The sequence below is a fragment of the Heptranchias perlo genome, chromosome 20 (assembly GCF_035084215.1).
Source record: "Heptranchias perlo isolate sHepPer1 chromosome 20, sHepPer1.hap1, whole genome shotgun sequence".
NCBI classification, from domain to species: domain Eukaryota; kingdom Metazoa; phylum Chordata; class Chondrichthyes; order Hexanchiformes; family Hexanchidae; genus Heptranchias; species Heptranchias perlo.
Genome location: NC_090344.1, coordinates 38,911,610 through 39,033,505, shown reverse-complemented (window position 1 = coordinate 39,033,505; position 121,896 = coordinate 38,911,610). Strand labels below are relative to the sequence as shown.

The 121,896-nt window shown below is 49.5% G+C and overlaps 2 protein-coding genes across 2 annotated transcripts; both read left to right on the top strand.

Annotated features, from left to right (window-relative positions):
* Window positions 1-394: 394 nt before the first annotated feature.
* Window positions 395-6,431, top strand: pcna (proliferating cell nuclear antigen). Its single transcript, XM_068001041.1, has 6 exons — window positions 395-743; window positions 2,079-2,176; window positions 3,369-3,436; window positions 3,569-3,763; window positions 4,539-4,662; window positions 6,095-6,431. Exons 1-6 carry the CDS (start codon window positions 523-525, stop codon window positions 6,172-6,174), a joined length of 786 nt encoding a protein of 261 aa, XP_067857142.1. The 5' UTR covers window positions 395-522; the 3' UTR covers window positions 6,175-6,431.
* A 17,489-nt stretch (window positions 6,432-23,920) lies between these two features.
* slc23a2 (solute carrier family 23 member 2) lies at window positions 23,921-100,764 on the top strand. Its single transcript, XM_068001040.1, has 16 exons — window positions 23,921-24,086; window positions 25,637-25,922; window positions 45,837-45,935; window positions 48,206-48,322; window positions 59,243-59,400; window positions 63,107-63,195; window positions 68,579-68,646; window positions 70,574-70,755; window positions 72,198-72,318; window positions 73,322-73,478; window positions 77,904-78,051; window positions 82,712-82,817; window positions 84,382-84,511; window positions 89,226-89,363; window positions 91,601-91,696; window positions 93,986-100,764. The coding sequence occupies exons 2-16, from the start codon at window positions 25,815-25,817 to the stop codon at window positions 94,213-94,215; spliced, it is 1,947 nt and encodes a 648-aa protein (XP_067857141.1). The 5' UTR covers window positions 23,921-24,086; window positions 25,637-25,814; the 3' UTR covers window positions 94,216-100,764.
* The last annotated feature ends 21,132 nt before the right edge of the window (window positions 100,765-121,896 follow it).

The window sequence follows — 121,896 nt, the reverse complement described above, 5'->3', positions numbered from 1 at the left end:
GAACACAATCGATTTTTTTTTTAGAAAAAAATCTTTGGTAATAATGGAAAACTTTGTAAATTGCGATTTGTTCAATGGCTTTTTGTGGAATAAGAGAGGTTAAATCAAGCAGAAAGGAATGTAATAAATTGGAAAATAATATCGAAAATCTTAAAAACTATTCACCGCGCCGTATGACAGATTAATTTGCATATGTCAATTTCAAAGACTATCAATATCAGAATATATTGCTATCGGTGGTCAAGAACAGCTTGCAATTCAAACACGGGCGTTTAACAAAGGATGCAAAGGCTAATTTTTTATGAATTTTATTTAAAAATTAAGAAACACAATTTCGCGCCGTTACCATATATGGCAAGGCTCGTTTGCATAATGTTATATCAGGAAGTGAGCGCGGTCCAGGCCTGTTCATTTGGTGGTGAGACTGATTGCGAGTGGCGGGCTGCAGCAATTCGGTGCAACGAAGCGGTTTGTTATTTTTTCTTGTGTGTGGTGTAGAATTGCCCGATATTCTTCGCAAAGATGTTTGAGGCTCGCCTGGTGCAGGGCAGCATCCTGAAGAAGGTGCTGGAAGCGCTGAAGGATCTGATCACCGAGGCCTGTTGGGACATCAGCTCGACCGGCATCAGCCTGCAGTCCATGGACAGCTCGCATGTCTCCCTGGTGCAGCTCACCCTCCGGAGTGACGGCTTCGACACCTACCGCTGCGACAGAAACCTAGCGATGGGGGTAAACCTCAGCAGGTTCGTGCATTTTGTTTAAAAAAAACTCGCATCGAACAGTGTAAAATATTGATTTAATGCTCGGAAAAGGCGGATCTAAACTTTGAAAGCAAAATCATGGCAAAACTTTTATTATTTTTCAATATGTGCATTGAGCTCGAAATTATGCAGGTCCTTAATTTCGTCCGAGGGTTTTTTAAACTTGCAATACTCTGCATAAGTGCAACCTAAAGGTTTAAATACATGCCTTACTGATGTACAACTCATGGTTGCGCATGTAAAATAGATGCGGGGATTTAACATTGAAACCCAAGGTGACGCACGCATTGGTGTGTGCTTGCATTGACCAGCTTGACCTCTTTTCTTTAATATTTGAACCGGGGAAGGGTTACTGGGGTTCCTCCCGCGGTTCACCGAACCCTTTTCCCTCCGTTTTGTTGCAAAAAGGCGCCACCGGCCCTGCTGTGACGTCATTTGCGCGCGAAAGGACAAAGGCCGGGTTGGCGGGAAATGTGCCCAGACTCATTGCACTGATGGATTGAATGATGGGTCAGGCGACAGATCCAGGGAGAGTGGGATTCTCATCCACTTAATTCTGTAGTACTTGAGTTTAACTTAAATTTGCGATATGGAAAAGTGAAACTGCCCCGTTTGATTTATCGCTCTGCTTTTCACATTTTATATAACGCCTCCGCTCCTGAAGCTGTGGGTGTTGATGGACAGACCCTAAGCCAGTACTGCACCCATCTACGAGCATCTATTTTGCATGGTCAATAAAAGTTACGAGTTATATATGAGTAAGGCATGCGTTTGAACCCTTACGTTCGATTTATGCAGTGTATTGCAAGTTTAACACCACCTGGGACGAAATGAAGTGTCTCATAATGGCAGAGTGTCAGCAGTCCGGTGGATTATGCTGTGTGTACTGCTGATGTACGAATGGTAGCCCCCGGTTGATTTGTTTCTTCCCCCATCCCAATATAACATTGATGTGGAGATGCCGGTGATGGACTGGGGTTGACAATTGTAAACAATTTTACAACACCAAGTTATAGTCCAACAATTTTATTTTAAAATCCACAAGCTTTCGGAGGCTTCCTCCTTCCTCAGGTGAATGTGGAAATGAAATCCAATATAACATTGGCTTGCAATGGTAACCCCAATACAGAATGAAAATCAAATCTCTAGCTGCAACATATTAATTGGGAAATTTAGTTTTCTAACTGATAATCAGAAATTGTCCAAAACACAGGACTTAGTAGGTTCGCTGTTAACTTTAAAGGATATTGGGTTAGGCACATTAGGTGTGATTTTTATTATTTTAGATAGACCTCATATTCTGGTTCCCATTTCTAGCATGTCCAAAATTCTCAAATGTGCTGGCAATGAGGACATCATCACACTGAGAGCAGAGGACAACGCAGACACATTGGCGCTGGTGTTTGAGTCGCAGAGTAAGTATCAGCCACTTGCAATAATGTGGCATTGTACAGCAACTTGCATTTATATAGCGCCTTCACCGTAGTAAAATGTCCAAAGGCGATTCACAGAAATGTTACCAAACAAAATTTGACAACAAGCTGCATGAGCTATTAGGACAGGTGACCAAAAGCTTAGTCAAAGGAGGAGAGCAAGGTGAAGTTTAGGGTGGGAATTCCAGAACTTAGGGCTGAGGCAGCTGAAGGCACGAGTGTCAATGGTTGCAAGAGGCAGGAATTGAAGGAGTGCAGAGATCTTGGAGGTTCCTTTCCTTGAGATGAGTCTGCACATTAAAGCAGAACTGTGCCAGTCATAGCTGTACTGCAGCAGGTATGAAAGCCAAGTGTATTAAGTTTAGCTGTTAGGGTTAAGTGCTGGAGCTACACCACATTGCACACTGTGATGGGCCAAAACTGGTTTGCATTGATGCAAAATTTGTGGTATTGGCTACCGAATAGATTTAAACGAGTCCTTTGCTTGATCATGTGCATGGTCATAGAATAGCAGAGGGAGGCCATTTGGCCCCTCATGCCTGTGCTGGCTCTTTGAAAGAGCTATCCAATTAGTCTCACTCCCCCACTCTTTCCCTGTAGCCCTGCAGATTTTTCCTTTTCAACTATTTATCCAATTCCCTTTTGAAAGTTACCATTGACTCTGATTCCACCACCCTTTCAGGCAGTGCATTCCAGATCATAACAACACACTCCCTTTTTTAAAAAAAAATAGTCTCATCGCCCTCAGCCCCCATTCTTTTGCCAATTATCTAAAATCTGTGTCTTTTGGTTATCGACCTTCCTGCCAGTGGAAACAGTTTCTCCCTCTGTACTTGTATTGAAACCCTTTGTAATTTTGAACACCTCTATCAAATCTCCCCTTAACCTTCTCTGTTGTGAGGAGAACAGTCCCAGCTTCTCCAGTCTCTTCACATAGCTGAAGTCCCTCATCCCTGGTACCATTCTAGTAAATCTCCTCTGCACCATCCAAGGCCTTGATATCCTTCCTGAAAGGTGGTGCCCAGAACTGGACACAATACTCCAGCTGAGGCCTAACCAGTGATTTATGAAGGTTTAGCATAACTACCTTGCTTTTGTAAATGGAATAACTCTGAAATTAAGAAGTTTTGGGCAGTAAACTTCGGTGTGTTCAACTGACTGTATCTTAATGCAGATCAGGAGAAAGTCTCCGACTATGAGATGAAGCTAATGGACTTGGACGTTGAACAGCTTGGAATTCCAGTAAGTGGCTTTTAACATGTCCAGCGATGGTTTTGGTGAGCGGTAAGGTTGATAATATATTAAATACGGTGTGGCTGGGTTTATTCTTGTTTAACGCAGTCTGATTGACCACTCTGTCCTGGACCCATTCAGGAGCAAGAGTACAGTTGTGTGGTAAAGATGCCATCTGGAGAATTTGCCCGGATCTGCAGAGACTTGAGCCAGATTGGCGACGCTGTTGTGATCTCCTGTGCCAAGGATGGGGTGAAGTTCTCTGCTAGTGGGGAATTGGGAACTGGCAACGTTAAGCTGTCCCAGACCAGCAACGTAGACAAAGAGGAAGAAGCCGTGAGTACCTTCGATTTCTTGCTGTGTCGTAGGGAGCAAAACGGGTATCGCATTGTATCTCCAGTCTGAACGGGCCGCCAAGTTGGTTCACCTGATAAATAATTCCGATGCCAGCATATAGATTTAAAATATCACCCCCCCCCGATTCAAACTTATTCCTCCCTGAATCAGACTTACTCCTATTTATTTTAGAAATGGGGCAACGTTTTTTTTCCGGAAAGGCTGGTTCTGTGAATGCAATGAGCTTAATCTTCGACATGTTAAGAACCGGGTACTGTTTGATTCAGTACTCACCGTGGTGGAAGTAATCCCAGGTCACATTGATAGAACTGAGCTCGTTCTAAAGTGCATTAATGGCCCACGCAGAGTGTGCCCACCACCACCACCAGTCAGTTGCTGCACTATAAATCCTCGTGTCTTGAGAGAGTCTAATTTAGGGCAGGCTCGGGGCCTTGAGTGTAGGCGGCCAATTGTATTTAACTTCGGTGGGGGGGGGGTCGATCCCATTTGTGTCTGCAACAAAACAAGCCGAGGGCCTATTCCTGGCCTCTGTTACTGCCTTTGCTTCCACGGTTCGGGATAGATTTCAGCAACTTTGGCGTTATTCCTCGTGCTTGCTGGAGTGCCCTGCCTGCAGCCAAAGTTAAATTGCCCTCTGTGTGGGTATGTTGCTGCTATTAGCCAGGTCTGACTGCTGCATGTGACAGGTTTTGAGGGGTTTTTTTTTGTATAGCAAAGCAGGGGGTGGAAAAATAAAACTTTCTTCTCTTCACAGGTGAGCATTGAGATGAACGAGCCCGTGCAGCTGACTTTTGCCCTGAGGTACCTGAACTTCTTCACGAAGGCAACCCCCCTCTCCCCAACAGTCACACTCAGCATGTCTGCAGACATTCCTCTAGGTATGTGTTCCAGTGGCTCAAACTCTGACCCTTCTCTGCACTCAGTATTTTGATCTTGAAGCAAAGTACTGGTCTGATTTGGCCTTTTTAATCTGAAATCTGACTCCCTTTTGGCCACAGCAATGCAGTGGCTTCTCGAGAGTTTATTTTCCGTTCGCCTCAGCGAGGAGCTTTATCCTGGTTGAAGTGGCGAGCTGGTTGCTGATGGGTGTGCTTGCCCCAAATATGGTGGTACACAGGAACCCGTCCAGTGATGATGTGTTCTTGATCTCTCTTCCTGACTTAGCCCTCTCCGGGTCTAAACTCAGCAGATGAGATGTGCCCTTTCACACAAACAGTTGGAGCAAAGCAAGTTCCCTGACCCCTCTGCTAAGTACACTGAGTGGTGCTGACCATACAGTTACTGAGGGGCTAAATCAAGGGTGGTGGAAAGAAGGAAGAGCTTGCGTTTATATAGCCTTTCACGGTCTCAGGGCGTTCCAAAGTGCTTCACAGCCAATTTGCGCACATGCAAGGCCCCACAAACAACAATGTGATAATAACCAAATAATCTGTTTTCAGTGATGTTGGTCAAGGGATAAATGTTGGCCAGGACATCAGAGAACTCGCCTGCTCTTCAGAATAGTGCTGTGGGATCTTTCATGTCCACCTGACGGCAGATGGGGTCTCTGTTTAACGTCTCATCCGAAAGACGGCACCTCTGACAGTGCAGCACTCCCTCAGTGCTGCACTGGAGTGCCTTAAGAACATAAGAAATAGGAGCAGGAGTTGGCCATACAGCCCCTCGAGCCTGCTCTGCCATTCAATAAGATCATGGCTGATCTAGAACCACAACTCCACTTTCCTGTTTGAACCCCATATCCCTTGATTCCCCTGGAGCCCAAAAATCTATCTATCTCAGCCTTGAACATATTCAATGACTCAGCATCCACAGCCCTCTGGGGTAGAGAATTCCAAAGATTGACAACCCTCTGAGTAAAGAAATTTCTCCTCATCTCAATCTTAAATGGCGGACCCCTTATCTTGTGACTGTGCCCCCCAGTTCTAGACTCTCCAGCCAGGGGAAACAACCTCTCAGAATCTTTTGTTTCAATGCCTGAAATTTTGTGCTCCAGTCTCTGGAGTGGGACTTGAACCCACGACCTTCTGACTTGGAGGTGAGTGCTACCACTGAGCCACGGTTGACTCATGGCCCAGTGATCCTTACAGGAAGTTGGGCGTTGGTTCCCGACAGAATTGGGCTTGACCAATGCATTCTCCTGCAGTGGAAGAAAGTGTTGGCATATTGTGTAGCCTCGCACATGGAAAATTACTGCTTGGGCGAGCCACCAGAGAGCTGCCAGCATCTGTTGTTGGCGGGGAGGCTTGAGTAACTGTATTGGTCTGTGGTCCTGAGATACCTGCACTTAATGATTGATTTTTCACTTCATAGTGGTGGAGTACAAGATTGCTGACATGGGACATATCAAGTATTACTTAGCTCCCAAGATTGAAGATGAAGAGACTTCTTAAGATTGGAGCTTGGCTGATGAAGACTACGACCATCGGATAGACGTGGTTGAGGTGCGATCAGTGGAGTTACTCCCGAACATTGTCTGAAAGGTGTTCCCTGGCTTTGCCTTGGTTACAATGTTCCTCTTTTACGGATGCTTGTGTTCCAGTCCTCCTGAAGTTTTTGTAGATATTTTATGTAAATATGTTATCCAACATTTTTTTTTGTTATACAGACAGTTCACTGGAAAAGTGGAAAATAAAATGTTTCAGTGTTACTGGTGGCCTGTTAGCTTCTCACATTGAACGGAATGGGGCAAATGGAAAGTCTGGGGCCTGTGAAGGGGTGTTATGGGATCTTGAGGGGTTGGTGTTGGGTTCTGGTCTCGATGGGCTGAGGTCAAGTGAGTATCCGTTACGCTGAAAAGCCATTGCCCTGCCCGATGATGGGATGTGCGTGATTTGCCTCGAGCCGTGCCCCAATGTTTGTCCCAGAAACTGGACAAGCCCAACTATGGGTTCGTGGAGTTGGATCTAAACTTGTACGTTATATATGAATATATTGGCAGTGCCACACCTATTAAGCACTGAATAAGAACCACGGGCTTGGATGCAGAACAGGCCCACAGTCTTCAGCCCGACTCCTTCCACACTCAGTCTGCGACTACCTCAATCATGGCTGACCTTGTTCACTTCTATGTGAATCTAACACGTCTGTTAATATCTCCAACCCTGAAACCACTTTCTCTTGATGCCCTCTTCAATTGACATTGCGATTTGATCTACTTAAAAGTACCAAATGGCACAGCCATTGCACACAGACAAACTTGATGTGAAAGGGCACAATATGTAGCATTTCTAAAATTTGAAACCAGATATGAGAGCCATTGCATTGTGTTTTGTAATGCAATGGTCCTGTCCTCTTAAAGCTGGATTGCATGTCTTGCATTTTCAATCCCTCAGCACATTGAAAAGATAAAACCACAATGTAATATGCATTTTGTCTTTCATTTGATTTGCTTAAATTTCATGCTAGCGAAAGAGCACAAAATCATTCGTGTTGACTGCAGGATGATTACCATTTTATTAACAACACCAGTCAAATCTTAACCAGGAAGTGGAAAAACCCATCAACTTTTCAAAAACTAGCCATTTTCTCATCAGAGGCATAAAATAAGGTTTCTAACAAAAGAAAAACACGTTTCACAACCCCCTGATCAAGTTTACCTATAAAACTGAACCTCTTTGTTCATGTTTCCATGATGTGGAGATGCCGGTGATGGACTGGGGTTGACAATTGTACACAATTTTACAACACCAAGTTATAGTCCAGCAATTTTATTTTAAATTCACAAGCTTTCGGAGACTTCCTCCTTCCTCAAGTAAATGTTCAGGAGCATGTTTTCAGATGGTGGTCCTGGGCCTCTCAGGTCTGGGGTTTTAAGTGATAATATTGTCAGAAAGACGCATGATTTGCGTCTGCTATTTTTAAAATGTGGGATATGTCTTCCACCGTGCAGCTGTGGGATTCAGTTTTTAATTGATGGTGGTTCAGTATTCCAAAATGACCTGATAGTGTCAAAGGCTCTTGTATGAATAATGGGAGCAGAGGGAGATTGGAGCCTCCACCTGGTCTCCAGAGATGGAATCAGTGCCTTCAGAAAAAACAAAATTGGAAGATGACCAGACAGGAGCAAGCTCACTTCATTGGTGACCTGTGAACTCTGTACATTAGGGGGCCCTTTCATCCTGTACAGGAGTGAAAGGCCAGCGTTTACTCTGCATCATACAGTTTTGTTGCTGCCCAGGTTAATATTGGCACTGGTTAGTGTGCTTTTTAATGTAAAAGTTTGTAAAATGTTTACAAACATTCAGGTGGGAGGCCATAATTCCAGATCCCATTGGCAGGCTAACACAAGCTTTTCAAACCTGGTTTATTTAAGGACCTGCAAATAAACAGATTTGGCTTTAGTTTACATCAATAAGGAAGATGGTTGCAAGATTGGATGTCAAACATCTCAGGCCCAGAACATCGTTGCATGAATTCCTTAGGGCAGTGTCTTAGGCCCGACTATCTTCAGCAGCTTCATCAATGACCTTCCCTCCATCATAAGTTTGAAAGTGGGGATGTTTGCTGATGATTGAAGTGTTCAGTTCTATTCGCAACCCCTCAGATAATGAAGCAGCCCCTGCCCAGGTGCAACAAGACCTGGACAACGTTCGGGCTTGAGCCTGTAAGTGCTGTAATATTCGTGCCAGGCAATGGCCAGCTCCCAGAAGACAGTGCCTAACCATCTCCCCTTGACATTACCATCGCCAAGTGACCCACCATCAACATCCTAGGTGTTACCGTTGACCAGAAACTTCACTGGACCAGCCGCATAAATGCTGTGGCTACGAGAGCAGGTCAAAGGCTGGGTATTCTGTGACGAGTGGCTCACCTGACTCCCCAAAGCCTTTCCATCACCTGCAAGGCACAAGTCAGGAGTGTGATGGAATACTCTCTACTTGCCTGGATGAGTGCAGCTCCAACAACACTGAACAAACTCAATACTATCCCACACAAAGCAGTCCACTCACTGCTCCATTCACTGGCTTAACCGTCCACCACCAGTGCACCGTGGCTGCAGTGCTCGATCTACAGGATGCACTGCAGCAACTCACCAAGGCTCACTCAGTAACACCTACCAAACTCGCAGTCTCCACTACCTGGAAGGACAAGGGCAGCAAGCACATGGGAACACCACCACCTCCAAGTTCTCCAGGTCACACACCATCCCGACTTGGACATATATCGGCCGTTTTTTCATTATCGCTGGGTCGAAATCCTAGAGTTCCCTAATAATGGCACTGTGGGAGTACCTACACCACACAGACTGCAGCGGTTCAAGAAGGCGGCTCACCACCACCTTCTCGGGCAATTAGGGATGGGCAATAAATCCACATCCCGAGAATGAGTTTTAAAAAGACCTTGTATTTATATCGTACTTTTAATATGTAAAATGTCCCAAGGCGCTTCACGGACGTGTAATCAGACAAAATGAAGGCCGAGCTAAAGAAGGAGCTATTGGGAAGAATGACCGAAAGCTTGGTCAAGGAGATGGGTTATAAGGAGGTTCTTCAAGGGCAGGTGTAGAGAGGGAATTCCAGAGAATAGAGCCTAGGTGGCTGAAGGCAAGGCTGCCAATGGTGGGCAAAAGGAGCGAGGGATGCACAAGACAGCAGAAGAACGGAGTTCCAGGGGCAAGGGTTGCGAGGTCGGGGTGAGGGTGAGACAATGAAGGCACTTGCACCCATGGATGAGAACATTAAATTGGAGCTGTTGGGGGACTGGGAGGCAATGTAGGTCAACAGGGACATGGGTGGACGGGACTTGATGCGGGACAGAATGCGAGCAGCTGAAGTCTGCGGTGTGTGGAGGATTCGGAGGCCGGCCAGGAGCGCGTTGGGAGGGAGAGGATGAGGATAGGAAGCTCAGCTTGGTTTGCATAGAATGTCAAGGCTGCGAGCAGTCTGGTTCAACCTGAGGCAGTGGCTGGAGACGGGGGGAGGGTGGAATCAATGGTGAGGGTATGGAGTTTGTGGTGGGGACCGAAGTGTATGGTTGTGATCTTCCCGATTAACTGGAGGAAATTGCAGCACTTGATTATATTTCAATGTAAAGAGCTCACTGGCAAAGGTTGGTATCATTGGAGACAAGTTTCAATTGGAAAGCCTGGATTTTCTCCAATTCAGATTAAAATAATGTAAAAACATCTTCCACCCCTGCCACTCAATTGAATTTTATAGCAATACATTTTCTGTCCACATGATGGCAGCAGATGATAACTCCAGTACCTCCTTATCCTGGAATGTGTAACTGTGTGGAGAATGTATCAGTACAGTACAGTGTCAAGAACTTGCTTCAGGGATGGGCTTTTGACACTGGGTTGTGTTGGTTTGTTCTCTGCGCTTGTTTTAATCTGCTTTTCATGTCTGCTTTGTCATCAAAAGGGGAAACGAGTCTTGTACAAAATCCGTCCACAACTGCAGCAAGTCGCCCAGTTGAAAGTGTTTACACAACATCGAGTCATAGTCTTTTCAGATTTTCTCTCCTCTCCGGAAGGAGCTGAATTCACGGCCGGGGTCCAGCGCCACAGCTGCTTGACGGTCCTTCTGCGTCTTACCCATACGTGAGTCCTGACAGTGAGTGTGGGCTGGCTATTCAACTGTGGGTGGCTACGCCTGAGCCTGCCTTCACCCAATGTCTGTCTGGGTACATTTCTCACTCAGGGGGCACGGGGCGGTGATGAGGAATGCAAACCTTTCCCTCCCTGGCTAGGAGTACTGACGCCAACTGCAGCACCCCACTGCTGCCCCAGTGGCCCAGACCACCCAAAAGGCACAGCCCACTGATTGAAACTGGTGTGTGTGTGTGTCGGGGGTGTAGGAACGCAATCGGGCTGTGCATTCACACACTGAGCTACCAGAAGGGGTCAGATCTGCTTCATACCCCTGCTCATTAGGGGAGGTGAATAAAGTTCCATCTGGATACCGTCCAATCTCAATCAAGGAATATTGGAAGTTCCAGAGTTCAGGAAACATTGCTCAATTTCCCAAGTTGGGTGACCTCCCTCCCGCTGTGACCTCCGCCACTGGGGGAAAGGGCAAGAGCAGCAATGTGGTGGGGAACACCATCATCTCCAAAGTTCCCCTTGGACATATATCGCCCGTTCCTTCATCATCGCCGGGTCAAAAATCCTGGGACCCCCTACTTAAAGGCACCTTCACCACGTGAATCGCAGCGGTTCAAGGAGGCGGCTCGCCACCACCAAACGGCAAGTTGCCGGAAGGTATGAAAAGAATACAAAGGTTTCTGTTTTTGAAAGTCGAACTCTGCCAACCTTCTGCCTGTACTGGGAAGGCTCCCAGCTCCAGCACAGCCTCTAACTAAATATTAGAGGATTGTTTAAAACCCCTTCTTATGTACTGTCAAACTTATCAGAGCTGAGCTGTGCTGCTTTCCATTAAATAGAAAGACTGGATGAAAAGACAGACTTGTCTTTGTTACAACACTGACTTCAAACTGGCTGCAAAGCGCTTTGGGACGTCCTGAGGTTGTGAAAGGCACTGCAGAAATTCCAGTGTTTTTTTTAATGTCGTGCCTTATCAAAATTCAAATTACTCAAAGCACTTCACTCAATTACTCTGAAGTGCACCCACTGTTATTTGGTCAATGCTGCAGCCATCACTGCTCACAGGCCCACATGGTGTGTGTCAATAGTTTGTGGCCAGTGAGTCCCAGGGCTCTGTGTGTGTCATGCTACAGTGGCCTGACCTCCTCTCTGAAGCCAGCATAAGCTGCAGTCACCGATACTCTTTTATCTCGTGGGCCTGCTAGTGGGAAGGAGGAAGATTGAAAGCCCCAGAAGGGAATGTTCCGCTGCAGATAATGGCCCCGATCGCCAGCGTAGGAACCACAATAAAAAAACGATACAAATGTGTCTGCTCAAATTCCACTCTGGTCGGCTGACTGCTCGCCGTTCAGTGGCCGTCCCAGCCCCCAGTATCCCTTGGCCACGGAGCTTTGTTTGTGTATGTTCATTTCCAGCTCTGCTTCCTGCCCTGGTTGAGGACATTTCCCTTTTGAACTGCAGAATCGAACTCTTGAGTCAATGCTCCCTTTATATGAAAATAACACTAAACAGACCCTCTCTGGGAGAGCCCATTGCCTCCACCCTCCGCGGGCAGGACAGGTTCGGCCTGGGCTTTAGTGAAATCAGCAGTCGATGCTCACTCGCGGGCCCTTCAAGAGGAGAGCAGGACCACGACAGGTGACGATCCTGCCATCCGCCCGTCACAAAGGGGACAGTGGGGGTGAAATATCGTGGGCTGTGTGCTCAGGATAACTTCAGGACGTCCCAAAGTGCTTTACAGCTGATTAAGTACCTTTGAAGTGTCACAGTTGTAATGTAGGAAACATGGCAGCTCCCCATTTGTGCACAGCAAGATCCCACAAAGAGCAGCCTGATAACGACCAGATAATCTGTTTTTTTTTAAAGTGATGTTGGTTGAGGGATAAATGTTGGCCAGGACACCAGAGAGAACTCCCCTGCTCTTCTTCGAATAATGCCTCCACCTGAGAGGAGGAAAGGAGCCTCGGCTTAACGCCTCATCCGAAAGACGGCACCTCCTACAGTGCAGCTCTCCCTCAGGTACTGCACTGGGTTTTGTGCTCAAGTCACTGGAGTGGGGCTTGAACCCACGACTTTCTGACTCAGCTACCCACTGAGCCACAGCTGGCACTTTATCATTCATGGATCTTCCAACAGGACACAGCGAACAGCAGCAGGAATCCTTTCCCCAGCAGCACTGAGACTAACTGTAGCATCAGCAATAGATCAGCTGACTCATCACAGAGTGGGCTTCAGACCTGGCGGAGGGTCTATTGACACTACTGTGTCGGCCAATGAGTTACAGCAAACTATTTACAGTGTCTACTTAACAAGAGTCTGCAGCAAACAGAACTCATGACCGAAGCTGCAGCAACTTCTCCCGATAAAAGCAGGGTGATTTCTCCAGTGGAGGATAGTTACATAATACAAATTGATTATTTCTCCAGCAAAATACAGTGAGTGGAGGATAGTTACACAATACGATTTTGATGAGGTAATGGAGAGGGTTGATGAGGGCAATGCGGTTGATGTGGTGTATATGAACTTTCAAAAGGTATTTGATAAAGTGCCACGTAATAGGCTTGTCAGCAAAGTTGAAGCCCATGGAAGAAAAGGGGCTGTGGCAGCATGGATACGAAATTGGCTAAGTGACAGGAAACAGAGAGGAGTGGTGAACGGTTGTTTTTCGGACTGGAGGAAAGTATACAGTGGTGTTCCCCAGGGGTCAGTACCAGGACCACTGCTTTTCTTGATATATATTAATGACTTGGACTTGGGTGTACAGGGCACAATTTCAAAATTTGCAGATGACACAAAACTTGGAAGTGCAGTGAACAGTGAGAAGGATAGTGATAGACTTCAAGAGGACATAGACAGGCTGGTGGGATGGGTGGACACGTGGCAGATGAAATTTAACACAGAGAAGTGTGAAGTGATACATTTTGGTCGGAAGAACGAGGAGAGGCAATATAAACTAAAGGGTACAATTCTAAAGTGGGTGCAGGAACAGAGAGATCTGGGGGTATATGTGCACAAATCTTTGAAGGTGGCAGGGCAGGTTGAGAAAGCGGTTAAAAAAGCATACGGGATCCTGGGCTTTATTAATAGAGGCACAGAGTACAAAAGCAAGGAAGCTATGATGAACCTTTATAAAACACTGGTTCGACCACAACTGGAGTATTGTGTCCAATTCTGGGCACTGCACTTGAGGAAGCCTTAGAGAGGGTGCAGATAAGATTTACTAGAATGATTCCGGGGATGAGGGACTTCAGTTACGTGGATAGACTGGAGAAGCTGGGGTTGTTCTCCTTAGAACAGAGAAGGTTGAGAGGAGATTTGATAGAGGTGTTCAAAATCATAAAGAGAAACTGTTCCTGTTGACAGAAGGGTCAAGAACCAGAGGACACAGATTTAAGGTGATTGGCAAAAGAACCAAAGGTGACATGAGGAAAAACTTTTTCACATAAGGAGTTGTCATGATCTGGAATGCACTGCCTGAGGGGGTGGTGGAGGCAGATTCAATCATGGCTTTCAAAAGGGAATTGGATATGTACTTGAAGGGAAAAAATTTGCAGGGCTACGGGGAAAGGGCGAGGGAGTGGGACTAACTGGATTGCTCTTGCAGAGAGCTGGCACAAGCTCGATGGGCTGAATGGCCTCCTTCTCTGCTGTAACCATTCTATGATTTCATAATACAAATTATGTGCGTAAAATCAACCTCAGCCACTTGCAGCAGTGCACTCTCCGTGCGTGATTGGGTAATTCCCCCATCCATCATCTCCACTCTGGCCGGGAATACTGATGACACCATGTGCAGCACAGACTTGGGGCCTCCCTGATCTGTGTAACTCAGCACTAAATGCAGTGCAATTCTCCAGCAAGCCAACAGACGGAGCCGCAGCAGCTGCATTGCAGCCTGAAGTGTTGCAGGTGCAATTGTCACATGTCTGAATGTGAAACTTTCCTCCCCTCTTCCTCCTTGTCACAGAGTGACTTAAAACGTCTTTTAAACTCCGCATCTCCAAGGTTAGATTGCAGCAGTGCTGCCGTGCATGGATCTAACTGCCAATCATAGAATCTTACAGCACCGAAGGAGGCCATTCGGCCCATCGTGCCTGTGCCGGCTCTTTGAAAGAGCTATCCAATTAGTCCCACTCCCCTTGCTCTTTTCCCCCCAGCCCTGCAACCACCTCGCAGACCTGTCCACCCACAGACTTTCCATCACAGAGTGGATCACCCATCTCACCGCCTCACTTCAGTGCACCCTAAACTGAGGGAAAGTGAACTCATTGGATTTAAATGTCTTTTGAAAGGTTTTAATGCCTTCACAGTTCGGATAATCCGAGGTTGGGTGCGAGAGGCGCGGCCCTGGGGGAGCTCGTTGGGCTGTCTCGTGTGGACCGTGGTACTTGGAGCCGGGCGGCTGGACGGCGGCACTCGGGGCCGGGCGGCTGGACGGCGGCACTCGGGGCCGGGCGGCTGGACAGCGTCACTCGGGGCCGGGCGGCTGGACAGCGTCACTCGGGGTCGGGCGGCTGGACGGCGGTACTCGGAGCCGGGCGGTTGGACGGCGTCACTCGGGGTCGGGCGGCTGGACCGCGGTACTCGGAACCGGGCGGCTGGACGGCGGCACTCGGAGCCAGACGGCTGGACAGCGGTACTCAGAGCCGGGGGTCCGGGCTCGTCCACTTAACAAACTTCAAAATCGAGAGGTCCGTCTGCAAATAGATTGGAACGACGTTTAGAAGGTGCCCGCAGGTGGGTGCAACAGGAGGGGGTGTGTGGTTATAGTCAGGAGCCGACTTCTTGTCATGTTGTACAATGGAACATAGCTCCACTCACACTGGTCACACACTGAATATGGACGTTGAATGCATTCTGTTATTTGACTATTGTTCAATTGGGGTCAGGGATTAATATCCTGCCCCCACTCAGCCCCTTCTCACTGGTTCAGTCAATGCTGTGAGAAGGTATACCAATAATCATTAAGATACCATCGGGAAAGCTTCCTGCCCCCTGTATTAGGAGTGTAATTTTACAGACAGGTTTGGGAGGCAACTGAAATGAGGTCAGGTTGTCAACCTACCTTTCTGTGTTGAAAGCCGTGAGGTAGCCTCTCCGAAACTTGCCGGGGGTCAAGGGGCGTGCCTGATGGTCAATGGGGCCGCCCGGGGGGTTCAGGTGGGCTGCCCGGGGGGGGTCAGGGGGCCACCCGAGGGTCAGGAGCAGAGTCCTGGTGGGGTGCAATGGTGAAGCTCTCGGCCTCTCTTGGATTTTTGGAAGTAAAAGAACGCCTTTCCTTGCAAGAATGTTGGAGCCAAAGCTTTCAATCACCTTCACTTTCCTCTCATCTCTAGTGTCAACACCAGCCCCGAAAGATGTGGGAACACAAACAGCAATATTAACCGTCCTCCTCCATTAGAATTCAAGTCGCCAATTACCAACATACGAAATTAACGGGCAGGAAAAGACCAACTGGCCCTACCACCCTCCGAGAACTCTGGATTCCTCCCAACTCTGGCCTCTTTTGTGCAACCCCCCGCTCCCTCCATGGTGGCTTTCAGCTGCCTTGGCCCTCAGCTCTGGTAGTCCCCCTCTAAACCCCTCCGCCTCTCTCTCCTCCTTTAAGGCCCTCCTTAAAGTCCATCTTTCGGCCCGCCAGCTTTTACTCACCCCTCCTGATATCTCCTTTTGTGGCTCAGCATTGAATTTTGTCTGATGAAGCAGCTTGGGACATTTTCCCACGCTAAAGGCATTGTGTAAATCCAAGTTGTAGTTGTTGTATGCAAGGTACCTGTTGCATTTGGCTGGATAACAGTTGTTTATCTATGTGAAGTGAGATGTTACTGAGAGAGGGTGCTTTGTAAATGCTAAGCTCAATGAAACTGGTCTACAATAATAAAGCTACCCTGACATCTGTATACCGTTATTACTGCAGCATGAGGCGATTCTTCAGTTTCACAATGGGTGAGCTGAAATCCCAGCTGGTATTACGAAATTGACGGGCAGGAAAAGGCCAGCTGATCAATCAAGCCTGTCCCACACCACAATGGCTGGACCATCCGAGCTAAACACTTCTTCCCGCCAACACCACCCACTACCCCCAACCCACCCCCGCAGCCATACAATCTCCTGGGAGAGGCAAAAAGTACTCTGTGAAATTCCTCAATGCTTGGTCACTGCTCCCAGTATTACATACAGTAGAAAGCATGGTTCATGCAAAATTAGTAAGTTGCACCTTAAAGCAGTTTTTCTGATCCATAATCACATGTTCCTAACATTCCGATCTTCTTACCATCAACAGCTGTCCCACCAACAGTAGCACTCATATTAATATGAAGTACTCAATCTCTCGGAGCACAGTGGTATTGCAGATCCAGATTTTCAAGGAACAATAGGGATGACTTGCTTCCGAAGGTGCTTTGCGGAGATGGTGGAGCAGTCAGCTGTTCACCTACCTAAGGTTGACTGGGCTGATGATTGAAAATTTTTGGCAGCTCACCTGGGCTCCAGGTGAATTTGCAATATCTGTGCCTTGCTGAATTGTGTGTGTGGTTCTGAGCCCAGGTGGAGTCATGTCACAGGCAGGTTTGGCTGGTTTTTCAAACCTGGCTGAGAATCATACATTTCAATGCCCAAATCGCCTGCAGTCATCTAACAGCTAAACTTACTAAACACATCATCAGCTTCTCTCTCAATTGGCTGGTTTTACTCTTCCGCTAAAACATTTCCAGCACAGCTTTTATTCAGCTAGGGCTCTAAAACCATTGCCAGTGGATGTTACACTCCACCGCACAAAGCAGGATCTTCCTGGGCCAAGCCCAGGTGAAATCTTCATCTCAGCAGGTAAATGTGATGCTGGTCTAAGAGAGCCATTTCCTATTTAAGGCCCATCCGTGTCCTCTCACGGGACCAACTTGGACACAGACAATGGGTCCATCGAAATGGCAAAAGGCGCCCTGTCGAATGCTTTGGGGAAATCTGTCAAAATTGCATGTGAGTTGACATGAGCTCACATTCGTGAACAGACCAACCAGCGATGAAGAAAGAACTTGCATTTATATCATGCCTTTCATGACCTCAGGATGTCCCAAAACACTGTTGTATTGTTGGAAACGCAGCAGCCAATTTGCACACAGCAAGATCCCACAAACAGCAATGAGATAAATGACCAGATCATCTGTTTTAGTGATGTTGGTTGAGGGATAAATATCGGCTAGGACACCAGGGAGAACTCCCCTGTTCTTCTTCGAAATAATGCCATGGGATCTTTTACATCCACCTGAGAGGGCAGACGGGGGGCCTCGGTTTAACATTTCATCTGAGAGACGGCACCTCTGACAGTGCAGCACTCCCTCAGTACTGCAGTGGAAGTGTCAGCCTGGATTTTGTGCTGAAGTCTCTGGAGCGATGAGCATGAAGAGAAAGCATCACAACATTGGCGGTCTGTTGTCCGCTGGTTTTGAGCAAACCTATCCAGTGCCAGTTAAAGTTGGAAGAGGGCTGGACCTCGGAGTAGAAGATTGGCTTGGTGGATAACAATGAAGTCTTCCGATTACTCTGTACGTCATCACTTGATGCCCAGGACTGAAGGGAGCAAGACCAATTCAGGGCACAGGGGACGAGATCACTTCAAACCTGGAAATCAAAAACCCACTGTAAATATGGGGTGCAAGTGCACCTCAGCTCAAGGAGAACAAAGACCATCTTAAGTCCATCTTAGAGTAAAGCACCAGAGTCTAAAGGTAGCATGGTGCATGTCGATTTCATCACATAAATGCCACATCGTGCCAGTCCACTGTGCCAACAATACCCTTTGCCATCTGTGCAACCACCTGTCTTATCTTGTGGTGAGCAATGTAGAATTTCAGATTGGTGACTGTTTCAAGGCTCTCTCCCCGCTGGCTCAGATAGCAAATGCCTGGTGTGTAGCCGAGTCAGACAGACCAGGAGAAACCTTGCTTCAATCCCTGTTCAGGAACGGGATGATCAGCCTCGGCCCCTGCTCCTGGTCGCTATCCAGTGGCTCCTATTCAAAGTGCAAGCGTGTGGATTTTGTGGGGGAGGAGAGGATCAGGCTCAGCCCCACCGAGCATCATAGAATCGTTCTAGCACAGATGGAGGCCATTCAGCCCATCGAGCCCCTGCCGGCTAATTGAACAGTGCAGGAAAGTCTCAGCACCCATGAAAACGAGAGTGCGGTGAGGGCAACAGGGCATCTGGGACCTTGGGGAGCGATGGGACCAACAGTCGATCTCCTCAACCAATGAGACTTAAGGATAGAGAAAGAAACAGAGGAATGGTTGAGAAGGGTGAATTAGAGTCAAATTAGATACAGAAAGAGAAATAAAGAGAGGGAAGGAAAGATTGGATTAAGAGAGAGAGAGAAAAAAAGAGACAGGAAGGAAAAGTAAGAAAAAAAATTAATTTTAAAAACCTCAAGGAACAATTTACTACCTGTAGGATGATACTCATACAGTTTCAATTGTTCCCTTTCTGGGCCGGAGAGGTTGTGTGGCATTGCAGGAACATAAATCACCTCATTAAAAGTGTCCGTGCGTCATGAAGTACCAGCCCTAACTTTCTGCGGTGAGTTTATTTTTTTTTAAACGCAGCAATTTCTTGACACTCACGGGGAGATTGACGGTGAGCTCCCCTTTTCACAAGGCTAACGGTAGAACGGCAAAAAATCGTCCAGTGACTTGTGGTGATTCCCAACTCACGGGGTATCTCTTCCTCACCACAAATTGCTGGGTTATTTACACACTTAATTACAGCATTAAACTCGCCATTATTTTCCCAGCAAATTCTGGGCCAACGTTTCTACCCAGGAGCAACACTTTTATACAGCCCCTTTAACGTAGTAAAAAGTCCTAATGCTTCATAAGACCGTTATCAGACAAGAAAATTTGACACTGAGCCAAAGGAGGAGAAATTAAGGACAGCGGACAAAATACTTGGTCAAAGAGGTAGGTTTTATGGAGAATCGTAAAGGAGGAGAGAGGGGTAGAGAGACGGAGAGGTTTAGGAGGGGATGTCCAAAGCTTAGGGCCCAGACAGTTGAAGGCACGGCCGCTAATGGTGGGGCAAAGGAAATCGGGGAGGGAAAAGAGGCCAGAGTTGGAGGAACGCAGAGCTCTCGGAGAGATGTCGGGCTGGAGGAGGTTACAGAGATAGCGGAGGGGCGAAGCGGCGGAGGGATTTGAACACGAGGATGAGAATTTTAAAATCGAGGCATTGGTGGACTGGAAACTTATCTAGGTCAGCAACATGTGGCGGAGCCCATTTGCAGGATACAGATGTGCTCATGTTCCGTGATGTGGGAGCATAATCACTTTCTCTAGGTGCTGATCAGTGATCTATTTTAATCTCGGTGATTAATGCGACCTTTTCCCAGGACTGTAGAACAAATTTGCCCGACGTGATTTATGTTGTGCAACACCTTAAAGGGGCACTGTTTTAGGATGAAAATGCCTGGGGGACCTTTATTCCATTTGTTTACAAATAGTCAAAGTGATAATGTAAATCCCATCGAAACACTTCTGAGCATCACATCCACATGACATTAAGGAGGTGAAAATAATTTTGCAGCTCCCCCCGTGCCAAACAGTGAACACTTTGCCAAACAGGGTCCCTTTAATAGCGTACCGCCCGTAATCCATCGATCAATAACCATAAAGCAAGACTGATTACTCGTGATTTACAACCGACTAATGGCTAACATGTAAAAAGATTTTATCTTGAGTTGCCATGGAAACACCTGCAATGAAGGCATGATCTGAAATCCAACAGGGAGAAGAAAAAAAAAATGACTTGGAAGGAAGGAGCACAGAGTTCAAAAGAAGAGAAAGTGAGTCCAAGAAAAAATGGAGTGAGAGTATAATAAAAGGACAGGACTACCCTGATGGAGCAGGGGATGGATGTGTTACCCAGTGTGGTACTGAGCCATCCACACCAGTAGGCTGCAGATTCAACAACAACAACCTGCATTTATATAGCGCCTTTAACACAGTAAAACGTCCCGAGGCGCTTCGCAGGAGCGATTATCAAACAAAATTTGACACTGAACCACATAAGGAGATGTTAGGACAGGTCAAAGAGGTAGGTTTTAAGGAGCATCTCAAAGGAGGAGAGAGAGGCGGAGAGGCTCAGGGAGGGAATTCCAGAGCTTAGGGCCCAGGCAGCTGAAGGCACAGCCGCCGATGGAGGAGCGATGAAAATCGGGGATGCGCAAGAGGCCAGAATTGGAGGAGCGCAGAGATCTCAGAGGGCTGTAGGGCTGGAGGAGGCCACAGGGTGACTCTGGGAATCCCAACGTCCATTGTAGCTGAGGTCATCTGACTCCCCAGTTTGTGCTGGGACGCTGATCTCAGTTGGGGGAGCGGTGGGGGCTACAGTTGACCCCAGGGTCATGGGGCGAGGGCGTGTAAAATCAGTCCTGTATCCCTGACCGCTCCCAATCGCAGTCCAGTGACCCCCTGCTGGAAAGGCTGCAACATGTGGATGCCGGCTCAGCACTGGGCCGAGAGGACTGAGCCCGGCCGTGGGGCCCCCTCACTTGCCAGCACGCAACGAGCCTTGGGGCAAAGTACCAAAGGGCCTACCGGTGCCTGCTGAACTGTAACATTTTTTTGGGATACAGTATCAGTGTAATTTGAGGAATCTTACAACACCAGGTTATAGTCCAACAAATTTATTTTAAAATCACAAGCTTTCGGAGATTATCTCCTTCGTCAGATGATTTGAGACATGGCGTGGTAAGTATAGCATGCTTGGGAGGAACAGGTGACTTAGGACCGATGGTACCCACAGCTTTCCACCATTGGTGGTTAGCATGGAATCACAGAATGTTACGGCACAGTAAGAGCCATCCGGCCTAATCCCACTTTCCAGCTCTTGGTCCGTAACCCTGTAAATTTCGGCACTTCAGGTGCACATCCAAGTACTTTTTAAATGCAATGAGGGTTTCTGCCTCTACCTCCCTTTCAGGCAGTAAGTTCCAGACCCCCACCACCCTCTGGGTGAAAAGATTCCTCTTCAGCTCCCTTCTAATCTTTCCACCAATCACTTTAAATCTATGCCCCCTGGTTATTGACCCCTCCGCTAATGGAAATAGGTCCTTCCGATCCACTATATCTCGGCCCCTCATAATTTTATACATATGGTTTTCTTCATGTCATGTCTGGGTCTGTTGTCGACTGATTGATAGAGATTGATTGCTATCAGAAAGAAAGAAGAATGAAGAAAGGAGTCTGACTGCATTTATATAGCGCCTTTCACAACCTCAGCATGTCCCAAAGTGCTTTACAGCCCATGAAGTACTTTTTGAAGTGTGCTCACTGTTGTAATGTAGGAAACGCAGCAGCCAATTTGCGCACAGCAAGATCCCACAAAGAGCAATATGATAATCTGTTTTAGTGATGTTGGTTGGGGGATAAATATTGCCCAGGACCCCCTTGCTCTTCTTCCAAATAGTGCCATGGGATCTTTTACATTTAACTGGGAGGGGCAGACAGAACATCTCATCTGAAAGACGGCACCTCCGACAGTGCAGCACTCCCTCAGTACTGCACTGGGAGTGTCAGCGTAGATTTTGTACTCAAATCTCTGGAGTAGGACTTGAACCCACTCTTAGCAGTTCCTATCAGGCATCAGAAAAAGAGGGACCTACATCCGAATATATTGTAAATCAAAATGAGTTACGGTCACTCTTAATGACAGGTAAGTTTGAACAGGTCTGCTTCATTGTATCAGTCCAAGATACAGCATAACAAGCCTGGTCAAGGTGGCCATCCACAGGTCCAGGTTGGACACGGCCCAGGGGGTCGTTCGAGCTGCCTGCCTCTCTTCCATGGTCTTATCTGCGCCTGGGTGACCCTTGAGTAGGAGTACGCGGTGTCCACCAGTATGCTTGAGGCCTCCTGCGACTGGTGAGACTGGAGTGCAGAGAGGGTAATAGTAATTATCCTCGATGAGGCGAGTGACTCACCTCCTGACTCCCCAAAGCCTTTCCACTCTCTACAAGGCACAGGTCAGGAGTGTGATGGAGTACTCTCCACTTGCCTGGATGAGTGCAGCTCCAACAACACTCAAGAAGCTCGACACCATCCAGGACAGAGCAGCCCGCTTGATTGGCACCCCATCCACCACCCTAAACTTTCACTCCCTTCACCACCGGCGCACAGTGGCTGCAGTGTGTACCATCCACAGGATGCACTGCAGCAACTCGCCAAGGCTTCTTCGACAGTACCTCCCAAACCCGCAACCTCCACCACCTAGAAGGACAAGAGCAGCAGGCACATGGGAACACCACCACCTGCACGTTCCCCTCCAAGTCACACACCATCCCAACTTGGAAATATATCGCCGTTCCTTCATCATCGCTGGGTCAAAATCCTGGAACTCCCTTCCTAACAGCACTGTGGGAGAACCTTCACCACATGGACTACAGCGGTTCAAGAAGGCGGCTCACCACCACCTTCTCAAGGACAATTAGGGATGGGCAATAAATGCCGGCCTCGCCAGCGACGCCACATCCCATGAACAAATAAATAAAAAAATAACATTACTATTTTATTTGATAAGTTTCCTTTGGTTTTGTGGTTACATTCTTTATTAGTTGTGTCCCTTTGAAAGTGAGGGGGGCACTTATGTTTGGTTTTTGATTGGTGACACTGGGCCAGTTTTATCTCCTTAAAAAGGAGGAGGGGAAAGGTTAGATATGAATGTGTTGCTTTTTTTTAGATGACACTGGGACCAGCCATGTTATCCCGACAGATCAATTAAAAACACAATGAAGTAATGATTTTATTGTCCGAGCCTGGTATACACTCCAGTCCCTGCGGTGCCCACCGGTCGTAAAAAGCCTCAACCAGACCAGCAGACACCGCCTGCTCCTTCTCCAGGGCCACGGAAGAGAGGCAGGCAGCCTGAGCGAACACCCCCAGGGGCCGCATCTAGTCTGGGCCTGGGGCTGTAGATGGCCACCATGGTCCGACTTGCCCCCACTGGGTGGCCAAAGATCATGGAGCGTGGAACTGAAGTGCAGCCAGAACTCGAGGAGCAGCCCCTTTAAATATCGAAACAGGGGCTGCAACCTCTCACACCCCATATAAACGTGGAAAAAGGGACCAGCCCAGGACACCGAAAGTACACGCAGCCTGAGAGCCCTTAAAATGTTTGTGGGTGCGGCTCCAGGCAACACTGTCTGCCCCAGATCCCCAAGGTGGGGGGTGGGAGCTCCCGGGTTGAGAGCCCTCCATGTGGGACCTCCGCCAGATGGAGAGACGTTACGCCAAGGCGTGTCGGGGCGGGAGACGAGGGCGATGAAGTGGAGAGAGCGCGCGCAGGAGCAGCCCGTTACAGGAAACCCCCTCCGCGCAGAGCGCAATGGCAGGGAGGGCATTTCCGAGAGATGGCCCCAGTTGCGAGGCGCAAGCCCCTCCAATGTTAATTCAGAAAAAGGAAAGAGCAAATAACAACCTCCCAGCAAATGACCGGAGGAGGGCGCGTGTTTCCAAAAGAGCTGCCTGCGACTGGTGGGATTTTTTTTTTTTGCTACTGTTTGTGTGAGTGACGTGTGGAAGAGTGGGTGATTCCTTCCGGTGCGGGGATGGCGCCAGTGCGTTGAGTGTGTTGTAGCAGAGCAGAGTCTCCCCAATTCCAGGACTGTAGCCAGTTGCACAAGAGGCTGGAGCGGAAGGTTGAGAGCAGGAGGATCCAGAGGCAAAGGGGACAGGTGGTGTAGCGGGCCAGAGCAACAACAGGCCGGAGAGACAGGTAAATAACCACACACACACACACACAGAGCCCGGCGCCGTTTTCAATGCACATTGCAAGCTCCACCAAACGTTTACATAAATCGACAGACTGGGAAGCAACTTCAACAAAAAAAAGAGCATGCATGAGTGCGATTGATATCCCGTTATTGTGGCAACAGCGTGCAGCTATCGGAAGCTTATCATTCCGGCTGTATTTTAAAAAAAATGAATTTTGTAAGTGATCCTGTCAATTTCATCAGATGCTGGTGTCAGTTTCCACCCGCGATGGGCCGCCACCTTTTAATTTAGTGATTTAAGAGTGTGGGGGGGGGGTGCAAATAAGAGACATATTTTGGATGGAAACTTTGGGATTGTAAGATCTGTTTGCGGAGAGATTGGGCATTTAAGAGCTGACCGTCCGATATTGAAGAGATTTTATTACAAGGGAGGTGGATTCTGACACCAGCTCCTGTTTGGAGTGGAGTTTATAATCACAGCCATCGGGCGATTGTGGATTAAAATGAGCTCAGATCCGTTGGTGTACGGCTCAGAAATGTTCATGGAGATAAGATGTGCTCCTAACTGGTTAAAATGCGGAGTGACAGTGCGCTGTAACGATGGAGGAGGGAAAGAGAGGACAATGGCAGTAAATACTGTGACCTTCACTTTCTCTCACCTATTTCCTATATTTACATTCATTGATCTTAGGACCATGCTCCCTCTGTGCCAGCTCCTAGATCTGGTGCAGACCACAAGGATTGTCGTTGGTAAATTGGATTACGTACCGTAAGATCTTACCGACAGTTTCTGGCACAATATGTGCACCATTCTGAGGATTTATTTTCCGGCATGGCGGCTTTCTGCTCAGAATGAGCCCTGTGACACTTTTGTTTACAGCATCTCGTGGTATTGCAGATCAAAGGCAATGCACTTTTAAATAAAAATATATACATATATATATATACACACACACATACACACCCACATATATATAAATACACACACAACGGCGAGGATTGCACAGAGCGAGGCAGTATACCTCTCCCTTTCGCCCTCGCCCGACTTTCCCTTTGCAAAGCCCGAGTGTTTGTGTCGCTTTCCCGGAGACTTGTGTTCCTGGTCTGGGGAGGCACGTGGAGAGGGTCCCAGCTTCATCCCCCACTGATCCCAGATGGTGCAATCGGTTCATCTTTGCAACCGCTGGGAGTTTCTGTGTAACGACATTGTATCCGAATGATTGCACGAACAACATTGTATCATGTCTGGTCCAATCTGTATCTATTTTAATGAAACTGAACTATGAGAAACGATCAGTTCAGATCATCGTTGTCTTAATGTGACATTGTTCGCAAACGGATCAACAAGGAATATTGCTCGCTCACCGGCTACTAGTTGAGGATTTGTAGTTCTGAGTTGAATGGTGAAATTATTGCCTGTATTTTGGGCAGTGGGAGCCGAGTTCCGGGGGCATTGAACGCCATTTGGAAGATGCAAAGTGTCCATTTCGGTTAATTTCATGATCGGGCTGGTTCTGGATTTTTAAAAATATACATTTTATTGTGTTTTCAGTTGCAGAGAAGGTCACACGCACGTCGGAAGTTGCAGATCGTAATGCCCGTGTCTCTCTGAGCAGTATGTGACCTTTCATCTCTGGTTTTTGCGGCGGCTGTGTGAGAGAGCCCGAGAATCCGCCGGCCCCCTTCGGGACTTGGCCCTTCTATTTTTTGGTCCTCCCCCCTTCGAATCGATGGGAATCGGCAAGAACACTACGTCCAAGGGCGCCGTGGAGTCGGGCAGCTCCTCGGAGAACAAGTATGAGGATGAGAAGCACTCGGCCGCTTTCTTCCCAATTCCGGTAAGAGACCACCCACATTGTTTTCCTCATTCCTTGAAGGTGCTGGCTCCTTGCTTGGGATGGATGTCCCCTGCACAGGGGGCAACCAGGGAGGGGTGGGAGCAAGTGGGACGTGCCATCTCCTTCCCTCCCCACTGTCAATTAACCAGACCCTCAGTTTAAGGGTCAGCAGTGAATTTCATTGCAGTGAAATATTTTTTCTTGGTATATGCGTTGTGACACCCCCTCGACCTGCAACTCCAAATCCCTCCACTTGCAGGTGATGACCCACTCCCCACCTTGGCTCCTTTGTACCCTTCGCACACTTGGGCCGTTCTTTACGTGTGAGACTAGACAGTAAGTGTCGGTGGGCTGTTCAACCATGGAAGGCTTCGCAGCTGATTCCAGTCCCGTCTGCATTTGACCTGCACACGAGCCTGATGTCCAGCAGGGTTGACTGGACAGCCATCATAGAGCGATAGAATTCCCTCTCCCAACTCCAGGAGCATCGATGAAATTGTTCCACCCTGTTATTTTGGGTGGATCATGTAATTTGAGATTGCTTTGCCAGGCCTGTATCTGTCATGCCCACTCTTGTCAATTGACCTGACTCTCAGGTCAGTAGTGAATTTCAGTAGTGAAACACCTGAACTCCACCTTCGTTGCATTAGTCACATAGTAGGCTGAGTATTCAAACACTGCAACATACAATAGATCTTAAATACTCTCACACCAGGTTTGCGAAGGTGGTGGTGAGCCGCCATTTCAGAGGGCCGTTAAGAATCAACCACATTGCTGTGGGTCTGGAGTCACATGTTGGCCAGACTGGGTAAGGACGGCAGGTTTCCTTCCTGAAAGGACATTAGTGAACCAGATGGGTGTTTACAACAATCCGGTAGTTTCATGGTCACCATTACTGATGCTAGTTTTTTATTCCAGATTTTTAATTTTAATTAACTGAATTTAAATTTGGCGGGATTTGGCTTCATGTCTCCAGATTATTAGTCCAGTCCTCTGGATTATTAGTCCAGTCCTCTGGATTACTAATCCAGTAACATAACCACGACACTCCCGTACCCATCTAGGCTGAATATTCAAACACTGCATAGCACAATAGATCTTAAATAGTCACACAGCAGGCTGACTATTCAAAGACTGCATGGTACAATAGATCTTAAATAGTCTCACACCAGGCTGAGTATGCAAACACTGCATCGTACAATAGATCTTAAATATCGGTTGGAATTCTATATATTTTGAGATTGCACACCAGAGTCAGCCAGACTTGCTCCGCCCCAATCCCAGGATTCCAGATCAGCTAACCAGGCATTGATTCTGGGGCTATGCTTGTCTGTGTGGCTCAGTAACACCCAGTCGAATTACTTGTCCGCACAACCAGCAGCGAGCAGCTCAACTTGTCCTCTGTATACAGAACTTGACAGTGGCTCGAGCTTTTTAAATTAGCCATCGTCTCAGCTCTGCTTCTTCCATTGAATCTTCGAGCTGGATCGAGTTGTTTAATTTTCGAACTCCGGGTTCTCCCTTTTCTTTTCAAACAGTGAGGGCCGTGTATAACTCCCCTGGGTTGCCAAAAAGCCCAGTTGTTCGCTCTCCAGCTCATGACTTCTGTTTCTCCTCTTTTATCCTCGATTCTCCTTCTCCTGAAACCGGCAATTCCATAAGTCCATAAGAGATAGGGGCAGGAGTAGGCCATTCGGCCCTTCGAGCCGGTTCCGCCATTTAAAGAGATCATGGCAGATTTTTACCTCAACTCCACTTTCCCGCCTTTTCCCCAGATGCTTTGACTCCCTTGCTGATCAAAAATTTGTCTAACTCAGCCTTGAATATATTCAATGACTCAGCCTCCACAGCTTTTTGGGGTAAAGAATTCCAAAGATTCATGACCCTCTGGGAGAAGAAATTCCTCCTCATTTCCGTCTTAAATGGGCGACCCCTTATTCTGAGACTATGCCCCTAGTTTTAGATTCCCCCATGAGGGGTAACATCCTCTCAGCATCTATCCTATCGAGTCCTCTCAGAATCTTATATGTTTCAATATGATCTTTTCTCATTCTTCTAAACTCCAATGAGTATAGACCCAACCTGTTCAATGTTTCCTCATAAGACAACCCTTCCATACCCGGAATCAACCTAGTGAACCTTCTCTGAATTGCCTCCAATGCAAGTATGTCCTTCCTTAAATAAGGGCACCAGAACTGTACGCAGTACTCCAGGTGTGGTCTCACCAGAACCCTGTACAGTTGTAGCATGACTTCCCTGCTTTTATACTCCATCCCACTCGAAATAAAGGCCAATATTCCGTTTGCCTTCCGGATTACCTGCTGCACCTGTATGTTGACTTTTTGTGTTTCATGTACGAGGGCACCCAGATCCCTCTGTACCGCAGCATTTTGTAGTATTTCTCCATTCAAATAATATTTTGCTTTTTTATTTTTCCTCCCAAAGTGGATGACTTCACATTTTCCCACATTATATTCTATCTGCAAATTTTTGCCCATTCACTTAACCTGTCAATATCTCTTTGCAGGCACTTTGTGTCCTCATCGCAACTTGCTTTTCCACCTATCTTTGTATCATCAGCAAATTTGGCCACAAGACACTCTGTTCCTTCATCCAAGTCATTGATATATATTGTAAATAGTTGAGGCCCCAGCACTGATCCCTGCGGCACCCCACTAGTTACAGATTGCCATTTTGAAAATGACCCCTTTATCCCGACTCTTTGTTTTCTGTCAGTTAGCCAATCCTCTATCCATGCCAGTATATTACCCCCAACACCATGAGCTCTTATCTTGTGCAGTCACCTTTTTTGTGGCACCTTATTGAATGCCTTTTGGAAATCCAAATATACTGCATCCATTGGTTCCCCTTTATCCACCCTGCCCGTTACTTCCTCAAAGAACTCTAATAAATTTGTCAGACATGATTTCCCCCTCATAAAACCATGTTGACTCTCCTTGATTGTATTATGAGTCTCCAAATGTCCTGCTACTACTTCCTTAATAACGGATTCCAGCTTTTTCCCAATGACAGCTGTTAGGCGAATTGGTCTATAGTTACCTGCTTTCTGTCTCACTCCCTTCTTGAATGGGGGTGTTACATTTGCGGTTTCCAATCAGAATGTGGGTTTAGGATCTTGCTCAAGCTGCCATCTTTTGTATCTAGGCTCTCCTGGGCTGTCCGACTGAGGGCATCACTTCTGAAGCAGTTCTTCTATCTTCAGGCATATGATTTAACCTCCTCTCTAAATAGTCCTCTCACTGCCATCCTGCTGACATCAAAAACATAGCTAGCTAAACACAGAGCAGGAATCAAATCTGCGTCCTTCTTGGTGTGTATGGCTCAGGAGCACACTGTATGAGGCAATTAACCGTTGAGCACTTGTATCTTTATTTGTTATTAATTGCTGCGTGTCTCTTATTCTACAGATTGCCAAGAAATGTGGGTTATAATGTGCTGATTCATAGTTCAAGTAGGACAGAGCAATATTTCACAGCTGCATTTTTTTCATTTGAAGAAGGATCATTTTAAATGACTCAACAAAGTCACACGTGTTTTAGCTGAGTGTTAGTCACGTTTATCTTTATGAATATCGCTGTATCTTAAGACACGAAAGGACCAAGAGATTCCATCCACACTCTCTGTCATTCAGTTGCTAACCACAGTCCTGCTGCCAATCCTCGGGCAACAGCTGTTCACACATCTGGATTAGAAAAACTTAATATGTGTAAGATAGAGTGCTCGAGAAGGGATTAGTGTGTGATCTACCCGGGGAATGTATGATAGTGTATTCTCTTCGTATAATTAGTCTGTGGAGTTGAAAAGAGGGATTATTGTGAACGCACAGTCATGCACACCAATCACTCCGTAGTCCACATGTGCTAATCCCTTGCTTTTTCTAATGTCTTGTGCTGACACCAGGATATCAGCTGTGTGATTAGGGTATTTTTGTACTAGCCATCGTATTCAATGTGTGAATCCAGCTTCTCCAGTCCTGCCCCCTCTTGTGGGCCCCAGTGTGAAGACAAAGTGAGTTGGTTTCCTTCTCCAGCCCCACCATTTATTTCCCATGCTGGTGACTGGTACCGTGCCATAGGCAGAAGCCCATCACCTCAAACCAGCTCCTGAGAGCTCCACGTGAGTAGCCTTATTACTATTTGCCTCATGACTGAGTGCCCTGTTCTCTTCTCCATAAGAACATGCCCCACTAACCTACATTTGAGGGCCTCTCTGCCCCCCGGGAGGGATGGGGAAAAATCAGCTGGGCTTTTTATTCCTGATTCACCCAGTCCGAGCCAATATTTATCCCTCAACCAACATCACTTAAGAACAGATCACCTGGTCATTATCCCATTGCTGTTTGTGGGAACTTGCTGAATGCAAATTCCCTGCCACGTTTCCTACATTGCAACAGTGACGATAGCCACTGAAGTATTTTTGAAATGTAAAGCACTTGTGGATGTCCTGAAGTTGTGAAAGGCACTGTATCAATGCAGGTTCTTTCTTTCCATAAGTGGGCAGTGTGACGTATCTGAACGATATCTACAGATATGGAGTTCACGAATTTGGTTCTTCCAAATTTCGGTTGTGTTTGGTGGCAGTATTTTTGCATTCTATACCCTGTGGTGAAATACTGCTGGAGATGTGTCACCTGCTGGTGGGAGCAATGTGAGGTGATACATTTTAGAGTATTGTACAAGAGAGACGGCGACACAGTATTACTGTATTAACAAGTGAATCTTTTCTCCCCTCTGTAAATAAAGCAGAGTGATTATACTATGGCCTTGTTTATAAGTGACTATTACAGAGGGATCAGTATGGTTGTGAAATGCAGTGGGATGGGTGCGTTTACGTTCTCGAGGAGGAGTCTGTTTTGTAGCCAGTTGAGAAGTTGCTGGTCCTGTACACAAGATGATTGCAGATCAGGAAGGACCGATTGGCCCATCTCGAGAGATCCTAGAATCCTCTCATTTCAGAATCCAATTGCTTCTTAAATGATTCCAGGATTTTCATCCCGACGATAATGCCTTGAAGCCCATTCCACATATTGATCAGTCTTTGTGTGAAGAAGAACTTCTCGACATCAGTCCTAAAAGTTACCGTTGGCCAGATTGGACCTGTGTCCTCTTTCTCCTATTCCCACCGCTGAATGTAATATCCTGGATTCACTTTGAACTATGTTATGTACCTCTGTAAGATCACCTCTCAGACACTGCCTTTCCACAGTGAGAAGCTCAAGCCGATATTTGTAGAAGACAATTCAGGAATGGACAATGTTAAGCTCGTTGAGGTTAATGCTTTGCTGTCTGCTCTTTCAGACGGGATCTTTCACCGCGAGCAGTTCCCTCTCTTGAAAGTCCCGTTTCGCATTTGTTTTCGAAAACAATTGTTCCTCCAACTCTGGCCTCGTGCGCATCCCCGATTTTCATCACCATTGGCGGCCATGCCTTCAGCTAAACCTCTCCGCCTCTCTACCTTTCCTCCTTTAAGCCCCGACCCCTTTGACCAAGCTGTCCTGACATCTCTTAATGTGGCTCGGTGTGAAATTTTGTCTGATTACACTCCTGCGAGGCGCCTTGGGGCGTTTTACTACGTTAAAGGCGCTGTGTAAATGCAGCTTGTTGTTGTAACTGTACAGGAACAAGTGGCACTTGTGCCTCTGTGACTTTTCCTTGCTGAGCTGCACCCCAGACGTGATTCCATGGCGTTCCAGTCTCCGCACTGCTCTTTTTCAAGCAGTCTGGTCCGCTGGAAATGGCGGAGCCCAAAGACTCCAGAGAAATGAAAAAATGTGTCGGCAGTTGGACGTGCCTGAGTCGAGCAGGTCGAGCTTACTGCTCCTGAAGCTGGGACACACCCGCAGGAACTGGTCCCGGTGCCTTCGGGGCAGGTGGAAGGCAACGATTCTTAGCACTGATCCGCAGCAGATGCACGGTCTTGGCACCAGGCATGTCCGTCCTCCTTCAGGATTGGCATGTCTTAACACAGTGCAGATGGTGACTCACTGAAGTGTTTGTACGATTCTTTATTTGGTTCTTCCTCACTGTGAGTGCCAGCATGAACAGGTGCCTCAAGCTCGGAATGTGGTTAAGGCGCAGCCCTCGCTCTGTTTCGGTTTGCGCCGCACCATAATTTAGAGGCTGACGGGTATCGATAACTGTGGTCCCTGCATACTTTTTATTTCCGCAGATAATTGGCAGGTTGCTTCTGTCCTCCAGCTTCAGTTTCTCTGCCTGTCTCTCTGGTTTCCCTTCCCCTCTTGTTCGCTTGTCTCCCTGATTTTTGCCTTCTCCTTGCTACTATTTCGCAGTTGCATTTTTTTTCTGTTCCTCCCCGCCCCACCTGGTTTCTCCTCCCCACCTCCCCCCCCCCCCCCCACCCAAACCATATTGTAACTCCTTTCCTTTATTGTTTTGTCTGTTTCATGTTACCTTCAGAGCCTCAGAAATAACCAGGTTGAACGAGCCACCCTGTTGTGCTGTTCCTCGGCCTTGCTCCGTTTCCTGGCAGAATCCAGTAAGTCAGCCGTGTGTGCGTTTGTTTCCTCTCCATCGTTTCCCCCCCCTCCTTCCCCAAACCCCCAATCTAATTGCTGGAATGCTCCTTCACCTAACTTGGATACAAGCCTCACCTAATCTGATGACAGCGGGCATATTGTGAACTGAAAGCGGGTTAGGCTGCCAGTTCCGAAAACCACACAAACAGCACGGATGGGACAGCTGAGTCAGTCAGGGCGCGAGCAGGTGGGAATTGATGTAATTATCTGCAAACTCCCAGAGCCGAACGAGGTTCTGCGTTGATCAGGGTCTTTATAGATGATTAAGGGGTGATCCAATTGAGGTTTTTGAGATGCTTAAAGGATTTGATAGGGCAGATGGAGAGAAACTGTTAGGGGGGAATCCAGAACAAGAGGGCGTAATCTTCAAATTAGAGCTAGGCCATTCAGGGGTGATGCCAGGAAGCACTTCTTCACACAAAGGGGATTGGAAATCTGGAACTCTCTCCCCCCAAAAAGCTGTTGAGGCTGGGGGTCAATTGAAAATTTCAAAACTGAGATCGATAGATTTTTATTAGGTAGTAAAGGACATGGAACCAAGGCGGGCAGATGGAGATAACACACTGTTCAGCCATGATCTAACTGAATGGTGGATTCGGCTCGAGGGGGCCGAATGGCCTACTCCTGTTCCTATGTTCCTTCTTAAAGGGGCAGGTTAAGTGAAAAGGAGGAGAAATTGACTCTCCGCCTCGACCTGAATTTCCCACTCGCCAGTGGCTGCTCCTTCCCTGCCTGCTGCCTGCAGATGCCAGCATGGGGCAGGGCCCATTGCCCCCCGCCTGCCCCTGATGCCACTGCCCCCCAGGCTCGGCATGTGAAACACGGAGGCAGGCCCGCGTTAGCAAATCAGCACGCAGATATCTTGTTGTTGGCAATGACACAGTTTGTGAGGCGCATTCCTGCTAGCAAAGTCACATAGTATTTTTTGTTTATTCGTTCCTGGGATGTGGGTGTCGCTGGCGAGGCCGGCATTTATTGCCCATCCCTAATTGCCCTTGAGAAGGTGGTGGTGAGCCGCCTTCTTGAACCGCTGCAGTCCGTGTGGTGAAGGTTCTCCCACAGTGCTGTTAGGAAGGGAGTTCCAGGATTTTGACCCAGCGACAATGAAGGAACGGCGATATATTTCCAAGTCAGGATGGTGTGTGACTTGGAGGGGAACGTGCAGGTGGTGGTGTTCCCATGTACCTGCTGATCTTGTCCTTCTAGGAGGTAGAGGTCGCGGGTTTGGGAGGTGCTGTCGAAGAAGCCTTGGCGAGTTGCTGCAGTGCATCCTGTAGATGGTACACACTGCAGCCACAGTGCACCCGTGGTGAAGGGAGTGAATGTTTAAGGTGGTGGATGGGGTGCCAATCAAGCTAGCTGCTTTGTCGAGCCTCTTGAGTGTTGTTGGAGCTGCACTCATCCTGACTTGTGCCTTGTAGTTGGTGGAAAGGCTTTGGGGAGTCAGGAGGTGAGTCACTCGCCGCAGAATGCCCAACCTCTGACCTGCTCTTGTAGCCACAGTATTTATCTGGCTGGTCCAGTTAAGTTTCTGGTCAATGGTGACCCCCAGGATGTTGATGGTGGGGGGATTCGGCGATGGTAATGCCATTGAATGTCAAGGGGAGGTGGTCATTGTCTGGCACTTGTCTGGCACGAATGTTACTTGCCACTTATCAGCCCAAGCCTGGATGCGGGCTCGGACTGCTTCACCATCTGAGAGGTTGCGAATGGAACTGAACACTGTGCAGTCATCAGCGAACATCCCCATTTCTGACCTTATGATGGAGGGAAGGTCATTGATGAAGCAGCTGAGGATGGTTGGGCCGAGGACACTACCCTGAGGAACTCCTGCAGCAATGTCCTGGGGCTGAGATGATTGGCCTCCAACAACCACTACCATCTTCCTTTGTGCTTGGTATGACTCCAGCCACTGGAGAGTTTTCCCCCTGATTCCCATTGACTTCAGTTTTACTAGGGCTCCTTGGTGCTACACTCGGTCAAATGCTGCCTTGATGTCAAGGGCAGTCACTCTCACCTCACCTCTGGAATTCAGCTCTTCTGTCCATGTTTGGACCAAGGCTGTAATGAGGTCTGGAGCCGAGTGATCCTGGCGGAACCCAAACTGAGCATCGGTGAGCAGGTTATTGGTGAGTAAGTGCCGCTTGACAGCACTGTCGACGACACCTTCCATCACTTTGCTGATGATTGAGAGTAGACTGATGGGGCGGTAATTGGCCGGATTGGATTTGTCCTGCTTTTTGTGGACAGGACATAACCTGGGCAATTTTCCACTTTGTCGGGTAGATGCCAGTGTTGTAACTGTACAGGAACAGTTTGGCTAGAAGCGTGGCTAGTTCTGGAACACAAGTCTTCAGCATTACAGCCGGGATGTTGTCGGGGCCCATAGACTTTGCTGTATCCAGTGCACTCAGCCGTTTCTTGATATCACGTGGAGTGAATCGAATTGGCTGAAGACTGGCTTCTGTGGGAGGAGGCCGAGATGGATCATCCACTCGGCACTTCTGGCTGAAGATGGTTGCAAACACGTCGGCCTTGTCTTTTGCACTCACGTGCTGGACTCCGCCATCATTGAGGAAGGGGATGTTTGCAGAGCCTCCTCCTCCTCCTCCTGTTAGTTGTTTATTGTCCACCACCATTCACGACTGGATGTGGCAGGATTGCAGAACTTTGATCTGATCCGTTGGTTGTGGAATCGCTTCGCTCTGTCTATAGCATGTTGCTTCCGCTGTTTAGCATGTATGTAGTCCTGAGTTGTAGCTTCACCAGGTTGGCACCTCATTTTTAGGTATGCCTGGTGCTGCTCCTGGCATGCTCTTCTGCACTCCTCATTGAACCAGGATTGATCCCCTGGCTTGCTGGTAATGGTAGAGTGAGGAATATGCCAGGCCATGAGGTTACTGATTGTGCTGAAATATAATTCTGCTGCTGCTGATGACCCACAGCGCCTCATGGTTTTGAGCTGCTAGATCTGTTCTGAATCTATCCCATTTAACACGGTGGTAGTGCCACACAACATGTTGGATGGTGTCCTCAGTGTGAAGACGGGACTTCATCTCCACGAGGACTGTGCGGTGGTCACTCCTACCAATACTGTCATGGACAGATGCATTTGCGACAGGTAGATTGGTGAGGACGAGGTCAAGTAAGTTTTTCCCTCGTGTTGGTTCGCTCACCACCTGCCGCAGGCCCAGTCTAACAGTTATGTCCTTTAGGACTCAGCCAGCTCGGTTAGTAGTGGTGCTGCCGAGCCACTCTTGGTGATGGACGTTGAAGTCCCCCACCCAGAGTACGTTCTGTGCCCTTGCTACCCTCAGTGCTTCCTCCAAGTGGTGTTCAACATGGAGGAGGACTGATTCATCAGCGGTAGGTGGTAATCAACAGCAGGTTTCCTTGCCCATGTTTGACCTGATGCCATGAGATTTCATGGGATCCTGAGTCAATTTTGAGGACTCCCAGGGCCACTCCCTCCTGACTGTATATCACTGTACCGCCACCTCTGGTGGGTCTGTCCTGCCGGTGGGATGACAATGGAAGAGTCTGGGACGTTGGCTGAAAGATATGATTCTGTGAGTATGGCTATGTCAGGCTGTTGCTTGACTAGTCTGTGGGATAGCTCTCCCAATTTTGGCACAAGTCCCCAGATGTTAGCGAGGGGGACTTTGCAGGGTCGACTGGGCTTGGTGTTTTGCCATTGTCGTGTCCGGTGCCTAATGGTCCGATGCCGGGTGGTCCGTCCGGTTTTATTCTTATTATGACTTTTTTTTAGCGAGATTGTACAACTGAGTGGCTTGCTAGGCCATTTCAGAGGGCAATTAAGAATCAACCACATTGCTGTGGGTCTGGAGTCATATATATCGGCCAGACCTGGTAAGGACGGAAGGTTTCCTTCCCTAAAGGGCATTAGTGAACCAGATGGGTTTTTACGACAATCCAGTAGTTTCATGGCCACCATTACTGATACTAGTTTTCTTAATTCCAGATTTTATTTAATTAATTGAATTTAAATTTCCCAGCTGCCGTGGCAGGATTTTAACGCATGACTCTGGATTATTAGTCCAGGCCTCTGGATTATTAGTCCAGTAACATAACCACTATGCTACCGTACCCGTACTGTGTGAATGTAGAGAATGAAGGATGGTCACAGGAACTAAATATTGCAGTAGTAATGCCAGCTAACCTGGGGCTGACACAGACATGTCCAATTCTGATGAGGCCCGCCACCACCGCAGGCTTGGTTCTGTTGGGGCTGATTCCTTCCTCATGACATGCAGACTTTGTTGACAAGGAAATGCACGTTCATTATGATTCCACTCTTAAACTGCCATTTACATTCTCGCCTCTGCATTGGGTTTTTAACCAGCTGTGCCCAGAGGAGTATTCCGATCACCCCAGACCCTGCCTTTTATCTCGAAGGTTTGATGCTGCATTCTTGGGCGTCCGTTTCTTAAAGAAAGCCGACAGGACCATGACTGTGTGGGTGTTGGCACCGCGGACCCTGCACCACACTGAGGGCGTGTTTGGGTGGTGCCCATTGGAAACCGTTGCTCGTGAATGATCACTCACTGTGGGTGACTGGAGCCCAGAGACAGTTGGAGAACATTGCTGCTCTTCCACCATGGGGTGTGCTGTAGCGCACAAGACGCCATTGGCCTCCCACAACCTTACAGTTGGAAGAGGGCTCGAGCCACCTCTTGCTGCACAAACATCAAAGTAGCTTACTGGTCGTCACTTGTATTTCTTGTGTTCCCTACAAGCGGCCAGTGATGAGGCAACGACTGACCCTCACGGCGTTCTGTAATATTGACGGAAAAGCCCAGACTGCTTGCAGGGAAAGCTTGCGCTGGCTCTTACTGCGATGGTGCCTTCCTAAAAATAAAACCTTTTGTGTAGCCCCACCCCCAAGGAAGTGGGCTATTGTCCTGCTTTTTGAACTGCATGGTGCCCCGTAGCGACTGTGATGCTGCTGGTAGCTATGCACGTCGCTGTGGTGATCCATCTCAACCATAGAGGTACGGGAGGCAACTCCCACCTTGCCACAGGCCACGGTGACCAATACCCTGTAGGCTTCTTGCAGGGAGCCGACATTAAATCATTGGCCACTATTGATTTGACACCTGAATGACCTCCGTTCGGCCTTAAGAGCCCCCCGAAGGGCTGGATTGGAACCCTGATTACAGAGGTAGAAGGGAAGGCCTCTTCATGACTGGCCATACCCAGGAGCTGACATTTAGCTGTTCAGTTCCTTCGAGATGGCAGAGCAGTCCACTGATCCATCAAACTATAGTGAATAGGAAGAGAAAACAAGTACTCAGTTGGCATCTGGATTTGGCTCATCCTGTGTGGCATCTTACCAGCTGCAATCACATGTCAAGTGATGCTATCAGAGTGGATTTAGTTTGTCTCAGCATAAAATGGCCATCTGACCCATAGATCCCATTCCTTCGAACAGTTCAAGTTCAACATTCATAGTTGTGGGCCGCCCCCAACTCACTAAATCTCCTCAGTTGATAAATATCCCACAGGGGAAGCCTCTGGCAAAAGTGAGATCTGCAAATGTCCTCCCCGTCATCCAAGTGTAAACTGCAGGATTAGTCCGTCGTTCCAATCTAGTCATTGTCTGTCCCTTTGTTGTCGAACATTTGCACAGACCCAGCAGCACAGTCACTATTGTGCTTCCTTCAGTATTAAATCACCCGTCTCTCTACTCAGCTTTCATTCCAATCCCTTTGGGATTTTGTTCCCCTTATTTTCTTCCGTTCTTTCCTGAAAGCACCAATTTGTGCTGAGGCTCCATCCCACACGTACTAGGGGACCTCCAGTGCTTCAGGTGGTCGTTCTTTGTGTACGAGGTGAGACTGAGAGTGTCAGCCGCCTCTTTGAACATAGTGGAACCCAATTTTGCTCTTGTATACACCTGCCAAGAAGAAAGGCAGACTTGCGTTTATATCGCACCTGACACGACCTCAAGACGTCCCAAAGTGCTTCACAGCCGATGAAGTACTTTTGAAGTGTAGTCACCATTGTAATGTAGGAAACGCTCCATTTAAGAGTCACTGGATACTGATTCGTACTAGGATCCCTGACAAGACTCGAGTATTGGGAGCCAGCAGCAGGATCACTCTTGAACCCAATATAAAAGCAAGTAGTATCGAGGTGCAACCAGGATTCCAAATATCGCCCCACAGATTGATTTTGTGGGAAATAGCACTGTTTAACAATGTTTATTTTGTTTGGAAGGTCTCAATTAAAGTTCAAGAGCTCTGCCAAATTTTTCTCCGAAAGGCATTTGACCCAAGAGTATCTTCATTGTAAAAATAATTTAGACGATTCCTTGTCTGAACTATTGGGTAAATACTTGAAGGAGTCAAAATTGCAGGGCTAGGAGGAAAGAGCAGGGGAGTGGGACTAGCTTCGGCTCTTTCAAAGAATCATCACGATGGGCCAAATGGCCTACTTGTGTGTTGTAGGATTCTTTGATTTTATGAATTATGTTTCCCGTATTCATGAAAACACACTAATTATTTACTGTAAACAATTTTACAACACCAAGTTATAGTCCAGCAATTTTATTTTAAATTCACAAGCTTTCGGAGGCTTCCTCCTTCGTCAGGTGAACGATGTGAAAATCGTTCACCTGACGAAGGAGGAAGCCTCCGAAAGCTTGTGAATTTAAAATAAAATTGCTGGACTATAACTTGGTGTTGTCTCCACATCATAATTATTTACTGATTTAGAGCAAAAACTCTGAGAACAGGTTTGCCGATGTTGCTGATGTACACGGAAATATAAGTGACTTCAGTCAGAAACGTTGACCTCTGCCGAGTGCAAAAATGAAACTTGTTCTGCTAGATTGCTGCTGTGTCGTCCTCCCCCACTCCAGAGACTTGAGCACATAAATCCAGGCTGACACTCAAAGGCAGTACTGAGGGAGTCCTGCATTGTTAGAGGGGCCGTCGTTCGAAGGATAAATATTGGCCAGGACACCGAGGAGAACTCCCCTGCTCTTCTTCAAAATAGTGCCGTGGGATCTTTTACCTCCACCTGAGAGGGCAGACAGGGCCTCAGTTTAATGTCTCAACTGAAAGACTGCTCCTCCAACAATGCAGGACTCCCTCAGTACTGCACGGGAGTGTCAACCTGGATTTTGTGCTCAAGTCTCTGGAGTGGGATTTGAACCCACAAATTCTGACTCAGAGAAGAGAGTAGCCTTTAATAAGCCATTGCGTTGAGGAGAGAACGAGTGAGCAAGAAGATTGCAATGGAAGGCAAATGGAATTTATCTGGTGCAATGCGCAAACCTGAGCTGTGATAGTTTATGAACCGGCAGTAACGATTAAACGGTCCACTGTGAATAAAGGCATCACTCAGGACCCTGGCTGTCATCTCTAAGCAACGCCTGCAATCTGTAGATTTTTTTTATTGCATTCTGTTCATCAGCCATTAAAAATCATTTAACATAATTTTGCTGTTCACTTAAAAAATATTGAATTCAGGAAGGAGCTCCTTCTCTCTTTGGAGTCTCTTCAAAGCGACTGGTTTGGAGCTTTTGGATTGTTAATATGAACATTTGTCAAATTTGGGGCAGGCAGATTGTTAATTGTGATGAAGAGGGAGCCAGCTCGGGGCAAAAAGGAAGAAGTCAGCTGGGGACTCTTTCATCCACCAGACAATGGAAGTCTGCAATAAGATACGAGGGAAAGCCAGTCGTGGGCAATAGAAATAGGTACAAGAGACAACGAGATGTTTTTCTGGAGGCAGAAGCGATTGAGGGACGGGCCAAGGTGGCAGTCAGTGGATAATCCACCACTGAGGGAGCAAAGCAAACTTCCAGGTCAGTCGAATTCAAACCAGGCGCACCAGCAGCATGGCAGAATATCGCCAGGGATGGAAACTGGAAATTCATGCAATCCTGTCACATTCAGTTCATTTATACCTAAACTTGGGTGCGTTTATGTGCATTTATTTACAAGAAACATTAATAATTAATTTGGCAGTGTTTGTACGTGGCCTGCAGGGCATATTGGAATGCAACTTGAGTTGCCCACTCAGCTAAAGTTTGGACACCTCCGAGCTGTCGAAAGTTGGGCCGACTGGCTTTTTCCTGCTGCCTGAGATTACAGTGTTTTCATATTTCCTTGGGTTTTGGTACCTTGCAGTTCACATCATATTTGCATTCATTGAGGACATCAGACAACAACAACAACTTGCATTTATCGAGCACTTTTAAGGTAGAGAAAGGTTCAGAAGCACTTGGTGATTTGAGCAGCACTGCACATTGACGAGGTCGAAGCCTGTCCTTGGCACGAGCAGGTGGGTCAGAGAATTTGTTGGACAACATTCATCCAACACCACCAAAACATACCATCTGGTCATTCATCTCATTGCTGTTTGTGGGATCTTGCTGTGCGCAAATTGGCTGCCACGATTCTTACATTACAACAGTGACTACACTTCAAAAGTACTTCATTGGCTGTAAAAGGCTTTGGGATGTCCTGAGGTCGTGAAAGGCGCGATATAAACGCCAATCATTTTTTCAGAAATGAAACCAAAACGCTGTAATAACGACTCTGGACCACCGATCTCTTGCATAACACGGGGTAGAATTTGCGCTGGGGTTTTCCGGATCACGGTTTTCCAGGGTTTCCGCGGAGCCTCCACTGTCTTTACGGTGGACAATCGGGAGAATCCCTGCTGAAATTACTCATGCATGTGTTCAACCTGGCTCTGAAAGGGTGAAAATCAGTTCTGGAGGTTCATTTGATGTCAATGTCCGAGCATCTCAAGGAATTCCACTCCTTGTAAACTCTTGCCCAATTCCCTGTTTTTCCTCCCCCCCCCCCCCCGTTACAAGATTAAAAAGACTGAGTCAAGCACATGCATTCAAAGATAAGTCAGCACTCTGTATTAATCACATGCTTACTGTACATTACACAATCTGTGCCAAAGAATTAGCATTCTGTTGGCGCCTCTCTCTGTTATGAAAACACTGCTTTTATGATCTTTGCCCTAGTTTTTTTCTCTGTGTTGCAGCATCTTGCTTACAGTTGAATTCAGTTTAGCAGTACAGATTCTTTCACGCCGGAAAGGTTACACAGTGTAAGGGTCCTGTGTGAAATGAGTCCAGAAACTAATGGGCAAAGGTAGTGCAAACAGCACAAAACTGCCCCAAATTCATTACTAATGAAGAAAAGAAAGAACTTGCATTTATATAGAATCATAGAAGTTTACAACATGGAAACAGGCCCTTCGGCCCAACATGTCTATGTCGCCCAGTTTATACCACTAAGCTAGTCCCAATTGCCTGCACTTGGCCCATATCCCTCTATACCCATCTTACCCATGTAACTGTCCAAATGCTTTTTAAAAGACAAAATTGTACCCGCCTCTACTACTGCCTCTGGCAGCTCGTTCCAGACACTCACCACCCTTTGAGTGAAAAAATTGCCCTTCTGGACCCTTTTGTATCTCTCCCCTCTCACCTTAAATCTATGCCCCCTCGTTATAGACTCCCCTACCTTTGGGAAAAGATTTTGACTATCTACCTTGTCCATGCCCCTCATTATTTTATAGACTTCTATAAGATCACTCCTTAACCTCCTACTCTCCAGGGAAAAAAGTCCCAGTCTATCTAATCTCTCCCTATAAGTCAAACCATCAAGTCCCGGTAGCATCCTAGTAAATCTTTTCTGCACTCTTTCTAGTTTAATAATATCCTTTCTACAATAGGTGACCAGAACTGTACACAGTATTCCAAGTGTGGCCTCACCAATGTCTTGTACAACTTCAACAAGACATCCCAACTCCTGTATTCAATGTTCTGACCAATGAAACCAAGCATGCCGAATGCCTTCACGACCCCAGGATGTCCCAAAGTGCTTCACAGCCAATGAAGTACTTTTGAAGTGCAGTCACTGTTATAATGTAGGAAATGTGGCAGCCAATTTGCACACAGCAAGATCCCACAAACAGCAAGGAGATAATAATCAGATTTTTTAATAAGTGATGTTGTTTGAGGGATAAATATTGGTCAGGACACCAGGGAGAACTCCCCTGCTCTTCTTCAAATAATGCCTTGGGACCTATAGTAAGAGATAAGAGACCATACGAGATAGGAGCAGGAGTAGGCCATTCGAGCCTGCTCCGCCATTTAATGAGATCATGGCTGATCTGGTTTTTACCTCAACTCCACTTTCCCGCCCTTTCCCCATTTAAGTCCACCTGGGATCTCAGTTTAATGTTCTCATCCGAAAGACAGCATCTTGGATCTTGGACAGTGCAGCACTCCCTCAGTGCTGCACTGCAGTGTAAGCCTGGATTTGGTGCTCATGTCTCTGGAGTGGGATTTGAACCCACAACCTTCTGACTCAGAGGCGAGAGTGCTACCCACTGAGCCACAGCTGGCAATTGGCACAGTCTCACTCAGAAGCCTAAGGTGGCAGGGAATAGTCAGTCAGGGTTCCTGCTCTTGGTTGCTGTCAAGTGATCCCTACTGGCAAGTGGATGTCAGGTGAGAACAGAATTGGGATTGACTATCCTGATTCAGTAGCCTGCCGACACCCACTGGGTTCATGTATGGAATGGATGGGGACCTACGGTTGGTGTCTGTGAGCCATATCGATAACTTTGGGAGAGGGAGAGAGAGAAAGTGCAAAGCAAGAGGCCATGATACACCCTTTGCCAACAGTGCCGAACAAGGCAGCGTTGCATTGAATTTGTGGAACTTGCTGCACTCGATAGTTTTCAAGCAACATTTGGGGAAATTGATTCTCATAAGGATAATGTATGACCCTGACCGGGGAACAAAAGACCCTAACGCTCGCAATTGAGTATTTTTACTTTAGAGTGGTCCGTGTCCTTTTCCATAGTTTTTTTAACCTTATGATATGATCGCTGCTCCCTAAATGCTCCCCCACTGATACTTGCTCCACTTGGCCTGCCTGATTCCCCAGAATCAAGACCAGCAAGTTAAACAAGTTAATGCCCTACACTGACGAGACGGAGAGAGTAATGTGGTCTCAACGTGTTAAACGTTTTCGCACGAATGTCACCAGCGGCTATTTCTAGGCTTAAAAGTTTTTGTTTGGAATGTTGGGTTCGGTGCTTCAGATTGTCGCAGTTTAAAATGAGACGAGCGTTGCAAGTTGGTGAACAGATGGGCCTTTCTGAATTGAAAAGGCTTCAATAATTGTAAGTACAGCCCGGATTTCACACGGCTGGTTTGGAAATGTTTATGTTCTATTGTGTCAGCGCTTCTGTTCTGGAATAGAGTTGTGTCAGAGATAGATCATTGTGACATGATCGACCAGGGTTAGGATCGGGTGAGATGTGTCTTGCTGGGTTTTTTTGGAACCGGGTTAGTCCTGAGTGGGACAGGTGAGGATTGCCATTGAAGGCGAGTCACTTTCTGCACCCTGGTTTACCACGGGCCACACCCTGGTTTGTGACACTCTGTGTCCTCGTTGTGCACTCAATTCTAGCAGCAGGCTCTCCTTGCGGGGAGCATGTTGAACACTGAGCAATCCTGAGGGGCCTGGTCTACTTCGGAAGGTCCGGATGTGGCTTCTCTTCCTCCTCCTGGGGAAGGGAAGGCGAATGTTGGCAAAGACCCTAAAGGTCCTGACAGAGGCAAATGGCTACGTGCTGTTGTGCTGCTAACCTCTTGCTCCGTTCTTGTTTATTATTATTGAACACACAGTTGTGAAGTTTGTTTGGGAGAAGCAGGAGACCCTTTTATCTGGTGTTGCTTGTTCCTCCGGCTGCTCAAGCTTGCCAGGTTACCATGGAAACAGTGACTGATGCAAGCATTCCGAGTCATCTGTTTTAAGACTCCCTGTTTTTTTAGTTCAATGCCTCCCCTGTCAGCCGCCCTGGCTTGAGAGGGCGGACTGGCCTCTCCAGGGATTTTACCCGCGCTGCTCTGGAACTGGCCGTTGTCGGCGCAAAGAAGCAACTCTGTGGGACGGGACTTCCCTTCCTCAACCCTGCCCCGCGACGAAGCAGTCGGTCCTCATTTGGCGCTTCCCCACACCGCGGCCTGGCTGAAGTGGGGGGCTCGGCGTTTGGGGGGAGCGCAGGCTTGTGGTTACACTCTGCCAGGCACCAGAGGCAGTTCAGATGTGTCCTCTGAAGGTTATGGAGTGACAGCCACACCGTACCAACTCAATGAGGGCTATTTGTGACCAGTTGCATGCCACAGATGACCCTTCCATGGTCCCAGTCACCTAGGGACCAGAAGTGTGTTTGAACCATCTGCATGTGTACGTGGCCCAGCTCTGGTCTTGATCAGATATTTATCTGAGGCGATTAATTGGTCGTCCTAATTGCTGCTGAATGAGCCCTTTGTGCTGCCGACTCTCAGCCCCATGTGTGTTTGTTGTGATTGTAACTTCCAGCAGGCCCCTGCTATTAAGCAGCGTCAGTCCAAATTTCCCATGATGACTGGGAGCGGATGTCCTCCCTGCCGTCTTGTCGGGACCTTGGGGGGCCTGGCTCGCTCGGGAGGAAGCCACTCGAGGGATGTGGTTGCCAACACAGATTGGCCCTCGCTGCCTCCGCTCACAGGCGAAGGATGCTCACCTGAGACAGGTGGAGCTCTACCTCAGCATAACTTGCCACCTTCAGCAGAGCAGGGGAGTGAAGTGTTTACGGTGGGCGGGGGGGTGCTGGGTGTTGGGGGAATCAAAATAGTTCCGAAGACATGTGGCACTGCTTGCAGATGTGCTGCAATGTCATCCATGTTATTGTGCTTCATGTATGTGTCACGGTTCACTCTGCTAGTGCCCCCCGCCCCCACCACCAGAATGGGTTTTAAAATTCCCATTTTAAAATTCTCATCCTTGTTTTCAAATCCCTCCATGGCCTCGCCCCTCCCGATCACTGTAACCTCCTCCAGCCCTACAACCCTCCGAGATCTCTGTGCTCCTCCAATTCTGGTCTCTTGCGCATCGCCGATGTCCTTCGCTCCACCATTGGCGGCCGTGCCTTCAGCTGTCTCGGTCCGAAGCTCTGGAATTCCCTCCCTAAACCTCTCCTCCTCTCTACTTCTCTCTCCTCCTTTTAAGACCCTCCTTAAAACCACCTCCCTCTTTGACCAAGCCTTTGGTCACCTGTTCTAACATCTCCTCATGTGGCTCGGTGTCAAATTTTGTCTGATAATCGCTCCTGTGAAGCGCCTTGGGACGTTTTACTACGTTAAAGGTGCTATCTCGATGCAAGATGTTGTTGTTTTGATTCTCCTGGGAGATGAGAGTCCTGCCAGCTTTCCTAAGCGGCCAGTTGTTTTTCCTGGCCAGTTGTTTTTCCTGGCCAGTTGTTTTTCCTAACCCATGTGTCTCCTGCTGCTTCTCCCCTCCCAGGTGGTGATGAATGGAGCTGCTCAGGCCAGTGGTGAGCAAGATACCGAGGACACTGAGCTGATGGCGGTGTACGCCAAAGAGAACAGCGTCACGGAGAAGGTAAGAGGTGCCACTGTGCTGGTACAGCGCAACAGTCAAGGAATCACCGAGTGATACAAGCACAGAAGGAGGCCATTCCGCCCATCGTGCCTGTGCCGCCTCTTTGAAAGAGCTATCCAATTAGTCCCGCTCTTTCCCTGTCGCCCTGCAAATTTTTCCCCCTTCAAGTATTTCTCCAATTCCCTTTTTGAAAGTCACAATTGAATCTGCTTCCACCGCCCTTTCAGGCAGTGGGTTCCAGATTATAACAACTCGCTGCGTAAAAAAAATTCTCCTCCTCTTGCCCTCTGGTTCTTTTGCCAATTATCTTCAATCTGTGTCCTCTGGTTACCGAGTCAGATCAGTGTCCACTTGAACTATGGAAGTAGTACAAGTGTCAAGTCCTTCCAAATTTGGAGGGAGCGTAGAACATGAGGACAAAGTACTGAAGGTTAAGGTTCCGTCACTGATGGGTTCGTGGCGGGAGTAGTTTGAATTAAGAGCTTTGCGCACGAGATGTAGTATTGCAGTAAAATTGAAATTGTAGGGGCTGTGTAAGTGTATGTTGAAGTTTCCTTATTGTGTTGGCCTCACCTACTAGTTAAGACGAGGCAACACTGCTAAACCTCACAGTTCTTCCCTCAGGTTGGGAATCCTGAAGCATGGGACGAGGCCATTTGGCCCATTGTGCCTGTGCCAGCTTTTCGTTACAGCAATCCGAACCTAAATCCCACTGTCTTACTCTCTTTCTTGGTGTTCCTGTATTCTCTGCTTCAAATATTTATTCGATTTTCTCTTAAGAGATGCAGTGGTCTCTAATTCAACCATTCTCTGCAGCAAAGCATCCCGTGTTCCAACAGTCCTTTAGACCGATTGATAAAGCCCAAAGTGCTGGTGGCATATTATTGTTTTTTGGGCTTCATCGATCCGAACTCCCGCTTTGAAGGAATGGTGTATTTGACCCTCTGAGTCTCTGTTCATTCATTGCCCTTTTGCTTTTCCATCCTTTCTTCAATCACTTGGCTTTTTTTTTATTGTGGGCCCAGGGAGGAGCACTGGGGGCGGTTTTCGGAGCGGCCTCCAGCGGTTCCTCTTAAGGCCCAGTGGTTAGGCCGCTCACCGCCTGGAGTGTGCACGGCTTCGGACCCCGATTTGCATACTTAAAGCGGCCTTGCCCCTGTTTCAGGTGGGCAGACTGATCGCCGCCTGCACAACTGCATCAGGCAGGCCTTGGGCGGTTGAGGTAGTTGAAAATTGCCCCCACCGAGTCACGGTAGCTTCTGGTTCCCTGGGCGCCGGTATTCCACGTGAACCGAGGCGGTGCGTGTCGGCCGGCTATTTGACCATGGAGTGCTTCGCCTTTGAGACCTCTTCTGTCCTTGACGGCAACGAACGAGCACCTCCCAGCAGGAATCTCGGGCGAGCGTCAACAGGAGCCCTGGCTGGTTTATCCTCCCCTTCCCAATTCAGGGGATCTGAGGCCTGGCAAGTGAGCCTGAAACCTTCGGGGTCCCTGGGGCTCAGCACCGTAGTGCATGGGCCCAATGAGCTATTGGGGAGAAGCCTCCAGTTGACATATCCTAAAGCTGGAGTTGACTAGTTTACTTATCGGTTTTCCTCCTCCTCCCTTGTCTGCTCCCCTTGCTATTCTTTTGGGATATTTAACATCAAACATTGCCAATTGCCAGGCAAACGTTATCAGATCAGTGTCACGGGCAGATGAAAAGAAGAGTGAAAATGTTAATGAAGTTGTGGGAGCAGCGGCCTCACTAGTATGGACGTTCCTCTGAAGCCCTCTAAATGCCTGAACTTGCTCTCCAGATTGTGTTCTCGGCCCCAGCTGTGCGAGGATCAATGTTTGGCGACTTGCCTGCAGTCACGGTTTAGTGGAACTGTTGAAAATGCTGTAACTTAAAACCCTTTGTCGCTCAGAGTCAAAAGTTTCTCCCACAATCCGCAGCCTCCAGGAACAGCAGCGTCATGGCAACCGGCCTAAGACCTTGCCTTCGGGTGAGCCCTCAGAAGGCAAGTGTGGATCTTATTCACCAGAACAGTGGGCAAACCCTTCACTTTCTCTCCTCTGGTGTCAATTTGTTTGGGAAGAAAACCCCAGGTCCTCCGTTTCCTTACCGAGGAGTGGGGAAGGAGGATACTTTCAGTCATCTCCAGTCTGAACACTAAGGCAGCCATCTGCCCGGGGTGAAAGATTCCCCCCGCCCCCAGTGAAACTCTGGGAATGCGGGAGTTGGATTGAATGCTCATTTTTGATGGTTTCATTCTGTCTTTCGCAGGGTTCCTTATCTGATGCCTCAGAGTGCAGTGGAACCATTGATCCCCAAAGGATGGACATGATCTACACCATTGAAGACGTTCCGCCCTGGTATCTCTGTATATTCTTGGGCTTGCAGGTAATTTAAAGAGAAATCGCCCAGGGCTGGAGGGCGGGGGGTGGGGGCAAATAATGGTTCTGAAGCACGGAATGGCCAGCTCCTTCTTTGACTTGTAACTTCAACCAGCACTCCCGTCGCTCCGGGTTTAATGCACCGTCTCCGCACCGAACTGATTCGGGAAGGTTCCAGATTCGATCCCTGTGCTGATCTCACCTGGGGCAGTGACAGGAGGAGGGGGTGAGCTGGGCGGGGGGGGGGGGGGGGGGGGGGCGACCATTGGCTGCAAAGCATCTGCATTAGGGTAAACTGGCCAGCAACTCCCGAGCTGGAAGTGTGTGGAGGTAAGGTGAGGATCACACCGGGCTTGGCTGTGATGCCTTCCATGGTCAAATAGCTGGCTGACACCCGATGGGGGTGGGGGTGATATTTGCCTTTGGGCGCATACCCCACCTTCGTTACCTTTTCCACACAAAGTCGGTGGGAAAGAAAATGGGACGGGGTTATAAAATGGGATGTCGAATTGCTGTGGTCCGTTTCTGTACTGCCGCCCCAGACAGATGTCTCCCCGCTCATTGTCTGAGAGAGAAGGGGAAGTAAGGCAATATCTTTCCTGGTTAAAGTTGGCTGTTTACTTCGGATATAACCCACCCCACTGAGCAGTGCTGTCATTGGGACTCAGGAGGGCCTAGTGACCAAGCTGTGGTGTGCTCCTGGCCGATTGAGTAACAGCAATGGCTGATTAAGGATTGTTTGAAATTGGTGAGGGAAACGTTCATTAATAATTCAAAGTCCAAACGCGCATGAAAATGAGAATTGAGGGTGGGGGGGGGGGGGGGGTGCAGAGGTAGGAACAGAGTCTGAGCTTGGGGTTTTATGACCGTCTCATTGTAAATGACCGTGTCAGTCAGCCCAGCAATTCGACAGGACACACAGCACAATGTGACTCGGCCATGTGCAACCTGAACAAAAAATCAAACTCCCTTCGCTGAGCAGGAAAGCGGTCAGGCTGAATGAGGACAGCAAGGGTTGCTGCAGAGTGGCCGGGTTTATGTTGGCACTGTTGACTTGCGGTGTATCATTAACTTGCTCGCAGTGTCAATCTGGTTAAATGTGTAACCTGGACACTGAACAGGGAATCAAATCAAAGCACAAATGTTGTAAATGCACAGTGACTGGGAGGTGAAAGAAGAGGACAGACTGATTAATGTTTTGGATGTAGGTTCTTCCTCAGAGCTGGAAGATATACTCGCCCCTTAATATACAAAACTGATGGACCTGCTCTCAATTTGCAGCAACTCCTGATTTTTGTGTCAGATTTCCGACATTCGCAGTTTTATTTTTATCCATATTTAAACATGAAGGTTTGGTCCATAAAGATCCTCCTTAATTTCCCTGGGAGTCTGTTCCCTCCTTGTGTGGACCTAACGTGGGAATGGGAATCTCTCCTCACTGACTGGGATTCCTGATAGGATTGGGAGTCTGTCATTGAGCTCGGACTAACCCGGGTTTGGGAGTCTGTCATTGTGCTCGAATTAACCCAGGTTTGGAAGTCTGCCCTTGTGCACGGAGACTAACCCAGGTTTGGGAGCCTGTCCTTGTGTGCTGGGACTAACGCGGGTTTGGGAGTCTGTTCGTGTGTGGGGACTAACCCGGGTTTGGGAGTCTGTTCGTGTGTGGGGACTAACCCAGGTTTGGGAGTCTTTCCTTGTGTGTGGCGACTAAGCCGAGATTGGGAGTCTGTCCTTGTGCTGGGTCTAACCTGGGATTAGGAGTCTGTCCTTGTGCTGGGTCTAACCTGGGATTAGGAGTCTGTCCTTGTGTGCGGAGACTAACCCGAGATTGGGAGTCTGCTCTTGTATGTGGGGACTAACCTGGGATTGGGAGTCCGCCCTTGTGCTGGAACTAACCTGGGATTGGGAGTCTGTCCTTGTGTGCGGAGACTAACCTGGGATTGGGAGTCTGCCCTTGTGCTGGGACTAACCCGGGATTGGGAGTCTGCCTTGTGCTGGGACTAACCCGGGATTGGGAGTCTGCCCTTGTGCTGGGACTAACCCGGGATTGAGAGCCTGCCCTTGTGTGTGGGGACTAACCTGGGATTGGGAGTCTGCCCTTGTGCTGGGACTAACCTGGGATTGGGAGTCTGTCCTTGTGCTGGGACTAACCTGGGATTGAGAGTCTGCCCTTGTGCTGGGACTAACCTGGGACTGGGAGTCTGCCCTTGTGCTGGGACTAACCCGGGATTGAGAGTCTGCCCTTGTATGTGGGGACTAACCTGGGATTGAGAGTCTGCCCTTGTGCTGGGACTAACCTGGGATTGAGAGTCTGCCCTTGTATGTGGGGACTAACCCGGGATTGGGAGTCTGCCCTTGTGCTGGGACTAACCTGGGACTGGGAGTCTGCCCTTGTGCTGGGACTAACCCGGGATTGAGAGTCTGCCCTTGTATGTGGGGAGTAACCTGGGATTGAGAGTCTGCCCTTGTGCTGGGACTAACCCGGGATTGAGAGTCTGCCCTTGTATGTGGGGACTAACCCGGGATTGGGAGTCTGCCCTTGTATGTGGGGACTAACCCGAGACTGAGAGTCTGCCCTTGTATGTGGGGACTAACCCGGGATTGGGAGTCTGCCCTTGTATGTGGGGGCTAACCTGGGATTGAGAGTCTGCCCTTGTATGTGGGGACTTACCCGGGATTGAGAGTCTGCCCTTGTATGTGGGGACTAACCCGGTATTGAGAGTCTGCCCTTGTATGTGGGGACTAACCCGGGATTGGGAGTCTGCCCTTGTATGTGGGGACTAACCTGGGATTGAGAGTCTGCCCTTGTATGTGGGGACTAACCCGGGATTGGGAGTCTGCCCTTGTATGTGGGGACTAACCCGGGATTGAGAGTCTGCCCTTGTATGTGGGAACTAACCCGGGATTGGGAGTCTGCCCTTGTATGTGGGGACTAACCCGGGATTGAGAGTCTGCCCTTGTATGTGGGGACTAACCCGGGATTGGGAGTCTGCCCTTGTGCTGGGACTAACCCGGGATTGGGAGTCTGCCTTGTGCTGGGACTAACCCGGGATTGGGAGTCTGCCCTTGTGCTGGGACTAACCCGGGATTGAGAGCCTGCCCTTGTGTGTGGGGACTAACCTGGGATTGGGAGCCTGCCCTTGTGCTGGGACTAACCTGGGATTGGGAGTCTGTCCTTGTGCTGGGACTAACCTGGGATTGAGAGTCTGCCCTTGTGCTGGGACTAACCTGGGACTGGGAGTCTGCCCTTGTGCTGGGACTAACCCGGGATTGAGAGTCTGCCCTTGTATGTGGGGACTAACCTGGGATTGAGAGTCTGCCCTTGTGCTGGGACTAACCTGGGATTGAGAGTCTGCCCTTGTGCTGGGTCTAACCTGGGATTAGGAGTCTGTCCTTGTGTGCGGAGACTAACCCGAGATTGGGAGTCTGCTCTTGTATGTGGGGACTAACCTGGGATTGGGAGTCCGCCCTTGTGCTGGAACTAACCTGGGATTGGGAGTCTGTCCTTGTGTGCGGAGACTAACCTGGGATTGGGAGTCTGCCCTTGTGCTGGGACTAACCCGGGATTGGGAGTCTGCCTTGTGCTGGGACTAACGCGGGTTTGGGAGTCTGTCCTTGTGCTGGGTCTAACCTGGGATTAGGAGTCTGTCCTTGTGCTGGGTCTAACCTGGGATTAGGAGTCTGTCCTTGTGTGCGGAGACTAACCCGAGATTGGGAGTCTGCTCTTGTATGTGGGGACTAACCTGGGATTGGGAGTCCGCCCTTGTGCTGGAACTAACCTGGGATTGGGAGTCTGTCCTTGTGTGCGGAGACTAACCTGGGATTGGGAGTCTGCCCTTGTGCTGGGACTAACCCGGGATTGGGAGTCTGCCTTGTGCTGGGACTAACCCGGGATTGGGAGTCTGCCCTTGTGCTGGGACTAACCCGGGATTGAGAGCCTGCCCTTGTGTGTGGGGACTAACCTGGGATTGGGAGTCTGCCCTTGTGCTGGGACTAACCTGGGATTGGGAGTCTGTCCTTGTGCTGGGACTAACCTGGGATTGAGAGTCTGCCCTTGTGCTGGGACTAACCTGGGACTGGGAGTCTGCCCTTGTGCTGGGACTAACCCGGGATTGAGAGTCTGCCCTTGTATGTGGGGACTAACCTGGGATTGAGAGTCTGCCCTTGTGCTGGGACTAACCTGGGATTGAGAGTCTGCCCTTGTATGTGGGGACTAACCCGGGATTGGGAGTCTGCCCTTGTGCTGGGACTAACCTGGGACTGGGAGTCTGCCCTTGTGCTGGGACTAACCCGGGATTGAGAGTCTGCCCTTGTATGTGGGGAGTAACCTGGGATTGAGAGTCTGCCCTTGTGCTGGGACTAACCCGGGATTGAGAGTCTGCCCTTGTATGTGGGGACTAACCCGGGATTGGGAGTCTGCCCTTGTATGTGGGGACTAACCCGAGACTGAGAGTCTGCCCTTGTATGTGGGGACTAACCCGGGATTGGGAGTCTGCCCTTGTATGTGGGGGCTAACCTGGGATTGAGAGTCTGCCCTTGTATGTGGGGACTTACCCGGGATTGAGAGTCTGCCCTTGTATGTGGGGACTAACCCGGTATTGAGAGTCTGCCCTTGTATGTGGGGACTAACCCGGGATTGGGAGTCTGCCCTTGTATGTGGGGACTAACCTGGGATTGAGAGTCTGCCCTTGTATGTGGGGACTAACCCGGGATTGGGAGTCTGCCCTTGTATGTGGGGACTAACCCGGGATTGAGAGTCTGCCCTTGTATGTGGGAACTAACCCGGGATTGGGAGTCTGCCCTTGTATGTGGGGACTAACCCGGGATTGAGAGTCTGCCCTTGTATGTGGGGACTAACCCGGGATTGGGAGTCTGCCCTTGTGCTGGGACTAACCCGGGATTGGGAGTCTGCCTTGTGCTGGGACTAACCCGGGATTGGGAGTCTGCCCTTGTGCTGGGACTAACCCGGGATTGAGAGCCTGCCCTTGTGTGTGGGGACTAACCTGGGATTGGGAGCCTGCCCTTGTGCTGGGACTAACCTGGGATTGGGAGTCTGTCCTTGTGCTGGGACTAACCTGGGATTGAGAGTCTGCCCTTGTGCTGGGACTAACCTGGGACTGGGAGTCTGCCCTTGTGCTGGGACTAACCCGGGATTGAGAGTCTGCCCTTGTATGTGGGGACTAACCTGGGATTGAGAGTCTGCCCTTGTGCTGGGACTAACCTGGGATTGAGAGTCTGCCCTTGTATGTGGGGACTAACCCGGGATTGGGAGTCTGCCCTTGTGCTGGGACTAACCTGGGACTGGGAGTCTGCCCTTGTGCTGGGACTAACCCGGGATTGAGAGTCTGCCCTTGTATGTGGGGACTAACCTGGGATTGAGAGTCTGCCCTTGTGCTGGGACTAACCTGGGATTGAGAGTCTGCCCTTGTATGTGGGGACTAACCCGGGATTGGGAGTCTGCCCTTGTATGTGGGGACTAACCCGAGACTGAGAGTCTGCCCTTGTATGTGGGGACTAACCCGGGATTGGGAGTCTGCCCTTGTATGTGGGGGCTAACCCGGGATTGAGAGTCTGCCCTTGTATGTGGGGACTTACCCGGGATTGAGAGTCTGCCCTTGTATGTGGGGACTAACCCGGTATTGAGAGTCTGCCCTTGTATGTGGGGACTAACCCGGGATTGGGAGTCTGCCCTTGTATGTGGGGACTAACCTGGGATTGAGAGTCTGCCCTTGTATGTGGGGACTAACCCGGGATTGGGAGTCTGCCCTTGTATGTGGGGACTAACCTGGGATTGAGAGTCTGCCCTTGTATGTGGGGACTAACCCGGGATTGGGAGTCTGCCCTTGTATGTGGGGACTAACCTGGGATTGAGAGTCTGCCCTTGTATGTGGGGACTAACCCGGGATTGGGAGTCTGCCCTTGTATGTGGGGACTAACCTGGGATTGAGAGTCTGCCCTTGTATGTGGGGACTAACCCGGGATTGGGAGTCTGCCCTTGTATGTGGGGACTAACCCGGGATTGAGAGTCTGCCCTTGTATGTGGGGACTAACCCGGGATTGGGAGTCTGCCCTTGTGCTGGGACTAACCCGGGAATGAGAGTCTGCCCTTGTGCTGGGACTAACCTGGGATTGGGAGTCTGCCCTTGTGCTGGGACTAACCCGGGATTGAGAGTCTGCCCTTGTATGTGGGGACTAACCTGGGATTGAGAGTCTGCCCTTGTATGTGGGGACTAACCCGGGATTGGGAGTCTGCCCTTGTATGTGGGGACTAACCCGGGATTGGGAGTCTGCCCTTGTATGTGGGGACTAACCCGGGATTGGGAGTCTGCCCTTGTATGTGGGGACTAACCCGGGATTGGGAGTCTGCCCTTGTATGTGGGGACTAACCCGGGATTGGGAGTCTGCCCTTGTATGTGGGGACTAACCCGGGATTGGGAGTCTGCCCTTGTATGTGGGGACTAACCCGGGATTGGGAGTCTGCCCTTGTATGTGGGGACCAACCCCGGATTGGGAGTCTGCCCTTGTATGTGGGGACTAACCCCGGATTGGGAGTCTGCCCTTGTATGTGGGGACTAACCCGGGATTGGGAGTCTGCCCTTGTATGTGGGGACTAACCCGGGATTGAGAGTCTGCCCTTGTATGTGGGGACTAACCCGGGATTGGGAGTCTGCCCTTGTATGTGGGGACTAACCCGGGATTGAGAGTCTGCCCTTGTATGTGGGGACTAACCCGGGATTGGGAGTCTGCCCTTTTATGTGGGGACTAACCCGGGATTGGGAGTCTGCCCTTGTATGTGGGGACTAACCCGGGATTGGGAGTCTGCCCTTGTATGTGGGGACTAACCCGGGATTGGGAGTCTGCCCTTGTATGTGGGGACTAACCCGGGATTGAGAGTCTGCCCTTGTATGTGGGGACTAACCCGGGATTGGGAGTCTGCCCTTGTATGTGGGGACTAACCCGGGATTGGGAGTCTGCCCTTGTATGTGGGGACTAACCCGGGATTGGGAGTCTGCCCTTGTCTTCGTCCCACGCTCAACAATCCCAATTACCAACAGTGTGAGTCAGCTCAGTATTCTGTGCTGATTACAGAGGTGCTTTTTATAAGCAGTCGAGCTGTTCCTGAACTGTATCATTATCACTGCAGTGCGAGCCCCAATCACACCAGGTTAATGCAGCGGTGGCCCAGGGTGAAGTCGCAGTCTGCATGTGACAAGCAAAAGAAATAATTCACAACTGAATGGCTTATTTTCCCTTCACGACGTCATTCTTAATTGCATTGCCTGCTCTCCTTTCTCTGCGATTTCCCACCTCCTCACCACTCTTCTGGCTGATAGGAAGCACTTGTTTTTTTTTATTCCTCCTGGCAGCAAGTGCCTCGTTAATGTGACGGATATTGATGGCTTTCCATGATCTCAGCTCACAGTTCCATTTCACCTCGCCCGTCCTTGAGCAGCTAAAAGGGGCTGCAGTCAGCTATCAGCACCGCAGCCGTCCGCCTGGGCCGAGCGAGCGGGAGAAAATAAGGCCAAATTGTGCACTCCCAGATCAAGGTCCAGCCACCCCACTAGAAAGTGGGCCGTGAGCTGAGGACAGAATAGGCCTCTCATTGAAACATGTAAAATTCTTACAGGACTCGACAGGGTAGATGCAGGGAGGATGTTTCCCCTGGCTGGGGAGTCTAGAACCAGGGGTCAGTCTCAGAATAAGGGCTAGGCCGTTTAGGACTGAGATGAGCAGAAATTTCTTCAATGAGGGTGGTGAATCTTTGGACTTCTGTTCCCCAGAGGGCTGTGGAGGCTCAGTTATTGAGTACATTCAAAACAGAGATTGATAGATTTCCAGATATTAAAGGCATCAAGGGATTGGGGGATGGTGCAGGAAAATGGGGTTGAGGTAGAAGACCAGCCATGATCTTGTTGAATGGCGGAGCAGGCTCGAGGGGCTGGCTGGCCTACTCCTGCTCCTATTTCTTATGGTTGTCACGGCGATCATGGCCCAGTCTGCTGACACATGAAGAATGGCCGCTTGGCCAAAATACTGGAGATAATTCCAGTGATACCATCACATGAATTGGCATCTTTGGGGGAGGGCCAGCTGTGATACAGCTACATGTATTCACCATTGTCCAGTATCACCAGAGGGGGAAGCAACAACAACAACCTGCATTTATATAGCGCCTTTAACATAGTAAAACGTCCCAAGGCGCTTCACAGGAGCGTTATCAGACAAAATTTGGCACCGAGCCACATAAGATCGTGTTAGGTCAGGTGACCAAAACCTTGGTCGAAGAGGTAGGTTTTAAGGAGCGCCTCATAAAGGAGGAGAGAGAGGCAGAGAGGTTTAGAGCGCGAATTCCAGAGCTTAGGGCCCAGGCAGCTGAAGGCACGGCCGCCAATAGTTGGGTGATTAACATCAGGGATGCGCAAGAGGCAAGAATTGGAGGAGTGCAGAGATCTCGGAGGTTTGCCGGGCTGGAGGAGGTTCCAGAGATAATTGGGGTGGCGGGGGGTGTGAGGCCGTGAAGGGATTTGAAAACAAGTTTGAGAATTCGAAAATCAGTAAAAAATTTTAAAGCAGTAAAATTGCTCAGGTCTATCGACTCACCCAGAGTCATAAAACTCTTGGAATAATTCCACAGCGGGGGTGTGCTCCCTGAACAAAAGCTGCTTTGAGCTATCCAGTGAGGGCTGAGATTGATAGATTTTTTGTTAGGCAAGGGTATTAAGGGATACAGAACCAAGGTGGGTAGATGGAGTTAAGACACAGATCAGTCAGGATCTGATTGAATAGCAGATCAGGCTCGAGGGGCCGAATGGCCTACCCCTGTTCCGGTGAGGTACCGTTTCTCAAAGCCTGCGTTGTGTCTTAAGTGGGTAATTTGAGGCCAGTTCTGAGCTCGGTCTGGTAGGTGGGCTGAATGGGAAAAGCTGTTGCTATCGCTGCGTTATTGCCGTCATTCAGCGCGTTGATTGTAAACTTTTATCCGTTTGGAATAACATTGCTGCTTCCTTCTGTTCAGTCCCTCTCCTGAGAGAGGAGATTGCTTCACTGCCCACCTGGCTGTTTAGTCACAAGGACCGGGTGGGAACAAGCACAGTGGGAGGGGGAAACGGGAATTTGGCAAGCGGCTGTTTCACAAGGTTTATTGTATAAAAGAGCTGCTTTTTGTTTACTTGTCTTATCTTCCTGCTGAGAACCTTCCTTCTGCCAAGGTTTTCCTGAAATCATAACTTTTAGTGACCTGCTTTCACAGATTTCAGATGCCTTTCAAGGCTTCTTGCTTCACCCTTCCTTGAGGGCGACAGCATTTACTGGGACATGGAAAGGGGCTCCAAGGCAAATAAGGGGCTCGGTTCCCAAGGATTGTCCCAGTTGGTCACTGTACCAAATAACGAAAGGCTGTTCATTCTCCTCAAAGGGAGCCACGAGTGAGAAATAGATTGGGACAAACCACCCGTTATCATGGCAACCAGAGTCCTCAGTCACGTTTGGTAAGGTTTTGGGGTCAGGCCTGAAGGTTTTCGAGTAAGATTCTGGCACGCACAGGGAAACAGAGCCAAGTCCTGAACTGCTTTTCCACAGTTTAGTTCTTTCCGGTTTTCCCTCCTCCTTGCCTTTTCCCTCCTCCGACTTCCAGTGGCCGACGCTCATTCGCTGCTGGCAGCCCTCCCGTGGGCCTGCACCCCGTCTGGCTATCGCTCACGCGTGGAGTGAATATCGGCCGGCCATTCGACCGAGGGGAGCATCCCTTAGGAGCCCGGTCCTTTCCTCAGCTGACAGCAGCGAGGGACGTTGGCTGAGTTGTGAATAAAATATGTCATCCTGCACTCAACCCGGGACGCTGAGGGCAACTGTAGGCTCCCCCCCTCAGTCGGTGAAAGGCACGGGGAAAGTGGGGTGACACAAGGCGAGTGGAGCACTGCAAAGTTGGGGGAACGGGGAGAATGTTCCAGATGTATCGGGTGTGAAAACTTGCTTGGCGGCAAATATGAGCAGAGACACTAGTGTGGGCGATATCCCCGGAGCAATCCAAATGTGTCGATGCCTCCACTAAAAGAGTGAGCAGGTAAAGATCATAGGAATGTACCAACGTGTTCGTCCGCTGTCCTCTCTAGGGCATAGGATTTAAACGTATGTAGCATACATCTGTCAATATGTACATGGATGTCATGGGTCTCGCCGGCATCGTCACACGTCAGCGTCCAAAGTTAGTCAAAAAATAATGGCAGTCACTTCATTGCCGGTTTCTTCTGACCTGGTGCCAGAAATTGGCCCATCTGCAAACTCCCTCACAAGCGAACCCTGGTTGACCTCAAGATGTCCCTGTTTACAATTTGGACGCTGTGCCTTTAAGAAGGGGTAAGCCACTTGAAAAAGGGATACGCCAGGTAAATGTAAACTGCTCCTCAGCAGCAGAATAATACATTGAAGGTGTGTCACGGGAGATCAGCTAGCACTGTATAAAGTTTGCCGCCTCTCTTGTGAAACTCCAGGCTTAATAGCTACAACTGGGCATGAACTGGGAATGGTTATTTCAGTGGAAAGGCAGTCAACTGATGCCCGCTGATCCCAGTCAATGACCTTACAACCACAACAACTTGCATTTATATAGGGCCTTTAATGTAGTTAAACACCCCAGGGTGCTTCACGGGAGCGATTATCAGACAAAATTGGACACTGAGCCACATGAGATACTAGGACGGGTGACCAAAAGCTTGGGCAAAGAGGTAGGTGGCATAAGCTGGCAGCAGACGACAAGAGCTTTGAAATGGCCACCTCCTCCCTCCCTCCCTCCCTGTGGGACTTGTGCGACTGCAGAAAGCTTCACTCTGTGCTCGTGGGCGGGACGGTTGGAGCAGGGTCGTTCTGCGTGAGGTTGCGTGGTGTGATACGGGCTGACCTCCACTTTGTTTCCCTCCCTTCACAGCACTACCTGACCTGTTTCAGCGGCACGGTCGCTGTGCCCTTCTTGCTGGTGGACGCCATGTGCGTTGGCTTTGACCAGTGGGCCACCAGCCAGCTGATCGGGACCATTTTCTTCTGCGTGGGGTTGACTACGCTGCTGCAGAGCACCTTGGGATGCAGGTACTTATCCACCGAGCACAAACCTCAGCAATAACGAGACGAGGCCGACCAAGGCACCATTCACAACCACATAAACCTATAGCCAGGCCAGTGGTTTCCCTACATTACAACAGTGACTACACATCAAAAGCACTTCAATGGCTGTAAAGTACTTTGGGACATCCTGAGGTGCTCTAGAAATGCAAGTTCTTTCTTCCTATAGAGTTACATTAACACGAGGGAGAGAGAGAGAGAGAGAGAGAGAGAGAAACTCGGTGGTGCGGTGGGTTATGACATGGCCTTTCGCTTATTGTGGAATGTTACAGCTCCAGAAACAGGCCATTCGGCCCATCAAGTCTGTGCCGGTGTTTCTCTCCGCACACACCCCATAACCTTCAGTATTCCTCTTTCTCCGGCAACCATCTCATTCCCTTTGGAAAGAACTTTTGGTTCACATTGGGATGGTAGTTGAGAGGTCCACTTTCCAAGCATCAGATGTGTAGTCGAGTCTTTTTATTCCATCCTTCCCTTTTTCGGGATCTTGGGCCAAATCCAGTCCGGATTAACGGGATGGAAGTCCCTTGCCGTCCCCTGACTCTGAGGACGGACTCTTCATCCCCTCCACCCCCCTACACAAGCTTGAGGCAGTATAGATCCAGCAATGGACAACCCCAAGCACTGTGAAATGGCTGATCTATTCAGAGATGGTGCCTGGTGTGTGGGAACTGGGAAAAAAGTCTCGCAGGCGCACTGGGTGCTCTTTTGAAGTGGGGTAGAGGGAGCTCGACCCGACATCTAACTGCTGCTCCCTGACGCTGGGAGTGCTCGATGCTGACAGATGGTGCCTGAGATAGAAAGTGTCCCATTCCCCAGCACTAAAGCCCCTCACCTTGTTGAGTGCAAGATGTACCAATGCGAGCTAATAGGTACCCAGTGAGCACCTACCCACAAAACGCACTTCGAATCCAGTTTCACGGCCCCCCCACCCAAGCGGCAATCCCCCCAGTGCGAGCCGCAAAGCCATCGGGCATTCTGCTGATGTCAGGACTTCCAGTAGGAATTTGCTCCGGTCAGGTCTGTGTTGAGCTGGCCTGACTTTGGGGGGGATCACCGATTAATCATTTATTAGCTGCTGATTAATGTTTACTTTGGCCCAAGTCTGGGCAGCTTTCCCTGAGTCGTGCCCCGTGCCAGCACAGCTGTTGTGGTCGATAGTTGGCATCGACTTGCACTTTCTGCCCGATTAAAACTTCAGCTCGGACTCGGCCGAAACCGTGTGCTTAACGGCAGCAGAGTTTCCCCGGAGGGAGCGGGGTTTGGGGGTTTGCTGGGTGTCATGGGACACAGTTCGGAAATACTATGGAATGGGAACCGCGCATGGGGATTGCTGAATTCGCAATCTCAGCCGAGGCACTAAAAAGAAGGGAGTTCTTTCTCCTGCGAAAGACAGCGAGAATCATGAGGCTTTGGAGCAGAGGCCGGGGAGAGGGTTACTGAGCTTGGAGGGGGGAGGCAAGCCTGGCATTTATTGCCCATCCCTAGTTGCCCTAGGTGGTGGTGAGCCACCTTCTTGAATCGCTGCAGTCTGTGTGGTGAAGGTTCTCCCACAGTGCTGTTTGGTAGTGAATTCCAGGATTTTGACCCAGTGACGATGAAGGAATGGCTGATACATGTCCAAGTTGGGATGGTGTGTGACTCGGAGGGGAACTTGGCGATGATGGTATTCCCGTGCACCTGCTGCCCTTGTACTTCTATTGTAAACAATTTTACAACACCAAGTTATAGTCCAGCAATTTTATTTTAAATTCACAAGCTTTCGGAGGCTTCCTCCTTCGTCAGGTGAACGATTTTTTCACATCGTTCACCTGAGGAAGGAGGAAGCCTCCGAAAGCTTGTGAATTTAAAATAAAATTGCTGGACTATAACTTGGTGTTGTAAAATTGTTTACAATTGTCAACCCCAGTCCATCAGCGGCATCTCCACATCACTTGTACTTCTAGGTGGTGGAGGTCACAGGTGCAAATAACTTGCAGAACAGAGGGTAAAATCTAAATGTAATAATTGTTTCAAATTGAAGAAGGATGAATTGGAGAAATATTGGCTTTCCTCCCTCTAGCACGCTGACGACAGCAAGGAGACACTATAATTGGAGACCTTGTTCAGTCATGCCCAGTGCGCTGGGAGCTCTATGCTGAAACAGCTGCCAACCAACGGCTGATACGAGAGGCATCTGGATGGCACAGCAGATTAGACTCTGGCCTTCTACCCCTTGGACCTCGGTTCAAATCCAGCTCAGACCCATGAGATGAAGTCTCCTCTGGCGGTGGCTGTAAGCATCCTGCGTGAAGTTAGGTTGGATCAGTCTTGGCCTAGTTCAGTGATCTCACTCAGCAGTCACAGGATGACTGGTGCAGTCGGATGCTCGACTGAGATTTGGCCTGAAGCGTAGAGGGAGCTTTCCTCTGCACCGAACCACGTGATTCCTGGCAATGCTTGATCGAATCTCACAGCACAGAAGAAGGCCATTCGACCTGTCGTGCCTGTGCTGGCTCTTTGAAAGAGCTTTCTAATTAGTTCCACAACCCCTGCTCTTTCCCCATAGCCCTGCAAATTTTTCCTTTTCAAGTATTTATCCAATTCCCTTTTGAAAGTTACTATTGAATCTGCTTCCACCGCCCATTCAGGCAGTGCGTTCCAGATCATAACAACTCGCTGCGTAAAAAAAATTCTCATCACCTCCTGACTGGTTCTATGGCCAGTTATCTTAAATCAGTGCCCTCTGGTCACTGACCTTCCTGCCAGTTTCTCCTTTGATTCTATCAAAACCTTTCATACCTGGGAAACAGAAGTGAATTTTGCTCAACCTTCTGTCATCTCAAAGAAGGCATAAACGGCCCAAAAACATTGCCCACAAGAGTGAAGATATTGGACGCACAGCCTTTCACTATTGAATTTCTCAGTTGCCCCCGGTAACTTGCCCCTGCTCTGGCCCAGTCCCGTGTGTCTGGACCTGACACTGTGCTGTTCAACATGCTGTCTGTGTTTTTTTTTTAAGTGGAGATAAAACTGCAGGTTAACAATAGCGTTGCTGTGGCTCGAATTCCCTCCGTGAATGAAACTCCAAACTGTTGGTAAAGTTGGCCACTGCTGACAGAGTTGGGAAACTCTTCCCTGTCTCTCACTGCACTGGACAAGGTGCAGGATACAACACTTGGCTCCCTGTTGTGCAAGGAGTCAAATTTCTTCCGAGGATCAGGTGTTCCATTGAGTCTGTTCCGCCTCGGGTTGCCAACTCTGGTTGGATGTATTCCTGGAGGTTCCATCACATCAATTCCCGCCTGCCGCCGCCTCACCCTGTCAAACAGGCTTTTCTCCCTCATCTGCAATATCTTCAGAATTAATCAATGAAAAGTATTCAAAGAAAATGTAAAACAAACCTTTTTTTTCCTCAATGATTTTTGATGACTTTATGATTTTTCTCCCGGGTTTTGCTCCCGGCAGTGTCCTGGAGATTAATCTTCAATTCCTGGAGAGTCCAGGGACAATCCTGGAGTGTCAGCAATCCCGACGTTCCCCATTACCCGTTGCTCAGTGCTGCCCCCTGTCTGGTTGTGGACTTGACCAAAGGAGCCCCGATCTTTTCAAAAGCGTCACCTTCTATGTTAAAGCCAGGGAGAGAATCTTCAAGGCTTTGTTCCTCATCCAATTTGTCCTTTGTGTTCTTCAGACTGCCCTTGTTTCAAGCCAGCGCCTTTGCTTTCCTGGCTCCGGCTCGAGCTATCCTCTCCCTGGATAAATGGAAGTGTAATAATACAGGTAGGAAGAGTCCTTTATTTCCACGTGTGTGATTGTCATTATCGGAATGGTTAAGGAATGAGAGAGGATGCGATGACTTTGGACCGCTTTATAAAACTATCGATGGGCGACTTATCTGAGGTTCTAGCGTCAATTTAAAGAACGAACTGCTGGAAGTATCTGCATTGTGGAGGGTGGGGGGAGTGGTTTCCAGCCCTTAAACAACTTCGAGTGTTAATAAAAGCCCATTGCCCCTTGTGCAAGCTTTATATCAGTTGACTATTAGGCCATTTAAGCATTGCAAGGTTTTGAAACGTTGAATTTCAACAGGATTTACTTTTGTATTTTGCTTTGTTTTCTCCTCGGGAGTGTAGGAAACAAAAACCTTCCCTCTGCCACCCCCCCTCCATCCCTCTGCGCCCCCCCCCTCCGTCCCTCTGCGCCCCCCCCCCCTCCGTCCCTCTGCCACCCCCCCTCCGTCCCTCTGCCACCCCCCCTCCATCCCTCTGCGCCCCCCCCCTCCATCCCTCTGCGCCCCCCCCCCTCCATCCCTCTGCGCCCCCCCCCTCCATCCCTCTGCGCCCCCCCCCCCCTCCATCCCTCTGCGCCCCACCCTCCATCCCTCTGCGCCCCACCCTCCATCCCTCTGCGCCACCCCCCCTCCATCCCTCTGCGCCCCCCCCTCCATCCCTCTGCGCCCCCCCCTCCATCCCTCTGCGCCCCCCCCCTCCATCCCTCTGCGCCCCCCTCCATCCCTCTGCGCCCCCCCCTCCATCCCTCTGCGCCCCCCCCCTCCATCCCTCTGCGCCCCCCCCCTCCATCCCTCTGCGCCCCCCCCCCTCCATCCCTCTGCGCCCCCCCCCTCCATCCCTCTGCGCCCCCCCCCTCCATCCCTCTGCGCCCCCCCCCTCCATCCCTCTGCGCCCCCTCCCCCTCCATCCCTCTGCGCCCCCTCCCCCTCCATCCCTCTGCGCCCCCTCCCCCTCCATCCCTCTGCGCCCCCTCCCCCCCCATCCCTCTGCGCCCCCTCCCCCCCCATCCCTCTGCGCCCCCTCCCCCCCCATCCCTCTGCGCCCCCTTCCCCCCATCCCTCTGCGCCGCCCTCCCATCCATCCCTCTGCGCCCCCCACCCCTCCATCCCTCTGCGCCCCCCTCCCACTCCATCCCTCTGCGCCCCCCTCCCACTCCATCCCTCTGCGCCCCCCCCCCCCCCTCTCCAACCCTCTGCGCCCCCCCCCCCCCTCTCCAACCCTCGTCCCAAACAGAAATCTCTCCAGGTCCCTGTGTAGATGTTGGTGAAGTAGTCCAGGTCGCAGATTAGAGTAGTGATGTCCAATGGAAACCAGTGTTGCTACGGCGACACCAGTTTAGCCACATGCACCAGTTTTAGTAGAAGACGCCCTACACACAATACAGGTAAATGGACAACACTTAACAAACATCGACCGTAATAAACTGGATAGCCCGGTAGTGAAGGATAGAATACTAGAGCCTGGTCTTCAGTTGCTTCCAAGCCTTTATTCACAGAGATCCACAATACACACACCACACCCTAGACCAGCTCTCTTATAAATGGATACAAGAGAGTTCCCAATTGATGCACACCACCAGGATACAATTAACATTAATTGATATAAATCACATGATGCAATTAATATCTACCACCAGCGAGTGGTAAAGTTTGGAGTCATTTTCTTTCACCAAAGTTTGGAATTCTGGTATCAATTTATCAGACGTATCACATCTTCGTGCAGCTTCTAGGTTTTTGTCCAGCAGTTGTGAGTAGGTCTATGACCTCATCAGAGTGTTGGCGAAGAACGTTGACTGGTCAGACCCTTCCTGGTCTCCGTCTGGGCCCCCCCCTCCCAGACCCCGTCCGGGGCCCCCCCCACTCTCCGTCCGGGCCCCGCCTGCCCACCCCGGCTCTCTGTCCGGACCCCGCCCTCCCAGACCCCGTCCGGGCCCCCCCCACTCTCCGTCCGGGCCCCCCCCACTCTCCGTCCGGGCCCACCCCCACTCTCCGTCCGGGCCCCCCCCCACTCTCCGTCCGGGCCCCCCCCCACTCTCCGTCCGGGCCCCCCCCACTCTCCGTCCGGGCCCCCCCCACTCTCCGTCCGGACCCCCCCCACTCTCCGTCCGGGCCCCGCCTGCCCACCCCGGCTCTCTGTCCGGACCCCGCCCTCCCAGACCCCGTCCGTGGCCCCCCCCCACTCTCCGTCCGGGCCCCGCCTGCCCACCCCGGCTCTCTGTCCGGACCCCGCCCTCCCAGACCCCATCCGGGGCCCCCCCCACGCCCCCCCCCCCCACTCTCCGTCCGGACCCCGCCCCCCCCCCCCTCCCCCGCTGATTATTGGCTGGGCTGACTTTCAACAGCCCTGGAGTGGTTATTCTGATTGGTTGAGCTGACCACAATGACAGCTCCTCTCTCCGTGCATTGTGGCTGGTGTTTCCACGGTGCTGTCGTCTGATATTTCCAACCATGTTACGCACCATAGCAACAGATAACCAATACGCAGTAACCAAGGAAGTAAAGCACACACAACAATCAAAAAGCACTCTCACACTCTGCTTCTCATCTTACCATTTTACCAGCAAATGCACAAAAAGATTAAAGTTCACATGCATACACCGTGCGAATATAAGTGTTGAGATCACACACCCCACGATGGTGTCTATTAATCATTTTGATTTATTAATCAAAATTGCAATTCGGCACATCTGGATTCCCAGTTAGCCACATGTGGCTAGTGGCTAATATATTGTACAACACTGGTCTAGGGTCATGGGCACAGGATTGTGGCTGGATTGGGATTGGAACCAGGATCCGTCAGTATTGTAGTTACGAGGCTGTGCCTTGACTGGGGAATTAACCTGGTGTGCCCATCTTGGGATTGTTAGTCTAGTCTTGATTCTGTGGGATACCAAACACAGGCAGCCCTGTGATACTGGACAGTTTACAGGAGCCCAGATGTTCCCTCTTCTCTCACTGGCAAAAGGAATAAGGGAGAAATCCCTGAATCCTTCAGGCAAGCAAAGGCTTGAGTGCTTATTAAGTTACTGAGGTGAGACATTCTCAACTGAAGGCTTTTGCATGTGCACACATGGTGCAATTAATAACTGCAAACAAGTTCTACTTAAGAACATAAGAAATAGGAGAAGGCCATCCGGCCCCTCGAGCCTGCCCCGCCATTTAATAAGATCATGGCTGACCTTCTACCTCAAATCCACTTTTCCGCCTGATCCCCGAACTTGGGTGAAAAACAACGGCGATTCGATTTGTGCTCAGAGCAGCGTCTGTTTGCAACTTGCTGATAATCAGCCTTCACCGTAAAGCTCCGGAGCATCAGGTTGGGTTTTTGTTGTTTGGACGGTGGCATCATTGAAAAGGACCCAGATTGAGATCCTGCTGGCCATGCTCAGTGGAATTGTAGACCTCTGTAGTCCATGGTTGGCAAACCTTGGCATTTTCTGGATGGAGTGCCACACAGCAACTGCTGGACCACCCTCAGGCCACAGATGCCCGCCTGTTTGCCAGTCGACTTGCGCGCCATTGGCAGCTGTTCGTGGAGCTATTTGAAGCCCAACCCTTGTGGCTGACACAGTGAGCTTAGCTGAGAGTGGCACCGAGTGGATTGTAATGATGGGGAAGCCGGAAATGATTTGCTCTGAACGGCCTGACATTGTGTCCGGTGATGTATTGAGACATCCCAACTGACTTTGGGCAAAACTCCAATGTTAAGAAACACAGAATATTCTTGAAAGATTTTTGATACTGCATATTCCAACTCCCCCTGAGCTACCGTACAGTAAAGTTCATTCATGACCCATTATTGACGTTACTGATCCAACAGAAAGCTCATTAACGGGATTTGGAACCACGGAATAGCGGCCAGAAATGAAAGATAGTCATGTTGTTCTTTTGCCTTTTTGTTTTGCCTGCTATCAAGAATTGAGAGGATGGTCGATAACCCATACCCAGGATTTGGATGCTGATATTTGAGCAGTATGGTGTGTGGGCCTCTCATGGTTTTATGACTACGAACCCTTGGATGGGATGACAGCTGTGCATCTCTGAGCCTGTCAGATAACTATTGCTTGGCCAAACACACGCAGTATAACGTCCTTGCCACAGACGGACCTTTTCTTTTTGGCCATTGTCTCCCTCCCCACTTCCCATCGGCTGTGGGCAAGTGATTGCCACTGGCTTCCAGCTCCAGTTCCAGTACACTGGGCTAACTCTCTGGTAGCTCGTGCCTTCTTAACATGCGAGCCCAGGCAGTGAGTGTCAGTGGACGGGCTGTTCAATGGCAGTCAAGGAGGGGGCTCGGTCCTGCCCGATTTATCCCGAGTTAATTCCGCACGTGCGCGCACTTTCCAGGCGGGGGAGGAGCCTAAAGAGCGGTCAGGAGCAGCAAGCCTGACTCACTTTCCCCCTGCCCCCCCTTCAGGGGACGGTGGCACTGCCCAGGAGAGAGTGGCATCTATGGTTCAGTAGGGCACGCCGCACCACTGGGCAGCTGGCTACAACCTGGAGCCCCGCATTTCTTCCTGCATTGGGTGCTCCCGCCCTCTCCTGAACATGGTGATGTAACTGTAGCGCACTGTTCAAACATATTGAGGCCAGTGTTCTGTTTGGGGAGGGGGGTGGGATTTTTCTACCTGCCCCTCCCCCCCCACCCCCCCCCCCACTTCTGTCTCTCAATCCCTGTCCCCCTCACACACACTTTTCAAGTGGAACTGGATTCCAGTATTCACCACTCGGGGGAGAGGGAGCGAGGCATTGGAAGTCTATCCTATCGTACCTCCAGAGCACCAGTAGGATTCTGTCAGGCTTTGTCCCCCCCGCCCACCACACTCCGATTCCAGCCCTTTCACCACCGATGGTGCCATGTGTAGAGTGGTATAGGGGGGCCTGTGGTGTAAAGTCTGGTACAGCGTCTGGTTTGTTCTCAGCCGTTTGTGGTCGGCCCGCTGCCAAAGCCCAGTGTTCAAGGCCCAGGATAGGATGTGGGCACTCTAAGGTGCTTATCACAGTGCCCTCAAACCACTCCGGAACGGAGCCCCTGGTCTGTGCGGCTTAGGGTGGAGCGAGGCACGGCTCTCGAGTTAGGGATTGCAGACCCGACCGACCGGTAACTGGTGAGTCCCCACAGAGAGGCCGTTGTTGTTGCAGGGGCAGGAAGGGTCGCAGGCCACGGCGATTCCTTGCGCAAGTGCCAACCTGGCCGAGCGTGTTCGTCAACGGGAACCAAAACAAGCTTTCCCAATAACTTCACTGGGGGCACACAACCCTCTTTCATTGATGGCAGAGAGAAGGCCCAAGGCCCTTTGAGAATGGATCCAAGGGCATTTTACTGTAGTTAATTCAACTGTCTCTTTTTTTACCCATATCCTTTTTTTTTAGATATACCCTTTACAAATAGTTCAGAAATGGTGGACACGTCACATATTTGGCATCCCAGGATACGAGAGGTAAAGTTCCACAGAGTTAATCTTTCTGCTTGTTCTCGTATTTAGTAGCTCCTTCCTGAGGCAGCCACCCACCCACCCACCCACCCACCTTCCCTCGGCCCTTTTGAAGACAGGCCTTGTCAGCAGCCTTTTCAGTGAGAGGCGCAGGAGCCTGTGCTGTAGTCCTGAGCGTTAATGTTGCTGGGAGAGCCTGTGACTCCCTACTCTTTGAGTCCACGCTCGATGTGTAGGCCATCAGCAGCGGGCGAGGTTGTCCTCGCCGATGGCCATTACAAGCCAAGCCAGCACTGTCCTTCATCGAGACCTCTGTAGGTCCACACCTCTGGCAAGGTGGCACATATCTTTCTCGGGACGTTGCATGCTTGTGGGTGTTGAAGCCTGTTAGATAGGCTTGCATTTGTATAGCACCTTTCACGACCTCAAGACGTCACAAAGCGCTTCGCAGCCAATGAAGTACTTTTTTTTTAAGAAGAGTAGTCACTGTTGTAATGTAGGAAACGCACGTCCAATTTGCGCACAGCAAGATCCCACAAACAGCAGTTCTGATAAATGACCAGGTTACCTGGATATTTTTAGTGATGTTGGTTTGAGGGATAAATATTGGCCAGGACACCGGGGAGAACTCCCCTGCTCTTCTTCAAATAGTGTTGTGCGATTTTTTTACCTCCACCTGAGAGGGCAGATGGGGCCTCGGTTTCATGTTCTCATCCGAAAGACGATAGCTCCGACAGCGCAGCACTCCCTCGGTGCTGCACTGAAATGTCAGCCTGGATAATGTGCTCAAGTCCCTGGAGTGGGACTTGAACCCAGGACCTTCTGACTCGGAGGCGAGAGGGCTACCCACTGAGCCACGGCTGGGGTAAGACTGATGCGCCCTCCTACTGTTTGTACAGGTGTTGGGAGAACTTCCACAGAACGTGTACTGGGACTGTCCTGCATTCCAAAAACCTTTTAAGACTTGAATAAAATGAGTGGAAATGGCAACAGTGTTCAGAGATGGACAGTGGGGTTTGACCCAGTGGGAGGGCGGAGAAGTCAACCTTGGACGGGCTTGATCCCTTCCTGTTCCATTTAAGAAGTCCAAAGGCACGCTCCCCCCACCCCCAAACTACGTGAGCTTGATCCAAGTATAAACCTGGTAACTGCCATATGCTTTCAGTGTACTTAACATCAGCTGTTTCGAATAAAGCCAGCAGCACGTGATCAAACACCTGAACTTAGTGGGATTAATACCATGTTAAGGAGGAGATCTTTGTGCCTCAATGTGTGTTTTTCTGCAGCGTCAGTGATGCAATCTTCTTCAGTGTGCTTCACTTTGTCCATGGAAGTGCAGAGAACATTTGCTTGTGGTCTGGCCAGTTTCAAGGGCACACAGTGGCCCCTCTGGCCGGAGGCTGACAAACCTGGAGATCATTGGGACTGGAGAATAGGATGGAATGGACGCCAGAAATCCCCAAGTCAAGGGGAACGGAGCAAAGCCAGATCCCAGAGCCAACCTGGAAGGAGCAACCAGAGATCCCTGAGCAAACTCAACTTCTGTAAATCAGGGTACAGGTGTCGATAGCAAACATCTCATTTCATCGAATCCGACAGCACAGAAGGAGGCCATTTGGCCCATCGTGCCCTATGCTGGCTCTTTGAGAGTTTCTAGTTTGAGTTGGTGAGTTTTAGAAGCTGTCAATGTGTCTCCCTTCACCCCCTGTTTACAGGCCAGGTAGGAGAAGACACTTGGGCCCATCCATCCTGTACCCCGACTCTCATGGCCTAGCATCCAATTGCTTGTTGAAAGCCCCTAAGGTCCATGTCTCTGCTAATGCCCGTGGTGCCCCTTGCTGTCTCTGAAGCTCCTCAATGTCTATGCTGAACGGGTGTGATGAGCCAAAGGCTTTCAGATCAGTGAAGTAACTCGGTGTTTTCTTCTGTGCAGATCCAGGGCGCCATCATAATGTCGTCCCTCATTGAGGTGCTGATTGGCTTCGTGGGTCTACCTGGAGTGCTTCTCAGCTACATTGGTCCACTCACCATCACCCCAACAGTGGCCCTGATTGGCCTGTCCGGTTACCAGGCAGCGGGGGAGCGAGCCGGAAAGCACTGGGGTATTGCGATGCTGTAAGTGCCGCCTTCTTTTCCATTTTCATTTTCGTAGAGCATTAAAAGAGGAAGTGTTGTGTTGAGGGAAGTGAGAGGGGTGTCATGCATATATACGAGGTCATCAGTCTGTGCCGAGCCTTTGCTGATGTCAGCGTGATGTTGGGGGGCACGACATTTGACCTTGGTTGCCCCCCCTGGCCCAGGGAGAACGACAACCATCTGATCGCAATCCAGTGATCCTTGCTGAGAAGTAACCGCGTGGACCTCGCACCAGGACAGAGGTTTGCTCCATTGTGATGCCCCCAATGGTTGTTGTCCTGATGAACGAGCACTTGGCTGAGGCACCAGAGGGTGGCTGCATGGGCCGGTGCTCGAGTTGAGTCAGCAGGAAGAGGAAGCACCACAATTGAGGAAGGTCAGTGTACGTACTGAGCAAACGTGTTATCTCAAAGCCCCATGTCATGGTTTTGTTTTGTCTGACACCCGATAACCAGTGCTGGGAAGATGAATTTAACCTTTATTTCTCAACCCTTGGGGCCCAAAGTCCAATCGCGAATCAAGAATGGGGAAAAGCGATTGAAGGCGCAGACGGTGACGGGTTTGGAAACCGGGTCGGGTTCTGGCAGTACTGAGTGGGGTCAGGGGCAGGCGTCCCTGCCTCCCCCCTCCCCCCAGGTCTCTGGGGAGCCCTGATTGCTGTCGTCTTTTCACACAGTCTCACTGAAAGCACCCGCAGTCTTGCGACTTCATGTAAATCTTGTCAATTATTGACTCGGAGCTGCAGCCAAGTCTTGGAACGTTGTATTTTCGACTACGCTTGCAATAATGTTTGAAACTTCGTTCCAGGAAGCTGCTGGCGAGGAGTTCTGGCTGATGGGGCAAATTTCGGGCAGGGCCACATTGGCGATGAAAGGGCTCGTACTGGAGAATGGGCTGGGCTGGCACTTCAGAATGGAATGGGCAAGGCTGGGGGGGGTGTGGGTGGGAGAGGATGGCACTGGAGAACGAGGTGCCCTGTAGTGAGGATGGACAGGCTGTGTTGGGGACTGAGATGCCAAGGGTCTGAGAGGTAGATGGCCCAGTATTGGAGAGAGGGGCAATTGGAGATGGGCATTGTTGGGAGTGGAGGCCTGGCACTGCAGGGGAGACGGGCATGCTCTGCTTTGTGACGGAGAGGCTGATACTGCAGGGTGGGCAAACTGTGGTGGTGATGGAGGGGCTGGAATGGGGGCCACAGGGCGGTTGAGAAGGTAATGTTCGGAACGGGACAAGGCAGAAGGTGGGAAGGAGTGCTCTGTATCGGAGAGAGGGACGAGCCACAAGGCGGATGGAAGGGTCGTCATTGGAGAGTGGACAGGCTATCCTGGGGAGGAAGGGCCCAGTCTTTTTTATGGAGGCAGGGCAAAGGCCGTTCGGCCCAACAATGCTGCTCCCTTTTAAACTGTCACTTTCCTTTCCAGGACCATATTCTTGGTGCTGTTTTTCTCGCAGTACGCCCGCAACGTCAAGCTTCCCCTTCCGGTTTATAAATACAAAAAGGGATGGACGGCCTACAAGTTGCAGCTCTTCAAAATGTTCCCTGTAAGTCGCCGCTGCCTGTTGTCGGGCGGGGGTGGGGGAGTCGGGGGGGGGGATGTATAAGGTGCCAGCTGAACCGTGGGGTATTACAGAACACGGGCTTGGAAGTTTCAGCTCCTCTCAGATTTCCTATCGCTTTCTCGTCGTTGGGATCTGCTGTCAGCTTAAAGATTTGGAAAAGAAAGAGGGCTCTGCATTGATCCAGCACCTGATCACCTCTCCCTGAAGCATCGCCATGCACCTTGCATTGAAGAGCATTGACTGTTGCCACACAGGCAAATGCATGTTGTGCACAGCAAGATCCCACAAAAAAGCAAGTGAATGATGTGAGGAGTTAATGTGTTGTTGACGGTACTTGTTGAGGGAGGAACATCGGCCAGGACACACAAGTGGGTGAGCCCCCCACCCCGTTCCTTTTCGAGGGGCGCCATGGGATCTTCCATGTCCACTCGAACGGACCAGACGGGACTCGGCTGAAGGTCTTGTGGGCAGGAAAGCCACCCTGACAATGTGGCACTCCCTCAGCCCTGCACCGGAGCGCGAGTCCAGAGTAGGTGCCCCGGTCTTGGAGTAGGACTTGAACCCACCACCTTGGCGCTTGGGGCCTTGCTCTGAAGCGACAGGCTGTCCGTTTCCCCACCCACAGCCCCGAGTTAGTTCGGGGCAATTCCACTCTGGCCCCACTGTAAAATTAGGACTTCCCAAAGAGCCTGGCAACAGGCACGGGGAAAGTGTGCAAAAGCGGAGGGCAGAGGCATAAGTGTTTCCTTGATGGCTTCAGGTGGGTGTTTGGGAGAGAGCGGACGTCAAGGAAATGTTGCAGGGACAAGGGCGGAAATACTCATTGATCGGAAAAATGGGAGGGAGATATTGAAAGACGAGATACCTCCCCCAGTTTCACTGCCCCTGGAACTGCGAGTCACGATCGATGAGTCACAAGTCCACTTCATCATGTTTCTTCCATCTGATTTGCACCAATTTTGTTGACACTGGTTTGCTCCTGCAGATTATATTAGCCATCTTGGTGTCGTGGCTGCTGTGCTTCATTTTTACGGTGACGGATGTTTTCCCGCCAGACAGCGAGCAGTATGGGTACTACGCTCGAACCGACGCAAGGAAAGGTGTCCTCTCTGTGGCTCCATGGTTCAAAGTTCCCTACCCCTGTGAGTACACGCCGCCTTCTGTGTTATTGTGCGCCCGCGAGCTACAGCGGGGCGCCAATACGGAGAGCTCCTTCTCCCTTATGCCGTGTCCCGTTCCCCAACATTAACGTCTCAATCCACAGCACAGCGTCAGATATCGGTCTCTCGACCACCATGAGCTGCCCCTACGCTCCAATCCTGACCCTATCATCACCACTACAGCTCGCCCACTCTGCAGTGTCAGCGTCCCCGTCTACCCTGCTCCTCATCACTATCACCGTGCGCGTAGAGCCTGAAGCCCCAGGTTTGATCCTCTGTCAGTGGTGAGCTAGCTGGTCTCAATGAGGCACCGTACAGCTGGCCTCTGTGCTCCTGGCCAAAAGAAAGAACTTGGATTTCTGTCGTGCCTTTCACCACCTCAGGACGTCCCAAAGCGCTTTACAGCCAATGCAGGACTTTTGAAGTGTAGTCACTTTTGTAATGTAGGAAACGCGGCAGCCAATTTGTGCACAGCAAGATCCCACAAACAGCAATACGATAATGACCAGATAATCTGTTGTGGCCATGTTAGTTGAAGGATAATTATTGACCAGAACTCCCCTGCTCTTCTTCGAATAGTGCCACAGGATCTGGTGTATGTGTAGCGCTCGTAAGTGCACAGTGCTACAGCAAGGCTGAATAATTTAATGTGGATGTCTATGGGATTGGTTTAAAGATAAACCTTTTGGACACCAAGGCCTAGGTTCCAGACTGGTCTCGCGCCCCACCTGGTCTTCTGCTCTCCCGGCCTGCCACTGACTTAGCTGGTTATAGTACAGAAGGAGGCCATTCGGCCCATCGAGTCCGCGCCGGCTCTATGCAAGAGCAATCCAGTTAGTCCCACTCCCCCGCCCTTTCCCCGTAGCCCCGCAAATGTTTTCCTTTCAAGTACTTATCCAGTTCCCTTTTGAAAGCCATGATTGAATTTGCCTCCACCACCCCCTCGGGCAGTGCAGTCCAGATCCTAACCACTCGCTGTGTAAAAAAGTTTTTCCTCATGTCACCTTTGGTTCTTGTGCCGATCACCTGAAATCTATGTCCTCTGGTTCTGGACCCTTCCGCCAATGGGATCAGTTTTTCTCTCTCTACTCTGTCTAGACCCCTCATGATTTTGAATACCTCTATCAAATCTCTCTTCAACCTTAAAGGAGAAGATTAGTTGATGGAGTCGGGTAGAAGTTTCCTGTGGCTCTGGGCCGAATTTTAATCAGCCAAGCCTAGCCCCATCGCAGTGGTGCTGACTGGTGCGACTCTGGGCTTGGCTTTATGTGAAGTGGCCACAGAAGGGAGAGAATGGGCCCAAGAGACGAGAACCATTTCTCTGTGTAGCTGTTGTAAGTGGGCACTTCTTTCCAAAAAAAAGTGTCAGGTCAAAGTGTAATTGAGAAGTGAAATGGGCATTGAGATTCATAAAAAGACCGCAACATAAGAAATAGGAGCAAGAATAGGCCATACGGCCCCTCGAGCCTGCTCCGCCATTCAATAAGATCATGGATGATCTTTGACCTCAACTCCACTTTCCCGCCCGATCCCCATATCCCTTGATTCCCCTAGAGTCCAAAAATCTATCGATCTCAGCCTTGAATATATTTAATGACTGAGCATCCACAGCCCTCTGGGGTAGAGAATTCCAAAGATTCACAACCCTCTGCGTGAAGAAATTCCTCCTCATCTCAGTCTTGAATGGCCGACCCCTTATCCTGCGACTATGCCCCCTAGTTCTAGACTCTCTAGCCAGGGAAACAATCTCTCAGCATCTGCCCTGTCAAGCCCCCTCATAATCTTATATGTTTCAATGAGATCACCTCTCATTCTTCTAAATTCGAGAGTATAGGTCCATTCTACTCAACCTCTCCTCATAGAACAACCCTCTCATCCCAGGAATCAATCCAGTGAACCTTCATTGCCCCGAAGGCAAGTATATCCTTCCTTAGATAAGGAGACCAAAACTGTACACTTTACTCCAGGCAAGGTCTCACTAAAACCCTGTACAACTGTAGTAAGACTTCCTTACTCTTGCAATAAAGACCATCATACCATTTGCTTTCCTAATTGCCTGCTGTACCTGCATGTTAACTTTCTGTGTTTCTTGTACGAGGACACCCAAATCCCTCTGAACACCAACATTTAATAGTTTCTCACCATTTCAAAAATATTCTGTTTTTCTATTCTTCCCACCAAAGTGAATAACCTCACATTTCCCCACGTTATACTCCATCTGCCACCTTCTTGCCCACTCACTTAATCTGTCTATATCCCTTTGCAGACTCTGTGTCCTCCTCACAACTTACTTTCCCACCTAGCTTTGTATTGTCAGCAAACTTGGATACATTACACTCGGTCCCTTATTCTAAGTCATTAATATAGATTGTAAATAGATGAGGCCTAAGCACCAATCCTTGCGGCACCCCACTAGTTACAGCCTGCCAACCTGAGGATGACTCATTTATCCCTACTCTCTGTTTTCTGTCCTTTAACCAATCCTCTATTCATGCTAATATATTACACCCAACCCCATGAGCCCTTACCTAGTGTAACAACCTTTTATGTGGCACCTTATCGAATGCCTTTTGAAAATCAAAATCCAAATATACTACATCCACTGGTTCCCCTTTATCTATCCAGCTAGTTACATCCTCAAAAGACTCGAATAAATTTGTCAAACACGATTTCCCTTTCATAAAACCATGTTGACTCTGCCTAATCATATTATGATTTCTGATATGCCCCATTACCACTTCCACTGCCACTCAAGATAGTGTAGAGAAGAAACTTGAACCTTATTATGCATATATAATAAAGATAAGAATTAGAAAAGGAATTGGGTAAAATATGCACATGATTTTATAAGCTAATAATAAAATATTAATAATCGTGGGCAGCCATGTTAGCTGTGGGTATGGTGATTATTTGCCTCACTAAGAGTTTGACCCTAACTGTGACCTGCCCGACAGAATATCATGCTAAACAACAACAACTTGCATTGATATAGCACCTTGAACGTAGTAAAATGTCCCAAGGTTCTTTAAAGGAGCGATTATCAGACAAAATTTGACACCAAGCCACATACAGAGATATTGGACCAGGTGACCAAAAGCTTGGTCAAAGGAGTAGGTTTTAAGGAGCATCCTAAAGGAGGAGAGAGAGAGGTCAAGAGGCGGAGAGGTTTAGGGAGGGAATTCCAGAGCTTAGGGCCTCGGCAGCTGAGGGCACGGCTGCCAATGGTGGGGTGATTAAAATCAGGGATGCGCAAGAGGCCAGAATAGGTGGAGTGCAGAGATCTCAGAGAGATGTAGGGCTGGAGGAGGTTACAGAGATTGGGAGGGGGGAGGCCATGGAGGGATTTGAAAACATAGAATAGAATCATAGAAATGTACTGCACAGAAGGAGGCCATTCAGCCCATTGTGTCTGTGCCGGCCGAAAAAGCGCTATCCAGCCTAATCCCACTTTCCAACTCTTGGCCCGAGGCCTTCTAGATTACGCCACTTCAAGTGCACATCCAAGTACTTTTTAAATGCGATGAGGGTTTCTGCCTCTACCTCCCTTTCAGGCAGTGAGTTCCAGACCCCCACCATCCTCTGGGTGAAAACATTTCTCCTCAACTCCCCTCTAATCCTTCTACCAATTACTTTAAATCTATACCCCCTGATTATTGACCTCTCTACTAAGGGAAATAGGTCCTCCCTATTCACTCTATCTAGGCCCCTCATAATTTTATACACCTCAATTAAATCTCCCCTCAGCCTCCTCTGTTCCAAAGAAAACAACCCCAGCCTATCCAATCTTTCCTCATAGCTAAAATTCTCCAGCCCCGGCAACATCCTCGTAAATCTCCTCTGTACCCTCTCTAATGCAATCACATCTTTCCGATAATGTGGTGACCAGAACTGTACACAGTACTCCAGCTGTGGCCTAACCAATGTTTTATACAGTTCTAGCATAACCTCCCTGCTCTTATATTCTATGCCTCGGCAAATAAAGGAAAGTATCCCGAATGCCTTTGTTCCTCCGTACTTCTCAGTGTCCTCCCATTTATTATGTATTCCCTTGCCTTGTTTGCCCTCCCCAGGATGAGAATTTTGAAATGGAGATGTTCCCGGACCCAGTGTAGATTTTAAACTGTATTTGGTTTACACTGAGTGCTATTGACGAGTATATATTGTGTGCTATGCATTGAACAACAAATGCTGCTTTAGAAAAATGGACCATTCGCCATGTGTAGACTGTTAGAAATCCACCATTATATAATTTGGGTATAATTATAAGACTGTGTAAGAATGCCTTGTGTATGATATAGATTTGGGTTCCTGTCAGAAGTGATTGTCAAGAGCCTGAATCTAACCACGACACTTCCCTGAACAGCAATGACCGTTTGCTTTGCTCTTGTCCGATTTTTGCCTCCGCAGGCCAGTGGGGCTTACCGACAGTGTCGGCAGCGGGTGTTATCGGCATGCTGAGTGCCGTGGTCGCCAGTATTATTGAGTCCATTGGTGATTATTATGCATGTGCGAGGTTAGCATGTGCACCACCCCCACCGGTTCATGCAATCAACAGGTACGAAAACACTCGCCAATCGGCACAGAAAATTCGATGTGTGTGAGAGTGTGGATCGGCTTCTGGCTGTCGCTCACTCTCTCTCTCTCCCCTCTCTCTTTCCTCTCTTCCCTCCCTCTTTCCTCTCTTCCCTCTCTTTTTCCTCTCGTCCTCTCTCTCTTTTTCCTCTCGTCCTCTCTCTCTTTTTCCTCTCGTCCTCTCTCTCTTTTTCCTCTCGTCCTCTCTCTTTTTCCTCTCGTCCTCTCTCTTTCCTCTCTCTCTCTCTTTCCTCTCACTCTCCCCCTTCCCCCCTCCCTCTTTTTCCTCTCTCCCTTTTTCCTCTCTCCCTTTTTCCTCTCTCTCTCCCTTTTTCCTCTCTCTCTCCCTTTTCCCTCTCTCTCTCTCTCTCTCCCTTTTCCCTCTCTCTCTCCCTTTTCCCTCTCTCTCCCTTTTCCCTCTCTCTCTCCCTTTTCCCTCGCTCTCTCCCTTTTCCCTCGCTCTCTCCCTTTTTCCTCGCTCTCTCCCTTTTTCCCCTCTCTTTCTCGTTCCCCCCTCTCTTTCTCGTTCCCCCCTCTCTTTCTCGTTCCCCCCCCTCTCCTTCTCGTTCCCCCCCCTCTCTTTCTCGTTCCCCCCCCTCTTTCTCGTTCCCCCCCCCTCTTTCTCGTTCCCCCCCTCTCTTTCTCGTTCCCCCCTCTCTTTCTCGTTCCCCCCTCTCTTTCTCGTTCCCCCCTCTCTTTCTCGTTCCCCCCTCTCTTTCTCGTTCCCCCCTCTCTTTCTCGTTCCCCCCTCTCTTTCTCGTTCCCCCCCTCTCTTTCTCGTTCCCCCCCTCTCTTTCTCGTTCCCCCCCTCTCTTTCTCGTTCCCCCCCCTCTCTTTCTCGTTCCCCCCCCTCTCTTTCTCGTTCCCCCCCTCTCTTTCTCGTTCCCCCCCTCTCTTTCTCGTTCCCCCCCTCTCTTTCTCGTTCCCCCCCTCTCTTTCTCGTTCCCCCCCTCTCTTTCTCGTTCCCCCCCTCTCTTTCTCGTTCCCCCCCTCTCTTTCTCGTTCCCCCCCTCTCTTTCTCGTTCCCCCCCTCTCTTTCTCGTTCCCCCCCTCTCTTTCTCGTTCCCCCCCTCTCTTTCTCGTTCCCCCCCTCTCTTTCTCGTTCCCCCCCTCTCTTTCTCGTTCCCCCCCTCTCTTTCTCGTTCCCCCCCTCTCTTTCTCGTTCCCCCCCTCTCTTTCTCGTTCCCCCCCTCTCTTTCTCGTTCCCCCCCTCTCTTTCTCGTTCCCCCCCTCTCTTTCTCGTTCCCCCCCTCTCTTTCTCGTTCCCCCCCTCTCTTTCTCGTTCCCCCCCCTCTTTCTCGTTCCCCCCCTCTCTTTCTCGTTCCCCCCCTCTCTTTCTCGTTCCCCCCTCTCTTTCTCGTTCCCCCCTCTCTTTCTCGTTCCACCCTCTCTTTCTCGTTCCCCCCCTCTCTTTCTCGTTCCCCCCCTCTCTTTCTCGTTCCCCCCCTCTCTTTCTCGTTCCCCCCCCTCTCTTTCTCGTTCCCCCCTCTCTTTCTCGTTCCCCCCCTCTCTTTCTCGTTCCCCCCCCTCTCTTTCTCGTTCCCCCCCTCTCTTTCTCGTTCCCCCCCTCTCTTTCTCGTTCCCCCCCTCTCTTTCTCGTTCCCCCCCCTCTCTTTCTCGTTCCCCCCCTCTCTTTCTCGTTCCCCCCCTCTCTTTCTCGTTCCCCCCCTCTCTTTCTCGTTCCCCCCCTCTCTTTCTCGTTCCCCCCCTCTCTTTCTCGTTCCCCCCCTCTCTTTCTCGTTCCCCCCCTCTCTTTCTCGTTCCCCCCCTCTCTTTCTCGTTCCCCCCCTCTCTTTCTCGTTCCCCCCCTCTCTTTCTCGTTCCCCCCCTCTCTTTCTCGTTCCCCCCCTCTCTTTCTCGTTCCCCCCCTCTCTTTCTCGTTCCCCCCCTCTCTTTCTCGTTCCCCCCCTCTCTTTCTCGTTCCCCCCCTCTCTTTCTCGTTCCCCCCCTCTCTTTCTCGTTCCCCCCCTCTCTTTCTCGTTCCCCCCCTCTCTTTCTCGTTCCCCCCCACTCTTTCTCGTTCCCCCCCACTCTTTCTCGTTCCCCCCCACTCTTTCTCGTTCCCCCCCACTCTTTCTCGTTCCCCCCCTCTCTTTCTCGTTCCCCCCTCTCTTTCTCGTTCCCCCCACTTTCTCGTTCCCCCCTCTCTTTCTCGTTCCCCCCTCTCTTTCTCGTTCCCCCCCTCTCTTTCTCGTTCCCCCCCTCTCTTTCTCGTTCCCCCCCTCTCTTTCTCGTTCCCCCCCTCTCTTTCTCGTTCCCCCCCTCTCTTTCTCGTTCCCCCCCTCTCTTTCTCGTTCCCCCCCTCTCTTTCTCGTTCCCCCCCTCTCTTTCTCGTTCCCCCCCCTCTCTTTCTCGTTCCCCCCCCCTCTCTTTCTCGTTCCCCCCCCCTCTCTTTCTCGTCCCCCCCCCTCTCTTTCTCGTTCCCCCCCCTCTCTTTCTCGTTCCCCCCCCTCTCTTTCTCGTTCCCCCCCCCTCTCTTTCTCGTTCCCCCCCCTCTCTTTCTCGTTCCCCCCCCCTCTCTTTCTCGTTCCCCCCCCTCTCTTTCTCGTTCCCCCCCCTCTCTTTCTCGTTCCCCCCCCTCTCTTTCTCGTTCCCCCCCCCTCTCTTTCTCGTTCCCCCCCCTCTCTTTCTCGTTCCCCCCCCTCTCTTTCTCGTTCCCCCCCCTCTCTTTCTCGTTCCCCCCCCTCTCTTTCTCGTTCCCCCCCCTCTCTTTCTCGTTCCCCCCCCCCCTCTTTCTCGTTCCCCCCCCCTCTCTTTCTCGTTCCCCCCCCCCTCTCTCCCCCTGCCCATGCCCCTGTTCGTCTTTCTCTCTTTCCCTATATCTCTGTATCTCTTTCCCTGCCTGCCCTATGTCTATATCTCTCTTTCCTTGCCTGCACATGTATTTCTGTCTCTGCCTGTCTTTTATGTCTCTCTAAATGGGCACATAATGTAAGTTCATTAAATTGGCAGTGTTGCTTCATTTGTTGCCTGTGGCGATGATGCCTCAGGACCCGTCAGCAGGCTGCAGTGAGTGAAATAGGACATAAATTACTCCACTAAATGAGCACACACTGTCCTCGGCACTTCGCTCACTTAGTTTGACCTCCTCGGTTGCCATGACATCACCTTGCTGATAAGGCATTGAGATTTTGTGAAGGCCTTCGGAAAGCATCTTCAGTGCGGTCTGCGCATTGATCATCTCAACAGGCGTGAGGTGGAAGAGAGAGAGAGAGAGAGAGAGAGAGGGCAGGAGAGTCCAGCCACTTTGTCTTTGCAGGTTGAACTCGTGCGTGACGTGGAGCTCGGGGCGGGGGGCGGGGAGCGGACAAAGTTTAAATCCATGTTCCCAGTGAGATACGTCGATCTCTTGCTACCGATGCTAACCGATCTTGGCGTTCTGATTAGGATTGAATCTTAGGAATTCTCTACCCCAGAGGGCTGAGGATGCTCAGACGTCGAGTATATTCAAGACTGAGATCGACGGACATTTGGACACTCAGGGAATCAAGGGATATGGGGATCGGGCGGGAAAGTGGAGCTGAGGCCGAAGATCAGCCATGATGTGATTGAATGGCGGAGCAGGCTCGGGGGGCCGTATGGCCGACTCCTGCTCCTAGTTCTTATGTTCTTATGATTTAGCCAGCAACAAGGCTAACCTCCCTTCCCAATCCTCCACACCTCACAATATTCAAATACGACCATCCGGCCTGCCTGTGAGAACTATATATGCAAGTGGGACTGGGTTGCCGGGGATCAGGGGGCACTGGTTTGCCGTGGCTCGTAGGGAGGACGGTGGGGGTGTAGAGGGAGGGGGCAGATAGCCATGGCTGGGGGGGGGGGCGAGGGCAAACAGAAAGCTGGGTCTCAGTGTGGAGGGGTGTGTGGACATTAAAAGCGACCTCTTCCCCCATAATCCCGAGAGTTCTGGCAACGGTTTTTGATTCTGTCCAAAGACGGCACATCACACCTTCACACAACTCGTCGTGTCCTTGGACTCTTCCCTCTGGTGGGGGAGTCCAGAACAAAGGGGCATGGCCTGCAGGTTAGAGCTGGGCACCCCTCCCCACCCCAGAACTCAACGTGACTTGTTTTCAACAATGTGGTTTGGGCAATAACTGTCGGGGTGAAGTGCCAGTCACTGGTAGAACCTGCTCGCTTTTCATTCAGTTCAAATCGATGGAGCATGAATGGGGTGGGTTCGACAACAGGAAGCCCAGGCAGTGACATTAAAAAGTACCCCCAAAATCGGTTAATGCAGCACCTTGGTGCGACCGAGTCATAAAGACCAGCAATGTCTTCAGGTCAGTCGCCCTCTGTGCTGAATCATCTCAGTTGAGCTGGGGGTGCAGGTTACAGTTAACATCCCGGCTGGGAAGGAAAGGGCACGTTCAACCTTGGGTTCCAGCTCCCGACTGTTACCCAGTGACTCCTGCTGAAAAAGAGCTGTGCGTGTGTGTGTGTGGATCTTAGCTGATCAGGGTCTGCTGTGATGCCTGCCATAGTCGGATTGCCTAGGCCACACAGGTGCCGGTGGAACAGTCCCCCAGCATGAATCAGCACCTTCAGGAGAGGAGAGGAGGGGGAGGGAATTCCCCCCCCCCCCCCCCCCCGGATATCCAGGCGATTGTGATTGTTTATGTCCAATATTTCTTTGTTTGCAGGGGCATCATGATTGAGGGCCTGTCCTGTGTCTTGGATGGACTGTTCGGCACGGGGAACGGGTCAACATCTTCCAGCCCCAACATTGGAGTGCTGGGAATCACAAAGGTAGGACAGGAACTCGCCGGGCGATTGACTTCTATGCTGGGAGAGCCCACTGAATAAAGCTTGTTCAGATCCTTACTTCAGAAAGCGGAGTGTCCCTTTAAGAGTTGTTCAGCTGCCGAATTGACCCCAATTCTTTCTATTCTCGGTAGCAAATCCCACGGGACACCCATTTTTAGGCTGCAGTTTATCTGCAGTGACATCAGGTATTTAAATCGGCTTGCTTCTCCTCCACACGAGAGTTGTGTGGAGATTCAGTGTCCAGATGGAGCAGGCCCTCCGAATCCCAACTCCGGCTCTTAACTGCACTCATTAATCCATGACCACTGGTGCAGCCTGTTCTTGGCTGATCTCTGGCTTACTGTTTGCATCAATCAGAGAGACCTGGACGACATCTGCTGGTCAACATGGACATTAAGCTGGTAGGTGCCGGTCCTTTGTGTGATCTGGTCACTGAGCTGTCAGATTGGGAATCATTTCGCATTGGACGTTGGTCCTGTTATTTTTACAAGTTGCACTTTGGCTTTGTTCCTGAGCTTTAAACGGTTGGTTGTGCTCAGTCACGGTCGAGCAGTCAAGTTGCTGGGCTGCTTCGAGCCGGACAGGGACAGCTCAGGAGTGATGCTGCCTCTTGATTTGTGCACGCTCCATTTGGGGACGTTGTTGAGCCCTGCAGAATCCCATCGTCACTTGGTCACCAGTGAGATATCGTCCTGCCCTGTCACAGAGAATTCTGCACTTGGCTACAGGGAGGTGTGTGAGACAACCATGGGTGACTGGCCCTCTATAGGAAAGCATGAGACCTCTCCTCCACTCATGCCTCCCCATTGCCAGCAAAGATTGGAAAAGTGGGTGTACAGGACTAATCGATGTCCTACCAACCGAACATCGAATGACTTAGCACAGAAGGAGGCCATTCGGCCCATCGTGCCTATGCCGGTATCGTGGGGTGTTGAGCTGCTAATGTCCTGCCCTGTTGACCCTCCGTTAATGGGCTAAATTCCCTGAAGGGAATGGGATTATGAATCTCAGTCGATCTCGAACAGGTCTGATTGACTGGTCATTTAACCCCGGCCCCCTCCCAATCATGGGTTGGGATGAATTGCTGACCATCAACCCTCAGAGGTACCTCAGCACCATTTCTGCACCGGTATCTAAAACCCAATAATATCCAAAGTGTTGACAACGTGTTTGTTCCATCAATGGACAGAGGCGACCACTCTGCAAAACCCAGGATTCATTTTGCAAGTAGCAGCCACTCCCCCCCCGAGTGATGATATCCCCTTCGCTTGGGATTTGACAGCTGGGATCACAAACCATTACTAACCAGGACCTGCAGCATTCCCATCTGAACCAAGTGTTGGTTCCCTGCTGTGCTCGGCAGTCGACTCTAACAAATGACCTTCCAACCCTGGATCTACCGTTGAGTTGAATGACCTCCTTTGGTGCTGTATCATTCCATCCCCCACTTTTTAAGAAGTGAGGCAGCAGCTCGGAACGTGACCAGTTGCTGAAAGATTTCTTCACTGAGGCTGCATTGATAACCTTCTTTCCATTGGATCTCTAGGTAGGGAGCCGGAGAGTCATACAGTACGGAGCTGCAATGATGCTTTTACTGGGGACTGTTGGCAAATTCAGCGCACTCTTTGCCTCCCTCCCAGACCCCGTCCTCGGAGCACTGTTTTGCACTTTATTTGGTACGTTGGTACTTTTTATATTTAGTTTTTGTCCTTGAGCTGTCTTCCGATGTCGGGGAGCAGATCTTTATCCTGGCGAGGGTTAATGGCTCAACTCACATCCCAAATCTTCCAGTGCTGAGATTGTACAAATGTATGAGTCCGTATTACCCAGTACAGAGCTACTGGGACAACAGGAGAGGTAGTGATCTACATCGAGGGCAATGGGAGAGGGAGTGATCTCCATCGAGGGCAATGGGAGAGGGAGTGATCTCCATCGAGGGCAATGGGAGAGGGAGTGATCTCCATCGAGTGCAATGGGAGAGGGAGTGATCTCCATCGAGGGCAATGGGAGAGGGAGTGATCTCCAGCGAGGGCAATGGGAGAGGGAGTGATCTCCATCGAGGGCAATGGGAGAGGGAGTGATCTCCATCGAGGGCAATGGGAGACGGAGTGATCTCCATCGAGGGCAATGGGAGAGGGAGTGATCTCCATCGAGAGCAATGGGAGAGGGAGTGATCTCCATCGAGGGCAATGGGAGAGGGAGTGATCTACATCAAGGGCAATGGGAGAGGGAGTGATCTACATCGAGGGCAATGGGAGAGGGAGTGATCTACATCGAGGGGAATGGGAGAGGGAGTGATCTACATCGAGGGCAATGGGAGAGGGAGTGATCTACATCGAGGGGAATGGGAGAGGGAGTGATCTACATCGAGGGCAATGGGAGAGGGAGTGATCTACATCGAGGGCAATGGGAGAGGGAGTGATCTACATCGAGGGCAATGGGAGAGGGAGTGATCTACATCGAGGGCAATGGGAGAGGTAGTGATCTACATCGAGGGCAATGGGAGAGGTAGTGATCTACATCGAGGGCAATAGGGGAGGGAGTGATCTACATGGAGGGCAATGGGAGAGGGAGTGATCTCCATGTAGGGCAATAGGAGGCAGGTAGTGATCTACATGGAGGGCAGTAGGAGGCAGGTAGTGATCTACATGTAGGGCAATAGGAGGCAGGTAGTGATCTACATGCAGGGCAATGGGAGAGGGAGTGATCTACTTCGAGGGCAGTAGGAGGCAGGTAGTGATCTACATGGAGGGCAATAGGAGGCAGGTAGTGATGTACATCGAGGGCAATGGGAGAGGTAGTGATCTACATGGAGGGCAATAGGAGGCAGGTAGTGATGTACATCGAGGGCAATGGGAGAGGGAGTGATCTACATCGAGGGCAATGGGAAAGGGAGTGATCTACATCGAGGGCAATGGGAGAGGGAGTGATCTACATCGAGGGCAATGGGAGAGGGAGTGATCTACATCGAGGGCAATGGGAGAGGTAGTGATCTACATCGAGGGCAATGGGAGAGGGAATGATCTACATCGAGGGAAATGGGAGAGGGAGTGATCTACATCGAGGGCAATGGGAGAGGGTGTGAACTACATCGAGGGCAATGGGAGAGGGTGTGATCTACATGGAGGGCAATGGGAGAGGGAGTGATCTACATCGATGGCAGTGGGAGAGGGAGTGATCTACATCGAGGGCAATGGGAGAGGGAGTGATCTACATCGAGGGCAATGGGAGAGGGAGTGATTTACATCGAGGGGAATGGGAGAGGGAGTGATCTACATGGAGGGCAAAGGGAGAGGTAGTGATCTACATCGAGGGCAATGGGAGAGGGAGTGATCTACATCGAGGGCAGTAGGAGGCAGGTAGTGATCTACATGGAGGGCAGTAGGAGGTAGGTTGTGATCTACATGGAGGGCAGTAGGAGGCAGGTAGTGATCTACATGGAGGGCAATGGGAGAGGTAGTGATCTACATCGAGGGCAATGGGAGAGGTAGTGATCTACATCGAGGGCAATGGGAGAGGTAGTGATCTACATCGAGGGGAATGGGAGAGGGAGTGATCTACATCGAGGGGAATGGGAGAGGGAGTGATCTACATCGAGGGGAATGGGAGAGGTAGTGATCTACATGAAGGGCAATAGGAGGCAGGTAGTGATCTACATCGATGGCAATGGGAGAGGGAGTGATCTACATCGAGGGGAATGGGAGAGGGAGTGATCTACATCGAGGGCAATGGGAGAGGGAGTGATCTACATCGAGGGCAATGGGAGAGGGAGTGATCTACATGGAGGGCAATAGGGGAGGGAGTGATCTACATCGAGGGCAATGGGAGAGGGAGTGATCTACATCGAGGGCAATGGGAGAGGGAGTGATCTACATCGAGGGCAATGGGAGAGGGAGTGATCTACATCGAGGGCAATGGGAGAGGGAGTGATCTACATCGAGGGTAATGGAAGAGGTAGTGATCTACATCGAGGGCAATGGGAGAGGTAGTGATCTACATGGAGGGCAGTAGGAGGCCGGTAGTGATCTACATGGAGGGCAGTAGGAGGCAGGTAGTGATCTACATGGAGGGCAGTAGGAGGTAGGTTGTGATCTACATGGAGGGCAGTAGGAGGCAGGTAGTGATCTACATGGAGGGCAATGGGAGAGGTAGTGATCTACATCGAGGGGAATGGGAGAGGTAGTGATCTACATGAAGGGCAATAGGAGGCAGGTAGTGATCAACATCGATGGCAATGGGAGAGGGAGTGATCTACATCGAGGGGAATGGGAGAGGGAGTGATCTCCATCGAGGGGAATGGGAGAGGGAGTGATCTACATCGAGGGCAATGGGAGAGGGAGTGATCTACATCGAGGGCAATGGGAGAGGGAGTGATCTACATCGAGGGCAATGGGAGAGGGAGTGATCTACATCGAGGGCAATGGGAGAGGGAGTGATCTACATCGAGGGTAATGGAAGAGGTAGTGATCTACATGGAGGGCAGTAGGAGGCCGGTAGTGATCTACATGGAGGGCAGTAGGAGGCAGGTAGTGATCTACATTGAGGGCAATGGGAGAGGGAGTGATCTACATCGAGGGCAGTAGGAGGCAGGTAGTGATCTACATGGAGGGCAATGGGAGAGGGAGTGATCTACATCGAGGGCAATGGGAGAGGGAGTGATCTACATCGAGGGCAATGGGAGAGGGAGTGATCTACATCGAGGGCAATGGGAGAGGGAGTGATCTACATCGAGGGCAATGGGAGAGGGAGTGATCTACATCGAGGGTAATGGAAGAGGTAGTGATCTACATGGAGGGCAGTAGGAGGCCGGTAGTGATCTACATGGTGGGCAGTAGGAGGCAGGTAGTGATCTACATTGAGGGCAATGGGAGAGGGAGTGATCTACATGGAGGGCAGTAGGAGGCAGGTAGTGATCTACATGGAGGGCAGTAGGAGGTAGGTTGTGATCTACATGGAGGGCAGTAGGAGGCAGGTTGTGATCTACATGGAGGGCAATGGGAGAGGTAGTGATCTACATCGAGGGGAATGGGAGAGGGAGTGATCTACATCGAGGGGAATGGGAGAGGGAGTGATCTACATCGAGGGCAATGGGAGAGGGAGTGATCTACATCGAGGGCAATGGGAGAGGGAGTGATCTACATCGAGGGCAGTCGGAGGCCGGTAGTGATCTACATGGAGGGCAGTAGGAGGCCGGTAGTGATCTACATGGAGGGCAGTAGGAGGCAGGTTGTGATCTACATTGAGGGCAATGGGAGAGGGAGTGATCTACATCGAGGGCAGTAGGAGGCAGGTAGTGATCTACATGGAGGGCAATAGGAGGCAGGTCGTGATCTACATTGAGGGCAATGGGAGAGGGAGTGATCTACATCGAGGGCAGTAGGAGGCAGGTAGTGATCTACATCGAGGGCAATGGGAGAGGGAGTGATCTACATCGAGGGCAATAGGAGGCAGGTCGTGATCTACATCGAGGGCAATGGGAGAGGGAGTGATCTACATCGAGGACAGTAGGAGGCAGGTAGTGATCTACATCGAGGGCAATGGGAGAGGGAGTGATCTACATCGAGGGCAGTAGGAGGCAGGTAGTGATCTACATGGAGGGCAGTCGGAGGCAGGTAGTGATCTACATGGAGGGCAATAGAAAGCAGGTCGGGACCAACGAGTCAAAAATGCAGTGAAGGGGTGTGATTTCACATATCAAAACCCAATTGATTTTTATAATTTTAGCTCTGAGCTGAGATTGCCTCACCCCTTTGCTGGATTGCTCATCCTTTGTGAGACGTGACCTAGAGCTTTATACTGATGTGCAGTGGATGGGCAGAGCACGATTGAGTAACCAAGGTGCTGGAGGGGTGGCGCATGATGTGATACAACGATACCCTCAAGATCTCGATTCAGTCCGACTCAACCTTTGCCAGTTTGGTTCAGTTGGTAGTAATTTAGCCCCTGGGTCAGAAGGTTGTGCTCTGAGCCCAGTGCCCGAAGTTTGAGTTTCTAATCTCGGCTGACACTGCAGTGCAGTGCCGAGGGAGTGCTGCACTGTTGAGGTGCTGCCCTTTGGGTGAAATATAAAACCAAGGCCCTGGTTTGCCGGTTTTGGTGATTCAGGTGGACGTTGAAGATCCCATGGCTTTATCTGAAGGAGATCAGGAAGTTCTCCTGGTGTCCTGGCCAACATTCCTCTCAGCAAACACCACCAAAAACAGATGAACTGGTCATGCATTTCAAGGCTGTTTATGGGATCTTGCTGTGCACCGAATGGCTGCCCGCTTTACCGACGTAGATCCAATCACTGCACCTTCAAAAAGGAACTCCTCGTTTGAGGTGTTTTGATGGGATGAGGCTTTTCTAGCGATGGGATTTGTTCTGAACGTGATCTCCTCTTCTCTGCAGGGATGATCACAGCTGTTGGATTGTCCAACCTTCAATTTATTGACCTCAACTCATCTCGGAACCTCTTTGTCCTCGGATTTTCCATCTTCTTCGGACTAATGCTGCCCAGTTACCTGAAGCAGAACCCCCTTGTCACGGGTAAGTCTGCGCCTTGCAAGGAATTGCGTTCTCTGGCTACACAGCGCTAGCTGAGGTGCGTTGTACCTTCGATTCATCGGCCAAAATAGATTGGGGCCGGTCAGGGGATCCCAGGGACACCCATCCCATTCCATGACATTTTCTGCCCATGAGCCGGCACTTGCAGGATGGGCCGAACGGCCTCCTTCTGTGCTGTAAGATTCTATGAGCACAGGGCAACAGTGACTGGCAGCGAATGAATCTATTTTCTCCCCCAAGTTGCTTACAACTGCACTCTCAAGTTCCCAACTGCCTCATCTTTGGCCTTCCATTCACCACTCTCTCTCCTCCACCTTTGATGCCCCTGCACCCAGTAAAATCTTGACTGCCTCCCATCCCGGTCATTCCCCCCAACCCTGGTACAATCCCATCTTTGTTCTCTCAAGTCCATGGGTGCACAGCTGGTTTAGTCGTCAATCACTACATCTGGTTGGACCCACTATCAGGCCTCGCTCTCCTCTGCCAAAACTGCTCACTATTCCAGGATCACCCTGGAATGCAAAGATAATCCCCGGCTTCTCGTCTCCACTCAAAACCGTCCCCTCAAACCCCTCTCCCCTGCCACCCTCCACCCTCTCCTCCAACAGCATGTGCGAGGGGCTCGTGGACTTCTTTGTCACTAAGATTGAGACCGTCCTTTGCTGCTTCCCTCCCATCCCCCCACCCTTACCCACCAGACCAAACCTCCTCTTCCCCCGCCCTCCAGCCCTGAATCCACTTCTTTCTCTCCGATGTCCCCATGTGCCTTCTTTGAGCTCATCTTGTTCATGAGACCCACCTCCTGCTCCTTTGATCCCACTCCCACCAAACTGCCGACCGCCCAACTTCCTATCCTGGCTAGTTAACTCAGTAAATGGTTCGCTCCCTCTCAAAACCGCCTGCCGGAGGTTACAGAGATACATATACAGTTTTTGTCCACCATTTTACCCGGAGCTGTGAAGCAATAATAAAATATCCAGGTGAGCAGCTCCATTAAAATCGCACCAGGAGCTTTGCTACAGTAATTTGTTGGCGTGTTTTTGGCCTCATTCTCTGAAACACTCGGGATTGTTTTCACAGAGGCTCTGCTGCAGGAACCATGTGTTTGTGGTGAGCCTTGTGGTGGGCGGCTTGAACTTGGATTATTTGTTGGCAGGTCAGAGGGTTAGTCCAGCGTTTAACCGAGACTGATACTTCAGTGCAGCACTGCCAGACGGAGGGCTGTCCATTGGTTGAGGCATTGAACCAAGGTCACATCTGTCTGTTCCAGTGGTTCACATGGATGTTTCTTAAATAATCTCTGAACGCTGAGAAGAGCCACAAGGCTAATATCTGATCTTAGGGGACTGAGATCTGAACAGGGATTGGAGACACTTGGGATTTTCAGCCTTGAAAGGAGACAACAGAGAAGTCATCTTATAGAAGTAAAGAAAGTTATGCCCAACCTTTATAAATGACGAGTTAGGCTTCAGCTGGAGTTTTGTGTCCAATTCTGGGCACCACACTTCAGGAAGGATGTCGCGGCCTTGGAGAGGGTGCAGGGGAGATTTACTCGAATGGTACCAGGGATGAGGGACTTCAGTTAGAGAATGGAGAAACTGGGCTTGTTCTTCTTGGAGACTTAGTAACTTTCAAAAGAGAATTGGATCTATGCTTCAAAGGGAAAAATTTGCTGGGCTATGGGGAAAGAGCGGGGGAGTGGGACAGCTCTTTCAAAGAGCCGGCACATGCACAACGGACCGAACGGCCTCTTTCCGTGCTGTAAGATTCTATGAGGATGGTAAATGGTGTGGAAAATGTAAATGCAGACACTCCTTCAAGCTTAATCACGACAGTAATATAAGGGAACAATGGTTCAAAGTAACCAAAGGGCAAATTTCAGAGTAATGTCAAGTAGCTCTTCATACAGAGTGTTCAACACATGGAATGGACTTTCAGGAGGGCCATTGCAGTAAATACCCTTGAATGGAGGGATTGTCGGGCTTTCAGGATAGAAAAACCAAGATGGGCCGAAGACCTTTCTTATCCATATCGATCTTGCGAGTGTAACTGGCCATTCAGCCCATTACTATTTTTGGGAACTCGTGCACAAAATGGCGGCTGTATTTGCCTACACAACAGTCGTCTGTCTCTTCCTCTTGTCTCGTGTGTGTGTCTCTCTCTCTCTCTCTCTCTCCCTCACATGATCTTGACCGATTCTCTTTGTCTTTCCCGCGCAGGCATTGCTGAAGTTGACCAAGTGTTGAACGTTCTGCTGACCACGGCGATGTTTGTGGGAGGCTGCGTCGCATTCATCCTGGACAATACCATCCCAGGTGGGTCTGACCAGCCAACAACCGGAGCGGTGTGCGCGTTTACAGACTCGTCCTCGTGAGATAAAGAAGCCTGGTGTTTTGTAACGTCCCATCTTCGAGTTTATTCGAACCCAAACCCAGATATAAACTGATACGACCTTCAAGCAGGGAATTCGACTCTCGAGGCGGAGGGCGATCAGTCGTAAAGTGGAAGGAGAAACTTCCTTCACCGCTGTTCCCTGACGTCTCTTCTTCAGAGTCCCTGATCGTGGGGAGCGCCCCTTCTCAACACAAAATTTTCAGCTTCAGACCGACTGGCCAGAGCCCTTTTTCACCTCTTCCTCGGCAACTGCCTTCCCAATCCGCTCGCGTGGAGCTGACTGCAGCCCGTTGTCTCCACGCAGCTTTGAAGCTGTCTGACGAACGTGGAGTCTGCAGCCGCGGCCCCTTTTAGACAATGCCTGTGTTTACGGTCATCGTGTTGATTCTGTTCCTGCAGTCTCAGCAAGGTCTGAGGAGAGGTCGGCAGGAACCGTTAAAAAGAAAGACTTCCATCCGAACGTACGAATTAAGAGCAGGAGTAGGCCATTCGGCCCCTCGAGCCTGCTCTGCCATTTGATATGATCATGGCTGATCTGAATGTGACCTTAACCCTACTTTCCCGTCTACTGACAAAAACCTTTGACTCCCTTGTTAACCTTAATAACTTGCATTTATATCGCGCCTGTCACGACCTCAGGACGTCCCAAAATTGCTTTACAACCAATGAAGTACTTTTGAAGTGTAGTCGCTGTTGTAATGTAGGAAATGCGGCAGACAAATTGAGCACAGCAAGATCCCACAAACAGCAATGAGAGAAATGACCAGATAATCTGTTTTAGTGAGGTTGGTTGAGGGATAAATATTGACCAGGACACCGGGGAGAACTCTCCCGCTCTTCTTCGAAATAGTGCTGTGGGTTTTACGTCCAACTGAGAGGGCAGACGGGGCCTCGGTTTAACGTCTCATCCGAAGGACGGCACCTCCGACAGTGCAGCACTCCCTCGGTACTGCAGTTGTGAACGGACGAAAGGGGACGTTGGTCCCACAGTGCAAGACGGGCTGTGCCGATCTCCAAGTGGCTGGCACGAGAGCGCTGGCTTAACACGAACGGTCCTGGGAGACGCAGTGACCTGTGTACATGTGACTGTAACCAAGGAGATGCTGGACGGCAAACAGTCGGCCTCACGCTGCAGAGTTTCGAGAAGCCGTGAGTGGCTCCATTGGTGCCTCTGCTGTTCGTGATTCGCAGTCATTTCAGTCGGTGTACTTCCCATAAGTCGTCCGATTTATGAATCGGGGCCATGCCCCCTTCCTGACTGCACACATTTCTCATTTGCTTGTTTTTCCAGATCTGGCCGAGGGCTGTAATTAAAGAGAACATTGTGTTACTGAAAGAAAGCAAAGCCAAGCTTATTGGTTGTGATGCTTCCCTTGGCTGAGTGTTTGTCAGCACAACGCCTCACTGTATTGTCACGAGTAATAAGATCCTTAGCCACGGACAAATGCAGCGTGAAAGTGAAACCACATTGAGAAAGTTCCCTGGGGACTGGGTGGCACAGTGGGTTAGTCACTTGCTCTTGTACCTGTGGGGCCTGGGTTGGCATCCTAGATTGATCGAAGGGCAGTCCCCTCTGGTTCCAAGGGTCGTATGTGAGATGGGCCGAGGGCGACCCGGCCTCAAGCACACAACTGACACTATAGACAGTTGAGGGATAAATATTGGCCAGGATAATGTTCCCCATGTTACAACAGTGACTATACTTCTTTGGCTGTGAAGCACTTTGGGATATCCTGAGGTCCTATAGAAATGCATGTCTTTCCTTAGTCAGCACAGAATTCGGCAAACTCATACATAGAGGCCACGGGATTGGCTGGTGCTGCACTGTCAGAGGTGCCGTCTTTCGGATGAGACGTTAAACTGAGGCCCCGTCTGTCCCCTCAGGTGAATGCAAAAGATCCCATTGCACTGTTATGAAGAAGAGCAGGGGAGTTCTCCCCGGTGTCCTGACCAATATTGATCTCTCAACCAACGTCACTAAAAACAGATTATCTGATCATTATCACATTGCTGTTTGTGGGATCTTGCTGTGCGCAAATTGGCTGCCGCGTTTCCTACATTACGACAGTGACTGCACTTCAGAAGTACTTTATTTGCTGTGAAGAGCTTTGGGCCGTCCTGAGGTTGTGAAAGGCGCTAGAGAAATGCAAGTTTGTTCTTTCTTGTGGATGGTCCACCAATCTGACCTCTCACCTTTTCCTTCACGACAGGAACCATTGAAGAGAGGGGACTTCGCAAGTGGAAAGCTGGAGTCTCAGGGGCCAAGTCTTTGGAAGGCAAAGAGACTTACAATCTGCCATTTGGCATGAAATATTTTCGAAGACACAAATTGTTCAGCTACCTGCCCATCAGCCCGACCTTCACTGGCTACTTCTGGGTGAAGTGCAGAGAGAACAGCAGCGCCCGGAGTCGGGAGCAGGAGCCAGAGTCGGCAGTATAGCATGTCGTGACCACATTGCCCTGTATAGTCGTAGGACTCCTTTCCCGCTGTTGCGTATGCGCCCTCAACGATGGGGTTCTGTGTCGTTGCACTCAAAACAAAAAACAAACAAAAAAAAACTTTTTTATGTTAAGGCTGGGACAGGAGCAAAGTATTTACTCCAGTAGGTTTGAAACTTTTGTTGACAACATCGCTGAGATGGCGTCTCAAGCAGGGAACTCTCGGGTCAGCTCTGTGGCCGAGCCGACTTCATCTACACTGCCCAAACGGTGCGGAAAGCCGGCCACATAATCAGGACACTGCACGAACTCGCCGTGACCTCTTTTATTTCTGTTTTGTTTGGGGGGGGGTCTGTTTTAATCGGAGTGAACCCACTTGCAAGCTCTTGCCCAGCACCGTCTCCTGATGAGGTCTGTCGGGGGCAGGGCTGTTTGTTGTGTGTGTGTGTGTTTCTTCTCCCCCAGAACGTGGCTGTTTAGCAAAGTGCCCCAGGAATATAAGAAAAAGTCACGGGTGAGTAAAGGCCATTCAGCCCATCGAGCCTGTCCACCTGATACTTGCAGCGCAGCATCCAACTGCACCCCCTTTGTAGGGTTTTAGATTCGCCCAGGAAATCATTCCAAACATTTAGAACCTTTTAACGAAAGGCTTTTATCTTCCTGGGATCTGTCTTAATTTACCTTTCAGTGTTGTTTCTTGTTCTATTGGCCTGAATTGATTCATGTCTTTCCCAAGCCATTTGATACTTGAGATACCTCAGTGAGGTCCTTGTGTAAACTTCTCTTTGGGTTGTCGAGCTCAAGCTTGACTCATCTTTTCTCGTAACCCGTCCTCTTTACACCATTCTTATCTGTGTTCCCTGCGTCCTCTTGACCTGAGTTGCTGTGACCGTTCGAAGTCGGGGTCTGACCATGAAACCTCAGCATAGCCCTTGGCGACAGACTGCCCGGTTTGGGCTCTGTATCGAGTCATTCTGTTTGCTGCTACAATTCCTTCTCCACAATGTCTTAAAGCCAAAAGTCGACTGTCGCTCCCAGGTCCTTTTCGAAGTGTCCCTGTGCTCATTCTGTCTCCCCTCCCATCCCTTGTTGCATCTTTATGTTGCCCATTCTTCCTCCTGACGCTTTGCCTCTGTGTTTCTCAGATTTAACTTGCCATTTATCTGCCCGATGGCATATCAGACCGAAATCCTTCAGTAACACCTTGACGGCATCCTCCGGCCCGACTGCACTCCCCGATTGGTGGTCAGCCGCAAATTTTACCAGCTTATAATTGGTTTCAGCCTCCAAAATTTTAGGGTAGATTAAGAAGCGAGGGTGATAGCACTGATCGCTGAGATTCTGCACCAGCCCATGCCAGTACTCAGAGTTTATTCTCTTTTTTTTTAAGCCGATTCCTTGCCCAGTCCAACATTCAACCCCCGCAGCCCATGGATTTGCGTTTCACGAGCACTCTCAGGTGGGACTCTTGTCACGGGTCTTTTAAAAGTCGAAATGATCTACCTCCTGGGGACCCCCCTCCGCCCTAAATCTTGCTCCGTCTATTTTCTCTATAACATCCTCAACAGGAGGCTCGAGATTTGTCCAATGGGACCTTCCCCTCTCAAATCCCCGCAGATTAGCCGAGCTGCCCGAGGGCCCGGAGTTCAGGGGTTCCTCATTGACCGATTGCTCTCCAGAAAGCGATTTGGGAAGGAGCTATTTATTTCTGACTGGGATCGATGGTCATTGGTGGCGAACTCGGCGGGGGGGGGGAGGGAGGGGCAGTTGGCAGGGGAGGTGAGGAGCCGGCTTCTCACCGCGTCTCCTTCCAACCCCTGAAGAGAAATGTTTCCCGGTGAGGAAGCAATGAACCAGAAGGGGCGGTTAGCAGGTGCCGGGTTGAGGCCATTTACCCAAAGATGGAGGAGGCAGCTCCATGTCGCTTGGAGTCACCACTCAGGATGGGGACTCCGGTCTCCGTGATGGTTGACTGGTAACTTGGAAGGTTTCGCCCACCTGACGGAGGGCTAGTCTCGGTCCTACTGTCGATCAGCCAAACGGTTTTAGTCATTTGCATTTTCAGCCATGTGACTTCAGTGTAACTTTTAACGCCAGGGGGAGTGTCACCAGCAGGAATCCCTCTTTTAAGAAAAAGCGGCCCTTCCCAAGTATTAGGAGGGAGTCCAAGGGTCCTTTGGGGTTCTGAGTCCTGGATGGATCAGTGGGTTAAGTACTTGGACCCTCTCTCCAAGATGCTCATGAATTCTCCCGCTGCCTGAGGTATATCTGCCATCGCTCCCTCTCACTCTCGGACTGCTCTCTGGCTCTAGGCCTGCTGATCTATGAGCACTGCAATGCAGTCGCAAGATAAAGATGGATGAGCAAAGCCAATCTGCTCACGGGTCTAGGAAGGCACGACAGTGCTCCACCATCAAAGCTTCCAACACTCTCTCAATGGCTCATCGGGCACAATCTCCACTCCCCTAGTCAGAAGTCCGTTGCACTCTTAACGGACCTCCTATGATCGAAACTAAAGTTGTCTTTCACCAGTTTGAGCTCTGCGCCTCCTTATCTAATGCTCACTGGATTGCTCTTACAAAGAGCCGGCATAGGCTCAATGGGCCGAACGGCCTCCTTCTGTGCTGCAGCCATCCTCTGATTCACGGCGTAATGAACGGAGGACTGTTTGTCCATTCCCAACCGTGGGAGTAGGGGGCAGCGGAAGGACCGATCTCCCATGAGGAAAATGGTTCTGTTCGGTGAGGATTGCACATGGCCCCCAAATGGAAATGAACCTTTCGGGGTTGCGTCGAGACAGAAGGGCCGCTCGAAGAATTCAAGTGGCCACAAAAACCAGAGCTGAGGCCTGCGCCCTGCCCACCACCCCAACCCGTTAGATGGTCGCACTCTGCAGGGAAGCTCCTCTCCGTTGGGGGCAGTGGAGGCTCGCGAGTAAAACAGGCCGAGCTGGGCTGAGCCCTGTCTCGTGTACGAGGCGCACGCCTTCCATTTGACGTTTGTGTTTTTTTTTGTTACTGGGCCTGCGATTGCCGATTTAACGTGTGCTTCACGGGTGACGGAAGGATTGTGCTCAGTTTAACGTCCGTCGTTACATTCCATGTTTAGCAGACAAGGCACTTTAAGTCGCTCGCTGTTCGATGGAAGTGAAAAGTAGCCTGCGTGTCAGGGGTGGAGGACAGATCATAACTCACCCTGTCGAGTGGGGGTGAGGGGTGAGTGATAGCGACACAGAGCTGAACAAGTTAGTCCTGTTTTTCGAAAAAAAAAAGGACTGCACACTTGGCCCCAGTCATGAAGATAGCAAAGTGTTACAGCCATTCAAAAAACAATACCTCTGCTCAGTTTGCGGAGAGTGCCTGTGGGTGTTGGCGAGGGGAGGGAGTGAGGGAGGGAGGGAGGAAGGGAACCCTGTGAGGTTTCCTTGTTCATGCGCTGCTCTTTGGGGAATTCTTGTTTACAGACCGGTGGAGCAATCTTGTTGCCGTGCCAAGGGGTGCGGGGGCGCCAACTGCACTGCGGGCACCTGCCATGACGGGGGCTGGCTTCCGTCAAGAGGGGGCGGGCCCACGCAGACGGGAAGTGGCGCCTGCAGGCAAGCGCCGCGTTCCCCGACCGGGAGGGGCGCCCGCAATGACGTCGTCGCCGTCCCCAGTGAGGGTGGCGCCCACCTGTTGGAGCGCCAACGTGCCACGGGAGCGTCGGGGCTGGGGGGCTTGCCACCGCGGTTGCCCCTCTCCGTGCCCTCCTGCGTCTCCGACTCAGCCCCTGGCCTTGGACCCATCACCGCAGACGGCCAGTCTCACCGCAGACGGCCAGTCTCGCTCCAGTGTGGGATGGAGCCGATTGCAGACGTCATGTGATGCAGGCAACGGTGGAGAGTAGGGGGAATTCCAAAGGCTCCCGGAAAGAAGTCAGCAAATCAGGCACCCTGACCGTGGGAATCGACCGTTTCAGATTGAAGCAGCCTTTCTCTTTCTGCCGATCCAGGTTCAGTTTAAAATAAACCTCTCTTAAAGGGCCCTCTGTAATGGGGAGTGGAGGAGAGTAAATCTCTCACTAATTTCCTCTTGTCTCTCCCCTCACTAGATACCATCTTGTACCTGGCACCATTCCTTTGCACGCAGCACTGATGTTCCCTCGAGCCGCGGGGGGGCCAGCAGTTCCCACTGCCTCTTGCTCCCGAGCGTGGTTGACAGTATGTGGCGACGCCTCGGTCGACCAGCCACCTCGGTCGGGCCGGTTCGCCTCGAGCTCTCCATGTGGGCTTTGTTGCACAGTTCTGCGGGTCCTGGCTCTGCCCAGCGCTTTGGGCTGATGAGACTCGCTGGGGTTTCCCTCGCTGCTGAGTGGGTAAGTGGCACTCGCTGAAATGGCATTGACCTCCGCCCCGCCCCCACTTACTGACAGACGAGGAATGGGTGAGGTCGCTCCCTGGGCTGGATCAAAATCAGCGAAGCCCTCCCGTTCCTCATTGCCATCCCCGTGTGAAGGGCAAGAAAGGACAGGATGGGTCTCCGCCAAGATGCACTCCACAGTCGAATAGCCGACTAATAACCATCCATCTGGACAAGGAATCAGGGGACTGCTAGCGCCCGTCGGCCGGTGAAAGGGAGGAATTAAATTTGTCGTGGGGCAGGGCGAGTGAGTGAAGGGATGGACCAGTGCCCTGTTACGAATGTTCCCAGTGATACATGAAGACTGAAGGTTAGTCCACTGACCCTGTTGGTGTTTCAGGGATGAGGTGACATCTGGGCAGATGTTGCTTCAACTTGAAGTCAAAGCCGCTGGCAGGCTTATCTCACAATCCAGACTGTTGCTTCACACGGCCAGTCCAGCCCTGCATCCCTCTAGAGTCAGTGTGTCAAACTTGCTTTTTAAAAATATATATATATATATATATTGCCCTGCGGTTTAGTTGTATTTTTCTGTATTTCTTAATATATCGCCAGTTTGGAGGGGGGAGGGGGTGGGGGTCGGCCTAGTCCGGTTTGAGGTCTGTTCCCAGGAGCTGATCGGATGGGGCATTACCGGGAATGAAACGTGCCATTGCCGGCCGGAACTGTGCCCGTTTGAGAGCCTTGGCAAGGGGCTGGCACTCTGACAATGCCACACGGTAATGGTATCGATGTGTGATAAGGGGACACCGAACATTTATGCACAAAGCAACCCTTGATTGTCGTACATTGTTTTGTCTGTTTTTGTCGGAGGGCCTCGCGAAGTTGCCCTGCAGAGTCTGAAACTGGCACCAATCCCACCGCCGACTTAAACCCGGGCAATTGGACAAAGAGGGATCAATCAATCTCGCCCTCTAACAGGGGTCCAACTGGGTATTGATGAGCCTGGCAGGGGCTCATTTGGTAGCAGGGCAGTCCTATGCAACAATCAGCGCCACAAACAGAACTAGAATAGCATGCAGTCGACTGCACTGGATAGGTCTGGTTGCAGAATGCAATAATGTACAGAATGCAGATCCAGGGCAGAGTGACGGGCATCCCTCGCAGTGTCACAGTTGCATCAGTACAAGTTGCTGGGCCCTTGCAATTTATCACAGCTTCTGGCTGAGGGCAGAGGGCGTCTCGCTGCTGACCTGCTCTCACTCTGTTTGAAATACTCCATCCCCCTCCCAGAAAGCGCTTTTTATCTTCCACAAAAGTGAATATTCTTTTGGCCATTTTGTGACTGCTGTTGTCGTTCACATGTCACCACATTCGCATTCTGGTCAAGCAACAGCCCATTGCGATTGGCCGCCTCGGGAAATGACGATGGGGAGCACGTGTCGAACTCGCTGCCGCGTTAAATTGAGAGGTCGGGCTGGCGCTGGGCGTGCGTAATAGCCCCTTTAAGAAGCAGCTGCCATCTTTGAAACGACCCTTTACAAATTCAAATGCTCAGCCTAGTTATGAACAACTCCTCTTTAATGCTTCCCTCTTCCTGGTGTTGTCAGTACAGTTCAACACTGGGCAAAACGGCCTGATCAGCAAGGGGAGAAATTAAAGAGAGAAGGCAGTCAGGACCCTTGTATCGATAGGCAGTAAGTTATAAAGTAGTTGGAATTCCATCATCTCCCGCCCCCTGCGGACTGCCACGTAATTGGCCTGTTGGGTGGATGTTTGGGCTACAGTATCGAACTGCCTCGCACGCAGGTTGACAGGTAGGTGCCAGTTTCAGGCTGCCACTTGCAGTGTTCAGTCTGTAATAGTCGACGTCTGTTCTCAGTAGCACCGTGTGCTTTCCCTAAAGCTGCAAAGAGTGGTTATAAAATTGTCGTGATGCTGTTCAAAGCTCTCTTTGTTGTTGCCTGCATTTGTTACTAAGCAATCTTTGTGTTTCAGCTTTGTAACCCTGTACTCAAAAGTGAAAAGATCAGCACTTAGACATCCAGAAAATTTGAACTGTATTTTGCTAACTTTGCATCATGAACAATGTGAAATCTATTTAAACGCCCATGATGTCTGTGTGAGACTTGACTGGACAGATGTTGCATCACATCTGTTAATCTTCTCATTCCAAGTTTGTTCAATAATTAAAAAGAAAAATCTGTTGTAAACCTGGCAATGATACTGTTTCTTCCTCGTAACTCATATCTTTCCACCCCACTGTCAGTGACGCCACCCCCATCATCCTGCCTTCCCTTGTTGGTTCACTGTCCCGACTCCAGCACCAACTGTCTGCTCCCTGCTGGGGAAGTACACTCTGCGGTTCATTTTATAAAAGATAAAAAGAAAGAACTTGCATTTATTCCGTGCTGTTCATGACCTCAGGCCGTCCCCAAGCCCTTCACAGCCCGTGAAGTACTTTTGAAGTGTAGTCACTGCTGTAATGTAGGAAACGCAGCAGCCATTTTGTGCACAGCAAGATCCCACAAACAGCAATGTGATACCGACCAGATAATCTGCTTTAGTGATGTTGGTTGAGGGATGAATATTGGCCAGGACTTCCTTGCTCTTCTTGGAAAGAGTGCAATGAGATCTTTTACAATCACCTGAAAGGGACAGACGGGGCCTCGGTTTAACGTCTCGTCTGAAAGACGGCACCTCCGACAGTGCAGCACTCCCACGGTACTGCAGCGGGAGTGTAGCCCAGCCTGATAATTCAGTTGTATTGGATCCCCGCCCAGGTCCAATTTTAACCCCCCCTCCAAGTGTTTTAGACAGAATGAGGAGTTTCAGCAGCGTGACTGCATGGAAAGGTCACGTGAGTGATGGCAGCACAGCTGGCTTTGCTGTTTAACCCTTTGAAACCCTTCAAACTACTGACTCTGTTGCGACAAGTGAACCTTTGAATCAAAGAGCAAAAAAAAGTACAAGCAGCAGCATGTCTTCCTGGCTACTCCTGAAAAAAAATTCTCAGTGCTGTTTGATGCTGATGTACAAAGGCTGTGCCTTGGAGGAAGCAGGGGAATTGGGTTGTGTGCAGCTTGGCATCAGTTCAACATCAAACAAAGCTGGGGTTTATGATGAAAGAAACAGGGATGTCCAACCGGTTTGGCGTTATCAAAAAGCTTGACAAGCAATGGATTTCGACATGGACTATATATAGAGGCACATGCATTGTGCAGACTACAATCCCACCGAGAGCAGTCAGATGAATGAAAGAAGGATCATTCTCTGCTCTTCAAGTTGTGTCACGGGAACTTTTAAGGTCCGTCTGAAGAAGCAGCGAGAGACTTGGAGTTCGGGAATGAACCCAACACTGCGAGGAGCAAAGTGCCTCAGGTCCATTTCCTTCTTCCGATCGGTTGTCGAACCCAACCTATTAAGAGATGTGAATCTGAAATACGAAACACACTATTATCCATCCCCACTGCACAAGGAATGTGACTGCAGTAAACGTGAAGATAAGCGGTTCAATTAAGGTGGAACTTGTTCCTCATTCTGTCATGGAGAAAGGTAATGTTTCCTCCTGATGTTTCCTCCCTGAAAGCTTGCTGATTGCTGGTCTCAATGACAACGATGATCCATATTTGTCGGCACTTAGGCACTGCCCAGCACCGGTGTGAGTGTGCAGCCAGCGTCTCCACCAGCAGGCCTCTTGCAGCCGGTCACAAGCTCGAACGTAAACCCCTCGCAGAGGAGACCCGTTCTTCAACGGGTTTTCACGGCCAGTTTTGCATTTGCCTTTTTTGTTTTAAAAAAGTTGTTCTCCGGACCTGTGGGGCATTTATTGCCCATCCCTGGTTGCCCTCCCTCATTAACCACTGCCAGCCTTGTGCTGACGGTTCTTGGGGCTGGTTATACAGGCTCTGCTTGGGATGGGGTGGAGTAGGTTGGTGAGGGTGGGCGGGCACTAGCACCATATTATAAAAGCAGCTTTCCATTGCCAGTTTCCCGCCAATGCCAGTAGATCGCAAAGCAGCGGCATGAACCAGGGGCATCATGCTGCAGCAGAAGTAGTGGTCTTGGCCTGTACTTCCAATCGTAGTCAAAACATTAAATGGCCTGTGTTTGTTTAGGCCCCCATTAGGGCTGAAGCATTTATTCCTGCCCCCTCCCAACCCTGTAGAGTATCGACGAAGACTGCTCCACCTTCATTTTTATTTTTTGACAGAAGTTGGTAATTTTCTGCAAGGATTCATCCTGTCATTTGCAACACACCCAACTGGAAACAGAGCAATTGCTCGATTAGACGGTTGGATCCTGACTGGCAGAGAGCTCCTCGGTTCCACCTACTGTTAACCCTCAAACAGTCCACTGGGACAATCATTCAATTCACTGACGGGCTGGAGCCTCTTTAAGCAACTATTGCTTCTCCACAATTGGCCTCTTGAATCTCTCCTTACATTCACACCTGGAGGGGCACTCAAACTGACACCCCCAAATGAGAATACATAAGAACACAAGAAATAGGGGCAGGAGTAGGCCATTCAGCCCCTCGTGCCTGCTCCGCCATTTGATAAGATCATGGCTGATCTGTGATCTAACACCAAATACCTGCCTTTGGCCCATATCCCTTAATACCTTTGGTTGCCAAAAAGCTATCTATCTCACATTTAAATTTAGCAATTGAGCTAGTATCAATTGCCGTTTGCGGAAGAGAGTTCCAAACTTCTATCACCCTTTGTGTGTAGAAATGTTTTCTAATCTCACTCCTAATTTTTAGACAACTCCTAGAATCCCCAACCAGCAGAAATAGTTTCTCTCTATCCACCCTATCTGTTCCCCTTAATATCTTACAAACTTCGATCAGATCACCCCTTAACCTTCTAAACTCTAGAGAATACAACCCCAATTGTGTAATCTCTCCTCGTAACTTAACCCTTGAAGTCCGGGTATCATTCCAGTAAACCTACGCTGCACTCCCTCCAAGGCCAATATGTCCTTCCGAAGGTGCAGTGCCCAGAACTGCTCACAGTACTCCAGGTGCAGTCTAACCAGGGTTTTGTATAGCTGCAGCATAACTTCTGCCCCCTTGTACTCCAGTCCTCTCGATATAAAGGCCAGCATTCCACTAGCCTTATTGATTATTTTCTGCACTTGTTCATGACACTTCAATGATCAATGTACCTGAACCCTTAAGTCCCTTTGGACATCCACTGTTTTTAACTTTTTACAATAAAGCATATTATTGTCATTCATTTTCATATATTATTGTCTAGTGGCTCCACAAAAACAGCCACTCCTGATTTAATTAACGATTTCTTGATTTTACACTATTATTTTAATGTATGTGAAGAGAATGAGAATAGGATTCTGGTTAAGTCCCCTGGTAGCCAGTGCCCCTTAATGGCATTTTTCAACATCAATATGCAGGCTACATTGGACAACAGTGGGCAGCATAAAGCTACATGATAATATTTGTTCTCGAACCCTTTGGAAGTCTCCCGAAACACGTTTGTTTAAACAGAGCTTCATTTCTTTAAGGCCCTGGTTAGACCACACCTGGAGTACTGAGTACAGTTCTGGGCACCGCACCTCAGAAAGGATATATTGGCCTTGGAAGGAGTGCAGCACAGATTCACCAAAATGTTACCAGGGCTCCAAGGGTTAAATTATGAGGCGAGATTACATAAACTAGGCTCGTATTTCCCTGGAAATATGGAAGGTTTGGGGTAATTTTGATTGAGGTTTTTTAGGATTTTGAAAGGAATTGATAGGGTAGATAGAGAGAAACATTTTCCGCTGGTGGGGGAGTGCAGGACAAGGGGATGTAACCTTCAAATCAGAGCCAGGCCATTCAGGAAAGAATTTAGGGAACACCTCTTCACACAAAGAGTGGTAGAAGTGTGGAACTCTCTCCCACGAAAAGCAGTAAATTAATCATTTTAAATCGGAGATCGATAATATTTTTGCAAGCCGAGGGTATTAAGGAACATGGAGCCAAGGCGGGTGGATGTAGTTGGGATACAGATCAGCCACGTGCTCATTGAATGGCGGAACAGGCTCGAGGGGCTGAATGGCCTACTTCCTGTTCCTGTGTTCCTAACCATCAAAATTCAGCAACAAATTCTTCTTTTCCGGAAAGGGATCGGACGGTTGCATCTCCTGGCAGAAGGTTAGCATTGAGGAGCTGAAGTGAGCTGTGACAATGAGATTGACGATCTCCAGCCTGGAGACGAGCTGTTCAGGATCTGGGTGAGATCGATCAAGGCGTCTGGATAGATTTTCGCAGAAATGCAGCAGTCTTTTCCAAAATGCGAGTTACTTGCAGTATCGCAGTGCTCATGTGACTGGGTGATGTTGCAAGGCTTAGAGAACAAGACACCTTCCCTCCTGAATAAACAGGAACAACATATGGTTTCCACTCGAAATGCAGCGAGTCGCTCGCTCACGTTTTAATGGACTTGACTGAACTGCTTCTAAAAATAATCTGGCTGTCATGCAGCTAACAGCAGGCCCACTGATGACACAACGTGGCAACGAGCTGATCCAAAGCTTTGAGTGTTTGCAGAGAGATTTGTCATTTGAAGATCGCAAAGGGCTCCATTCTCACAATGGTCGTATCACATAGCATGGATGGATGGACGGATGTGTGGTGGCTTTTTCGTTCCTACTCTCTCTCCTCCTCTCCTGACCACGATGTCTATTGCTGTGGGATAGGTGTAACAACCTTCAAGGCCCAGGGTTGTCCAAGCTACAGCCATGGACTATACCTGACCCTTGGACCTTCGCAATGCAGCTCACCAAACCCCAGCAACTCAGTTCGACTTACACCTCCATTTCCTATTTGCTGCTTTGTCTTGTTTGAATTTCATAGGCTTGGGGGATTTGGAGAGGTCTGTCACCTTATTGATGGACAGATCCTCAATCAAAAGGAAGAGCTTGCATTTAGATTGATTCCTGGGATGAGAGGGTTGTCCTATGAGGAGAGGTTGAGTAGAATGGGCCGATATTCTCTGGAGTTCAGAATGAGAGGTGATCACATTGAAACATGTCAGATTCTGAGGGGGGCTTGACAGGGTCGATGCTGACAGGTTGTTATCCCTGGCTGGAGAATCTAGAATTAGGGGCCTAGTTGCAGGATAAGGGGTCAGCCATTTAAGACTGAGATGAGGAGTAATTTCTTCACTCAAAGGGCTGTGGATGCTGAGTCATTGAATATATTCAAGACTGAGATCGATAGATTTTTGGACTCTAAGAAAATCAAGAGATATGGGGATCGGACGAGAAAGTGGAGTTGAGGTCAAAGATCAGCCATGATCTTATTGAATGGTGGGGTAGGCTCGAGGGGCCGTATGGCCTACTCCTGCTCCTATTTCTTATGTCATTATGTTCACAGCCATAAAATTCCTGTTGTTTTGTAATATTTCAACTTGAAGTATATACAAGGTTAACAGGAACATTGATTGAAACTTTATACCTGTGAGACTCACAGAGGTAACAATTAAGTATTGGTATGTGGGGGACATCAAAAACTGAGCCCAGTCCTCCCCGTGCACGGCATCCACATATTTGTACCTCCCAACAGGAATCACTGGATAATCCCAGCCACACCTTCATCTCATTCCGAATCAGGGAACAGTGAGGATTACCACCACTGTAACTGAGCTCAGTACATTCAGCACAGATTGGGATTGAACCTGGAACGAGATCTGTGTGACTGAGGTACCGCACTGAGCATCGCATTTATCAACTGACATGGCGGGAAGGTGGGAGGAAGCTCGTGTGGAGCAGAAACACCAGCACAGACTAGTTGGGCCCAATGGCCTGTTTCTATTCTGTACATTCTCTGTAATTCTGTGAAGCTTTATTGCTTATTTCTTGCTTCTTTAAAAAAAAAAGTCAGGGTCCAAGATACCTCCTTCCTAAATCTATAATTGCTTTTCAATGTCAACACCATCTCCGATATTGGCCCCCTGGTCTCTGTCCCTGACCTGATCAATTGACCTTTTCAATGCCAATAAATATCTCTCCCATTACCACCCCGCTTTTACCTCACACCATCATCCCGTTTGTCATTTAATCACTCCTGCCCTCCACCCTATCACCCTTTTGATCTTTCCTGCCCCACCTTTTCCCTGACCGATACTTGCTTAAGAGCTGTCAATCACTAACATCTTCCTGTCGACCTGAAACATGAACTCTGTGTTTCTCTCTCTCTCCACAGATGCTGACTGACCTGCTGAGTGTTTTTGCAGCATTTTCTGTTTTTTAATTTCCAACAAGTATTAATTGTGTTTTGTTAACGATAAGTCGTATTCTGCCCGATGGAGTATTTTTAAACCTACTTTGTGGGAAGAGGATTTGGCAGTGGATTTTCAATATAATTCTACTTTTTTGACTGGATGCAGTCAGCCAGCTGGTTCATCCTTATTGAGGATACTGACCCACCATGGTGTTCTGTTAACTGACCAGGTGAAATGCATTATGATTATGTTGCGTGAGTTACTGGTGAAGCCAGTTAAGGAGCAGTGTGTTCAGTCTTGGTCATCAAGTGACAGACAGGAATTGGGACGAGTTGAGGGAAGGGAGACAAGGATCATTTCTGGGGCTAGTTTGGAAGAGCGCCTCGGGAGACAGAGCTTCCTGTTCTTGCTGCGGAAAAGAAGAGATTAAATGAGAGGTAAGCAGGCTATTTATCTTGGACAGTGAGCAGAGCACTCAAGGACACAGCCACAAAATTCATAACCTCCAGCAAGACGAGAGATTAGAAGAATTGCTTTCCCCACCAGACAGACACACAGTAAAAGGAGCTAATTCTGGGTCAATTGATGCCTTTAGCAGCTGCTTCTATACCATGCTTGAACCCAGATCCTGAGGCATGGGTGGTGACAAGTTATGTTCAACTTGTATAGAACTTTGGTTGGACCACACTTGGAGTATTGTGCACTGTTCTGCTCTCCATATTATAAAAAGGATATAGAGGCAATGGAGAAAGTGCAAAAAAGATTTACGAGGATGATACCAGAACTGATAGGTATAACCTATCAGGAAAGATTGAACAGGCTGGGGCTCTTTTCCCTTGAAAAGAGAAGACTGAGGGGTGACCTGATAGAGGTCTTTAAGATTATGAAAGGGTTTGATACGGTAGACTTAGAGAAAATGTTTCCACTTGCGGAGGAGACCAGAATTAGGGCCATAAATATATGAATCACTAATAAAACACCAATATGGAGTTCAGGAGAAAGTTTATTACCCAGAGAGTGAATAGAATGTGGAACTCACTACCACATGGAGCAGCTGAGGCGAACAGCGTAGATGCATTTAAGGGGAAGCTAGATAAACACATGAGGGAGAAAGGAATTGAAGGGTATGTTGATGGGGTTAGATGAAGTAGGGAGGGAGGAGGCTCGGGTGGACCGTAAACACCAGCATGGACCTGTTGGGCTGAATGGCCTGTTTCTGTGCTGTACATTCTGTGTAATATGTACGATAAACCTACCAATGTTGCTCGGACTGTTATCATTGAAGACCCATTTTTCCTTTGGTCTCCTGACTACTGTTAGTCTTCAGAACTCAGTTGTTTATCCACTAAATGTGCAGAGCAGGAGTAAGAACATTTGTGGCCTGATATAATGCAATGTCTTGATCTCACTGGTCAGCTGCCTGTGGCAGCTCAGTACACCAAGCAAATGCATGCTATTGCTGATGTTAAGGTGGCAGCAGGGTGTGTGCATGCAGTGGCTAAGAGTGGGACCAGTTGTGCATGGAGCTCACTGGTGAAACAGTGGCTCAAGAGGAATTGGATGATCACCTGTCAAAATTTTCACTCAATTTTTTTTTTCTTTTTAAAGGGTCATCGAGAAAGGGTGGTTCATATGCTAAACAGTAGTTGTTTTATCCAGAGACTAAATAATTCATTACCATGTCCAGGTCAGGGCACAATTTCAAAATTTGCAGATGGCATAATTTCAAAATTTGCAGATGACACCAAACTTGGAAGGGTAGTAAACAGTGAGGAGGATAGTGATAGACTTCAAGAGGATATAGACAGGCTAGTGGCATGGGTGGACACATGGCAGAGAGAAGTGATATATTTTGGCAGGAAGAATGAGGAGAGGCAATATAAACTAAAGGGTACAAATCTAGATGGGGTGCAGGAACAGAGAGACCTGGGGGTATATGTACACAAATCGCTAAAGGTGGCAGGGCAGGTTGAGAAAGCGGTTAAAAAAGCATACGGGATCCTGGGCTTTATAAATAGAGGCAGAGAGTACAAAAGCAAGGAGGTTATGATGAACCTTTGCATAAGAACATAAGAAATAGGAGCAGGAGTAGGCCATTCGGCCCCTCGAGCCTGCTCCGCCATTCAGTAAGATCGTGGCTGATCTTCGACCTCAACTCCACTTTCCTGCCCGATCTCCATATCCCTTGATTTCCCCTAGAGTCCGAAAGTCTATCTATTACATGGATAGACTGGAGAAGCTGGGGTTGTTCACCTCAGAGCAGAGAAGGTTGAGAGGAGATTTGATAGAGGTGCTCAAAATCATGAAGGGTCTCGACAGAGTAGATAGAGAGAAACTGTTCCCATTGGCAGAAGAGTCAAGAACCAGAGGACACAGATTTAAGGTAATTGGCAAAAGAACCAAAGGCGACACGAGGAAAAACGTTTTTACACTGGGAGTGGTTGTGATCTGGAACAAACTGCCTGAGAGGGTGGTGGAGGCAGATTCAATCATGGCCTTCAAAAGGGAATTGGAGAATTACTTGAAGGGAAAACATTTGCAGGGCTATGGGGAAAGGGTGGGGGAGTGGGACCAGCTGGATTGCTCTTGCGGAGAGCTGGCACAGGCTAGATGGGCCAAATGGCCTCCTTCTGTACTGTAACCATTCTATCGGAAAACGCCCCTCACTCATTGCATTGAAAAGCTCTTTGATCTCGGTCTGTTTGTGAAGCAGGTGATACCACACGCAAGCATCTCAAGGGCAATCTAGCTTTTGTGACAGAGACTGGTTGCTGAAGAATGAAGGGTCCAGAATTCAGATTGTAAAGGAGTTTGTTTAAGTTAAGCAATGCAGCCCTTGTATGAATGGTGTCCGTTTGGGTGAACCATACCTCAGTGAGGGAAAGCTCGTCTTCAGGAGAGGAGGAAATCTGGGGAATAAAAACACACAGTTGGCTAATCCATACGGACTACGGGAGGAGGAGGCTCTGCAAACATCCCCATTCTCAATGATGGTGGAGTCCAGCACGTGAGTGCAAAAGACAAGGCTGAAGCGTTTGCAACCATCTTCAGCCAGAAGTGCCGAGTGGATGATCCATCTCGGCCTCCTCCTGATATCCCCACCTTCACAGAAGCCAGTCTTCGGCCAATTCGATTCACTCCACGTGATATCAAGAAACGGCTGAGTGCACTGGATACAGCAAAGGCTATGGGCCCCGACAACATCCCAGCTGTAGTGCTGAAGACTTGTGCTCCAGAACTAGCTGCGCCTCTAGCCAAGCTGTTCCAGTACAGCTACAACACTGGCATCTACCCGACAATGTGGAAAATTGCCCAGGTATGTCCTGTCCACAAAAAGCAGGACAAATCCAATCCGGCCAATTACCGCCCCATCAGTCTACTCTCAATCATCAGCAAAGTGATGGAAGGTGTCGTCGACAGTGCTATCAAGCGGCACTTACTCACCAATAACCTGCTCACCAATGCTCAGTTTGGGTTCCGCCAGGACCACTCGGCTCCAGACCTCATTACAGCCTTGGTCCAAACATGGACAAAAGAGCTGAATTCCAGAGGTGAGGTAAGTGTGACTGCCCTTGACATCAAGGCAGCATTTGACCGAGTGTGGCACCAAGGAGCCCTAGTAAAATTGAAATCAATGGGAATCAGGGGGAAAACTCTCCAGTGGCTGGAGTCATACCTAGCACAAAGGAAGATGGGAGTGGTTGTTGGAGGCCAATCATCTCAGCCCCAGGGCATTGCTGCAGGAGTTCCTCAGGGCAGTGTCCTAGGCCCAACCATCTTCAGCTGCTTCATCAATGACCTTCCCTCCATCATAAGGTCAGAAATGGGGATGTTCGCTGATGACTGCACAGTGTTCAGTTCCATTCGCAACCCCTCAGATAATGAAGCAGTCCGAGCCCGCATGCAGCAAGACCTGGACAACATCCAGGCTTGGGCTCATAAGTGGCAAGTAACATTCGCGCCAGACAAGTGCCAGGCAATGACCATCTCCAACAAGAGAGAGTCTAACCACCTCCCCTTGACATTCAACGGCATTACCATCGCCGAATCCCCCACCATCAACATCCTGGGGGTCACCATTGACCAGAAACTTAACTGGACCAGCCATATAAATACTGTGGCTACGAGAGCAGGTCAGAGGCTGGGTATTCTGCGGCGAGTGACTCACCTCCTGACTCCCCAAAGCCTTTCCACTATCTACAAGGCACAAATCAGGAGTGTGATGGAATACTCTCCACTTGCCTGGATGAGTGCAGCTCCAACAACACTCAAGAAGCTCGACACCATCCAAGATAAAGCAGCCCGCTTGATTGGCACCCCATCCACCACCCTAAACATTCACTCCCTTCACCACCGGCGCACTGTGGCTGCAGTGTGCACCATCCACAGGATGCACTGCAGCAACTCGCCAAGGCTTCTTCGACAGCACCTCCCAAACCCGCGACCTCTACCACCTAGAAGGACAAGGGCAGCAGGCACATGGGAACAACACCACCTGCACGTTCCCCTCCAAGTCACACACCATCCCGACTTGGAAATATATCGCAGTTCCTTCATTGTCGCTGGGTCAAAATCCTGGAACTCCCTTCCTAACAGCACTGTGGGAGAACCGTCACCACACGGACTGCAGCGGTTCAATAAATGCCGGCCTTGCCAGCGACGCCCACATCCCGTGAACGAATAAAAAAAAAGATCAGGAGGGGCCTCCTCTGTCTGTACTGAATTGGCTGAACTCTGCCAAGGTCACAGTCTACAACGACCGGGTTCGGGGCCTTTTGACAGCACGGGGCTCCCTGTAAAATATGAGGATGAAGATAGATGAATTATAGTAAAAAAAAAGAAAGAAAGGGCCTGCATTTACATAGTGCCTTTCAGCATGTCCCGAAGCACTTTACAGCCAATGAAGTACTTTTGAAGTGTAGTCACTGTTGTAATGTCGGAAACGTGGCAGCCGATTTGCAAACAGCAAGATCCCACAAACAGCAATATGATAATGACCAGATCATCTGTTTGCTTTTTAGTGATGTTTGTTGAGGGATAAACATTAGCCAGGACACTGGGAGAACGCCCCTTCTCATCTTCAAAATAGTGCCATGGGATCCTTTACATCCACCTGTGAGAGCAGACGGGGCCTCGGTTTTAACGTCTCATCTGAAAGCCGGCACTGGGAGTGTCAGCCTGGGTTATGGGCTCGAGTCTCTGGAGCGGGAATTGAACTCACGACCTTCTGAGTCAGAGGCGAGTGTGCTGCCCACTGAGCCACGGCTGACACTTAGTGAAAGTGACTGGGACTTTATCAAACGTAAGAATTAAAACCTTGTAAAGTATTTCTGTTTCTCCTCGCAGATTGGGACAGCATCCAATTTAGCCTTGGCTAATGCGGAGAAATGATCATTGAGGGGCTGGGTACAAGCTGAGTTTGGAAGTGGTGTTGTGCATATGAAGGAAGAAATACAAGGGTGATCATAGAAAGTTAGAATCATAGAAAGTCACGGCCCATGCAATTATATTCTCGCACATCTGGAGACTTTTCTAATCACTCCAGATGAATTTTATCAAATGGGATGGGATACTTAACCACATTGGCATGGTTCAGTCATGTTGTTGGATAGAGGCGAGCAGCACTGAGTGCCTCTATGGTGGGAGGCACAGCATGGCCACCCACGGCTGCATGAGGCCTTCCCAGCAGCTGAGTTGCAATGGTCGAGGCCTAGTCAGCGACAGCATTGTGTCAGCTGCACAGCAATCCGTCTCCTGCCTCAACAATGTTCCTCTTCTTCAGCCCCAGTGCGTAGAACACAATGTGACATTTCCAGCCCCCAGCTTAGCTCTCCCTGTGGCCTTTTTTTTCTTTTGAGTAAGATTGGGGAATTTTCTGTTGTGAACTCAAAGCCCACCCAGACCTCGCTGTCAATGATCCAGTATCGGAGCCTTGCCAGCACTTTGCAGATGTCAGGATCTCAGAAATGCGAAAGACAAAACTTGCATTTCTACAGCGCCTTTCACGGCCTCGGGATGTCCCAAAAGCGCTTTACGGCCAATGAAGTACTTTTTTGTAAGTGTGGTCACCGTTCTGATGTCGGAAACGTGGCAACCAATTTGCGCACAGCAAGCTCCCACAAATAGCAATGTGATAATGATCAGATAATCTGTGGAGCTGAGCACGGATGCAAAATACAAATCGATGAACAAAGTGGAAAATGTTATTCCTTGGCCTTTTAAGTGGTACGCACACAACCGTACATCCCGCTAAATAGATGGCAGCAATTACTGAGACAGTGCAATAAGACATCCTGTGAAGGACGTGCTTGGTCACATATCGCACTGTCCCTACGGCACTTACTGGGTTAGTCAGCTGGATGCAACACACACATTCAGCACTGAGATCAACACAGTTCCCAGTTACCTGGATGTGACTCGGGCAGGAAGTGTTCCAGAAGCTGCTGCCTATTGATTATCGCCATGGTAACTTAAATAGGATTAAAATCTATCCGAGTTGGCATGAGACGCGGGGACAAATACCAGTGAGTGTTCACGACAAGGAACTGGATTAAGCCTCTTGCCTTTTGAACCAGCTGCCCTGGGAATATTTGGCTCGTCTCTTCAGATGATGAGGGCTGTTTGGGGAGGGGGAATCCTGGCTCTCTCATGGGATCCTATTTTGAGCAATGTGTATGTTATTTTAATGTTTTAAGACTCCCCTTTGTATCCTGCCATGACTTAATGAAGCACCTGAGAGAATTTGTTTTAACTTCCCTCCGGAACAGAACAGCTGATCAGATTCGATGAAGTAGGGAGGGAGGAGGCTCGTGCGGTGCATAAACACTGGCATGGGCCGAATGGCCTGTACATTCGATGTAGTATTAGCTGGTAGGATTGCTCGCCCTCTGCCGAGGAGCTCAGTGATTTCTGAGCCAAAGTAGGTAGGAGCAATCGAGTTTCCTGCCAAAAAGATTGACTTCCATTTTACTTTGGCCCAGGGAAATCATGACCGCCCCCCTTCTATCCTCCCCTCACAATTTTTGTGCCCAATATCTCTGGTCAACTATTTATGTCCGATCTCAGGTACTCCGTAAGAGGGTGCCTAAAAGGCAATCTGCTAAGTGCTTGCTGGATCCTAGTTTATGTATTTGTCATTCAGGCGGAAAATCCATCGGTGGGTCAGTGAGAGTCCATTCCTCTCATTCCAATGTTTTGTGAGCATGAAACAGGCTTCGATTATCAATCTCGTACCCAGTGAGTACCTGAAGTAATCCCCATACTTTCACCAAACAATCACAGATAATCGTAACAACTGTTTCACAATATTTACTGGTGTTGTCAAAGAGCCGGTACAGGCATGATGGACCGAATGGCCTCCTCCTGTGCTGTCCCTACTATGAGACAGCTGTCTGGCCATAGCAGCCATGGGTGGTCCCTTGTTAGGCAGGTCTGTTCAGATGGTTGGAAACTCTGTTCCCCTGCAAGGACGGACCTACCTACTTCCTCCTTGTCCTGGTAGGGAGGGAGGAGGCTCGTGCGGTGCATAAACACTGGCATGGGCCGAATGGCCTGTACATTCGATGTTGGTCAGTGTTTGACGGAGACGGAATGAAGGAGAAAGATGGTCTTACTCTGTCGGGTGTTCGTTCTTCAAACGCGCATGATGCCTTCACGTAGCTGTCTCCTCAGGCAGTGCACTAACCTAATGCCTTTTAATCTCAGGCAACACCATTGCCAAGAACTATCTGCTGCTTTCAGACGATGTATGCCCTTTGATACAGTGAGGGAGAAGAGCTGGTTAGATGATGATCCCTCCGGTATGACCACTTTGCGGAACATTTGAACAAGTAGCCCACCCCTCAACTGGCTTAAATCCATTGAACTTGATTAAGTGGCCTTGATTTTTAACTCCCCATGCCCAGTGAGAAGGGAGCATCTGCCCCTATCAACATATCCTTCTATTCCTTTCTCCCTCATGTACTCCTCTAGCTGCCCCTTAAACGCATCTATGCACTGTAATGTTTCTTTTTAAATGGTGGTCCAAATATAATATAAATTGTCATCTCACACACTTGATGTTCTGAAGGGGTAAGGGCCAAATCTTTCACGGTCTTCTGGCGAAGGAACATTTTATTATGAGTGATTAATAATTAATTCATTGAGTTGACTCCGCGAAGAAGATAAGGGAATAAATATTGAATTGTGGGTGCGTCATAGTGAATGATAAAAGCAGAGTTTCAATCTGTGATTTTTTTTCCAGCTCATGTTATCATAAATTAAATGGAAACTTGAGGGATTTACGAATACCATCTGAAAGCCAAGATGAAAAGACAGTCCTATTACGCAGTCTCCAATTGATTGGAATGTACACCACTACCTGTCAAAAGCAGGATTGAAAAATAAATCTTGATTGGGACAGAGAGCCTATTGTCATATGTTGAATAACACTGTCCCATGACTCAAGTAGAAATAATTATTTTCCAATTCTAAAGCCAAATCATGAAGGAAATACAAGTCTGGTGTCATGACCTGCAAATATTGGGCACGAGGTCGAGCAACAGGTCCTCATTTCTCCAGCTGATGACCTGAAGCCCATATCTTGAGAATGCTCTCCAAGTTTTGGGTGTGCTTGCTCTGGATACACCTGTACTCGAGCCTCCATTTCCATTTTGTGATGGTTCGTAACCTCTCCCATTGCAGTCACAACACAGGTGGTTTCCATAAGCAGAGCGAGTCTCCTTGGAGCCGAGAGCTGCACTCTTCATATCTGCCATGAGTGAGATAGTGTGCTGCAAACCCCTTAGAGTATAATGCAACATAGAGGATGTGGGTTGCCCATCATTCTCCTGCCTACTCCATAAAGTGGCAAATGCCGCACTTGTTGGACAGTTACTTTCAGGCTAAAACTAAGTCAGATTTATTTTCAAGTAAAATGATTATACAGAAATAGAATCCAGAAGAGACTATGATGGTGTAGATTTTTACATGAGCTGGTCAAGAGACAGGTCTCATGGGTTGAAAAGTTTTCCTGTATTCCACTCTCATCCATGTCCTTAACTGAAGGCCTTCATCAAATCTGATCATATGCTAATTTTCAAAAGACACAAGACAACACCTGACACAGGAGCTGAAGCAGTACCCAGACAGGTATGGTGACATCTTGCACAGCTGTGGCCCAGTTGGTAGCACTCTCATCTGAGTCAGAAGGTTGTGGGTTCAAGTCCCACTCCAGAGACTTGAGCACGTCATCTACGTTGACATATCCAGAGCAGTACTGAGGGAGTGCTGCACTGTCGGAGGTGCCATCTTTCGGATGAGACCTTAAACCGAGGCCACCTTCTGCCCTCTCAGGTGGTTGTAAAAGATCCCATGGCACTATTTCAAAGAAGAACAAGGGAGTTCTCTCTGGTGTCCTGGCCAATATTTATCCCACAACCAATATCACTGAAAGAGATGATCTGGTGATTATCACACTGCTGTTTGTGGGAGCTTGCTGTGTGCAAATTGGCTGCCACGTTTCCTACATTATAACACTTCAAAAGTACTTCAATGGTTGTAAAGTGCTTCGGGCTGTCCTGAGGTCATGAAAAGCGTTTAAGAAATGCAGGTCTTTTTCAAATCCCAAATACACTGTCCAACACACTCAATGTCCTCAATATATGGAAATCACGATTCATTCAATTTCGGCGGGGCTTGTAAAACAAGCGCTATCTGATTGGCCGCCCATTATAAAACCCGTCCAATTTTACATTCCATTGAAGTCATTGGAAAGGAACATCAGGCAGTGTGTAAAACAGGCCGTCAATCCCATCTCGCCTGTTTTAATACCCTGCCGAAATCGAACATTCTGCCCACTATCTGAGTTGAACAATAACACCAGATTGCGTTAAAATAGCGCCTTTGACGTAATAAAGCGTCCTTCGAAGAAGGGTAATCAGACAAAATCTGACACATATAAAGAGATATTAGGACAGATGACCAAAAGCTTGGTCAAAGAGGTAGGTTTTCAGGAGTGCCTCGAAGGAGGAGAGAGAGAGAGAGACGGAGAGGTTTAGGGAGGGAATTCCAGAGCTTAGCGCTTAAGATAGCTGAAGGCATGGCAGCCAATGGTAGAGTAATGAAAATCTGGGATTCGCAAGAGGCCAGAATTGGCAGAGATCTCGGAGGATTGTAGGGCTGGAGGAGGTTACAGAGATTGGAAGGGACGAGGCCATGGAGGGATTTGAACGCAAGGATGAGAATTTTAAATTTGAGGCGTTCCCAGACCAGGAACTTCATAACCGTGGAATTCCATACCTCCCTCAGTCCTCTTTTTGTGTAAATCCTGCAGGATTTCGAAACCGATTCTTGTTGTCATGTCTATCCGGCATTCTCTTTTTTTTCGCTCTTGCTGGCTCCAGTGCGTTAGACCTTAACCCTTCCCTTTGGCTGTTTTCTTCCAAATTTACTCTCCTTCCCTCCTCTCCCGAAGGGTTCAACCCTTTGCTGGGGAGATCTCTGTCACCTTTCTTATGATCAGCCAAGTAGCCAACATGTGCGTGTGCTTTGATAATAAGTGTTGGCAAGTTAAAGATCAGCTAGTTCAGTACAGACCAGACATCGAGTCGGGAATCTACCTTTCTGCGTGCCACCGTGGAATGCTTGCTTTACCAACTGAGCCATCAAAGGAACTTTTGAAATTTTTTTTTTTAAATGAATTTCATAAATCAGCCCTGGAAACTCGATCCTCCAGGTGGTTCATCTGGTGTCTGCACAGTGTTTTTAGTCATTAAAGTCTGTATAATCACTGCAGCAGTGTTTACTGGAGGCTCTAATTAACTCCATGACGTCTTCACTCAGGGAACACCAAATTCTTAAACTAATTGTCCTGGATCTGCTCTATCTTTATCTCTGCAAATGGCACCAGCCCCAATCACAGATTATTCTCTGGTGGATTTTGGTCTAATAAAATCTGCAAGTCAAAAATGAAAAACTTTTATTTACACGTGCCTAAATGTCACTTCATCCACAATGAATGGCACACTTTAGTTCCATTTTGCCAGGATGGATCCCACAGTCAACAATGAAATGAATGATCGGGTTAATCTGTCTTTATTGGTGCTCGAGGTGGAGGAATGAACATTGGGGTGAGAATCTAAGGAGAATTTTGGTGTCCCTCAGCTCCTGGTCGTGGGTCCAAGCCCCGCTTCAGGACCTAGGCGGGCCCTCCAGCGCTGTACTGAGGGAGGCCTGCACTGTCAGAGGGGCCCGTCTTTCTGATCAGGTGTTAAACTGAGGCACCGCCTGCCTGTTTCGATGGTTCAGGTGCCTATGATCGAAAATAGACCAGGAGTTTTTGTGGGGTCCTGGACAACATTAGTCCTGGAAATAATACCATCACAAACCGATCAATTGGCCATTCATTTCACTGTTATGTGTCAGATCTTGCTGCCAAAATAACGACAATGGCTGTACTTTGAAATAATTCATTGTACATGAAGCACTTTGAGATGTGAGAAGCCGTCATCGAAATGCAAGTCATTCTTTTCTACTCTTCATCAAATAATGGCATGTGATGTCCAACATCCACCTGAACCAGTACTGTGGCTGCAGTGTGTACCATCTGCAGGACGCACTGCAGCAACTCGCCAAGACTTCTTCGACAGCACCTCCCAAACCCGCCACCTCTACCACCTAGAAGGACAAGGGCAGCAGGCACATGGGAACAACACCACCTGCACGTTCCCCTCCAAGTCACACACCATCCTGACTTGGAAATATATCACCGTTCCTTCGTCGTCGCTGGGTCAAAATCCTGGAACTCCCTTCCTAACAGCACTGTGGGAGAAACTTCATCACATGGATTGCAGCGGTTCAAGAAGGAGGCTCATCACCACCTTCTCAAGGGGCAACTAGAGATGGGCAATAAATACCAGCCTCGCCAGCAATGCCCACATCACGAGAATGAATTTTTTTTTTAAAGTGTCTTAGTTTAACATCTCATCCGAAAGACGGCACACTCTGACATAGAATCATAGAATCATAGAAGTTTACAACATGGAAACAGGCCCTTCGGCCCAACATGTCCATGTCGCCCAGTTTATACCACTAAGCTAGTCCCAATTTCCTGCATTTGGCCCATATCCCTCTATACCCATCTTACCCATGTAACTGTCCAAATGCTTTTTAAAAGACAAAATTGTACCCGCCTCTACTACTGCCTCTGGCAGCTCGTTCCAGACACTCACCACCCTTTGAGTGAAAAAATTGCCCCTCTGGACCCTTTTGTATCTCTTCCCTCTCACCTTAAATCTATGCCCCCTTGTTGTAGACTCCCCTACCTTTGGGAAAAGATTTTGACTATCTACGCCCCTCATTATTTTATAGACTTCTATAAGATCACCTTAATAATCACCCAGTGTAGCACTCCCTCGGTATTGTCAGCTTAGATTATGTGTTCAAGCCCTGGAGTGGGGTTTGAACCCATGACCTTATGGTAAACATGCTACCCACTGAGCCAAGCTGACATTAGAATAAGATATGAGAATCTTATCCAAACACAATAAATGTATTAAGTTGACCTTTATTAACTGCGAGCTTTGTTTCTTCCACAATGTTGCCTGCAGTCTCCGCCTCTCCTGAATATGTCGACTCATGCTGAGTACTGAATTAGTGATACTGCACATACAACGTGGAGGGAACAGAGCAAGTGTTTTTGGTTACGACATTCTGCAGCCTAATGTATAGCAGTGGTGCAATGTGTTAATAGAAACAGCCCAACGAAATAAGATCGGCCACAGTTCATGGAACAAATGAAGCACACACAAAGATAGGTGGCACCCAATGTGAACAAGTGCCTATTAACGGGGTGTAGTAAAGGTGGCGGGTACACAAAGATATGGGTGGACAGGCGGGAGACCTTCGAAATCTCACATTGAAGTGAAGAGAGAACAGGACTGTAAGAGGGTTTGATATATTCGGAATAAATGTATTGGGGTAGAATCAATATGAAGGTCACATGAGGTCCAAAGAGAAAGAACAGAACTGGAAGAAGAAATGCACATGACACAGAGAAATTTTTTTAAAAGGTTGGCACGGTGGCACTGCCCACTGGAGGACATGGCACTGCCCACTGGAGGACATGGGTGCAGCACCAGGAGCAGAGGCTCAGTTTCCCATGTGGTTGAGGTATGACCAATTTTTAAAAATTGATCAGCAAAGCTAATCAAATCCTGAGATGTACCTCAAAGGTGTTGACAATCAAATTGGTGGCTTTGGACTTGGCTCTCTTGAATATCAAGGTGGTTGATACAAGGGCAGCTGTCCTCTCACAGAAAGATGATGTGTCTCATATTGCTGATGAAGAAACTTTGACACTTGGGACAACAGCTTCTGGGAGCCTTAAGCTGGAGGCTGGGTATGAGAACATGCAGTCAAACATCCAGGGCTTGAAGTGAACCATGATTGTATTGGAGAGAGGAAAGGTGCTGTAGCTGAAACTCCATTCCTCTATCTCAGTGGTAGCACTCTCACCTCTGAGTCAGAAGGTTCAAGACCCACTCCAGAGACTTGAGCACATAATCTTGGCCAACACTACACTACAGTGCAGTACTGAGGGAGTGCCGCACTGTCGGAGGTGCCGTCTTTTGGATGAGACGTTAAACCGAGGTCCTGTCTGCCCTCTCGGGTGGACGTAAAAGATCCCATGGCACTATTTTGAAGACGAGCAGGGGGCGTTCTCCCCCTGTGCCCTGGACAATATTTATCCCTCAGCAAACACCTAAAACAGATTATCTGGTCATTATCACATTGCTGTTTGTGGGAGCTTGCTGTGCGCAAATTGGCTGCTGCGTTTCCTATATTACAACAGTGAGTACACTTCAAAACCTACTTCATGGGATGTAAAGTGCTTTGGGACGTCCTGAGGTCATGAAAGGTGGGATATAAATGCAGGTTCTTTCTTTCTTTTAATGGGCTTTGGTTTTGTCCATGGTGGGATCAGGAAGATGGTGACAGTGAACTCTCACTTTTTGTGAGTAGCTCCGAGTGCCTGATATCCACCGAGCGAGGGCTTAATTCCATGCTAATCAGTGGTCTTCCAGCCAGCTAATGACGATCTTATTGAAACATAGAAGATTCTGAGGGGACTTGATACCCTTGGCGAGCAAAAATCTATTGATCTCCGATTTAAAATGATTAATTGAGCGAGCAGCTACTGCTTCTTTAAAGGGCTAGAATATAATGGTGAGGAAGTTGTGCTACAGCTATACGAAGCCCTGGTTAGACTCCACCTGGAGTACTGTGTACAGTCCTGGGCACCGCACCTTAGAAAGGATATATTGTCCTTGGAAGGAGTGCAGCACAGATTCACCAGAATATGACCAGGGCTCCAAGGGTCAGATTATGAGGCGAGATTACATAAACTAGGCTCGTATTCCCTGGAATATAGAAGGTTCGGGGTGATTTGATTGAGGTTTTTAGGATTTTGAAAGGAATTGGTAGGGCAGATGGAGAGAAACCTTTCCACTGGTGGGGGAGTGCAGGACAAGGGGGACACTACCTTAAAATCATGGCCAGGCCATTCAGGAGAGAAGTTAAGAAACACTTCTTCATGCAAAGGGTGGTGGAACTGATGGGGGTCGAATAAATACTGAACGTGATTTCCATGAAGCAAAGCACTGCTTTAGGAGGTGAAGGAGGCATCGTGCCAGCTTTATTTGGGGGCTCTATTTGTGGTTGACCATTTAACTGAGGAGACTGGGGGTGAGGGGAGGGAAGGCAATTACACATGGACTGTTGGAAGAACTGGGTTGCTTTGTCCCTTTTTTCCTCTTCCGTCCTTTGTTGCGTAGACGGGTTAAGTTGAGCAGTTTGCCCAAAGGTCTGGAACAATCTCATTGGCGAAGACATGAGAATGGTTGGTTTGACCGCTGGGTCTGTGGGGGAGGGGGAACACGGTGCAACCAAGAGCGTGGGGTAAAAAACAAAATCGAGTGTTTATTTTAAAGGAGCCTGTCGGGGTTGCGATACCCAAACGTCTGTTCATGCAATCAGTTAAATACAGCCAAAAGTGACGATGAATGTTGGGCTCAGCTTCTGTGAGTTACTTGAGTTCGGAAAACACATGGAGCAATTTTGGACCAGCAAAATAAATAT

What these genes read in the sequence shown, in the direction of transcription:
- pcna (XM_068001041.1), top strand. Translation starts at nt 523, where the DNA reads ATGTTTGAGGCTCGCCTGGTGCAGGGCAGCATCCTGAAGAAGGTGCTG. An exon ending in TTGAACAGCTTGGAATTCCA is followed by an intron (nt 3,437 to 3,568) that starts GTAAGTGGCTTT and finishes GGACCCATTCAG; the next exon opens with GAGCAAGAGTACAGTTGTGT. An exon ending in TAGACAAAGAGGAAGAAGCC is followed by an intron (nt 3,764 to 4,538) that starts GTGAGTACCTTC and finishes TTCTCTTCACAG; the next exon opens with GTGAGCATTGAGATGAACGA.
- slc23a2 (XM_068001040.1), top strand. Translation starts at nt 25,815, where the DNA reads ATGGGAATCGGCAAGAACACTACGTCCAAGGGCGCCGTGGAGTCGGGC. An exon ending in CCGCTTTCTTCCCAATTCCG is followed by an intron (nt 25,923 to 45,836) that starts GTAAGAGACCAC and finishes CTCCCCTCCCAG; the next exon opens with GTGGTGATGAATGGAGCTGC. An exon ending in AGAACAGCGTCACGGAGAAG is followed by an intron (nt 45,936 to 48,205) that starts GTAAGAGGTGCC and finishes TGTCTTTCGCAG; the next exon opens with GGTTCCTTATCTGATGCCTC.